This window comes from Plectropomus leopardus, chromosome 11, assembly GCF_026936395.1.
Source record: "Plectropomus leopardus strain MGB_pleo_1.0 chromosome 11, ASM2693639v1, whole genome shotgun sequence".
Classification (NCBI taxonomy): domain Eukaryota; kingdom Metazoa; phylum Chordata; class Actinopteri; order Perciformes; family Serranidae; genus Plectropomus; species Plectropomus leopardus.
This window is the reverse complement of record NC_142186.1, coordinates 9,119,170-9,263,348: the sequence shown is the minus strand read 5'-3', so window position 1 is coordinate 9,263,348 and position 144,179 is coordinate 9,119,170. Positions and strand designations below refer to the sequence as shown.

Sequence of the window (144,179 nt, the reverse complement as noted above, 5' to 3'; positions counted from 1 at the left end):
AAAAAAGCAAGGCTATAGTATGGCAAAAATCTCAAAAATGACATGCCCCAAAAACAGCTGAAAACACCTCAAAACAGCAGAAAATAGCGTGCTGAGAAATGCCATAGCATTAAAACGTGCAAAATATCCAAAACACCATAATATAGCATGTCGAAAAAATGACCAAAAAGCAAGGCTATAGTATGGCAAAAATCTCAAAAATGACATGTCCCAAAAACAGTTTTAAACACCTCAAAACAGCAGAAAATAGCGTGCTGAGAAATGCCATAGCATTAAAACGTGCAAAAATATCCAAAACACCATAATATAGCATGTCGAAAAAATGACCAAAAAGCAAGGCTATAGTATGGCAAAATGTCAAAAATGACATGTCCCAAAAACAGCTGAAAACACCTCAAAACAGCAGAACATAGCGTGCTGAGAAATGCCATAGCATTGAAACGTGCAAAAATATCTAAAAACACCATAATATAGCATCTCGAAAAAATGACCAAAAAAGCAAGGCTATAGTATGGCAAAATCTCAAAAATGACATGTCCCAAAAACAGCTGAAACACCTCAAAACAGCAGAAAATAGCGTGCTGAGAAATGCCATAGCATTAAAACGTGCAAAATGGCCAAAACTCTATGAAATAGAGTGTCGAAAAAATGACCAAAAAAGCAAGGCTATAGTATGGCAAAATCTCAAAAATGACATGTCCCAAAAACAGCTGAAAACACCTCAAAACAGCAGAAAATAGCGTGCTGAGAAATGCCATAGCATTGAAACGTGCAAAATATCCAAAACACCATAATATAGCATGTCGAAAAAATGACCAAAAAAGCAAGGCTATAGTATGGCAAAAATCTCAAAAATGACATGTCCCAAAAACAGCTGAAAACACCTCAAAACAGCAGAAAATAGCGTGCTGAGAAATGCCATAGCATTGAAACGTGCAAAAATATCTAAAAACACCATAATATAGCACGTCGAAAAAATGACCAAAAAAGCAAGGCTATAGTATGGCAAAAATCTCAAAAAATGACATGCCTCAAAAACAGTTTTAAACACCTCAAAACAGCAGAAAATAGCGTGCTGAGAAATGCCATAGCATTGAAACGTGGAAAAATGGCCAAAAACTCTATGAAATAGAGTGTAGAAAAATGACCAAAAAAGCAAGGCTATAGTATGGCAAAAATCTCAAAAATGACATGTCCCAAAAACAGCTGAAAACACCTCAAAACAGCAGAAAATAGCGTGCAGAAATGCCATAGCATTGAAACGTGCAAAAATATCCAAAAACACCAAAATATAGCATGTCGAAAAAATGACCAAAAAGCAAGGCTATAGTATGGCAAAATCTCAAAAATGACATGTCCCAAAAACAGTTTTAAACACCTCAAAACAGCAGAAAATAGCGTGCTGAGAAATGCCATAGCATTGAAACGTGCAAAATATCCAAAACACCATGAAATATAGCATGTCGAAAAATGACCAAAAAGCAAGGCTATAGTATGGCAAAAATCTCAAAAATGACATGTCCCAAAACAGCTGAAAACACCTCAAAACAGCAGAAAATAGCGTGCTGAGAAATGCCATAGCATTAAAACGTGCAAAATATCCAAAAACACCATAATATAGCATGTCGAAAAAATGACCAAGAAAGCAAGGCTATAGTATGGCAAAAATGTCAAAAAATGACATGTCCCAAAAACAGCTGAAAACACCTCAAAACAGCAGAAAATAGCGTGCTGAGAAATGCCATAGCATTGAAACGTGCAAAAATATCTAAAAACACCATAATATAGCATCTCGAAAAAATGACCAAAAAAGCAAGGCTATAGTATGGCAAAAATCTCAAAAAATGACATGTCCCAAAAACAGTTTTAAACACCTCAAAACAGCAGAAAATAGCGTGCTGAGAAATGCCATAGCATTGAAACGTGCAAAAATATCCAAAAACACCATAATATAGCATGTCGAAAAAATGACCAAAAAAGCAAGGCTATAGTATGGCAAAAATCTCAAAAAATGACATGTCCCAAAAAACAGCTGAAAACACCTCAAAACAGCAGAAAATAGCGTGCTGAGAAATGCCATAGCATTAAAACGTGCAAAATATCCAAAAACACCATAATATAGCATGTCGAAAAATGACCAAAAAGCAAGGCTATAGTATGGCAAAAATCTCAAAAAATGACATGCCCCAAAAACAGCTGAAAACACCTCAAAACAGCAGAAAATAGCGTGCTGAGAAATGCCATAGCATTAAATCGTGCAAAAATATCCAAAAACACCATAATATAGCACGTCGAAAAAATGACCAAAAAAGCAAGGCTATAGTATGGCAAAAATCTCAAAAAATGACATGTCCCAAAAACAGTTTTAAACACCTCAGAACAGCAGAAAATAGCGTGCTGAGAAATGCCATAGCATTAAAACGTGCAAAAATGGCCAAAAACTCTATGAAATAGTGTCGAAAAAATGACCAAAAAAGCAAGGCTATAGTATGGCAAAAATCTCAAAAAATGACATGTCCCAAAAACAGCTGAAAACACCTCAAAACAGCAGAAAATAGCGTGCTGAGAAATGCCATAGCATTAAAACGTCAAAAATATCCAAAACACCATAATATAGCATGTCGAAAAATGACCAAAAAGCAAGGCTATAGTATGGCAAAAATCTCAAAAAATGACATGTCCCAAAAACAGCTGAAAACACCTCAAAACAGCAGAAAATAGCGTGCTGAGAAATGCCATAGCATTAAAACGTGCAAAATATCCAAAAACACCATAATATAGCACGTCGAAAAAATGACCAAGAAAGCAAGGCTATAGTATGGCAAAAATGTCAAAAAATGACATGTCCCAAAAACAGCTGAAAACACCTCAAAACAGCAGAAAATAGCGTGCTGAGAAATGCCATAGCATTGAAATGTGCAAAAATATCCAAAAACACCATAATATAGCATGTCGAAAAAATGACCAAAAAAGCAAGGCTATAGTATGGCAAAAATCTCAAAAAATGACATGTCCCAAAAACAGTTTTAAACACCTCAAAACAGCAGAAAATAGCGTGCTGAGAAATGCCATAGCATTAAAACGTGCAAAAATATCCAAAAACACCATAATATAGCACGTCGAAAAAATGACCAAGAAAGCAAGGCTATAGTATGGCAAAAATGTCAAAAAATGACATCTCCCAAAAACAGCTGAAAACACCTCAAAACAGCAGAAAATAGTGTGCTGAGAAATGCCATAGCATTCAAACGTACAAAAATATCCAAAAACACCAAAATATAGCATTTCAAAAAATGACCAAAAAGCAAGGCTATAGTATGGCAAAATCTCAAAAATGACATGCCCCAAAAACAGCTGAAAACACCTCAAAACAGCAGAAAATAGCGTGCTGAGAAATGCCATAGCATTGAAACGTGCAAAAATGGCCAAAAACTCTATGAAATAGAGTGTTGAAAAAATGACCAAAAAAGCAAGGCTATAGTATGGCAAAAATCTCAAAAAAATGACATGTCCCAAAAACAACTGAAAACACCTCAAAACAAAAGAAAATAGCGTGCTGAGAAATGCCATAGCATTGAAACGTGCAAAAATATCCAAAAACACCAAAATATAGCATGTCGAAAAAATGACCAAAAAAGCAAGGCTATAGTATGGCAAAAATCTCAAAAAATGACATGTCCCAAAAACAGCTGAAAACACCTCAAAACAGCAGAAAATAGCGTGCTGAGAAATGCCATAGCATTAAAACGTGCAAAAATATCCAAAAACACCATAATATAGCACGTCGAAAAAATGACCAAGAAAGCAAGGCTATAGTATGGCAAAAATGTCAAAAAATGACATGTCCCAAAAACAGCTGAAAACACCTCAAAACAGCAGAAAATAGCGTGCTGAGAAATGCCATAGCATTAAAACGTGCAAAATAATCCAAAAACAGCATAATATAGAATGTCCATAAAATGACCGAAAAAGCAAGGATATAGTATGGCAAAAATCTCAAAAAATGACATGTCCCAAAAACAGTTTTAAACACCTCAGAACAGCAGAAAATAGCGTGCTGAGAAATGCCATAGCATTAAAACGTGCAAAAATATCCAAAAACACCATAATATAGCACGTCGAAAAAATGACCAAGAAAGCAAGGCTATAGTATGGCAAAAATGTCAAAAAATGACATCTCCCAAAAACAGCTGAAAACACCTCAAAACAGCAGAAAATAGCGTGCTGAGAAATGCCATAGCATTAAAACGCAAAATATCCAAAACACCATAATATAGCATGTCGAAAAAATGACCAAAAAGCAAGGCTATAGTATGGCAAAAATCTCAAAAATGACATGTCCCAAAAACAGTTTTAAACACCTCAAAACAGCAGAAAATAGCGTGCTGAGAAATGCCATAGCATTAAAACGTGCAAAAATATCCAAAAACACCATAATATAGCACGTCGAAAAAATGACCAAAAAAGCAAGGCTATAGTATGGCAAAATGTCAAAAATGACATGTCCCAAAAACAGCTTGAAAACACCTCAAAACAGCAGAAAATAGCGTGCTGAGAAATGCCATAGCATTCAAACGTGCAAAAATATCCAAAAACACCAAAATATAGCATGTTAAAAATGACCAAAAAGCAAGGCTATAGTATGGCAAAATGTCAAAAAATGACATCTCCCAAAAACAGTTTTAAACACCTCAAAACAGCAGAAAATAGCGTGCTGAGAAATGCCATAGCATTGAAACGTGCAAAAATGGCCAAAAACTCTATGAAATAGAGTGTCGAAAAAATGACCAAAAAAGCAAGGCTATAGTATGGCAAAAATCTCAAAAAATGACATGTCCCAAAAACAGCTGAAAACACCTCAAAACAGCAGAAAATAGCGTGCTGAGAAATGCCATAGCATTGAAACGTGCAAAAATATCCAAAAACACCAAAATATAGCATGTCGAAAAAATGACAAAAAAAGCAAGGATATAGTATGGCAAAAATCTCAAAAATGACATGCCCAAAAACAGCTGAAAACACCTCAAAACAGCAGAAAATAGCGTGCTGAGAAATGCCATAGCATTGAAACGTGCAAAAATATCCAAAAACACCATAATATAGCATGTCGAAAAAATGACCAAAAAAGCAAGGCTATAGTATGGCAAAAATGTCAAAAAATGACATGTCCCAAAAACAGCTGAAAACACCTCAAAACAGCAGAAAATAGCGTGCTGAGAAATGCCATAGCATTGAAATGTGCAAAAATATCCAAAAACACCATAATATAGCATGTCGAAAAAATGACCAAAAAAGCAAGGCTATAGTATGGCAAAAATCTCAAAAAATGACATGTCCCAAAAACAGCTGAAAACACCTCAAAACAGCAGAAAATAGCGTGCTGAGAAATGCCATAGCATTGAAACGTGCAAAAATATCCAAAAACACCATAATATAGCATGTCGAAAAAATGACCAAAAAAGCAAGGCTATAGTATGGCAAAAATGTCAAAAAATGACATGCCCCAAAAACAGCTGAAAACACCTCAAAACAGCAGAAAATAGCGTGCTGAGAAATGCCATAGCATTCAAACGTGCAAAAATATCCAAAAACACCAAAATATAGCATGTCGAAAAATGACCAAAAAAGCAAGGCTATAGTATGGCAAAATGTCAAAAAATGACATCTCCCAAAAACAGCTGAAAACACCTCAAAACAGCAGAAAATAGCGTGCTGAGAAATGCCATAGCATTAAATCGTGCAAAAATGGCCAAAAACTCTATGAAATAGAGTGTTGAAAAAATGACCAAAAAAGCAAGGCTATAGTATGGCAAAAATCTCAAAAAATGACATGTCCCAAAAACAGTTTTAAACACCTCAAAACAGCAGAAAATAGCATGCTGAGAAATGCCATAGCATTCAAACGTGCAAAAATATCCAAAAACACCATAATATAGCATGTCGAAAAAATGACCAAAAAAGCAAGGCTATAGTATGGCAAAAATGTCAAAAAATGACATGTCCCAAAAACAGTTTTAAACACCTCAAAACAGCAGAAAATAAGCGTGCTGAGAAATGCCATAGCATTAAAACGTGCAAAATATCCAAAAACACCATAATATAGCATGTCGAAAAAATGACCAAAAAGCAAGGCTATAGTATGGCAAAATGTCAAAAATGACATGTCCCAAAAACAACTGAAAACACCTCAAAACAGCAGAAAATAGCGTGCTGAGAAATGCCATAGCATTGAAACGTGCAAAAATATCCAAAAACACCAAAATATAGCATGTCGAAAAAATGACCAAAAAAGCAAGGCTATAGTATGGCAAAAATCTCAAAAAATGACATGTCCCAAAAACAGCTGAAAAGACCTCAAAACAGCAGAAAATAGCGTGCTGAGAAATGCCATAGCATTAAAACGTGCAAAAATGGCCAAAAACTCTATGAAATAGAGTGTAGAAAAAATGACCAAAAAAGCAAGGCTATAGTATGGCAAAAATCTCAAAAAATGACATGTCCCAAAAACAGCTGAAAACACCTCAAAACAGCAGAAAATAGCGTGCTGAGAAATGCCATAGCATTGAAACGTGCAAAAATATCCAAAAACACCAAAATATAGCATGTCGAAAAAATGACCAAAAAAGCAAGGCTATAGTATGGCAAAATCTCAAAAATGACATGTCCCAAAAACAGCTGAAAACACCTCAAAACAGCAGAAAATAGCGTGCTGAGAAATGCCATAGCATTAAATCGTGCAAAAATATCCAAAAACACCATAATATAGCACGTCGAAAAAATGACCAAAAAAGCAAGGCTATAGTATGGCAAAAATGTCAAAAAATGACATGTCCCAAAAACAGCTGAAAACACCTCAAAACAGCAGAAAATAGCGTGCTGAGAAATGCCATAGCATTGAAACGTGCAAAAATATCCAAAAACACCAAAATATAGCATGTCGAAAAAATGACCAAGAAAGCAAGGCTATAGTATGGCAAAAATGTCAAAAAATGACATCTCCCAAAAACAGTTTTAAACACCTCAAAACAGCAGAAAATAGCGTGCTGAGAAATGCCATAGCATTGAAACGTGCAAAAATGGCCAAAAACTCTATGAAATAGAGTGTCGAAAAAATGACCAAAAAAGCAAGGCTATAGTATGGCAAAAATCTCAAAAAATGACATGTCCCAAAAACAGTTTTAAACACCTCAAAACAGCAGAAAATAGCGTGCTGAGAAATGCCATAGCATTGAAACCTGCAAAAGCGGCCAAAAACTCTATGAAATAGAGTGTCGAAAAAATGACCAAAAAAGCAAGGCTATAGTATGGCAAAAATCTCAAAAAATGACATGTCCCAAAAACAGTTTTAAACACCTCAGAACAGCAGAAAATAGCGTGCTGAGAAATGCCATAGCATTAAAACGTGCAAAAATGGCCAAAAACTCTATGAAATAGTGTCGAAAAAATGACCAAAAAAGCAAGGCTATAGTATGGCAAAAATCTTAAAAACCGACATGCCCCAAAAACAGCTGACAACACCTCAAAACAGCAGAAAATAGCGTGCTGAGAAATGCCATAGCATTGAAACGTGCAAAAATATCCAAAAACACCAAAATATAGCATGTCGAAAAAATGACCAAAAAAGCAAGGCTATAGTATGGCAAAAATCTCAAAAAATGACATGTCCCAAAAACAGTTTTAAACACCTCAAAACAGCAGAAAATAGCGTGCTGAGAAATGCCATAGCATTGAAACGTGCAAAAATGGCACAAAACACCATAATATAGCATCTCGAAAAAATGTCCAAAAAAGCAAGGCTATAGTATGGCAAAAATGTCAAAAAATGACATGTCCCAAAAACAGTTTTAAACACCTCAAAACAGCAGAAAATAGCGTGCTGAGAAATGCCATAGCATTGAAACGTGCAAAATATCCAAAACACCATAATATAGCATGTCGAAAAAATGACCAAAAAAGCAAGGCTATAGTATGGCAAAAATGTCAAAAAATGACATGTCCTAAAAACAGTTTTAAACACCTCAAAACAGCAGAAAATAGCGTGCTGAGAAATGCCATAGCATTGAAACGTGAAAAAATGGCCAAAAACTCTATGAAATAGAGTGTAGAAAAAATGACCAAAAAAGCAAGGCTATAGTATGGCAAAAATCTCAAAAAATGACATGTCCCAAAAACAATTTTAAAACACCTCAAAACAGCAGAAAATAGCGTGCTGAGAAATGCCATAGCATTAAAACGTGCAAAAATATCCAAAAACACCATAATATAGCATCTCGAAAAAATGACCAAAAAAGCAAGGCTATAGTATGGCAAAAATCTCAAAAAATGACATGTCCCAAAAACAGTTTTAAACACCTCAAAACAGCAGAAAATAGCGTGCTGAGAAATGCCATAGCATTGAAACGTGCAAAAATATCCAAAAACACCAAAATATAGCATGTCGAAAAAATGACCAAAAAAGCAAGGCTATAGTATGGCAAAAATCTCAAAAAATGACATGCCTCAAAAACAGCTGAAAACACCTCAAAACAGCAGAAAATAGCGTGCTGAGAAATGCCATAGCATTAAAACGTGCAAAAATGGCCAAAAACTCTATGAAATAGAGTGTAGAAAAAATGACCAAAAAAGCAAGGCTATAGTATGGCAAAAATCTCAAAAAATGACATGCCCCAAAAACAGCTGAAAACACCTCAAAACAGCAGAAAATAGCGTGCTGAGAAATGCCATAGCATTGAAACGTGCAAAAATGGCACAAAACACCATAATATAGCATCTCGAAAAAATGTCCAAAAAAGCAAGGCTATAGTATGGCAAAAATGTCAAAAAATGACATGTCCCAAAAACAGTTTTAAACACCTCAAAACAGCAGAAAATAGCGTGCTGAGAAATGCCATAGCATTGAAACGTGCAAAAATATCCAAAAACACCATAATATAGCATGTCGAAAAAATGACCAAAAAAGCAAGGCTATAGTATGGCAAAAATGTCAAAAAATGACATGTCCCAAAAACAGTTTTAAACACCTCAAAACAGCAGAAAATAGCGTGCTGAGAAATGTCATAGCACTGAAACGTGCAAAAATATCCAAAAACACCAAAATATAGCATGTCGAAAAAATGACCAAAAAAGCAAGGCTATAGTATGGCGAAAATCTCAAAAAATGACATGCCTCAAAAACAGCTGAAAACACCTCAAAACAGCAGAAAATAGCGTGCTGAGAAATGCCATAGCATTAAAACGTGCAAAAATTGCCAAAAACTCTTTGAAATAGAGTGTAGAAAAAATGACCAAAAAAGCAAGGCTATAGTATGGCAAAAATCTCAAAAAATGACATGCCCCAAACACAGCTGAAAACACCTCAAAACAGCAGAAAATAGCATGCTGAGAAATGCCATAGCATTGAAACGTGCAAAAATGGCCAAAAACTCTATGAAATAGAGTGTCGAAAAAATGACCAAAAAAGCAAGGCTATAGTATGGCAAAAATCTCAAAAAATGACATGTCCCAAAAACAATTTTAAACACCTCAAAACAGCAGAAAATAGCGTGCTGAGAAATGCCATAGCATTAAAACGTGCAAAAATATCTAAAAACACCATAATATAGCATCTCGAAAAAATGACCAAAAAAGCAAGGCTATAGTATGGCAAAAATGTCAAAAAATGACATGTCCCAAAAACAGTTTTAAACACTTCAAAACAGCAGAAAATAGCGTGCTGAGAAATGCCATAGCATTGAAACGTGCAAAAATATCCAAAAACACCAAAATATAGCATGTCGAAAAAATGACCAAAAAAGCAAGGCTATAGTATGGCAAAAATCTCAAAAATGACATGTCCCAAAAACAGCTGAAAACACATCAAAACAGCAGAAAATAGCGTGCTGAGAAATGCCATAGCATTAAAACGTGCAAAAATGGCCAAAAACTCTATGAAATAGAGTGTCGAAAAAATGACCAAAAAAGCAAGGCTATAGTATGGCAAAAATCTCAAAAAATGACATGCCCCAAAAACAGCTGAAAACACATCAAAACAGCAGAAAATAGCGTGCTGAGAAATGCCATAGCATTGAAACGTGCAAAAATGGCCAAAAACTCTATAATATAGCATCTCGAAAAAATGTCCAAAAAGCAAGGCTATAGTATGGCAAAAATCTCAAAAAATGACATGTCCCAAAAACAGTTTTAAACACCTCAAAACAGCAGAAAATAGCGTGCTGAGAAATGCCATAGCATTAAAACGTGCAAAAATATCTAAAAACACCATAATATAGCATCTCGAAAAAATGACCAAAAAAGCAAGGCTATAGTATGGCAAAAATCTCAAAAAATGACATGTCCCAAAAACAGTTTTAAACACTTCAAAACAGCAGAAAATAGTGTGCTGAGAAATGCCATAGCATTGAAACGTGCAAAAATATCCAAAAACACCAAAATATAGCATGTCGAAAAAATGACCAAAAAAGCAAGGCTATAGTATGGCAAAAATCTCAAAAATGACATGTCCCAAAAACAGCTTTAAACACCTCAAAACAGCAGAAAATAGCGTGCTGAGAAATGCCATAGCATTGAAACGTGCAAAATATCTAAAACTCTATGAAATATAGTCTCGAAAAAATGACCAAAAAAGCAAGGCTATAGTGTGGCAAAAATCTCAAAAAATGACATGCCCCAAAAACAGCTGAAAACACCTCAAAACAGCAGAACATAGCGTGCTGAGAAATGCCATAGCATTGAAACGTGCAAAAATGGCACAAAACACCATAATATAGCATCTCGAAAAAATGTCCAAAAAAGCAAGGCTATAGTATGGCAAAAATCTCAAAAAATGACATGCCTCAAAAACAGCTGAAAAGACCTCAAAACAGCAGAAAATAGCGTGCTGAGAAATGCCATAGCATTAAAACGTGCAAAAATGGCCAAAAACTCTATGAAATAGTGTCGAAAAAATGACCAAAAAAGCAAGGCTATAGTATGGCAAAAATCTCAAAAAATGACATGCCTCAAAAACAGTTTTAAACACCTCAAAACAGCAGAAAATAGCGTGCTGAGAAATGCCATAGCATTCAAACGTGCAAAAATGGCCAAAAACTCTTTGAAATAGCATGTAGAAAAATGACCAAAAAAGCAAGGCTATAGTATGGCAAAATCTCAAAAAATGACATGCCCCAAAAAACAGCTGAAAACACCTCAAAACAGCAGAACATAGCGTGCTGAGAAATGCCATAGCATTGAAACGTGCAAAAATGGCACAAAACACCATAATATAGCATCTCGAAAAAATGTCCAAAAAAGCAAGGCTATAGTATGGCAAAAATGTCAAAAAATGACATGTCCCAAAAACAGTTTTAAACACCTCAAAACAGCAGAAAATAGCGTGCTGAGAAATGCCATAGCATTGAAACCTGCAAAAATATCCAAAAACACCATAATATAGCATGTCGAAAAAATGACCAAAAAAGCAAGGCTATAGTATGGCAAAAATGTCAAAAAATGACATGTCCCGAAAACAGTTTTAAACACCTCAAAACAGCAGAAAATAGCATGCTGAGAAATGCCATAGCATTGAAACCTGCAAAAATGGCCAAAAACTCTATGAAATAGAGTGTCGAAAAAATGACCAAAAAAGCAAGGCTATAGTATGGCAAAAATGTCAAAAAATGACATGTATCAAAAACAATTTTAAACACCTCAAAACAGCAGAAAATAGCGTGCTGAGAAATGCCATAGCATTAAATTGTTGAAAAATATCTAAAAACACCATAATATAGCATCTCGAAAAATGACCAAAAAGCAAGGCTATAGTATGGCAAAAATGTCAAAAAATGACATGTCCCAAAACAGTTTTAAACACTTCAAAACAGCAGAAAATAGCGTGCTGAGAAATGCCATAGCATTGAAACCTGCAAAATATCCAAAAACTCTATGAAATAGCATGTCGAAAAAATGACCAAAAAAGCAAGGCTATAGTATGGCAAAAATCTCAAAAATGACATGTCCCAAAAACAGTTTTAAACACATCAAAACAGCAGAAAATAGCATGCTGAGAAATGCCATAGCATTAAATTGTTGAAAAATATCTAAAAACACCATAATATAGCATCTCGAAAAAATGACCAAAAAAGCAAGGCTATAGTATGGCAAAAATGTCAAAAAATGACATGTCCCAAAAACAGTTTTAAACACCTCAAAACAGCAGAAAATAGCGTGCTGAGAAATGCCATAGCATTAAAACGTGCAAAAATATCCAAAAACACCATAATATAGCATCTCGAAAAAATGACCAAAAAAGCAAGGCTATAGTATGGCAAAAATCTCAAAAAATGACATGTCCCAAAAACAGTTTTAAACACCTCAAAACAGCAGAAAATAGCGTGCTGAGAAATGCCATAGCATTGAAACCTGCAAAATATCCAAAAACTCTATGGGATAGCATGTCGAAAAATGACCAAAAAAGCAAGGCTATAGTATGGCAAAATCTCAAAAATTGACATGTCCCAAAAACAGTTTTAAACACCTCAAAACAGCAGAAAATAGCGTGCTGAGAAATGCCATAGCATTAAATCGTGCAAAAATATCCAAAAACACCATAATATAGCATGTTGAAAAAATGACCAAGAAAGCAAGGCTATAGTATGGCAAAAATGTCAAAAAATGACATGTCCCAAAAACAGTTTTAAACACCTCAAAACAGCAGAAAATAGCGTGCTGAGAAATGCCATAGCATTCAAACGTGCAAAAATATCCAAAAACACCATAATATAGCATGTCGAAAAAATGACCAAAAAAGCAAGGCTATAGTATGGCAAAAATCTCAAAAAATGACATGTCCCAAAAACAGTTTTAAACACTTCAAAACAGCAGAAAATAGCGTGCTGAGAAATGCCATAGCATTGAAACGTGCAAAAATATCCAAAAACACCAAAATATAGCATGTCGAAAAAATGACCAAAAAAGCAAGGCTATAGTATGGCAAAAATCTCAAAAAATGACATGCCTCAAAAACAGCTGAAAACACATCAAAACAGCAGAAAATAGCGTGCTGAGAAATGCCATAGCATTAAAACGTGCAAAAATATCTAAAAACACCATAATATAGCATCTCGAAAAAATGACCAAAAAAGCAAGGCTATAGTATGGCAAAAATGTCAAAAAATGACATGTCCCAAAAACAGTTTTAAACACTTCAAAACAGCAGAAAATAGCGTGCTGAGAAATGCCATAGCATTGAAACGTGCAAAAATGGCCAAAAACTCTATGAAATAGAGTGTAGAAAAAATGACCAAAAAAGCAAGGCTATAGTATGGCAAAAATCTCAAAAAATGACATGTCCCAAAAACAGTTTTAAACACCTCAAAACAGCAGAAAATAGCGTGCTGAGAAATGCCATAGCATTGAAACCTGCAAAAATGGCCAAAAACTCTATGGGATAGAGTGTCGAAAAAATGACCAAGAAAGCAAGGCTATAGTATGGCAAAAATCTCAAAAAATGACATGCCCCAAAAACAGCTGAAAACACCTCAAAACAGCAGAAAATAGCGTGCTGAGAAATGCCATAGCATTAAATCGTGCAAAAATATCCAAAAACACCATAATATAGCATGTTGAAAAAATGACCAAGAAAGCAAGGCTATAGTATGGCAAAAATCTCAAAAAATGACATGTCCCGAAAACAGTTTTAAACACCTCAAAACAGCAGAAAATAGCGTGCTGAGAAATGCCATAGCATTCAAACGTGCAAAAATATCCAAAAACACCATAATATAGCATGTCGAAAAAATGACCAAAAAAGCAAGGCTATAGTATGGCAAAAATCTCAAAAAATGACATGTCCCAAAAACAGTTTTAAACACCTCAAAACAGCAGAAAATAGCATCCTGAGAAATGCCATAGCATTGAAACCTGCAAAAATGGCCCAAAACTCTATGAAATAGAGTGTAGAAAAAATGACCAAAAAAGCAAGGCTATAGTATGGCAAAAATCTCAAAAAATGACATGCCCCAAAAACAGTTTTAAACACCTCAAAACAGCAGAAAATAGCATGCTGAGGAACACCATAGCATTGAAACCTGAAAAATGGCACAAAACACCATAATATAGCATCTCGAAAAAATGTCCAAAAAAGCAAGGCTATAGTATGGCAAAAATGTCAAAAAATGACATGTCCCGAAAACAGTTTTAAACACCTCAAAACAGCAGAAAATAGCATGCTGAGAAATGCCATAGCATTAAATCGTTGAAAAATGGCCAAAACACTCTATGAATATAGCATCTCGAAAAAATGACCAAGAAAGCAAGGCTATAGTATGGCAAAAATGTCAAAAAATGACATGTCCCAAAAACAGTTTTAAACACCTCAAAACAGCAGAAAATAGCATGCTGAGGAACGCCATAGCATTGAAACCTGCAAAATGGCACAAAACACCATAATATAGCATCTCGAAAAAATGTCCAAAAAAGCAAGGCTATAGTATGGCAAAAATGTCAAAAAATGACATGTCCCAAAAACAGTTTTAAACACCTCAAAACAGCAGAAAATAGCGTGCTGAGAAATGCCATAGCATTAAAACGTGCAAAAATATCCAAAAACACCATAATATAGCATCTCGAAAAAATGACCAAAAAAGCAAGGCTATAGTATGGCAAAAATGTCAAAAAATGACATGTCCCAAAAACAGTTTTAAACACCTCAAAACAGCAGAAAATAGCGTGCTGAGAAATGCCATAGCATTAAAACGTGCAAAAATATCCAAAAACACCATAATATAGCATCTCGAAAAAATGACCAAAAAAGCAAGGCTATAGTATGGCAAAAATGTCAAAAAATGACATGTCCCAAAAACAGTTTTAAACACCTCATAACAGCAGAAAATATCGTGCTGAGAAATGCCATAGCATTGAAACCTGCAAAAATGGCCAAAAACACCATAATATAGCATGTCGAAAAAATGACCAAAAAAGCAAGGCTATAGTATGGCAAAAATGTCAAAAAATGACATGTCCCAAAAACAGTTTTAAACACCTCATAACAGCAGAAAATATCGTGCTGAGAAATGCCATAGCATTGAAACCTGCAAAAATGGCCAAAAACACCATAATATAGCATGTCGAAAAAATGACCAAAAAAGCAAGGCTATAGTATGGCAAAAATCTCAAAAAATGACATGTCCCAAAAACAGCTGAAACCACCTCATAACAGCAGAAAATATCGTGCTGAGAAATGCCATAGCATTGAAACGTGCAAAAATGGCCAAAAACTCTATGAAATAGAGTGTCGAAAAAATGACCAAAAAAGCAAGGCTATAGTATGACAAAAATGTCAAAAAATGACATGCCCCAAAAACAGTTGAAAACACCTCAAAACAGCATGAAGTAGCCTGCTGGGACGTGCCATAGCATTAAAACGTGAAAATATAGCCCAACACATGATAAGATAGCATAACAAAAAAATGACCAAAAAAGCAAGGCTCTAGTATGACAAAAATTTCATAAAATGACTTTCCCAAAAACAATTTTAAACACCTTAAAACAGCTTAAAATAACCCGCTGGGACACACCATAGCATTAAAACGTGCAGAAATATCAAAAAACACCATAATATAGCATGTCGAAAAAATGACCAAAAAAGCAAGGCAAAAATCTCCAAAAAAAACATGCCCCCAAAACAGCATATCATCAAAAATTTATTTAAAACGTTATATCATACCATATCGTAAAAAATCTGGTCAAAACACCATAGTATCGCATGTTGTCAAAAATTTGACCAAAATGACATTGTAAAGTATGTTTCCATAAATGTGTTTAAAATGTCACTGTACAGTATGTAGTAAAAAAAAAATGTGATCAAAATGCCATAGTTTAGTATGTCGACAAACATTTGATCAAAACATCATTGTATGGTATGTCGTCAAAAAATGTTAAAAATCATAGTGTAGAATGTTGTAAAATGTTGGTCAAATCAGTTCTGTTATGGGACTACCTCTGTGTAAAATTCAGCTCCTGCTAAAAAAAACTTTAATAAAAAGAAAGTAGAAAAAGGGAGCTAAAGGAAGGCACTCTTTTTCTAACAAAAAGCTTTATTATAAAGGTAAGTTAATGAAGGAACAGAATTAAATAAAGGCAACATGTTTCCACCAACAAAGGGCCTTCATCAGGGCTCGCACAAGAAAGAAGCACCACATCTCTATCTAACCTAAGCTGTAATTAGACAGATGAATACCAGCTGGTGGAGGAGCATGCTCAGGCAAAAGGAGACCAATTAGCAGGTGCTGGGCTACTCGCCCATCTGCGACATGCCAAACAGCATGGGAGAAAAAATAATTTATAATGCTTTCTTCAGTGTTTTTACTGGTTTCAGACACTGGGTCCTATAAACCTATGAATCATTTTATAAAGCTGCTTTAAATTCTCACAGATTCTACTGCATTTTGTCACTTTAGAGGAATACTTACTTCAACATACACTCACCGGCCACTTTATTAGGTACACCTTGCTAGTACTGGGTTGGACCCCCTTTTGCCCTCAGAACTGCCTTAATTCTTCGTGGCATAGATTCAACAAGGTACTGGAAACAGTCCTCAGAGAGTTTGGTCCATATTGACATGATAGCATCACGCAGTTGCTGCAGATTTGTCGGCTGCACACCACATCCCAAAGGTGCTCTATTGGATTGAAATCTGGTGACTGTGGAGGCCATTTGAGTACAGTGAACTCATTGTCATGTTCAAGAAACCAGTCTGAGATGATTCGAGCTTTATGACATGGCGTGTTATCCTGCGGGAAGTAGCCATCAGAAGATGGGTACACTGTGGTCATAAAGGGATGGACATGGTCAGCAACAATACTCAGGTAGGCTGTGGTGTTGCAACGATACTCAATTGGTACTAAGGGGCCCAAAGTGTGCCAAGAAAATAACCCCCACACCATTACACCACCACCACCAGCCTGAACCGTTGATACAAGGCAGGATAGATCCATGCTTTCATGTTGTTGACGCCAAATTCTGACCCTACCATCTGAATGTCGCAGCAGAAATCGAGACTCATCAGACCGGGCAACGTTTTTCCAATCTTGTATTGTCCAATTTTGGTGAGCCTGTGCGAATTGTAGCCTCAGTTTCCTGTTCTTAGCTGACAGGAGTGGCACCCGGTGTGGTCTTCTGCTGCTGTAGCCCATCTGCCTCAAGGTTCGACGTGTTGTGCGTTCAGAGATGCTCTTCTGCATACCTCGGTTGTAACGAGTGGTTATTTGAGTTACTGTTGCCTTTCTATCAGCTCGAACCAGTCTGGCCATTCTCCTCTGAACTCTCTGAAATAACATTAGGTATTGATTGCTTATTTTCATTGGTACAAATGCAGTTGCTGTTATTTTTAAAATACATTTTTTGGATTTGCAGTTTGACAGCAAAACCTCAAAATGTATGAAAACAAACTCTTTAAAAGTGTGTTTGTTGTGTTTTTCCATCTTGTATCTGAATGTACCTATGAAATAATTCTCTCAAAAAAGAAAGTATGTTGTTTTTCTTTTAATTTGTTACCCATTCGTATGCCTATTATATTCACCATGATGTGCATAACATACAATAAAAAGTATATGTGTTACTGGCCGTAGTATGCTGCCGCCCAATCAGAAAGTCAGCGAGAATAAAATACTACAATGTGTGAGAACACCAAAGGCTGGTCAGTTCATATAATATCAGCTGATTGGATAACCGATTTTCTCTGCTACTCTCAAAATTTTTATTCCACTTCATCGTAAGTGTGTGTGTTTTTGAGCAAGAGACACTGACGTCCAGTCACAGGACAGAATTATTTTGATAACACCTCAGGACTGCGCTGGGCACTCCTGCAGCCTGGAGTCATGGTGAATATTTGTGTAGAAGTATAATAATCTGCTTTCTTTCTCAAAACTGCTGGGCTCTGTGTTAAAACAAATATGTCTGTGTTTTTGGTACTGCTTGTACAGTGCAAGTGAGTCTGAAAGATTCACTTGTTAGATATCAACAGGAGGGCAGCTTGAGCTGGGGATCCACAGATTGAATTTATGCCACTGAGAATTTGCCATTAAATAAAAAAAACAAACACAAGACTAAGCTCACCTGACCTTTGTCCTTACTCTGTTATGATGGCTGCATTGTTTTAACTTAATAATATAATGTGACAGATTCATGTTTGTAGTATGCTACATAGTATTTGATTGTAACAGGATGTGTATAAAGGTAGGTGAAGAAAAATGTTGTGACAAAAAAAATGTGTGTCTATATATATATAGATATATATATATATACACACAGTATATATTCCCCCCTTTACCTTTGGATGGTTTCTTCCTTCAAACTCAGTCCTCTACCAGAGGCCTGGGAGCTCGGGGGTCCTGCGCAGTATTTTAGTTGTTCCTAGGACTGCACACTTCTGGACTGAGATTGAGATTTCAGATGTTGTTCCTGGATTCTGCTGCAGCGACTGTCCCAGTTTGGGGGTTAAAGCCCCTAGTGTTCCGATCGCCACTGCTGTCTACACCTTTCACACCTCCTCTAACTCCTCTTTTAGCCCTTGGTATTCCTCGAGCTTCTCATGTTCCTTCTTCCTCATAATATCTGGGATTACTCTATCTGTCGCTACTGCCTTCTTCTGCTCTTTATGAACCACTACGATGTCTGGTTGGTCCAGATTTTCAGTCTGGATCTTGAAGTCCCAAAGGATCTTAGTCCTGCCATTCTCCACCACTCTCTCTTTAGTTATTTCCATCCACGCTACCTGCCTCCTTTCATCTGCTGTCTATGTATTCTTCTTGTCATCCTCCTCATCCTCCCATCATTCTATTTATCATAATGTTCTCTTATGTCCATATTATTTTCCTTCTTCCCTTCATTGTGTCTTTACAAGGCTGCAGTCTGACTGAGCTCTGTAGTACAAGGGAATGACCTGCACCTCCTCTGCAGCACTTGTGTCCCCAGCATCCCTCTGAGAAGATGGGTGGAGGAACACGGGTCGCAAAGGGGAAGGTGTTTTCCATTTGGAGCTTGGGAGTTGTAACCAATACTCAGCACAGATCTTCCTGTACACGATGCCAGCCACTTGGTCATAGCGCTCCATGTACTCTGTGCCTACCTGCATCTTACACCCTGCTGTTATGTGCTGGACTGTCTCAGGGGCATCTTTGCACAGCCTGCACCTGTTTTGCCTGCAGTTTGCCTGGCAAATCCTGCCACGATCAGTGCCTCTGTTCTGTCCTTTAGACCAGTCTTTTCCAGCCATTGGTAGGATTTCTCCAGGTCATCCACTTTTTCTATCTGTCTCCTCCTCCTCTTCCTCACCATTATCATCACTGGGCTTCTGCTGCCTGAGACACTCACTTAGCAAGTGATGGCTTGGGGCAGTCTTTCTGATGTACTCCTGGATTTTAGCTGTTTCATCCTGGAAAGTGGCTCTGATGCCCACTAGCCCTTGGCCGTCCTGCTTTCACTTAGTAAACAGTCTCAGGGTGTTGAACTTGGGGTGAAACCCACCATGTATTGTGAGGAGTTTTCATGTGGCCTCTCTCTCTTTCTTTAGTCAGGTTATTATACCAGCTGATGACTGGCAGTGCGCATGTGTCGATGGCTTTGACCTTGTTTCTCCCATTCAGCTGACTTTTCAGGACTTGCCTTAATCTGTGAAGGTATCTGGTTGTGGCTGACTTCCTTGCAGCCTCATAATGGTTCCCATTTGCCTGCGGGATTCCAAGGTATTTGTAATTGTCCGGTGCATCTGCTATGTTGCCTTCTGGTAGTTCAACCCCTTCAGTTGTGACCATCCTGCCTCGGTACCATGTGCCTGCACTTATCTAGCGTGAATGAATAGTATAGCATGTCGAAAAATGAATTGCTATAGATCCTGGTGATGTGGATCAGCGAGTCAACGTCATGCTTATTCTTAGCGTACAGCTTGATGTCATCCATGTAGAAGAGGTGGCAGATGGTTGCTCCACTTGGGAACCAGTAGCCTTGGCCACTTTAATTGATGATCTGGCTGAGGGGGTTCAGACCTATGCAGAACAGCAGCAGGGACAGAGTATCTCCTTGGTATATGCTGCACCAAATGGTAACTTGTCTGCAGGAAGCCTATTAGTCAGATCATTTGACCTTCGTCTTTGATTCTGGCAAAACAGCACATGAATTCAGCACCACATAATAATTTTGTAACGACTATGACAAATATATAAAGTTTTTTTACAAAAAGATTTATTCTTTATACAAGTGGACGTAGAATTATTAGTGACATTCCTCTACAGTTTCCCTAAATTAGACATTAGAGTGAGTGCTGGGTATAGAAACATTTACAGTACAGAAAGATTAGGGTGCATAGTAATAGAAGTGAAATCTGGCTATTGACTTTTTACAGTACAGTAAAATTTCAACCTCCACCAACATCAACATATTGAGGCTGAGAGGAAAAGGTACGTGTAAAAACATTTCTGACTTTTAAAAAATCTTTTTGATAACTGCATAGACCAAATGCAATTAGGTACATAAGCTACTGTCTTCAACCACAGGTAGATCAAGTACAAACGTTCACATACAAATACAGTGACCTTGAACTGTTGATAACACATTGTAGAGTATTAAAGGGTAACTTCAGTATTTTTCAGTCAGGACCCTATTTTCAAACATTTTTGTGTCAAAGTGACTTATTGGAACAATCATTTTAAAAATTGGTCTAGTATCGAAAGAAAGCCCAATAAAACTACTAGGGGCATTTTCTGTCATCATTTTACAACCACTTAATTGGGTTTTGCCACTGAGAGGCTTATTTTCAGTGTCTGACAATGTTATGCAGAGGACCCTGCACAGCTTTTTGTTAAAGAGTAAGAACCTTATTGTTTAACTGGAAACAGCCTGAAAATTGTTGTTTGGCGATGGCGATTTCACGGTTGTTTCTGCTTAAAAAAAAGGATCTCACTCTTTAACAAGGTATATCTCTGTACGGATCCTCTCATAATGTTGTCAAACACATGAGATAACAAATTGAGCCTGTCATTGGCAAAAACAAACTCTTCATTGAGCGTAAATTGACGATGCACACATGCCCCAAGTAGTTACATTGAAGCCTGTTTCTTGACTTCCAGCTGCAGTGCGCTGTCACTGAAGGTAGTTCTCATCATGCTGATGTTTGTTAAGTGTTTGTTTTTACGATAAGTTTGGTTTTAATGAGTTATGAAATTAAACAAAAGGGGGCTTTTCTACCATAATATGTAAGCCAATTCATGCACTTACATTCAGTGTAGCTGCTCACAATTGGTGGGACAGGTGTTTCAGCGGGAACTCCCCCACTGCATATTTTGCCTTAGAAGCAATGACATCACCCTTGCAAGATGGCAATGCCCATATCTCTGATATTTTAACCTCACGTCAGCATAATGGGAGCAAGGGGGGGCGTGTCGTCCATCTTTATATACAGTCCATGTTCCCACGAGTCACTTATATACAAAATCATGGTAAAAAAGGGTCCAGGTTGAAAAATACTAAAGTAACCCATTACCTATAATAGAGGCAGAGTGAAAGCCAGGCACAGTGCAATACTGAACAGCCTCTGCAGTACTGATGGTGGATCTACAGTTCTCTCTTAGGAAAATGTATTTCAACTTTTTTTATTTTTGCAGAAAAGATGCATATTGGTATCTGAAAGATCATCAGTAAACCTTGGAGGAAGCAGATGTAGTGTTTTACATGTTTCTTTAACTCCTCTAAAAATAGAGTAATACAATAAAATAAAAAAAGACATTTGCGAGAATTTCAAAATGTACTAGAGATCAGAGGAAAAAACATCAAGACAAAAATACAGAAAATCAAAATTGTACTGCTTTTGGTAAAAGAGGCTAGAAAGGGGAAAACAAGCAAATCAATGAAAGGACTACATTGTTCAACCACATATTACCTCCAGTGCATTTGCATGAAATATTAATTCTCTTACTCATAGCAACTGCCAAATTTCCCACTTAGCAAAACAACCTATCTACAGTAGTTGGTGACAAAAAAGTGCATTTTTTTATGACAACAATGTGCTAAACAAAACTTTCACAGGAAGTACACTGTTAAAAAGAAAACAACACATCTACATTTTCACAGTAATGTTCCATTAAAATACATACATCCAAAGGCAAAACCAATCCTGAGAAAATAATCTCTACAAATCAACAATGACCTGTCAGTGCATTGTTCATCACACAATCTCCACTGTTTAAAACATCCTTACATTAAAGAACAATAAAAATGCCACCATTTGAAAACATGCTGACAAAAAAAAAGCTAAAAGACAAAAACTGTGTGGCCCTGCCAACAATGTCATCTTCATGTAATGAAATAAAATAATATCACAAAATTGAAGGACAGCATACTGTACCCTTCACATACTTATGGTTTTGGTTTATATTTCTTTTTTGGATGCTAGTTGGGGCAGTCAGACAGTACAACACCTTTACACACCATGTACAGATGTGTCCTTGCTGTATGTCACTTTTAAAACACATTACCACCCATGATAGAGAATTAAATTACTGTCTGACTTTGCTCATCTTTAAAACCAAAAAAGAAAACAAGCTGGAAACAAAACTAAGTCTGATTTAAGCAAGGCTCTGGCTATCATGCAAAAAGCATCCATGCAGAACTTTTCAATTTCTACGCTCTACGCAATCAGATACTTCTGTATGAAATGTAACAATGGACAAACAAATCTTTGTCTTGCATCTGGACTGGCCTCCTCCTTGTCCACACAGAGCACATGATCTCTACACAGCTTTCTCAAACTCAAAGACCCATCACCTCTGGTAACCTTCTCTGCAATCCTCTTTTAATGTCTGCTTTTCAGATGTGACTGATGCATTGTTTTGTTTTGTTTTTTTTTTTTTTGGACCCGCTATCACGGTACTTCTTCTTATCGCGTTGTTTCGAGGGCCCCAAGGCTGTGTTTGGGTTCAGCACTGCAGCATACGCATGGTTCTCAGAGGCTGAGGTAATCATGTGGGTAACCTTTCAGCTTCGTCTAAACAGTGCACAAGAATGAAAACAGAAAGGACGGGGGTAAACTCACCAGCTCAAGTTCTTTTCATGTCTGTGTATCCAGTGAGACTTGTACTTCTGCAGGGTGCATGACAAAATCCTTATTAAGTGATTAACTGACCTGATGGTGAGGGAGAATTGTCCTCTCCTGTTGTGGCAAACTGCAGATCAGAGCCCAAAGCAGCGATGGAGCTCCTGGGACGAATGCAGCGGTCACCTGAGAAACTTCTGCGGAGTAATGCCTAAAGCAAGACATGATTGACTAATTAGACTAAGATGTCTTGATGTTAAAATGTCTTAAAATGCTTATATAAAGTTCCTTCATGTAGTATTTCATATTCCTCGAAATCACAATAAAAGAACTCAGTTTAAAAGAGATTCCTACTGTCCATATGCTTTCGGATAGGATATGATTCTGCATTTTTAGTAATTAAGCTAACAAGAAATTAAAACTTTGCAGGCAGAAGAGTGGAACCAGAAAAGGTGTCTTAACTGTAAATTAGAAGCTGTATACTTATTTCAAAATATTGTTAACTAAAAAGGAAACACAAATGTAAATGCAGCACATATGGCAGTAAAGGCTGCAAATCTTATGTGAAGTATACATGAAAAGTATACGTAAGTAACAAAGTCTCAAAACAATTGTGGTCATGATATATTGCTATTAAAATACCACATGTAGCACTGAGATAAATAACAGGATATAGCTTGTGTCTTGCCTTGCGTGTCATGGGGCTGGTGGGGGCGGAGGCACTGCTGTAGAGGCTGAGGCTTGAGTTGGACCTGCTGACGGTCAAACCCTTAGAAGTGCTTCCTGCAGGAGACAAGTACTTCTCCTTGATCTTCAGGTTGGTCCTGCCTTTCACTGGTGGGGACACAGCAGGGGAATTTAAAAGACTACTGTAAAAAAATGTTTTAATTTATAGCAGCCACTCCTCCTATAATAAGAAGCAGACACTTCATACATACACAACTGAAATAAAACTGTCAATATAAATCAAAATAAATAATATATGTATATAAATGGAAGAAAATACTCAGAAAAATGAAAAAAAAAAATCAAAACTTGACCAGAAACAGATATTCAGTGGAATACACAGTGAGATGTTTGGGTAGTTTTTAAAGATGAAGATATGCTTAATCATTTAAAAATGCCTAATGTACACAAACAATATCCGACAATGGCTATTGTCAGATATTGTACTATACTGTAGAATAGCATATACTATACTGTAGAATAGCATGGCACTAAAGTAATAATAGAACCTGAAAAAAACTAACATCAGAATAACATCAGATACTAATAATTTGTTTAGGTTATCATCTGTTGTATGCATGGATCCAAGCAGTGTGCATCATTTTAAGTCATACCAGGTGCTAAAAACTTGATTTTACATAAATAAATACATTCATTAAATAGATGTTAAAATATAATAGCTTGTCTTAATAAGAAAATGCAGTTAAGAACAGTGTGCTGACCTCTGCATGGGTCATTCTTCACCAGGAACTCATCTAGAGCTGTCCAGCCTCCTCCCACCCTGACCATCAACGTGCTGCGCAAGATCCGAACCATCCGCAGCTGTTGGGAATCTCCAAACTGCACACACAAAACATATTGTAAGTTATAGTCTCTGATGCACTTGTTGCTGTAGCATTGTCACACTGCATTTCAGAAATCACAGATGTTTCTGTAAGTCCTGGTCTTTACAGTAACCCAGACAATGTAACCAATATCACCTCCTACGAAGGCTATTGGAAATCAGAGGTCCAAATGTATTAGCTGCTTGAATATGTTTTAATCATTTTATTTACAAATGACTCACCCTGTATCTGTTGGCACTTATTTGCTCCACTTGGAACCTCTTGGGACAGTTACACTGTGAAACCTGCCGACTCACCTACACAAAATGTCTCAGTAAGTATAACAATACGTGCCACAATAGATAAACCACTCTAATAAATCTAATGAAGCTTTTTTGCTTTTTTTGTGGACTGTTCATACCTCTTCATTGATTTGGTCTGCATCAAGTGTTCTCCTGTAGGGATCTCTGCTGGGGTGAAGCGCACTTACAAACTCGTAGTAGTCAATGTAGCCGTCACTGTTCAAGTCGAAGATGTTTGCCACTGCATTCATTTCTAAAGAGTTGGTGGGAAATTCTACAGCAGAGAGGTGTGAAACCATGGAAATACAAATTGGTGTTGGCATAATCACATGGATATGGCACAGCATTCTTTGTTTAAAAAAGTAGATTTAGTAAACAGTGGATATATTGTCATAAACATCAACGGTACAGAAATTTGCCAATTGAAAAATTGTTAGTTCAGACATTGTATTTCTTTCTTTTGTATTTTATAACTTGAAATGAGCGATACATTATTTGAAACACTTAACAAGGGGGTCTTACTGGAGGCGAGGACATAATCGACAAACTCCTTCTGGCTGATGCGTCCATCCTGGTCCCGGTCGATACTGCGGAACACGTCTAAGATCCGTGACTTCAAATGACTAATCCACTGAATGTAGCGCTTTCGCCAAATATTGAAGTCAAAGTTTGCAAATTCTTCCATCTGTCCAGGAATACAAAAAATTTAAACATGTTGGTTGTTCTTTTTGGAGAAACTGAACTCAAAGAAATTTTTCCAATGTATTGACCATGTCTAATTGGACCACAACCTGTTAAAATGTGTACATTCTTAAAAGTACAATAACCTCTTTGAGTGTTTGCTGTTGTTGTTCCAAACGGGTTTGTCTCGCCACAGCCAGGAGCCAAAGTTTCTGCCACTCTTTGACCAGCTGACTGAGTTCTGGGGTCTGGGGGTCAAGGTGCTCCAGGGGAATTGGTACAACAGGCTGCAGCTTCAGAGTGCTCCTCCTCTCTAGATGGGAAACAGCAACATTGGAGTCTAAAATCAGCTCAGCTTTAACTCATTTCTGCTGTACAGATCAGCAGTCGTAATAATCACTAAGCTTTCAATGTTTATATAATGACTTGTTTCAGAAATGTTTTTTTATGGTGTCTTACTTGAGAGTGTTCGTTTGCTGGGGGAAACTTGCTGTTTAGAAATGCTCTTGTGCTTGCAGGATTTTGTGGCATGTTCAACCTCTGGGAACTTTTTATTCAATTCCTCCATGAATACCTGCAGAGAGGAATGATCAGTGATAACATGATACAGGAAAGATGCTTCTTACCCACAGGAGAGAAAAATTCAAAATTATATCTCTTCTTTGTTTAGCCTGTTTTTCCTCAACATAACTGAACTTAATATAACATTAATAAGATTTTGACCATTTCCTCATGCCTCTTTAATTCAGCCCCTAAGAAATAGCCTTAAATCTTAAAATGCTCTTTTCCCCCTCCTACAGCAGTAATCTTTATTTTAGGTAACAGTAAGATCCAATAGAAAACTTGACTGGCTTAAAAATGAGCCCGCACAATTTCAGAAATTTGTCTGAACATAAAGTCTGAACTTTGTGTATTTTATTGAGTTGAGAAACATCCGAGAAGCCTATGAGCACAGCAAAAGAACTCCTGCTGATTTATTCTTTTGCTCCTTATTATAAAGGGGGGTGACTGGGTAATGTTCTGTAAGTGGTCAATTCTGGTTAAACTGTAACCAGGGTAACCTAGATTTTAATGAAATTACAGTATTTCATAGAAATCAAACCTGTTTGATATGAGTGTGGATATTGTCCTCCAAAAATGTAAACAAATGAATGATTGTGATGGTAAGTCATCATGAGCATCATGAAAAACATAATCATTGCTCCAAAGCATTCCAAGTTGCTGTTTAATTTCCTCAGGGCACATATTTTTATTGTAACTGGGAGTAATTTCAGGGGCCATTTACTTCTTGCATGAAACATTTAGGTTCTGACAAAACCGGGTACCAGAATCTAATCTTTTGAATATGCAACCCCTTCTGTCACCTTGTAAAATGGCAATGTGCAAACCCTGTGAGAAGGGTGACGTCATGGCCGCACTTGGCACATGCATGTGGTGTTCTTCTGTGGTGTGTTATTACAAGGTTACACCACCAACTACTGGCCTGGCATGCATATAACAGTGTTTTCAATTGTTTTTGTGGATCTGTGGTATATGAGGATTGTTCTCACAATGTTATCATATGAACGTGGATTTCTTTAAGAAAGCAAAGGAGAGCCTTTTAAAAGGGCCGAGCTAAACATGGCCTCAGTAAGATGGTAAAGTAGGTAGCTCACAGAAAAGATAAACTTCGTACTGTGTGCTGCTCAATCAGTTCCTGGTTCTCCTCTGTGGTCTCAGGCAGCGGCTCTTGGTCTCTGAGGTTGAGGGCTTCCTCTGCTGAAGAGATCCAGTCTAGTAGCCTCTGGACTTCCTCTCTCTCTGCTTCCAGCGCTGCCAAGCTGGCCTGGATCTTCTGGCTCTGCTGCTGAGCCCAGGTCTGAACCTGATTCAAGGAGGATGGAGAAACTTACACTTGTTCCATTTAGATGCTCTCAAATGTCACTGCTTTACAATTCACCAAAAATCACCAAAGGTTTTGAAACAATGTCTGTCTTCAAAGAATTTTCAGTTACCTAACTAATAGCAACTAATAGTTCACTGAATAACTAGTTATTATCTTTAAGGGAAAATCTGCTATTGCTTTTCATGGAGGCATAAAGGCACTCACCTCTTCATATCGGGTCTTAGTGACACTGATCCAAGACTTTAGTGTAATTATGGAGTCTGGGTGACAGGAAGCCAGGATCTCCTCACCCAGACACTGGATGTTCTGTAACTCCACAGCCTGAGCTTGCAAGGCACCCATTGATTCCTTTAGAGGGAGAGAAAAATCATTATTCAGTGTTTTATTCAATGAAAAATAAATTCTCATCTAGTGTGAGACATTAGCTTAGCATTTAAATAGAATTTTACTCATTTCAAACACACTGATTCCTTTTTTAGGGAGTATTAAACATTTTGTGGCAGCAAGTAATGAACCAATGGTAAGGGTATCCATCTGTCCTTGAGCAGGTTGAATGAGTTCAAGCATCAGAGTGTGTAAATATCCGCCCCGCTAAACTAACCATGATAATAGCGGATCCTTATCAGTTGTTTTGCAGCTGACCCTGACCCTTGACCTCCCCTGAAGCATAATGTATTTCCCTATAGGGAGTGTTAAAGTATCACGTTATACTGACCTGGTGTTGTTTGCGGAAAGCAAGCAAGCCCTCCTCGTCCTCCGGTATCACCCCATATTTCAGTATCCTTTCTGCCTCAGTGAGGCGTTCCATGAAGGAGTGGACAAGTCCGTCAAATTTTTCAGCCTGACCAGGAAAAAGAGCAAATTAAGATACTTGTAGGGGTTGGTTCTACATATCAACTTTTATTAAGTTCAGATCTATTTCCAGAACACAAACACGCTTGAGTCAGAATAAAAGCCCATTTACCGATCAGCTTTATTATTTGTGAGAAGTACCTGCTGAAGTGCAGCCTCCAGTCTGTCTTGCTTGCTGACAGACAGTTTGCACACTGCCTCCCAGCGGCCCTCCAGCTCATCCATCTGCTCCTGCAGCCAGTGAGCATCAGCTGTGCTGCTCCTGGTCAGATCCCTCACCGAGCGCTTCAGGGTCCTGATGCATCCGGCTCGCTTCCCTAACTCTTTTTGGAAGGCCTAAGAGAAAAAAAAAAAAACATTTGTTAAGAAAATGCAATTTCATTAAAAGTCAAAATTGTGGAAATAGTGGTGCAAAATATTTCATGCAAAGACAGACACATGGCACCTTAAATCAAGAAAAAATTACCAAGTTCAGCTACTGGTAAAATCACTGAAAACCAGATTAGCATGAATCCTATGTTTAAGTTGTGGATATGAAATAACTGCAGTAGCTGTGAACTGTATTGTATTTATGCCAAAGGTGTTGTACCTTATGTTTGTCAATCAGGTTGTTGACCATGTCTTTGTCTCCACCAACAGGAACGTCCTCAGCTAGTTGCGGCTCCGCTCTGTACAGCCAGTCATTCAGTGCCTGGAGAGCATCTGTGAATCTACCTGAGAACAGCAGTGCTTCCTCCAGCTTGTGTTGTCTGAGCAAAGCAGACCACAATATTGAGTAAATGTTCAAGATGTATTTATTTTATTTTATATTTATTAGATTCTTAATTATTTCAATACTTAAAGGGACAGTTCACCTCAAAAGTAAAAATAAATATTTTTTCTCTTACCTCTTAGTAATATTCATAAATCTCAATTCTTTTGTTGCAGGTTGCAGAGTGTTGGTGATATTTACAATAGAGATGCATGCCTTCTCTCTAATATAATGAAGCTAAATGGCACTCAGCTTGTGATGCTCAAAGCACACACAAAATAAGCTTACTTAATTTTGTAATACAGTTGGCAGGTATAGTTTGGTAAATAAAAACAGTTCCTATATGAAACTGCTCTCAGCAAGGTGTGTGCATTATAAAGTTAAACAGGGTCATCATTTCTGAAGCGATACATTGCTGTTAATTTTTTTCAGTGTATTTTATTTGGCGCTTTGAGCACCACAAACAGACATTTAGTTTAGTTGCATTTTATTAGAGAGAAGACAGACAACCCTACGGCTTTTATGTTATGACTCAGCAACTAACACCAAACAATCTAGATTGATAAATAGCACTATTGGTAAAAGTAAGAGTAGGTATTTTTGATTTTGGGGTGAACAGTCCCTTTAAATATAGTCAATACTCTATTAATTAATGTGTCCCCATCAACCTTAATACAGTCCCATACCTCTCCATAGACTTGCCACTGATGGTGTCCCATGTGTCTTTGAGTTCAGCCAGTAGATTTTCCAGATGCTGTCTATCATGGCCGGTTTGAGCTCTTTCGTGAAGGCTGCGTCCACGCTTCAGTGTAGCTTCATACATGGGCCTCTTTGACCTCAGCAGTTTCTGGAACTCCTAATTACAAAATAAGAGATCAGTGAGGGCATTTTTTAACATGTAGCATATAACCAAGTTGTGCTAATAGCAATGTCTACTGCACCTTCTGTTCAGTCAATTGTTGTTTAATCTCCTCATGGGACACAGCGATCTCTTTATGAGTGTCTAACGTCTGTTCTACCTCTGTCATCCAGTCCACCAGGAGGCGCCACGATTCATTGAACTGAAATATCAGAAATAAAGTCGATATAATGCAAACTTTCCCTAAATGGTCACAGATTAAGTACATGTATTGTTTGGAAAAGATGGAGACAGTCCATTTATATTGAACTTGATATGGTGCTATACCTGTTTGGCGTTCTTTTTCACCTCCTCCAGCGTCCTGCCTCTCTCTGAGGCGCGCTGCTGTAGCTTTTTGTGGCGATCCTGGACGGTCATGATTAGGTTATGAATGATGTCACAGTCGTCCTTCCTGCTCAGTTCTATCAATCTCCGGGCCATGTTCTCCATTGTGGTCTTCTTCTCACCATAACCATTCACCTCATTCACCAATGTCTGTTTAAATAAAAAGCATTACATGAAGCAAAATGGAATACTTCCAAAAGAATATGTAACTCTGGGTGTAAAGCAGACATGGAAAGACTACAGGTTGTGTAAAAAAACCTACTCTGTGATCCTGCAGTTGAGTACAAACTTTGTCCAGAACAAAGCTGGGAGCAGGAAGAAGCCCGATGGATTCTTCACACTTGCTCATCTTGGTGAGAAGTTCCTGGACGTTACTGTGGAACTCCTTGGCTAGGCTCAGTCCTTCTGTAAGTCTAGCCTGTGGGAACAGCATGGCAATCAGATATAATCTTCTACAAAATTAATAATAAATGAACAAAACAACACATGAAGAGTTAAACAACCTTTCGCTCCTGGACTTTGCTGTAAACAGACACCCATTTTTGTTCCAAAATAGATAAGCTGTGCTCGGTGCTCGATCCCCGCACAACATTGCTGCTCTCCAGCATCCTGTGGATGGCGTTCTTCACATCTGTGTAGGCGTGGAGCTTTGACTCCATCTCAGTGCACAACTCCTTTGAAGGATGAGAAGAAGACAGATGATCAGATTTTAGAGAAGGAGATTTTTTTTTATTATACTGTGTAATATTTTTTCTTGTATATCAATTTATTTGCACAGTTAAAGGTCTGTTTCATGTTTTACCAAGTGTGCATTGAGCCTCTCACTGGCAGAGTCCGGCATGCCCCACATGGTTTTAGAAGACAGTCTAAGGTCAGTGTTCTCCAGCCACTGCAGGAGATCCTGAATCTCCATTGTAACATCTTGTACCTGCAGAGAACAACAACAGAATGAATGCATCTTCTCCAAAGGTGAATTGGTTGTCAGTTCAGCACAACCTTAGTAATGGCAAAAATTTCATCATTTAACATCAGCCTTTGCCTTTGTATTATAGTTCATTAAAGCATAGGTGGAACAATGGCTGCCAACTGACAAAATATTACTGTTAGAAAAATCCATTTTGATTTGTATATATGGTTTATATCATTTCCTCTTAAACTTTGCCTTCCTTTGTGACAATAAAATCCACCAGTTTAGATTTGGACTTTCTTCTTCACATTTTTATGTTAGCATATACAATCACCACAGGAGGGCGCCATTTTAAACTCATAATGAAAACGTATAGTATAGTACAGTGTATAGGAAATTCTGCATCCTTATTTATAGGGAAACAATGCACTACATATACTATAAACTATTTTCTGTAGTACTGTGTGACTGTTACAAAATAACAGATTCATTTTTCTCTCTTCACCTGACTCAGTCTGTTCTCTAACTCCAGCTGCCTGCGTTCAGTCTCACAGCGGACAAACTCCCAGCTGTCATTGAGTTGCTCCAGCCGAGACTGCAGACCATGCGGGCTGTCCCCAGACCCGACCTCCAGCAGCCCCCTGCCTGCCTTGTTCAGGGATTCCATCGTGCGAACATGGGACATGACATCATTACGCAAGACCTTAAAGAAGGAAAATGCATAACAGGAAAAGTGTGATTTAAATGCATTATTTGGAGGCATCAGGTCTGAGGTGTTTTTTGCAGTTCAGACAAGTATGACTTTCTGATAATATATAAATTAATAGAAGTAATATGTTAGGTTCAGACACTGCTAGTCACCGTAGTAAACACTCTCAGGAGACAGAAGTCTGTTATCATTCAAGGCTGAGTGTTATCTGGTAGAAAAAGCCACAGCTCTATGATAAGGTTAAAGGATATACTGTTTTCCGAGACCTTTAAAGTTGGGAGCAGCTCTCTTTTGCTTAGTATATAATATTGCATTTAGGACAACACCAACCTTGTGTTTGGCCAGCTCTATCTCACAGGCCTGCAGGTCGATGCTGATTGGCTGGCTGCCCTGCAGTTGTTCAGCGGTCCTGGAAAGCCATGTGTGCAGCTCATCCAGTGTGTTCTGGAACTGACCCAGACCCAGCAGAGCACACTCCAGCTGATGCTGGTGGCAGGACGGGTAAAAGTTAAAAGTGAGCTGTCTGTTGTTGAATTAACATCACATTTTATTGGATAACATGCTGACTTTGTTCATATGGTGGGTTATTCTGCTATGTATATTACACAATGATATCTCATATTCTCACCTGTCTGTTGACAGTCTCTGACTCCAAGCTGTCCCAACGCTGCCTGAAGTCACACAGCGGCGAGACAGAGCCTGGACGCTCTGAGCCTGGAGACAGGCGGCACACAAAGCGATGGTTGAGACTTTCTATCTCTATTTTCTTCTGGTAAAGTTCTCGCTTAAATTCCTGAGAGAAAGAATAAAGACAGAATATTATATTATTGATTGTCCTAATTGATATGTTTTCTGTTATAATTAAATAAAATACACATTACCAAAAACACTGTCTCCGTCTAATATGAGTAAAATTTTGATCATTGCTGGTTATGGGTTCATGTCAGCCTCACCTTGAGATCACACAGCTGCTCTTTGACAGAGTCCAGGTCAGTTCCAACCATAAACTCCTCAGTAGACCTCAGCTCAGCAGACTTCAACCACTCAAAAAGACCCTTTTTGCAGAAAATTAACAGAATGTTAATTAAAGAACAATAAATAATGTGTTGCATATTCACTAAGCCCTCAGTTATTACCACATTGTGTGATTCTAACAATGAATAAATTATGTTCCCAACATCCAAGCATGTATCCCTGTTGGCATATACAGTTGGATACATTCCAAATAGTTTTATTTTCATGCCATTAAACACATTTGTCTTTGGCAAAAGACCACACAGTCTGTCTGTCACTCAAAACTAAAGCTACAGAGACTAAGTGTCTGAACTCTGCAACAGAACAAAAGATTAGCTTTGTCTTTGGCAGGGTGCCATAACACCATAACACTGCTTGAGTCAGAGAAGGATGGCCAAAGTGTCCTATTTGATATGGTTGTGATACTGACTACAAAATACTTGTTAGTGCATGGGAATGCATACATACATACACACAGACACACACCTGCATAGTGTCTTGATATTGTAGCGCCATCTGCAAGGACTCCTCCAGCTTTTTGTGACATTCGTTCCACAGTTTGCTCAAGTGGTTCCATGTGCAATAGAGCTTTAAGACAGCAAAAAGACACGGTTTTAATTTTGTCAACACAGCATCGTGAGTTGAAATTGATTTTATTTAAATGTATTTCTTACTTCATCCAGGCTCTTTGTGACATCTGGTTTGTCTGTATCCCCGCATGCTGACATCAGATCCATTCCCAAAACACCAAGGGTGTCCAGATCTCCCTGTAAACTGTCAATATCCTCCCTGAGGGTCTATAAATTGCAAAGATGAAACATTTTATGTTGTATTTTTTGACAACAAACAACGTGGGTTTCTTATATGTGATTCCTTTAAGAGCCTCCAGACAAACCTGCATGGTTTCAAGGCTCTGGCGGATTGTTTCGGAATCTGTTCGACTAGCGTTGAGATCCAAAACTGCCTGTTGAGCATCACTGAGAGCAACCGTGACATCGCTGACATCGCTCCAGAACTTCAGGGCAAGATCCAAGAGCTTGAGCAGCCAGCTTTCCCTCTCCTGGGCCTGAGTGTGTGTCTCATCCCACAGCTGGGACAGGCTCGACACTCGCTCCTGGATTGCTAAGATCACAAGGATATAATAGGGATAATACTTAGAATCTGCCCTTTTCCCACAGCAGCACTGCTACTTGTAGCCCCATGTGTACCAGGACCACATCATATCTGTATACAAACAACAAAATTTCTAAGAAGATCATTACCTGTGCCAACAGATCCATCACCAGCTGCCTGCGTGTTAGCCAGCAGTTCATCTGCCTGTGTTTTGACACTGCCAAGGCCCAGCTCCAGCTTGGAGAGCTCAGCCAGCGTGTGTTTGTTGTCCTGCAGCTGCTCCTGGATCCTTGGGGTGAGGCCTTGAAGCGAGTTGGGAGTCTGTATGCGACTGCGCAGGCGGTCAAGACTCTCTCTGATAAGGGTCATCCTCTCATTCAGCTAGAGATACAAGAAAAGATACAATATGAAATTGAGTGTTCTGGTGCATTTGTGATATACTGTAAAGTGTAGGCCATTTTCTGCTCTATCCTATCATTCTTACCTGTGTGAATCGAGGCAACGATTCCTCTAGAAGATTAGCAGTCTCTCTGACTCTGTCTCTGATGGCTTTGTGCTGCTCCTCGGCCTCTGTTGCCTTTCGGCAGAACTCATCCCCCTGGATGGGGTTTAGTTCTGACAAGCGTTTTGCCAGCGAGCATAAGCGTGCAATTAAGGGTCTGTGTTCTGCTATAGACTCCCTCAGACCCTTAGCAGAGGAAAGATAAAAAGAAGGGTTTAATAACAAGAACAGGCTTTTTTTGTTCAGAGAGAACCTGATTTGAGTTTAATCCCTAAAATGGATAGAGGAAGGTAAATTAAAACCTATCAGGAAGCAGATAATATTTAAGAACCGTACCTACACAGAACAGCTCATTCACCCAGAAGTATAAAAGGTTCTTTGTTAAACTGCACAAAAAGGTATGATAAAAAAGAGAAAAAAGCTGGCACAGTAATTTTGAGGGGCAGGTTTCTTGTACCTGTAAGAGGTCCTGTTGTTCCCGAAATGCCTCATAGCTAATTGAGCTCAGGGAGAGCTGGCCAATTAGGGTTTGGGTTTCTCCAAGCCAAGGTGAAACCTCAGCAAGGCCCTCCGAGAACTGGAGGAGAAGTGACTGAGCGTGCTCAAGCTGCAGGACCACGTGGGAATTGGTGGCTGAGGTGGTGTTGCATTGTTCCTGTAAGGCCTCTAGTGGGGTCTGCATGGAGACATGACAAGTAAAATAAAAACATTCAAAATACAAACACTTTAAAAGTGCATTTGTGTACATTATCAGTAAACTGGCTGCATGAAATGAAGGGTAGACAATACCTGCAAATTGCCTGTTTCTCCCTCATCACTGTATGTCAGCAAGATTTCAGCAATCTTCACCATCTTCTCAATGTTGAACCTGTGCTGGAGGATCTCCACTGCCAAAATCTGAGATCATATATATCGAATTTAAATCACTTACTGAACATCATTTAAATTAATTTCTTTTTTTTTTTATTTGAATCTTTATACTGTAGAAACTACAGATAACACACAAATAAGTAATGATTTTAATTCAGTGGGAAACAATTTTTTCATCAGTTACTAAGGTATATTTGTGAAATGTCCCAACCTTCTGCTCATAGAGTTGTTCTGCTATGAGCTCTGGATCCAGATGAATGGTTTTCAGCTTTTCAAGATTCAGAGCTGTGTCTTTAAACCAAGCCATCTCCTTCACCACAGCCTGTTCCAGCTGGTAAGAAAATACTGTTAGCATTGCACTGATTACTTCATATCATGATAACATAAAATTATACTAATATATATACATACATATAGACAACATCATAAAAGAGACATGATACTATTATTTCTGAAATCTAACACCACTTGGCAGCACATACTGGTAATGATATCATTCTGGGCTATACATAATTAGAATCAATAATAGCAGCAAATAATAAATAAGCAAATAATGTTATGGGTATACAAATGGGGGTTTCATGTTCATGTTCATGTTTTCATGTTCAAAGACAGTTCTTAAACATTATTACATGAATGGACTTATAGAACTTTAGTCTGAACTTAAGTATAAGTTTGCATAAAAGCAGCAGTAACACACACAATAGCAAATTCATGAAAAAAAATATGAATAGAATACAAAAATTAAAGACCATCTGAAAATAATTGAAGAATTACATTTAAAAAGTTTAGTTAGGAAAAATATTTAAGATTAAAAGAATATATAAATATATCAGAGTCAGGGTAGATAGAAATATGAAACAAAAAAACACTAAACTAAAAGCAAAACAAAGCTTAAAAAATACTAAAAATAATATAAATGTAATATGTAATATGTAATATAAGTTAAAAGTTGTTCTAGTACACATAAACCTGATGCAAAATAATGTATTTGCATTAGCCGGCCTAACATTAGGCCGATAAAACATTCAAAGCTGGAAAAGCATCCCTGTACTGACATCATTAATTACACCTGTGTTGGTAATCCTGGCTGATATCATGGCGATCTATTAAGTTGAATGAGAGATGGATGACCATAATATGCCCACATAGCTAAATGGATATGAAATAAATCTACTGGCCGGAGCTTGAGGTCACACTACATATGAGTATTTATTAAGACATGTAACTCTAATGTTAATTCCAGGGAGAAAAAAGTCATGTTAATGTTAACTTGCTAGCTTCACGAGCTAGCAAAAATCAATTGAACAACACACTACGTACCTGGCTATTGTAGCATTTAGCATGACTTTCATCTTGACTTTTCTACCAAAGCAAGTAGCTTTGGCTTGGCTAAATTGATGTGAACTGTTAAATGTATACTTGTAAACTGTTTAATGAACTGTGCAAAATAGTTTTGCACTTTTAACCATGTGGCTCAAGTAGTCCCTTTATGCTCTGTGCTTCTTTTCTTGTGTTGTATATTGCCCATACGAAGCACTTTGTAACCTGTGTCAGTTAAAGCATTTTATAAATTTTAATTACTTATATTACTTATTAAACATATCCTGAGGTGCTTTGCTAAGTTTAACTGCCTGGCTAAGTTCCATAGCTAGTTACCAAAGCTTTAATCTAGCAAACTAACATAAAAGTTAAAGCTAACGTTACTTTTCAAAATGTACAGCTACTAAAAGGTAGTTCAAGCTGCCATAAATGTGTGTGCTACTCAGAAATGTTACTCGAACAGAAAACAGCTACTTAAAGTCCGTGTAAAGTGATGATTTAAATGTGTTCTGAGTTTGTCACATCACAGAAAGATGTGTTATTAAACACCTGACCAAATTTGAATGACCAAATAATCACCAAGTATGTAAAGAAGGTCTCAAAATGAAAAAATGCACAGTATTCTCTGATCTGAAACGCTGAGGGCAAGTCCGCTGGAGGCCACGCCCAATCGCGGGACTACGCTAATGATGCTTCTCGTTTTTTATACTGCTGTATTTTCAGGGGCGGGGTTATGCTGAGAATAGCTCCAGTGTGTCATTGAGCTGTGGTTTTAGGCCCACCCAAAAAATCTTAAAACAGGAAAATGGGGACTCTTTGTTGTTAATAATTAGCAAAACTGCTAATGCATCTGAATGGTTCATGTCAGGCTTGTGTGGTAACATTACCCTCTGTCTCTCAGCTGCACACAGCACTGCATCTCCAGCATGTGTCTGCGCTCCTGCTGCCCCCAAGAGCTCCCTCTCGATGCGGCCCAGCCACAGGTGGAGGTCCTCCTGGCTGGAGGTGCAGCGACTGGAGGCCTCCAGGGCCTGCTCCAGCCTCTGCAGCACATCCAGACTGCTCAGACTCAGCACAGAGCAGCGGATACGCAGAGCATCCATCCTCTCCTGCACCTGCTGAGCTTCCTCCTCTGAAACAAAGGATGAAACAAAACATGAGAAATCTAGCTGATACAAAAGTGTACATTAAAAGCAAAAACACAAAACAGCTACTGCATACATCAACAAGTCGTCCAACAGGCGGGACAACATCACTCAAAGAAAGCACATGCATTCACTGTGCTCTATGTGAGTCAGAAGAGATTTAAATGACGAAGATGAATCAGCCCATCTAATTTTAAGAGCTTCTGAAGGTTGTTCTACTATTGTGGGGCATAATAATTAAAACCCAATTCCCTGATGTCAGTGCTAACAAAATGACTTTCGAAGACCAAATAGTCTAAAAGATATCTGTTTGAAACCAATTATCTGGATTTTGTTATGTTTTGTCATTTTGATAAGATTCCACATTTAACCAAAAGCAGAACTTTGTATATTTTTTTACTACAAATAAATAACATAATGCAGTAAAATGGTCTTCTGATGCCTAAAACAGTTTTAGAACAAAATATTAGTATTGATATTTAAAACTAATATTTAGCATACTCAATGACCATACAACACCCATTATTTTTTACTTCATGTAGCAAAATAAGTTGCAAATATTACCTGAAATTGCTTCCATCAGGTCATGTCCTGACTTTTGTATCTTCCCTAGCTCAGCAGTTTTCACTTGAATCTCTTCAACTACAGCCTAAAATGAAAAATTAAAACATGTTCAAGTTATTATTCTGTACTCTGTACTCAACAGCACAATGCCCATTGACTACATGTAAATGCAGTTGAACTTTACATGGCAGATTTCCAACCTTGGCCCTTTCTGTGGCCTCTGAGAGATGCAGCATCACTCTCTCTGCATTCCGTAGTTCAGCGAGTGTCTGTTCCACAGATATGAGCCATTGCTGCAAGCTGTCTACTCCTTCCTGGAAGAGCTGGGCCCTGGGAAGAATGAGCTCCAGACACGCTCTCCTGCCAACAACAAAAATGTCCAGTTTGTTACCACAGGTGATTAAGATTTATATCATGCAGCCTTGCCGAATGAATGTGTGGCATTGCCAGTTAAGGGAGCTGACCTTTGCTCCGCCTGCAGCTGTAAGGCCTCCCACTTCTGTTTCAGAGTGGAGAGTTTGACTTTTTCCTGCTCCCCCTCTTCTCCAGGGTGGGCTTCCACAAGCCGAGGGCCCTCCAGCATCATGGAGTCCATACTGCGCCTTCGGTCTGTTAGGAGGCGCTGCAGGAGCTGTGAAAGAACAGAATGAGCTCAGGTAAAGCCATACTTCATGAAATCAAAAGAGGTTTACTATAGATGCAGGAGTCTATAATATTTACCCATATTTGTAGAACGACTGTAAATAACACACAGCTCAAAGCCCTTGCAAAGACTCTTCTGTATCAAATCAAAACATTTCTTACCATTACTACCGAAATTATTTACCTTATGTTTGAGATTTAAAGGGACAGTTCATCCAAAAATCAAAAATACAGAGTTGCACTCTTACTCGTAATGCTATTTATCAATCCAGGTTGTTTTCAGTGCCAGATGCAAAGAGTTGGAGATATCAGTTGTAGAGATGTCTTCCTTCTCTCAAATGTAATGAATTAGATGGCACTTGGCTTGTGATGCCTTAGTGCCAAAAAAATACTTTAGAAAAACTCAGCAGCAGCGTCCCTTTCCAGAAATCATGACCCAGATGAGATAATACAGAGACCTTTTTTGTGATCAGTTTCATGTAGGAGCTATTCTTTATCTACTGAACAAGACCTGCCAACTGTAAAGTACAAGTGCATCTGCTCGTGGATAAGAGCCTCTCACTTATATAACCCTTCAAAAACATAAAAATGGTGTGCTTCTTGGTTGAGCTGTAACATTAGCATGGTGTGGTTGGTGTGTGGAGTTTGGTACATGATCTGGGTCATGTTTTCTGATATTTTTTCCAATTTCTTTATTTATTTTTTGGCGCTTTGACCACCACAAGCCGAGTGCCATCTGTATCAATTAAAGTTAAGGGAAGGTATCTCTACGGCCCATATCTATATCATATCATATCATATAACACTTTGCAACTCACACCCAAACAATTTAGATTGATAAATAGCACTACAGGTAAGAGGAAAAATATGTGCTTTTGATTTTGGAGTGAAATGTCCTTTTAATGTCAGTGCAATAACATTGCTTGCAGTAAGAATTAACATTTATCAAAGCCCTATTCTTGTTTTTTTCTGCCTTTAGGTCAGTGAGGAGAAAAGCCCCTTCTCGTGTGTCAAGCTCACATTGTCAAGAGCCAGGCAGGTTTCACCTCATCCAAGAGTTCACAATGGATGTGATTACAGCTGAAAGGTGAGAGTTTCCTGCTTTTTTTCATACCCCCCAGGAAATGCTAACAAAGACTTATTGAAGCTCATTGTGGCTATGACCGCCACCCATTCACCACTAAATAGAATAGAATTTATATTGTAAAAGGAGCAGCTGAGCACATCTTTCTATAGGTAAACCTTTCAGGTGTATTCCCACTACCATAGCACTTAATTTTATTTTTTTTTTCAAAGAAATGAGGTGATGTGATGTTGGTGATAACAGACCTTTTGTTCTTGGAGCTGTGCTTTCACCACTTTGACCTCTGAGGATGGGGGTTTTTGATTGGCTGTGAGCTCCTCTATCTCACAGACCCATGTGAGCAAAGCGTCAAGATTTTGGAGAATTGTCTCAGAATCTGTTGATGCATCCCTCAGTGCCAAGGCAGATCTTGTCCCCTTGAGAAAGACCATAACACAATATTAGGTGCAGTATTAATGAATGAAAACACAGTTACAGGATGATTCACAATGAAGCATGATTAGTTTTTCTGTTATATCCCTTTCCCACCAAAATCAGTGAGTTTTTCAAACATGGGTAAACCTGCTAAAAATAGACTATAGACTGCATTCCCATTGCCAATCAAGCAGTGTTGTGTCCACAGCGCTGCAGCAGACAAGTATGCCTTTCTGTGTGCGTGAGGGTTGTTTTGGTGTGTCTGTTAGACACAACTGTCAGGCCACAGAACAGGTAAACTTTACAGTGCTTACTTCTTTATATATCTTTTACTTATTCAGTCTCTCTTTCAAGCTCGGTACAGACTAATTTGGATTGATGTTTTAGCGGTGCTTTGGTGAAAACAGATGATAATTTGTGCTGGTGTGTCACTGCATCTTGCCAGTGAAGGAGCTGAATTTAGCACGTTCACCTGAGTGTTTTGTTTCCATTATTGCTGATCAGAGCTGAAGGCAATAAATACACATGGCTACTGTATACTTACTCGACTGGGATGTGAATGCCTATTGTACATGTTCTAATTGCATAAAAAATCCAGATGTTAGCGAGTGTTAACAGTTTTTTGTGCAGTGAGTATGAGGCTTTAAAGAGGGTAAAAACCTACCCTCCATCTATCCAGGCTGGAATCCTGGTCTGAGCTTGAGTGCCCATCACTTTGGAGCTGTAAAGTAAAGACAGTCCACAAGTTTCAATTGATTAAGTCACTGTTTTCCTGCCACGACATTCTAGAAATCAAACATTGCTTTTAGAGAAAGAGTCTAGGTGAGAAAAGGTGAGAATATAAAGTTCAGATGAGAAAGGAAAGGATGAAACGGAAGACAGATGAGATTTTTAGTGTTCGAAAGTTGGTGCTTTTATCAACCTCAGCGAGTTCCTCTGCAACACCATTCAGGACTTTAACAGTTCTGGTGACTATAGGGTCCCCTCCCTTATCTCCAGACGGATACTCTGTCACTTCCACGATTTCAGTAACGATCGTCTCCGTCACTTCTGTCACCTCTGTAACCTCTCGTGAAGCCAGAGTCTTCCAGGACCAGGGGCTTCCTTCTCTGGAGTCCCTCCTCTGGAAGCTGGCCCTCCTCTCTGCTGCGCCCTTGTCCGTGTAAGCCAAGGGGGATCTGGCAAACTCTGGAGGCACTGTTCTCCTGGTTAGCGTCCCATTTCGGGATGTTTTTATTGGAGAGGGGCTACCATGCCAGGCATTATCCAGAGTACTGGTGCTCCTGATTGTGGAGGCGGGAGAACTGCGGAGGGGTTTGTCCGAAACGGGAGTATGAGCCCGCTCCTCCCTCATGTAATCCATTTCCTGTGCCTCTTTTTCTTTCTCCACCTCAGCTTCCTTGTTGGCATCTTCACTTGCTTTGTCTTTAACAGCCAATTCTGGTTTGACCTCTGCATGTTGCTCTGGGGGCTGCCACTCTCTTCTTCGTTGGTAGCACTCCTTCAGGAAGTCCTCATCTGACCTCACATGCTTGGACTTCTGGCCCAGGCAGCTGGGCCGGCTGATGAGGTTACCCATAATCCTTCAGCCCAGAGGCTAGTGAGGTAATAGGTGAGGTAAGGCCCCTCGGCCATGCATGCGGAAGATCCTTCAGCTACCTAAAATAAAACAAGGGGGCTCTGGGTCATCATGCAGTGAACAAGTGTGTAAATCAACAAAATAAACCACTGATCTTCTTTCTTAAAAGCACAGCCTCCCTGCTTTAAAGTCACTAAGTACTGCTTGCCACGACTTACAGAAAACTGCTTTGAGACTAAATGAACCCAGTCTTTCACACCCTTTATTTGCTAAATTTCTGTGCCAGCGTTGCCCTTTTCTTGGCACTGAAAAACCAGATGGAGCCACAGCAGAGATACTTGGCCTGGATATTCCCCCGTCCCTTTGTCTGCCTTCAGACCACATACACACATGCTCCCCATCCATCTCACATCACCAACCGAAATATTCTGGGCTTAGAAATCAATGTGACAGGCTTGTCGAGGATCCCACTGTTGAGCCTGGCACGCAGAACCTGTGGCAAACAGCCAGCTCTTTCTCTCACTCAGCCTGGACCAGTCCTGGGAAAACCCATTAAGGATCTGATCAAATATGACAGCCATAAAAACGCAGACATCGCCTCATTTCTCAGGGGTGAAAACAAGAGGATGTTGGGGCGGAACACAGAGTGGCAGGAGGGCAGGGGGGGTAGTTAGGTATACCTTAGTGTGCAGTGTAAAATTATGGTGTTTTTATGAGGAAAAAAGCACAACTAAATGCTTTTCCACAATATTCACAGAGTGGGGCTTGTTAGATTTGTGGCTTTTCTCTTGAAAGTGCATCACTGAGTGACAATTTTGAAACCAACTGTATGTTGTTGACATCTTTTTTGGCCAAATGAGAGTATTATTGAAATGACTCTGATTGGCAGTGACAATTTCAAACTGTGTCAGCCTGTCTGCTTCCCCTTCAGCCTAGTCCTCAACATACATTGTTTTTACAGAAAAGGTTAAAGGTGAATGCAATTATCTAAGTCTAGAGGAGCTGAGGTGAGCCCATCAGGAGATCACAGGGAGGGTTCTTGTTGAGGCCGGGTCCTCCTTCTGAGACGAGGTTGGACTGGTCCATTCACAATTATATAGGTCACCTCAGGTCATGCTTGGTGACTAAAGATCTGTGGGGAGCCAATATGGGTCAACAAAGGGGAAATTGGGATGTTGGTTCCTTAAACTGTGGAGAGAGATTTATTTTCTGGTTTGAGAAAGCATAAAATCTACAGTGCTGTATGGACACAGTAACATGCTACAGTCAAAATTATGCTGACTTCGTAGCTGTCTTATCTTTGCCAGAGGTTAGACACAAAGACTGCAGCCAAGGGGAACATTGCTTTGTGCTATTGTCAATATCTGAACCATGAAACTAGTTAAAATGAAGATACATGATGGCTATTAACTAAATAAGAATCTAAAATGACCTAGTTTGATATGATGGCTCCATGTGCATTAGGCCAGTAATTACTAACATCATGTGTGTCTCTGCAGAGCAGATGATGCAGTCAGTGGATCCACAGGGGAGTACACGGTCAGATCAGAGAGTGGTGCCCGCACAAAGCCCCAGCCTCAAGATCAATGATTACCCAGTTAGCTCAGATCACTGCCCAGCGGTCTCCTGAGGAGGGTAGAGAGAGTGTCTGTGGCCGTGTATGTATGGGTTAACAATTCAAGAGAGAGGGCGTGCCGAGTCTGGTTACTGCAGCTCATGTGTGGTCGTTTGCTAAATTACACAGTAGCCTGTACAGTGATCTCATAGCAAATGTATGTGAGGATATGCTGATTAGTTTTATTACAGCGCACATGGCACACTACCAGCAATATGTTTTTAAAAATAAATCTGCCAAAATATTTTTTTATCACAGCTACTGGATTGGGCCACTTGCATGCTGATATTCAACATATTTTGTAGAAATTGAATTTTTTTGTAGCCCTAATATAAAATGATACAAGAATACCGTGACCTACATTATTCTACAATCAAAGCAAACCAGGAAAACCCTCTCAAAATGCCTCAAGCATGTATCTGATATGCGCTTCTCACTTTTTAGCATAATGATACTAGAAGGGGCACCAGAGAACCACTCCACCATTTGACTCATATTGCGGATGACCTGCCCATCCCATTACTTAACCTGTTTTAAAATGGCCCTTAATTCAAACCAGCCCTTTCTGTGCTCTCAACAGTGATTTATGATACATGACTGCACTCCATTTCCTGATGAATTTGATTACAACCATAGTGTGGGGGCTTCTACATGCAAACGAAATATGAAAAAAAAATCCTAATATTTCTGTTTACAAATACTTGTGTAATATTTCATGTCTAATTCTTATCTAAACTTTAATAAGGCAGACACGTGTACCTGTATGTATTCAAAAGTATTTAGCAACACCTCAGATATTAATATACTATACAAAATATCTAATAATCGTATTGTGTATTGCATCAATTGAACCATTTATGTCATATGATAAGCGTTGTATGGGTGGGTTTGTAATTAGTAGCAGAACAATAATCATCAATCAAAACAGTAGAGCACCATAATGTTGTGTCCCTCCTGTGTGTCTCCCTCTGCTAAGGGAGGTCCTGAAGTAGTAATCATGGTAGTGGTCCCTAATCAAGGATGGCAGCTGTGCATTCACCCATGAGACTCATAACATTTTAGGGTGGATATTGTACAAGGTCAGGCGTTCATCTCAAAGACAGCCCTCTAAAACTGTAGCACAGCACTACTGTATCAAATCTAATGTCAGCACGGCTTTGGTAAAATGGATAAATACTGAAAATGGCCATGCCTACCGAGGTGTGTTAAAATGTTGATCAGAATTTTGAACCAGGCATCCAATCTCGAGTCTTTTTATAAAGAACAAACTGTTGAGTTAAATAAAAAATACTTACATCAGAATGATCCATTCACATTGATGTTGTCTAATGGAATATTTAATTGATTAGAATAAGTCAAGAAAATCTCCCAGTTACAACTCCTTCACTGTCACATGGCTCCCTCAATTACAAAGTCTAAAACCAAACTCTCTCTGAGCCAATCTTGCGTTACTGGCAGTTTTGGCGGTTTACAGCTTACGTGAACCACACTTACCCTGAAGCACGGTTGAGCCAAACAGCATGAGTAAAGGAATTCAGCCAGTCCTCAATCACCATTCAGGAGAGAAAGGGGAAAAAAATCCAGCTTTGTCTGAGCATCCTTTGAACGGCCTCCCAGCTCCAACATCCCAAACATGAACGCTCCTCACACACACATACACACTCCCTCCAACGCACACTCAATCAAGTCCACTCATTCACACATGGCCACATACAAACACACTTTCTAAACACACTCACACATGCCCTGATAACTCATGCTTTTCCGTTGCCCACAGTCACAGGCAAACAATGTCCTCCTCTCCCCTCGCAGTGCACCCCTCCCCTCCCCTCCCCTCACTTCACTTCTCCTCCCACCAGCTCTGCTCCTCTCCCTTTCTTCTTTGTTGTGGGAGCTGTGATAGAGGAATTCCTTCCTTGTTAATGCCGCCGATGGGATAGTGCGCCCAGATGGAGACAATGTATTCCAACGGCTCAGTTGAACTCCCACAGTTCCCAGCCAAGAGTAGTTTTCACATGGAGGTCAAATTGAGCCAGTTCCATGTAACGGCAAGGCGGTGGCATTCACACCAGAGCTGCTGCTGCTGTGCAGGTTACTCCTGTACCAGGCAGCTAGGCGGCAAAGTGCCCCCTTTACCTTCCCCAAGCTTTTTTTCTCTCACTCTCTCCCCCTTCTCATCCAACAAAGCCCCTCCTCTGGATCTGACTGTGGCTCAGAAACTCCATGCTGCTTCTGCTTGAAAAATGGGATGGGTGGGGGGCAAAAAAGGAGAGTTTTCTAAAGACTCCCGGGCCGCCCTCGGAACATTCACATGTTAAGTGACAGCTGCCTCAGTCCCTTCCCTCTCTCTCTCGATGGCCACGGAGAGAAGTGCAGGCTACAAAAGAGGGGACCCACACCCACCCTTGCTACCCACCCACTCACACATTCACCCCCAACCCCCTTGCAGTCCCCCCTTCCCCATTCACAGTCAGTGCAGCAGTCTCCACAGCAGCCACAAAGACGACTAATTACTGTAAAACATCTCAGATTACTTTTCAACTCGGCTCCAGCCATTGCAAACCCCGGCCCATAAACAAAGAGGCTGGAAGCAAACACACACACACAAAAATAGAGAGCAATGGGAAGATAATACAAAGTCCTTTCTCTGCTTTTGGCATGGGAAACCAAAGGAAGGACCCCTATGGTGAAATTCTATCATGCCCTATTTCAATAAGTCACAATATTTGCCCTAGAAATGCAGAACACCATGCATACTGTATGCAAACACCATGACAGCAACAGTTACTCACATTTTCTGGTGTTTGAACCAAACCATGTGACCTTTTTTCTGTTAAATATACACTGTGTCAGGTGTTTATTTAGATATGCTAAAAGACTAGTTTCAATTCACCAGAAATTAGTCCCAGGAAATGATGTTGTGTGCAGGTGCACTACAATTGAACAGAAGCGTGCCTACAGGTAACTGTCTCACAAAGAGCGTTTACGCTCCAAATCCTGCCCTCTTTGATCCTTTCCCTCTGTCCTTCTCCAGCCAACCAAATAATCAACCAGTCGACTGATCCACCAAATGCGTGCATGCATGTACAGTACACACACCCACACTCTCTCTCTCACACAGTCTCGCCAATAAACATACACACGCACGCATGCGGATATGCGCCACTCAGCCTCCTCCCTAATCCACAAAGACACATATTGAGTGTTAGGATCACTTAAAGGAGAATGCATCGTAAGGAAGACACATCTTTGATAAACAATCACATCCAGCTCACACTTAAATGCTATATCTTTTTACATAAAATATACAATTTGCCTGTATTTAGTCACTCAGTCTGATATCTTCTGTGTGTGGAAGGAATGTTCATGAGTACATACATACATCACTTCATAAAATATTATAAAATCAATACCACTCGCTTCAGTTTAAAGTGCCTTCTGTGTTACATGTGAGTGGAAAATGTCTATAATCCCGTCAATGCAAACTTGGTTTATTCGGCATATGTTTGCAGAGAAGTGATTTATTCAGTTTGGGCCACAGGTTCACGATGGAACTCCATTAACAAATTCCAGTATATTCTGCAGGACCTTTATGCTGGGATTTTGCCTATTACAATACTGTGGTTCAACCAAAACATGTTTTGTCATTTTACTGTCAAAGTAGCTAAAAGACCAAATGGAATTCTTAAGGCTGTGTCACCAAACAATATTAAGAGTCTACTGCCATGCTAGAGGCCATGTCAGGCTGTTTTTATGCACAGTGGCAATTTGAGCTAAATGCTGATTTGAGCAAACATGCAGATCTTTAATTGTTGGTATTTAATTTTTTTAAATTTTCTTATACCGCTTTCCCACCAAAATTATCGTGAACGTCGGTACCTACTAAATACTGTATTCCCACTGCCAGTGAGCACCGCACAAGTCTGCCTTTCTGTCAGCTGTTGTGTATGTGTATGTGTGGGTTGTTTGTTAGTGTGTCCCTGCAATGTCACAGTCAGGCAGGAGAGCAGGTAAACGGCAGACAGCAGCAGGAACAGAGGTCTTTGAAAACTTTTCAGTGGTTTCTTCTCTTCATATATCTCTTACTTATTCAGTCTGTCTTTCAAAGTTGCTGCAGATGTATATGGATCAGTGTTTTAATGCTGCTTAGTAGAAGACGGAGTGCAATTAGTGACGGCACATCAGTGTGAATGCTGATCGTATGCATTCTCATTGCATTAAAATGCCAGATGTTAACGGGTGTTAGCAGGCTTTTTGTGCAGTGGGAATGAGGCCTTAGTTTAGCTCTTTGTGAATATGCTAACATTTATTCAAACACTAACACAAAGTACAGCTGTTGGGAATGTCATTAGTTTTGCATGTAGGGTTATAATCAAGGTATTGAGAAAGTAAGGCCAAAAAAGGCCAAAGATCATGTGGATATTTTTTTGAGGGACCTGAAATATCAGTAGCAAAGTGGGATTCATTCTCCGAGGGCAATAAAAGTATGTACAAAGTTTCATGTCAATCCATCCAATAGCTATTCAGACATTTCAGTCTGAAAAAAAGTGGGGATCCAACATTGCCAACCCGAGGACTATGCTGCAACGTAGCTAAAAAATGACATAATGCGACTGTAGGAAATTGTCCTTTTTTTAGTCTGTTGAGGGTGGATGTGACAAGGTTCAGCTTTGAGTACTGCAGGCTGTTCTCATGTATTTTTATTACTTTTTTTCTATGAAAAAGAATGCACCGAAATTCCTAGATACCCTACGTAATGATGAGGCTGTAGTTCGTGCATAACCCACGTATTTTGGAAGCCGTCTTTGGCAGCAGGCTTTAGCCATCCACTTAGGAGGTTGGTTGAGGTGGTTGATGGATCACAAAACACACGTTCGGACATTCCCCTGGGACTTTTCCCAGGAGACCGCTGTCTGAAACCATGTTATTTTTGTACTCATTTTAAGGTACCACATCACAATGTTTCTTTTCCTAAACCTAATCACAGTAACTTTATTTGCCTAAACCTAACCTCTGTATCTTAACATTTGTTACGTAACTTTACGTTAAGAACATAACGTCATTCTTGGGGCACTATGTCATAGGATATCACTCAAACTGTTGTGTGTTCATTTGCATAGGATATCATATAAACCTGTAAAGGATATGTTGATTAGTGAAGGTTAAGTTTATAACAATTACATGTGAGTGTTTTCTGCCAGTTTAATATATGATATAAATGTGAAATCCCAAGATTGTAAGAGAGATTGTAAAACACTCTATCATGTTATTGTCCACATAGCTATTCATTCAATACCATTCGGAGCCGCGATGAATGAGCATGAGAAATGCTGCTAGTGGTGAAAATAGGCTGTTAAGTCTGCTTTGGCAGCTGCTTCAGGTTTTCAGAGCAATCCTCAGCCCTTTACATTACTGTCCCATTTCTGACCCCCCACTCTTCTCCTGACTTAATTTATGCAAAAAGTGGAAAAAAAAAAACAATGGCAAAGAAAAGACAATAGAAAAAGCCTGTCACTGTGGCCGGTGAGAGAGAGGGATTGAATTGAATAGAATGACCCCCAAAAGGTCAAGTTATTTAACCCCTGAGTACTTGAGTGCTGATGCAAGAGTTCCCAAACTCTCCTTACCTAAGCGATCTTGTGTCTTGCAATCTTAATGAGAGAGAGATGTACAGTAGTACAAAAACCATACAGTATGAGAGCAAGATGATGATGACAAGACACACCTCAGATTAACTGTAAAAGAAAAAAAAAGCAAAGTGCATAAACTCACACATTGGTGTGTCTTTGGGTCACTTGGAGAGCTAATGTCTTTTAATAAACAAGTAAGGCTCACATTCCCTGCCCCCCCCTTTCTTTATCTGAAAGGAGCTGGCAGTGATGGGGCACCACTTTTCCAGGAAGACATTGTTGTCAAACCATGACACCTGATCCCAGCTTTCAGCATCCTCCAGCCCCCTCTGTACTAATTAAATGATTTTGCCAAAAATCTCTCCTCTCCATTTCACGGTGGGTGCATATAGAGCCTGCACACAGTTCTTAAAAAGACAAGAGCTGATGTGGTTAAAGAGCAGCTGGCACGCTGAGCTATGCAGTGATGCAATAAGCTGCCACTGGTGGCAAGAAAGGAAGCTTATCTTTCCGTCGGCAGCCCCCATTATCCTTCCAGAATCCATGTGATAATGGAGTGGACACGGGTTGGGAGATGAGTTTCCAAATTAATATGATTCCAAATTAGTGTCCAATGGGAGCCTAATTTTGATCCCATGTGCCAGAGGACCTGAAAAAAAGATTAATTTTACGGGTTTGTTTCACCCCCTCCTCTGCAATCTCAACCTCTCTGCTGCCTTCAAATTAAATAAGACCTCAATGGCTCCTCTACAGAACATGGTAATTAGCCCTCTTCACGAGAAATGAAAAAAAGAGGGGGTCCCTTTTAAGGGTCAGACCAGAAGCACCATTCAGCACGCACACTGTCATTTATCACCAAAAGAGGTTGCTTCCAAGAAAAGTGGATGAAAGGCTGATGGGCTTCCCTACTGGGTTGCCCGGGCACTGCTGGGCGGCGCGGATGCGGGAAAACACAGTCATGTGTGAGACGAGGATTTAGCCAAGGCGCTCGACTCATCACCAGCTCTGTGTTTGATTCAACTGCTCCCAGGAAGAGAGAATTTACAGCCATAAGTCCACATTTTCCGTTGAGCACAGGAAGGCACGGGCCATAAAGCAAGAGGCCCCACATTGCCATTAAACCTGATAAAGTGTGTGAATCAAAAATCTCTTATGGGAGAGATTACCTAAAGTGCTATAAGATGAAAATCAATTTGACACGCCAAGCAAGAGAAAAACAGCCTACTGGATGTAACATTTCATCTCAATTTGAGTCTAAAGAACAAACACGTTTACTGCCATCCAATGCATCCTCCGTTGATTCACCGCAATGAAAACAAGCCCCCTTTTCTCTAAAAGGTTATGACAGCGCCAGAGAGCAGGGACGCTGTTTGCTGGCTGTCAGCAACAGAGAGGAGAGGATAATAGGCTGTGATCTCTCACCCCTCTTCCTGGGCCTGTTTGTAAGTTGTGTGTACACTGCGTATTTGGGATGCAGCATCTGCCACAGGCCCAGGGAAACCAGAGACCTTTAAAACACAGAGGGCCTTTATCCAGAAGAGCCTCGGCAGCAGGGGGGCAGGGAAGCAGAAAGAAGAACTTTTGACCTCAACCTGACCGTCAAAGTAAAAAGATGTCATTTCAACTTGCCAGTGTCAAATGTGTCATATGTGTAAGGATTCCACGCTCATCACTACTGCCTCTCAAAAACAGAGAAAAGACACAGTATTACTGATATTATCCTGGACCTGTTTTATCTGATGTACCCCTACAGCCCTATTAAACAGGTATACCTTCATCGACACCACCCTTGATGTTCCAGATGCGTTGGTTTCAAATAATTTCGTAAGTGGATGCTATTTAACTAAATTCATTTTTATAAATGCCTCATCAAATGTATGCCTTGTAACACATTTAATACATCAGTAAAAGTAATAATTGCCACAAGTGATCCTGGAAATGTTTTGTGAAAATGGAGATATGTGAAAGAAGCCAGTTAAATTGAGAATGTACTGAAAATTCTAGACATGTTATGATCTCCCTCTAATAATTTAACCAGCACTCAGACCAAATACAATTGTGTCAGCCATTTGGGTACTTAAAGCTATTTTATCAATAGTGTTGAGATTAACAGGAAAACTGTTACACATTTTCATTACATTGTAGCTGCTTTGGGGTTTCGGGTTGTATCAAACCATTATCCTTAAGTAAGTCATTCTTTGAATACATCTTTATGGGCCGGTTTACCCCCAAATCAAAAATACATATATTTTCTCTTATCTGTTGTGCTGTTTATTAATCGAGATTGTTTTGGTGTGATTTACTGCGTTGGATATAAAGAGGTGTCTGCCTGCACTTGAATATAACTGAACTAGATGGCACTCAGCACATGGTGCTCAAGGCACCAAAAAAGTGCATTTGAAAAATTTGGTGGGTGTGGTTCGGTAGAAAGAAAATAACCGGGTCATGATTTCTGAAAAGAGATGTTGCCGTTGAGTGGAATCCAGTTCTGTTATATTGGAGAGAAGGCAGACATTTGCACAGCCAGTGTCTCCAATATATGGCAGCTTGTACCAAAACAATCTAGATTGATAAATAGCACTACAGGTAAGAGGAAAAATATGTATTTTTGATTGGGGGTGAACTGTCCATTTTAAAGGGCTCAGATGACTGGAAATATGGAATGCCATGACATCTGATCAACTCCATCTGCTGAAGAAGATTGTGATACAATCGATCCCCCTCATCTTCCCTAAGAGTTTTGGAGCAGATGATGCAGGGACTGAGCCAAAATGCCCATTTAGTGAACTGATAATTCTTTCTTTTAGTTCTTGGTCTATTAATAGTCATTTTCATTTGTAGGCTTTCCTTGTCCATAAGACATTCATTTACAAACTGAATGGCATGAAATGCTTATTATGTTCATACTTGACAATGTCCAATTTGAGGCTCATATGTGCCCCAGTGTTCATGAGAAAAACAGTTTAAGATGTGCTGGTGCATGCCTTGTGTTGAGGAGCAGGTGTGTGTCTCTCATGTGTATTTCTAGAAGGGTCTGTAAATGGGGGGCTGCTGAGGGATGTCCTCATTCATGCAGCCAACTAACGAGTCCCTCAGGCCCAGACTGCAACCAGCAGTGCAGCAGACTAACAGCATTACCATGACAAAGGTCTGTGGTCGGATGCAGTATGATAAAGGCATGGCAGAGATAGAAAGACACCCTCTTATTTCACACATTCTCACTGGGGGTCAGACTAAAGCTTTCCAAAGCGTTTGAGCTTTCATGATGTGATAAGACATGCCTGTGCATCTCACACGTCAGTCCCCGGGGAAACTGGGGACTTGATGTGTCAAAGGAAGACAAAATGTAACATGGAAAAGAATTTTAAGAAGAACGTCCGCTGTTGAAGAATGTTTTCTCCTCATGAGATGGTAATCGGTTAGTTTCTCCAAAGGTCATACGGGTTCAAACACAGGTCGTATTATGTCCCTCGGCCCTTTTTAACTATACAATCAATTAATGGCTCAAACATTCAGTCAGGACAATGGAACACATCTACTTCAATAGACCATATAACTAAATCAACCTAAACCAGTTTTTACTATAACAATAAAAACATCAAACACTGTTGATCCTTTTGTGCCGATGATTCACTGCTCATTGAAGAAGGTGCAGTCACCCATCACTAAGGATATTTAAATAAATTATGACCTCACCATCTCGCTGCACTATGGAGCTGCAACGTGTCAATGTTTTATACTAGAATGACTTTTAGTCTATGCTGTACAATAGATTAATAGATACAACAGAGTGATTAATAAATTAAACTCAATGAAACTATTTATTATCTAAAGGTTGAATTTATTTCTTCTGCGCCAGTGAACAATGCCCAGCAAGATAAGGCCCATTATTACTTTTTCATTTTTCCATTTTATGGATTAGCAATATTTAATCAGCAAAGTAATTTTTGTAATGCAGTCATATCTCACAGGCAGAGCTGCTTTGGAGATAGATGTAATCTAATTGGTTGAGTCAAAGCTGGTGGGAGGAACCTAAGCAAAACAGGATAAATGGCCAATTAGACTGATAGGAAAATGAGAAGCAAGGGGTGAAAGAATAACTCAGATCTTTTACTTAAGTAAAAGTACCAAAGTGCAAAGTGTAGAAATACTCTGTTGCAAGTAAAAGTCCTGGAAGTAAAATATAAAATTGCAGACATATTCGCATCAGTATATACTTACCAAAGTAAACATTATGCAGAATGGTCAATTTCAGAAAATCTGTTTTATTGGATTATAATTTCTAATCTAATTTTATGTTTAAATGATATACATTTAACTCATTTTATTACTTTATATACTGCTGAGTCAATTAATGCATAATAATTAATATATACAATAATTTATCTGTAGTTTAAAAGCTACTGTATGTAACTTAAAAAAATATACATATTTTATGTCACTATATTCTGACAGTAGTACATGAGAGCAAATCTTTAAAAAAAATTTTTTTTCCTGCTCCTCCTAGTTCTCCTCATTGCACTTGTAAGAGTCCACTGCACCTGAACAAAAACAACCAAACAGAGCCAGGAGAATCGCAACTATCAATCGGATAGAGTGAAATTTTCAGCAAATATGGCAAAAAGTTATTTCTATAAAGGTTATCTACTGAACCTTTAATGATATGAACCTAGAAAGTACCTAGTGACTAACTAGTGAGTAAAAAGTACAATATACACCTCATGTAGTGAAGAAGAAGTATAAGAATTAAAATGTAAATACTCAAGTACAAGTACCTCAAAAAAGTAGCCTGCCTAAATAATTATTTTTATTACAGCACCTTATATGTTTTACTATTTTCAGTTCCTTACGTTGAAGTTCAAGTTTCAGTCATTCAACAAGTAGCCTCACTTTGCCCTTCCTACAATTATCCAGAGATTTTTAACTCAGCTTTTCAACCCATTTTCATTATACCAACAATTCTGTAGTTTTGGCCAACAAATCTTTGTACAAATAGTTGTATGACAAAATCTACAGTTGGTGGTCAATAAATGCCCCGATAGTCAAATCTGAGTGCTCTTACCATAAAGATCTTGCTTTCTTTTATTCTGCCCCCTTGCCCCTTCCTCCCTTCTGAGTCTAATGTCTTTTCAGCATGTGTGCTCATGTGTGCAAAGGGCCTCCAGTGCCAAGCACTTCTCTAGCCTGGCTGTCCAGGCCAGGCACAATGGAGCCTGATTCCCCAGCCCCTCTGTCCCCCTGTGGCCTAAAGAAGTCTCCCTGCAGGAGTGGACCACCACCTCAGTATCCGTCCGAGTATGTCTGGCTTTGAAAGACCCACACAATCCCTTTAGTCTTTTCTTAATGCTCAATTAACTTGAGTGTTAGTATTCTGGCTAGCATGACTCAATGGTTTGTGTTCCTCTTTGCTCTTTTATCAACATTTTCTCAGTTATTCTGTAAAGGTACCAGTTTTACTACTGTTAAAATAGATCAAATCAATCTGCAGTTATTGTCACAGGGAAAATGGTTTGTAGCAGTTGGTTGTGCCATATGCAGGATGGATCATGGGGGGATTTGAAAATGTTAAATGAAAAAAAAAACATCAGAAAACAGCTATTGTGGTTAATAGACTATTCATAGATTTAGTAATTCTATTACAGGTTGCTGCGATAAATCATATCTATGTTAAAACATGAGACAGCATCTTGTATTTCTAGTATGTTGGTTTACTGCCCACCTCAGGGAGGGGCTTTGTACTCCCTCTGGTTGCCTCTTGGAATAGGCCATCTCATCAACTATTGGATGACTCACCTTTCAATGTGGTACAGATTTTTATGTCCCCAGGGGATGAAGCCAGCTGATTTTGGTAATGCCTGACTTTTCAAATAGTACCAGCATGAGGTTTACATTAACGCCTCTGAGTGCAATGTCTCAGCTATACTGCCATAAAATTTTGTGGAGACATTTATGTTCTGCAGAACATAAACTTTTCTAGCATCATCTTCAAGCCCACATACTTTTCCCCAAGACTGATTTATCATGAAGTAACTTTAAAACATTCCCATCAACCTCGGCTGTATTTGTGTTTAATGCTTACCAGCAAAAATTAGCATACTAGCACATTAAACTAAGATGGTGAACACAGTAAACTAGCACCTACTTAGCATCAACATGTTAGCATGGTCTTTGTGAAATTGTTAGCATGCCGACACTAGCATTCAGCTTATAAAGCACTTCAACAACTTCAATGTGAGATATAATGAAAACGGATATGGTGAAAGAGAAAAAAGAGTGAAAAGTAGAGAGACAACAGATGGCAGACAGACAGTAAATCCAACTAACCCTGGGGTCCAGAGGAAGCAGCCTCATCTCCATGTTCTTCAGCCACTGTCTCAGTGCTACGATTTGACCCCGAAACTCACACTGCCATTGACTCAAGTCCTCAACGTCCCTCCTAAAACAGAGAGGAGTAATAAAAAGTGCAATTAATTATAATGGTCATATTCTACAATCAGATATCTTAAACATATAGACATGCAAAAATAATAATTTTGATTGAGCAAAAAAAAAGTAAAGAGAGAAAATAATCAACTTGGTATTTATTTGTTTTTGTAGAGATAGATTGACAATGATTTTTCAGTTATCTATCTATTTATTGAGCGCATGTGTTGTCAGGAAGCAGGAAATTGGGAAAACAGGCACAAAAGCATAGTCATGGCCTGTGTTACAACAGGAAGAGGTAAAACAAAGCCTTTGAAAAATATTATTCCTATCAAAGGATAAAATAACCAGGGCTTGGAAAACTATCTCATTAGGGAGGCATCTGCTCTGTCTCTCTGTCTGCTGGGCTGGAACCTTAGTTTTCCTGTTTCAGTTTGTTTCAATTAGATGTTTTACACTGTGTGCTTTCCTCACAATTCACTGCTCTGTTTTTGTGTTGCAGGCAGTTGCAGACGCACCGGTCTACAAAGCTGATACAATCGAGCAACTGTCGTCACAGGCTGTGTGTTTTCTTTTATTCTGACTGTTGGTGGCCACTTTAGAACAAGTAGGTCTCTCGCTTGGATTACAGTGTTTGCTTCAAATATAAAAATAAGTTGAATTCAAAGGGATCAGCACATGTGATAATGATCCATTAGTGCTTATCGGATACAAACTGAAAATCCTCATTTCTTCAGCCAAAGACATTATGTTTTCAGTTCTATTTGTTCATTTATTAGGAAAAAAATATATAATATTCATAAAATATAAAAAAGGACAGAAAAAAGTTGGCTTGATATTTATGAAACTTGGTGGAAGGGTCTAACATGGGCCAAGGAAGAACCCATAGCATTTTGTAGCGGGTCCAAATTATTATTCACTTTTGTTTTGAGTTTCACACTGGACACAATCAGCAGGCTCCAGGGTGAAAGTCCAGAGTTTGTTTAATACATCTACCTCCATTCCCGCCTACCCACTGTGGAATTTATCTTTGTACTACAGTAGTTGCCCAAATGCCACTCAGGTCATGTCATACCTCAGCTTAAGGTTACCTTGTACATCGGTGTGTGATGCCAATGGGGCATTGACCAGACATTGGTAGTCTGTTTCTCAAGTCAAGAGTGAGACCAGGATGACCAGTAATCCTCTGGGTTAGCCTTTATATGTAGTTGTTACAAGCAGTAATGACAATGACATTTGTGCTTGTGGACTTTAACCACGTGTCACTCTAATCTTCTATCACCTAAATCTAATAGTCTTGGAAATATATCCAGACATATATTGTGTGTGAGCTTGCAGATTTGCATATCATAGAAGACCGGACCATTGACCTTGGTGGAGGTCTGTGCTATCTGAGTGCCCCTCTACTTTGCAAGTTTGGGCGTTTAACTTGTACAGATGTTATAATTTGACAGCTAATCAAGGATGCAAGTGATGTATTATTGTAGCAAGAATAAATGACAATGTTAAATATTAGCATACCCGAACCTCTGATCCTGTGATGTAGGTGTTGATGGTCCAAACACAGAACTTCCTTTATCCTGCATTGAAAAGACAATATACAGGATGATCCTTGCTCTTTTGTTTTGCTCACTTTTATAGCATTTCCAGCTCCTTGAGTTGACACTGTTCATTCAGCAGTTCATTAATGTATACAGGATATATTGATGTGTTTACTCTTTCTTCTCTGTGTTCTTACCTCTTTGTCTCCAGCTTCTGATGCAGGGAGAACTGGGAGGGAAAGGGTCAGATCAGAGTAGTCAAGGGAGCTGAGTGAAGAATTCTGGGAGGTGAGTGCCCCATTTCTTCTGTTGGCAGGTTCCTCCATCAAATCCAGTGGCTAATGTTGGCATATAGAGGAAAATATGTATGCATGTGGTATGAAGGACTAGGGTGAAAATCCACATGCATACCACTGGACAAATGGACACATGATTTCTAATGATGTAAATGGTGATTTGTGTTCATTACACCCTGAACAGAATACAGTTGTTGAGGGAAGTGCAGTTTTGTGGGGTAGATTAAACAGGTATTATGTAGTAACAATTGCATAATCATCAGTCTTCAAAAACTGTGTCAGACCATCATTCATTTGACACCTATGAATACCTAATCATTACAGAAAACATAGCCCTCAAGTGGGTTCATAGCATGATCACGTGTAAAGCAAGTGTTTGACTATCTGTGTTTTACCCCATTCCTTGCTTCTCTTGAGATGAGCATAGGTCAGTGTGACACTGCCCTCATGTGGTCAATTACTGCTTTTTCCAGAGGGAAAATTGAAAACACTTGAATGTTGATCGGTTGACTTATAAAGCGTTGATAACTACTTAATCGATAGAGACCTCACGCAGAATGTAAGTGCAGCTCTACTATAATAAATGTTCTTTCTGTGCAGAATTAAAGAAGGTAAACATAGGAAAAACTGTGGTATTAACGTTCTTTCTGCCTATTGTTATACCATATTGACCTAGCTGCCTCTGTACAGCTGTACTCTAACACTGTTGTGCTTACCATAGAGTGATGGAAAATTGGTATCATGTGAAGTACCATATTTTTTTAATTAATAATGTGTCATTCGTTTTCCTACATAAGTCAAGACAGCAGCAACTAAAACCATATTCAACTCTAAAAACAGAGGGCCTCTTCAGAGCATATTTATTTACAACATAGTTCATGTTCATACAACAGAATCCACTCACCACAACATTCAAAGCCAAATCTGCCCCATATGCAAAACAAACTAGTTAGTTTGTGAATTGATCTATTGCTAAAATTAAAATCAGCACAGCTACTTGTGCAGTTGTCTTTATTTTACATTAACATGTTCCCCCATATCATCCTTTGTAAGGTTATTAAAACATGCAAGGCAATTCATGATATATCAAAAACTTGATGAAAACAAAAACAGAAAGATTTACAGACGCAAAACACTTAAGAGATACATAACAGAAATGCTGGCTGCATAAAAATAACTAAGCAAAATAAAGCCAAAACTTTCTGTTTGCAAAAAGTCAACTGAAGTTAGTTAATCTGATATAATACATACATTCATGCAATGTGGTTCTTTATCAATTCTCAAAATGTATTTTTTTGGTGCTTTGGTTGGACTGAATTTACAGAGACATGATACAGCAGCTAAATGAAGATGTGCTACTTAAGTTAATTCCAATTTAAATGAAGGAATAAACATACGGATGTGTGTATGTTTTGGGAGTGTTGTCTTAAAAAGTCAGGATATGATGACATAAATATCACTATTAGCATTCAAGTAATAAATATATGAAAAAAAGGTCATGAATGAAGAAATGTTCCTGGAAAGGCATCCCGAGATGATGTCAAGTTTGATGCAGCCTCAGTTTTCTTCAAATGTGATGACAAATGGAAGAAACAAAAAACTCAATGGCAAATCTAGAAATAAAAGAAAATAACTATGAATTAAAATCAAAATAAACTAAACCACATGGCAAGAAAAATATTACTTAAATAAAAAATGCTAAACAAATCTTGCAAATGAAATGATTATGACATGATGTTTTTAAAAACTGTCATAAACTGTACCTGTGCAACTGGATGACATGGACTCACAAATCCATCCAAGTTTAGGGGATTGTATGCTCTAGCCAACTGAGTATCTGTGCTGATATGTTGGATTACGGGGGGCTGAGACCGCTGTGAAAAACAAGGAGATAAAAAAAATAACTATCAATCAGTAGTAATCAGAATTATGAACAGAAACAGTTTACTAGTAATATCACCATGGTATTGAGTGGGGTTGGGAAAATAGCATAAAATTAATGGCATGACAGACTCTTAGATGTGATCAAAGGCAACTGAAGAAATCAGACAATAAAACAAAAATAAGGAAAACAAAACAAAAAAACAAACTAATTTCAACTTACAAGAACTAAAATAACAGGACGCAGGTCTGTATGGGAGTGCAGGATCAAGTCTGACATCATCTTGGGATTGACCAGGAGCACTTGACTGATGGCGAACATAAAGAATCTAAAACTTGGAGTGTGTAAAGCAATGATGTAATGAACCCAAAGGATGCAAGACCACAAAATACAAGTATAAAATAATGACAGATGTGAAACTGGTTTCAGAATGGTCTGCATAATTTTAATTCTGGTATGTCTTTTCAGTGTCTCTGGTAGTGTCTCATTTTGTAGTGTCTCACAAGTCTTACTGGGTATATTATTTAGTTACCCAGGCAAAATTTAACATAAAATCATAACACAAAATCTGTCCACACTCTATACAAATATTCAGAAATGTGAAGGCATCTATGTATTTTAGAATCTGTTAAAAACACTCAAACTAAGTTGACATACAGTATCTTATTAAGTAGGACTGTTGAAAAAGATAAAAATAGACAAATATCCTTGAATTTCAAAGGAATACTGGAAAAATATCTCTGTTTGACATACATACAGTATATATTAGTTTCAGAAAGCACAAGTATACAACTTTTTAACAAGTGTAAAACAAAACCTATAAAGTCATCTAAAAACTGCAGAAATGTTATGCTTTGCTTTGAAAAATATAAACTGACTGGTAATTATTACTAAAGAAAAATAATATTTTATATATCTGGCAAGGCTTGGTTATGTCTCTATATATGAGGCACATGGTTAGACTTCTGTTATATATATGAAAAGAACTGATAGCCTATGCAACTCTTAATGTGACCACATGCAGGGCAGAATAAATAAATTACATTTTCTCTGTTACTGTAACTATTTTTTCCTGTGAAAAATGCAACTGTAAAGTGCATTAGTATTGTTGGTTCTTAGACACTTGGGCCAGTGACTAGCTAACAGAACTAGCTAATCAGAATCTGCGGCTGTAGCCAGTTGAAGAGGATGTGTAGGAGGAGGATGAGAAGCTCATGCTGAAGCCAGAGCCAGCATCAATGCTGCCTCTCCTGGAGCCTGAACGGGATCCGGTCCTTGAGCCAGTCCGGGAGCCATAGGCAGATCCAGGGCCACTGGCATTGTAGGGACTGTAGAGGCCTTTGCTGGATTGTGAGGAGGCTTCGAGAAGCCTCAGGCCAGATCCTTCCTCAACCATGCTTTTGTCCATGGCATCTTTGAAGGAGATTTTCAATTTGGTTTTTGGACATGTTAGATACTTGGAATAAGCACCAGCATCTCTCAGTTTTTGGGCAGTGCGGGCATCGATTGTACCCTTCCTGATGGATTCGTCTAGTGACACTCTGCCCTCAACATCAGGCTCAATAAGTCCACCAGTCAAATATTGGACCTCTAGGAAACGCTGCCCAGCCTCATAATATAACCAGCCTTTCTTGAGTGCCTGTGAGGCAGACATCTTTTCTTTTGTTCTGGGGTCTTCAAATCCTTTGAATGCTTTTTGAGCCAGGTTGAGGCGATCAACCATGACTTTGTCCACAAGGCCTTTTTCTGTAGCTTCACTGACTGGGAATCTCTCTCCAGTTGAGGGGTCAATTATTCCTCCTGTGCAGGCTTGGGCCTCCAACAGTCTTTGACCAGTGATGTTGTCTACCAGGTTTCTGTGTATGGCCTCGGTGACAGACACCTTCTCCAGTGTATCTATGTCCAATATTCCAGCTATGGGGCAAGTCTCCTCTGTTGGGTCATTCCATATGACTGCAGGTGGTTTAATGGTGGGTATGGGGCTCATGGGAGAAGAGTAGGTGGAACCAGTAGTGGAACCGAATGAGGATGAGCGTGAGCGAAAGCCTCCCATACTTCCAGAAAGCATATCGGCAAATTCTGTGATAGCTAAGTTTCCAGATCGGTATGTATCAAGGGCTTTCTGGTCAATGAGGCCACGTGCAAGAGCATCATCAACATCATACTGTCTCCCTGACCTCCTGTCAATGATAATGGATTTGACAGTACCATCAGAGGAAGTCATTGTGATCTCCTCCCATTCACACTCTTGCTCAGCAAGCTCCAGGTAGGTTTGGTGATCAATAAGCCCCTTTCTGTAGGCCTCATACACAGTCATCTCTTTGCCAGTCTCGGGATCTACAATGACAACTCTGCGTTTACGAACTGAGGACTTGGAGGAGGTCTTTCTTTCCCGCTTCTTTTCTTTCAGTAACAGGAGCACCAGGCCAGTTTCGGGATCAGTGATGCACCTCTCCATGAGCTGAAGGTAGGTTAGGTTTTCCTCAGTGTTGGGATCAAAGAAGCCTTTGGTGTCATCTGATGGATCTGTCAAGATCTCATTCATTTCCTCATCAAAGAAGCCACGTTTATAGGCCACCTCAACTGGCAGACGGTGACTTTCCTCTGGGTCAATGATTCCACCTGTAGCAATCTGGGCTTCCAGGAGACGGATACCATGATCTTTCAAGATGAGCCCCTTTTGCATGGCCTGGAACAGGGAGATTGTCTTGCCTGAATAGGGATCTCTATACCCTGTTACTGCACGCTCAGCAGAGAGGAGCTTGTCTTTGAATTCAGGTCCTACAATTCCCATTTTCACTGCTTCACTAACAGTCAGTTTAAGGTTTTTGATTGGGTCAATAACATATCCTGTGGATGCTTGTGCCTCAAGGAGTTCAAATGCTGTGCCTGGCCTAATCATGTTCTTCTTCATGGCCTGGTAAATGGATAGACGCTCCTTTGTGGACTCTAAAAATACACCTGCAATACAGCTTGTGCCCTCAAGGTACCTAGATAGTTGATGGGCAACCTCCTCCACTGAAATAAGACCTTCATTTAGTGCAGTGACAGTATTCTGGTCAATAATTTGTGAGCAGAGTAGCTCCTCCATTGTGATTTGTTTCCTCAGACCCTTGAACATCAGCCTCTTGTCTCCCAGGGAGAGTAGGCGCAACCCACCATCTAACTTGCATCTCTTGAGGAGCTGTGCATATGACAGGTCCTCTTTAGTGACAGGATCAACAAATCCTTTAACACTGTCAGTCAGCTTCTCGTTGGTTTCCTTGTTGATGTAACCTCTTTGCGTGGCAATGTCCTCTGGCAGGTGGAACTGGAATTCAGGATCAATAATACCACCAGTGGCAGTTTGTGCCTCTAACATTTTCAAAGCATAATCCTCTGGAACAAGATCCTTTTTCATGGCCTGGAAAAGAGATATAATTTTACCACTGTATGGATCTTTGTATCCTGTGACTGCTCTCTCAGCTGACAGAAGTTTATCATGGATCTCAGGGCCAACAACACCCTTACGCACAGCTTCATCAACTGTGAGTGTTTCATTTTTAATTGGATCAACAATGAATCCTGTAGCAGCTTGTGCTTCTAGGAGGCTGAGGGCTACATCTGGTTGAAGGAAGCCTCTCTTCATGGCTTGGTATATGCTTAACTTTGAGCTTGAGTCTGTTGTGACCCCAGCAACACAGCCTGTGCCATAGAGGTACTGTTTCACACTGGTCATCTCCATTACGTCACGGATGTCCCTCTTGCCCTGTTTGAGGAGGTTGTATGTCTCCAAGTCAATGATGCGGGCATTGTAGAGCTCCTCAATAGTTATCCTTCTCCTTATAGTCTTATATGACAGCGGACTATCGTTTCTGATGATCTCTCTCTGTTCCATGATCTCAATAATAATAATGATCATACGCTCTTTAGTGATTTTACCAGAGCGATATTCATCCATGAGCTTTTGCCTCTCTTGCTCTGGAAGCAAATTTGAGTTCATGATTTCCCAGAGGTTTACTGGTTTATCAGCAAGGCCCTCAATTGGAATGTCAATCTGGGTGCTGGCCAAGTCACTCTGTGTTTGTTCCTCTGTGTAGAGGTATGTCTTCTCCACAACAGTTGGAGACTGTGGCTTGGAGAGCGGAAGGATGTACAGGCCTGTCTCTGGATCTTTATGGCACTTGTCTTTAAGCTGTCTGTAGGTAGCTTTATCATCTGTTTCTGGGTCTGAGAAAGCCTTGTTATCATCAGATGGTTCAGATAGAGTCTTAGCAGTTTCTTTGCTGAAAATTTTCTTCTGATATGCAACCTCGGTTGGGACGCGGTGGCTGTTTACAGGGTCAATGATTCCTCCACTAACCATCTGTGCCTCTATCAGTGGCATGGCGTGCTCTTTGGGGATGAGATCTTTTTGCACTGCTTCAAAGAGGGAGATTTTGTTGCCCGTGAATGGATCTTTATAGCCAGTGACAGCTTTTTCTGCAGAGAGAAGTTTTTCATGTAGCTCTGGACCAACAAGCCTGGACTTCACTGCCTCATCAACGGTCAGGCACTGGTTCTTCACTGGATCTACAAGGAACCCAGTGGCAGCCTGAGCCTCAAGAAGTGAAAGACCTGTGTCATGCCTGAGGAGCTTTTTCTTCATAGCCTGATAAATGCTAATTTTCTCTTTCGTTGGCTCCAGATAGATGCCAGCGATGCTATCAGAACCCTGGAGGTATTTATTGACATTGGGGTTCTCACTGACCTGTTTAGGTGTTGTTTTGCCTTGTTGAAGCAGGTCAAAGGTTGGTTTGTCAATGATATTTGAATCATACAGAGAACTTGCTGGAACAGGAGCTCTAAGTCCCTTGAAGCTGGACTGTTCTTGTTTCTTGGCCTCTTTCTCATCTACAATTGTGATGACAATCTTGATTATCTTTTCAATTGTAACCTTTCCTGACCTAAATTGTCTGAGCAGGTCGAGCCTTTGTTCCTCACTGAGATATTCAGAATTGATGATGTCCCAGATGGTCATCTTTCTGCCCTTAAATGGTCCAGAGTCAAGCTCCACAGTTGCCTGAGTCATAGCCTCTTTTGTCTGGGCATCAGTATATGTTGGCTCCTCCTTTGCATTGATTGCTTCATCAGAAAGAGGCAGGAGTGGGAGACCAGTCTTCTTGTCAGTGACACATCTCTTGAAGAGCTCTGAGTATGTGACATTTTCTTTTGTGTTGGGGTCATAGAAGCACTTAGTTTCATCAGTAGGACTGTTGAGAATCTGTTTCATTTCATCATCAAAATAATTTCTCTTGCAGGCCACATCATGAGGAATGTGATGGCTCTTTACTGGATCAATGATGCCACCAGTGGTCATTTGGGCATCAAGGAGTCGTATTCCTTGTTCTTTAGGTATGAGATCCTTTTTCATTGCCTGGAACAAAGACACAGTCTTTCCAGTGTAAGGATCTTTGTAACCTGTAACAGCTCGCTCTGCAGACAGGAGTTTTTCATGCAGCTCAGGACCAACAACACCTGCTTTGACAGCTTCATCAACAGTGTACTTCTGATTATGAACAGGGTCAACTACATAGCCTGTTCCTGCTTGGGCTTCAAGCATATGCAGTGCGGGATCTGCTCTCATCATGTCTTTCTTCATGGCTTGATAGAAGGACATTGTCTCCTTGGATGAATCGATAACTACACCTGCAATACAGTTTGTACCCTTCAATGCTTTGTGGACAGGCTCCATTTCAGACACCTCTTTGACTGTCTTATTGCCCTTGTGCAATTTGTTGTAGAGGTCTTTATCAATGATTTTGGATTCCATGAGTTCTTTGGCAGGGACTGGTGCTCTCAGACCATCAAAGGTAATTTCATTCTTCTTCTCTTTGTCCTCAGCAACAGTAATCACAATCTTAATGATTTTTTCGATTGTGATTTTTCCTGTCTTGTACTGACGGAGAAGGTCCTTCTTTTGGTCCTCAGTGAAGTACTCAGAATTGATAATTTCCCAAATGGTGACAGTCTTTCCCTTGAACCGTCCAAATGGCACAGACACAGTTGTTTTGCTGAACACATCTTTAGTCTCTTCCTCTGTGTATATACTTGAGCACTGAGCAGCTTTGTCTGTGATTGGCAGGAGTAGCATACTGGTGTCAGGGTCACTGGTGCATCTCTCCATCAGTTCAGCATAGGTCAAAGGCTCCTGTGTGCTGGGGTCAAAGTATCCCTTTGTGTCATCTGATGGTTTTTCCATGACCTTGTTCATCTCAGCATCGTACTGTCCCTGTTTGTAGGCTGTTTCATTGGGTACCCGGTGACTATTGATAGGGTCAACAATACCACCACTTGCAAGCTGAGCCTCAAGGATCCTTATAGCATGATCATGTTCTATCAGACCCTTCTTCATAGCTTCAAACACAGAGATCTTCCCACCAGTGTATGGATCTTTGTAGCCGATGACTGCTCTCTCTGCTAAAAGCATTTTGTTGTGCAGTTCAGGGCCTATCACACCTTCCTTGACAGCCTCATTAACAGAAAGTTTCTGGTTCTTGACAGGGTCTAACATGTAACCAGTGGCTGCCTGTGCTTCAAGGAGGATCATAGCTGTGCCTGGAGTAATCTTTTTCTCTTTTGATGCTTGGTATATTGACATTTTTTGATTAGATGGTGTCAAAACACCAGCAATGCAGTTCTTTCCTTTAAGAGTTCTTTTAAGTGCTTCAGTCTCACAAAGCTCTTGAACAGTGGTTTTGCCTTTTTTCAGTTTGTCAAAGTCCTTCTTGGACAGAAGGCCAACATCATGAAGTCTGCTTGCAGGTACTTTTTCACGTATGCCATCAAAAGACAAGGGGTCAGGTTTCTTATCCACACTGTCTCCTACCTCACTGGCATTTTGACCATTGTAAACTGTTTCAGTTGTCACAGCCGTTGTTACATGGATGGTCTCTTTGTCAGGAACTTTCTTCTGTGCTTCTTCAAGCTGCTGCAGCTTGTCACGCAATTTCTGGTTCTCTTCTGCAAGAATCCTTTCCTGTTCTAGTCTCTTCCTCTCTAGTTCCTGCATTTCCTTTTGCTTATTTAGCATCTCTTGCTCAGCCTCTTTTTGTTTACTGAGGGCTTCATCCATAGTAGCGTGGAGTTTCCTCTTTTCCTCCTCCATCTGCTGTCTCTGGCGTTCCTGTTCATCTTTGAGAGCTTTGGCCTTCTTAACTTCCTCTTCAAACTGGCTCTCAAGCTTCTTTTTCTCATCTTCAATCAGCTTCTCCTTCTTCAGAAGCATCTCCTTTTCTGTCAGGAATGTCTGCTGAAGGACTGTCTTCTCATGCTCGATTTGTTTCTGCTGTGCATCAGCCATCTAATAGAAAAAATAAGTAGAAAACATTAGTTAAAATAGGTATATAGGTGAGGCACATACATTCTGCACATATTTTCTTTATCTAAACTGTTACTTACGTCTATTTAATTTGTAATGGATACAATTTGCACAATGCACTCTGCTTATGCATATGGAGACTTTTGGACGATGATAGTTCCAAATGTAATGCGCAATATTTTTTTAAATATATGTCCTCTTCTCTAGCACCCTTGCTTCAAGATTACAGAAGATAAATTGTTGTGTTGGTTTAATGTTTTTTAAGTATTACCACATACATTAAAAAGTCTAGATCAACTGTGGTAATGCTGTTCCTCAACTTACTAAATAACAAAAATTGTCTGACTGAAAATGCAATTGATTTGAATAGACTCTCAGGAGTCCCTTCTTTAAAATACATTTTAATTAGGTCTGTCAGCATTAACACATTAATCACAATGTGATTAAGGTCCATAATTAACACATTCATTTTTTTTTAATCGTGAATATTGCATTAATCGCCAGCTGACCCTTCTGTCTTTAAGAGGCTGTACAGACTAGTTTGGAAGTTATATGAAACAAGAAGACCTGTGGAATCCAGAGATACCAACCATGTCATGCTACCTTCTCAGGAAGGGGCTAAATAATGGGCTTATGTTGATAATGGAAAGATGACATGGCAATTTCATAGGGGTCCCTTGACCTCTGACCTCAAAATATCTGAATGAAAATGAGTTCTATGGGTACCAACGAATATCCTTCACAGACATGCCACCTTTATGATAGTTCTATACAGATTTGATTGATTCCTTTAATTCCTAATCAAGAAGAGCTTTACCTTGTCAATATGGACCTCAAAACTGTTTTAAAATGCAAATCAATGTCTTTAAAACGTGATTAAAAGATGTGATTAATCGCAATTAACTTTAAAAATTCTGTGATTAATAACGATTCAAAAAATCAATCGCTTGACAGCCCTTATTTTAATGTGAATATTGGTTTGCCTCAAAGAATATGAAAAACATGCTGCATGGACACGGTCTTTAAGTTGCTAATCACCTTCACCTCATTGTGTATGTAATATGTAAAGATACACACATTACATCATCTTTATTTTTTGTTATTTTAACTTTACCTCACTGTATTCTAATAGAAAGAATTATGAGCATACAAACAATGCTCTTAATATAGTGCATGGTATATACTAGAGCACTTAACTCCTCTTCCACTAGTGGTGATGATAAACCAAGGCAAGTACGGGTTGTGGATGAAGCCACATGCCCTTTGTGTCAATTAATGAACACTAACGCATATCATGGTTATGTCAGATTATGTCAGATAGACAATTCAGCAAGTATGACACCTAAAATGTTTTAGCATGTCAGTGTTGGTGACAGAGTTTTGCTTGAATGTCAAAAGCAAGCACATATATCTAGTGGACTTTTGTTGTCAGCATATTGGATGTTGGTACAAGTATTAGAGGTAACAAGGCACTGTAATGTAATGACAGTAACACGCTACTTTGTATCACAGTTATGTGCTAACCCGTTTCTGCGTTTCTGCTTACTGCTAGGAGAAACTAGTTATCTGATTATTTTAGAGACTCTCCCTCATAAGGTACCGCTGCTTCGTTGATAAACAGACCAAATAAGGTGGACAAGTCTATTGTAAAGCCATGGTTTGGTGAGTGAGCGACTCGAGTCAGTGTTTAGCCCCTTAAATGTAGTTCAAATGCCATTTAAAAAGGTTTTTTTCCTTTCCACATCAAGTTAGAGAGGCTAGTTTCTTATGTTATTTTATATTATTATTATTATTATTATATTATTTTGTACTAGGCAGTGTTAGGATGGTGAACCTCTGTTATACTGTTTTATATATTGATATGGTTTTATTTCATCATTGCCTATTGAAGTCTTTCTGTTTCTCCTCTGCGTTGTTTTTTGCGTTAAGTGAGTTAAGTAATGCATTATTTTCTTTTTTTTAAGAAACAAATAATTTATAATACCTGACTTTTTTTCTGAGTAACACAGCAGCACTAATTGTTGCAATTGGGAGAGTATATGAAGGTGACATCTCTCATTCTTGGCCATTCATGGGTGTGTATGTTTAAGTATAAATGCGGTGGAATGACTTTAAAACTCCTTAAACACTGGTATAAATCTTCCTTTTGGTTAAGAGTTTTAGTAAATGTGAGTGTATGTATTGCACTGCAAGGCTATCTTTTTAATCACACTTAAGTTGTTTCGTTTCTGTGAAATTGCTGCTAGAATAAAATAATTGTAATGTTTTTTTTGTAGCTAATTTTTGAAACTCAAGGAAATATGACGCATGTCATAAAGAAAATTAAGAAACATTCCAGGATATGGGGGGACATTCAGGATGCAATTTGCATGAGCACAGTGCACTGTGGAAAAAAAATAAATCACATTTAAAATCAAAGATATGGTTTCATGATTAGTATTATCAGAGAAAGGAATAGAGGAAATTTATAGAAAGAAGTGTTAGTTTTCAGATAGTTAACAATGACATAAGCTGCTCTGTTATGCCATTTTTGACACAATACCTCTTTAGACTTATTTTGAAGTTCTTCTGCTTCTTTTTTCAGTCTAGCCTTCTCCTTCTCTAGGTCTGCGATTGCTTGGCGTAAATCACCAGCCTCTTTGCTGGTATTTAGTCTCTCGACTTCCAGTTTTTCCACTGCCGTCATTTTTTCTTTGGTGGCTATTTCAGTCTCATGAAGACGGGCAGCAATCTGATCGGCTTGTTTCTTGAATTTTTTAGCTTCCTCTTGAGCTTTGGCCTGGGCGTCACTTAGCTGAGAAACCTGAAGTTTGAGTTTTTCAGCTTCAGCTACGATCTCCAATTGCCTTTTCCTCTCTGCTTCAAGTGACTTCTGGTATTCCTCTGTTTCCTCTTCCAGTCGCTGTTGCATGAGTTGTTTATCCTCCAGCAGTTTTTGCGCCTGCTCCTGAGCCAAGTCCTTCTGTCTTTGGAGCATCTCTGCCTCAGCTCTAAGTCTAGATGCCTCTTGAATGGCCTGCATTTTCTCTTTGAGCATTTTATCTGCAAGAGCTCGTTGTTGATTGAGGTTGTCTTCTGCAATCTGTCTCAAGCGGGCAGCCTCTTGGGATTCAACACTAAGTCTAGCAGCATCCTCTGCGAGCCTTTTCATATTTTCAGCCTCCTCTGCAAGGAATTTCTGTGTGTTGTCTTTGTCCTTCTTTATGAGGCGCTGATTTTCCTCCTCAATTTTGTTTTTCAGTTTGAGTAGTTCCTCCATCTGAACCTTGACTTTGAACAGCTCCTCCTCCACCTGGCCCCTCTGTTTGACAGCATCATCGACCTCATCCTTCAAGCGCTGCAGCTCTTCATCCAGGAGAGATTTCTGTTTGTCAGTGTCATCAAGCTTAAGTTTAACCTTTGTGAGCTCTTGCTCCACTTGGAACTTCTGTTTCAGTGTTTGTTCTGCCAGTTTTTTGTGCTTTGCCATTTCAGCATCGGCTTGTTGTTTCTGCTTGAGTGCTGAAGCTTCTGCTTGAGCTAGTTTAGCAGCTTCAAACTCAGCCTCCTTCCTCAACCTCTCGGCATCCTCCTGAGCTTTCGCTTGGTTTGCAGCTTCTTGCTCAGCAGCTGCCTTCTGTCGTTCTGCTTCCTCTGCTTGTTGACGAAGGAGAGCTGCCTCCCTCTCTGCCTTCTCCTTAGCAGCCTCTGCCTCTTTGGCAAGCTTCTTGGCTTTCTCGAACTCTTCTTTTAGCTTTTTCTGCATGATGCTATCTTCCTTTTGTTGAGCAAGGACGCTTTGGACTTGCTGTTCAGCTGCACTGCATTTCAGGGCTGCTTGTTGGGCTGCAACAATCTGTTTTTCTGCTTCAACGTCGGCTTCATCTTTCTGTCTTCTGGCTTCTTCTGCTTTCTTTTTCAGACGATCAAGCTCTTCTTGGGCTGCCATGCGTTGTCTGGCTGCCTCTTCCTCAGCAGCGGCAATCTTCTTAACCTTCTCCTCTGCTTCCCTCCTCCTCCTCTCCTCCTCAAGGGCAAGCTGCCTTAGTTTCTCTGCCTCCTCCTCTGCTCTGAGTTTGCTTTGTTGAGTTTCCTCTGCAATGTTTTTCAGTTTGTTCAGTTCTAGCTCCAGATCAAGTTTTCCAGATGAAGCCTTTTCAAAGTTGAGTTTAAGAATTCGTATTTCTTCTTCAACAACTCGCCTTTGTTTAAGTGTGTCTTCAACTATTGCCTTTTGTCTATCCATTTCAGCCTCAGATGATTTTTTCAGTAGGATAATCTTTTCCTCAATCTCTTGCTTGTGCTGGTTAGCCTGGTCTTCAAGAGCTTTCCTCTGGTAAGTCTCATCCTCAGCTTGCCGCCGGAGTCTTTCGTTTTCTGCCTCCTTCTCTTTGAGGGCAATTTCAGCCTCTGTTTTTAAACGAGTGGCCTCGCTGATTGCAGCCAGCTTCTCTTTGAGAATCCTCTCAGCCTCTGCTCTCTGACGAGCTGCCTCTTCCTCAGCAACTTGCCTCTGATGCTTGGCCTCTTCTGCGATGGCTCTGAGCTTGCTTGCTTCCTCAGCCACATCCCTCATCTTGGCGGCCTCGGCCTCAAGAAGTTGTTTGCTCTTCTCTGTGTTTGACATGGTCTCCTTCTCTGCCTTGGTCTTAAGCTGAATAAGTACATCCATTTCACTCCTGACTTTGGCCAGTTCATCCTCAAGCTGTTTCCTTTGTTGCTGGGCTGCAACAACTTCATTTTTTAAGCGGTAAAGTTCATCTTCAAGGAGTGATCTCTGCTGTTCTGCGTTGTCAAAGTCCGCCCTAAGTCGAATCAGTTCCTGTTCTGCAGTGAGTTTCTGCTGGGCTGTGCTCTCGGCTACCTTCCTCTGCCTCTCAAGTTCTTTCTCGGCCATTTCTTTCTGCTTGAGGGCTGAATCTTCGGCTTTGGCTCTCTTTTTAGCCTCACGTTCAGCCTCCTCCTTTTGTTTCTCAGCATCTTCTTGAGCAAGGCTCTTTTTGTGAGCTTCTTCCTCAGCCTGGAGTCGTAGACGGAGGGCCTCATTGGCTTTTTGCCTCCATTTCTCAAGCTCTTTTTCTGCCTCTTCTCTAGCATTTATAGCATCCTCCTGTTGTTTCTTGAGACGGGCTGCTTCTTCTTGTAGCTGAAGGACAGCGCCGTGCTCTTGTTTGAGTGTTTCTTCCAATTTGGAGGTCTTTTCCACAAAGGAAAGGTGTTTGCTTTGAAGCTGAGCTGCGGCACTTTTCTGTGCTGCCTCGTGAGCAACCATGATTTGCCTCTCTTTTTCAATCTCAGCTTGCTTCACTTGCCTTTCAGCTTCCTCTGCCTGCCTCTTGAGGTTTTCAAGGTCTTCAAGAGCTTTTTGCTTTTGCTTAGCAGCTTCTTTCTCTGCCTCAGATTTGCGTTTGAGTTCCTCCTCTGCCAGGCGCTTTTTCTGGGTCTCTTCATTGACTTGTTTGCGGAGCTTCTCAGCTTCTTCTTGAGCGGCCTTTCTGAGTTTCTCAGCTTCAGCTGCTCTGTCACGAAGTTGCTCGAGCTCATTTTCTGCTGTAGCCTTTTGGTTTACTGTTGTGTCAAGTTGGATCCTGATGAGGCGGATTTCCTCCTCAATCTTGATCCTGCTTTGAAGAGCTTCATCCACCTGTTGTGTTTTGTCTTTGATCTGCTGCTCTGAGAGGTTTTTGAGCTCATGCAGTTCCAGCTGGATGTTGTGCTTTTGCTTTTCTGCATCTACAGCAGCAACCTCTCTCTTGCTTACTTCTTCCTGCATTCTGAGCTTCAGCTCTTGAGCTTCTTTCTCAGCTTTGGCAATGGCCTTTGCATGAACTTCGGCTAACTGCTTCTGTTTGTCTAACTCAGCCTGCATCTTGGCCATTTTTTTCTGCTCTTCAGCTTTGAGTTTCTCTGCAGCTTTCTGCATTAGTGGAAGCAAATGGTAAAGAAAGGATTATAATCAAGCATGACATGTTAAAGATAGCACTATACATTAACCAGCTCAGAACAGTGTGAATTAAGATTGCAATTACTATCGTAATCCCAATCTAATCACACTGAAACTAAAGCAACTTAATGTACTGTGTTACCCAGGCAATGTTAATGTTAAAGTTAGCTCAAAGGTCAAGTCAAAGATCAATCACTACACGCAAATTAGATGCACATTCATCAAAGTGATGTTAAATTCAAGATGCAATTAAAATAATTAATGACATGACAATTCAGGGAAAAATGCATGATGGGGAAGAATTGATTAATGTATGGAAACAAAATATCACTTCACAACACAGCAAGAAAATCATATGGCATGCACCTGTAGCTGTAGCGCTAACTTTCAAAAAATGCCTAGAATTACGAGTTTCATTATATTATGTTGTATGTCTACAATTTAGCTTTAATTAATATCATATTGTTGAAAATAATTTGTTAAATTGTTTACTGCATAAATGGCAGATGTATTCTTATTTCAGATATCTGATTAAGTATCTCCTACACATTAATTTATTATCACTATTTAAATATTGACTTTTTTTTACATAAATGTTTTGAACTACTTCATATAAAAAAAAAACATGTGCCTCCTTTATTTTTATGTAAAGTGTCTGTAACCAAAGTGTGGGAACTTTTCTTTTAGAAAAGGACTAAATGCCTTGTGTTAGAATATTATTCACACCATTCACTTAGACTAGTTTTGATCTCATCCCATGCACTGGGGGTTCTTTAAATCACTTCTTGGCACAGAATGAAATGGAAAAGAAAGGCAAAGTCAAGGATAGCGGGTTCAGATAATGTCACTGTGAGTTAGGGAACCAGTTTTTGACTCTAGGAAGTGTTAGCAGCACTATAATGTGTGTTAAAAAAGAATATTGAGAACATTATGAAAGTAATGAAATTATCCTTAGTGAAGATAGTTACTGTTATTCAATAAATGACTGCAGTGAAAGCAAGAACGTGTATGCCATGAAAAGCCAAAAGCAGTTTGAGAGAGATACAGGTGTTAGAATGACAGAGGGAATGAAGCTTATGCTGTACAGTAGGTACTTGAAACACTGAATGATTTACCTCTTAAATGCTCAAACAAGTTAAGCATTCATCATGGCAAAGCACTGGCAAGCAGTTAAGAGAAGCAAAGAAACAAACAAAACATTAGGGTTAGAAAATAATGTGAAACTTTAAACTTGTGTTAATTTAAGAAGGGAGAACTAAGGACCATGATAACCAGGCTGAAACTCCACTTTGATTTTAACCTCAGGAAATGAAGTGGCCATACAGATAAGAAAGGAAAAGTTATACACAGTGAAAGAAAGAACCCCTCACTCTAAATCCACGTCACAATACACACAATGGATGAAGATGGAGTAGATACAAAAAACACACAATGTGCTGTATTTATTTCGTCTAGTTTTAGACTGACATTGAGAATTTTGGTCTCAATGTAGATGATGAATAATCTTTTTAAATACTGTTTTCATTTGCATGTAAACACACTCACACAACATGCATCATATTTGTTTGCAAATATGTTTTTTTACTGTCACTATTGTCTTGATATACGATCACTACTAAAAACATTTAAAATGCTCCAAAAATTATGTGCTTCTCTAGCTAAAAGATCAGCTACAGCATGCCAATGTTTCCAGCGTAATCTGTGCAAAGGAACCATTTGCCATCCGTACATTAATGTAACGGGTGCGTGAATGTGTGTGTGCCACACAGTGCGTGCGGGCATGCATTTCAGTGATCAGTGGGTAATCTCGTTTGTTGGTTGGTTGATTATTTGGTTGCTTGGTTAGGTTAATGTTAGAATTTAGTTTGTTTGGGATCCTCAGCCAGTTGTCACGCACCTCCTCGTCCTCCAGGCGGCGCTGCGTGTCGGTGATGAACTTGATGTACTGACTAGTCAGAGTCATCAGCTCACTGTACTTGGTCCTTAGTGTTACATACTGATACAGGGAGAGACAAACAAACACTTTATAATGTGTATAATGTGTCATTTAATAGCTTCATGCACATCTTAAACAGTGAAATCAGTTCATGGTTAAGTTGTCCTTTATCAAATTGTTTTCTAGACACTGTATCCAACATGGGTTCTAGGAAACAAACCTCCTGAATAATGTTGTCAGAAGCAGAATCCACTTTGGTTTTCTTCAAAGGAGAAGAAGCAAGAGGATCCACGTGAGCTTTGTAGGCGACCAGCTGGAGTTCGTAGTCCTGTTTGATAAAAAAAGACATTCTTCATACATCAGTTATGCCAAAAATACTTTCTCTAAATGCTCCAAATTACTATATTTAGAATCGTTAATGCAAATTAGTGTTGTTTGATGCTCACCTTGATAGTATCAATGTATGCCTTAGCATATTGTTGACACTCATCAACTCTGTCTTTGTTATTTTCAATCTCCTCTAGCAGTTTCTGTTTGAAAAAAAGGGTGTTTAAATTAAGACCTGAGCTCACTAGTTTCACATGAAAATGATCAGAAAATAATAATGCTAAGAAAATAGGAATGCTATACTCTATATACCTTCTCCTGCGCCAGTTGTTCTTTCAGAGTTTTGCTGTCAGTGATGGGCACAGCCTGGATCTTCTCCTGCCTTTGCTTGGCGTCGTTAATCCATCGAATCAGCCAATCATAGCTCTCGCGATAGTAGCCTAGCTGGCGGCCGAGCTGATCCAGCTCTCTCTGGCGGATGTCTATCTGAGTAAAAACGGCCTTCCAGCGGTCCTGAAGATTAGACAGCTGCTGGCGGTAGTGGTCCAGCTCAATGTCACGCTCGTTGTGCACACGTGACATCTTGTCACTCACTACAGTGGCCTTCTTCAGCTCTTCCTCCAGAGAATCAAACACTGGCTGCTCACCCTCAGCCTCAGCTCGCATTTTCTGCAGATTTCATATCAGAATCAGAATCAGAATCAGAATACTTTATTCATCCCAAGGGAAATTCTGTTCGTAACAGTGCTCCGCTCAACAACAACAAACAGGTAAGAAAAACAAGACAATGCACATAGTGCACATAATGACAGAATAAAACTATATACGAATATATATATATATGAATAGAGAGGCCAGTAAGCAATGAGCAAAGAAGGTCGAAATCATCAGTTTTGCTGGACGGCTCAAAGGGAATAGATGCCAAATCTTACTCATATGCTTTTTACCTTAAGTGTAGTTCTGTAAGCTTCTACTTCTTTGACATCGCTGGGCACGGTCTGAACATCTCGCAGACAGTCCTCATATTGTTTGAGAACTCCCTCAGCACCCGCTGTGTTACGGATGACCATTTCCACAGTCTTCAGCCTGGGGAAAGAAATAATAAGTAAATAAAGGAGCAAGGCTTTAGGAAACAAAATCTTCTCCTAAAGGACCAGTGTGTAGGATTTCTTGTTTCTAGAGGTGAGGTTGCAAACTGCAACCACCTGAATACCCCCATCCCTCACCCCTCCCTTTCCAAGTCTATATGGGAACCTTTGGTGGCCTCCAGGTTAGGTAAAAATGCAAATGGCTCCATCTAGAGCCAGAGTTTGACCTGTCCATTCTGTCCGTCTGCACTGTAGAAATATGGTATTGAAACATGGTAGGCCCTGTGGAAGACCAGATCCCTATGGAGATATGAAGGGCTCATTCTAAACTCGTGAAAAGTGAACAATTCTTAATCTCAGGGGATGATAAACTTAAGAAAATTATGTTAATTGTATTCCATTTCTGCAGATAGATGCCCAAAATCCCACACACTGGACCTGTAACTCAAAAGGAATTGGCTGGTGACTCACTTGTCCAGATAAACCGAGGACAGCATGTAGGCATGATCCATCTTCTCCACAGTGAGGTCAAGCTCTGAGCGCAGGACAGGAGCTGAGGCACACTGCTGAGGGGAGGACAGGACCTGTTGTGTCTTCACAGACACTTTATCCAGGTCCTTTTTGAGGCCCTCAAGATTCACCTGGCATTTCTATACAGCAGACAATGACAACAAGAGTTCAAGAGTCAAACCCTGACAGAGGTTACTCCTTTGAAACCTGAGAGAATCATCTTGCTTGATTTCTCCCAAAAACATTGGGAATAGGCAAAAAAATTCAATCAAAATTTCTGTTGCTCATTTTCCCCATATTTCCAAAGAAGAAATCAAACCAATTCGCTCAAGATTCAAAGGTTTAAATTCTTATGAAAGGTGTCTGAATGCAGCACAAAAAAAGTGATGTCTGTCCAGGCTTCAAAGGACTAAACATGGAATAAAAAACTGACAAAGAAGCCACCCAGCCTGTTATGAGGAGCAGATTCCACCAGTGTGCTATAAGGCACATTTAAAATTCAAATTAACCTGTGCTGGGTTTCTGCCAAACATTTAAATTGTCTCAGATCAGCAGGGAGCTGTAGTAGGAGAGCGGCCAGCAGGCCTCACTGCACTGTCTGCAACACTTACTCTGAACTGCTGCAAATTCCAGACCCTGAAGCAATTACAATTCTCGGCTGTATTTTCACACTCTTAGCTACGCTGATTTAAGCTCTTACTCCAATCTACAGTGTTCCCGGCAGTTTAGAAGAGAAAATATGAAAAAGTGTTCCTCCTTTTTTTCTTTCTACCAGTGCTTCCTATCATTGCCCCCTACAGAATGATCAAATTCTCATTTTACCTTCCTATCATTTTATCTTTCCCTCATTCCTCTTTGTGGATGAAACCATTTTGCCTTTCCAGTAGGCTGCTAATAATCATATTATGAAATTTTTACTTCCAAAGATGTTAGATCATCAAGCTGCTATGAAAACTGGTCTCGCTCATGATACTCCCAAAATGTCATCAGGGTCAGGAAAATGTGCAAAATTGGTGCCTACAAATGTCAAACGTTTTGCTTTGATACACGTATGCTTTTGCAGAGAGGATATTAGCATGTATTTCTACTTCATCTCCTCAAGTAAGAATACAAAAAAAAGCTTATGTAAATTAGCTTTTCAGATAATCCTCATGACTGCAGGCGTCCTAGCTGATTCAAGCCTAGTAGCAAACAAATTAGAGTGAAATATAGAGGCTGGGAAATGGCAGTCTCCAATGCTATGCTGATTTCTAATTAATATGGTAATGTGGTGTAATTAATAAACTACACTACTATGTATAGTACCTTCTGGTCTGTTGTCTTCTGAACACATTCTTTCAGAGGTTCCTTGTCCATAGGTTTGCGTATGCGAGCCACAGTCTTGGCCTCACAGTCCTCGATACGCAGACGCAGGTCCTTGATCTCTGAGATGTAGTTCTTACACAGACTCTCATCCTGCTGACCTGTGTAACAGCATGTGTCGTAGTTTAGGACAGCAGAATAAATGATGTGTTTAGCGTGAAGGTGAGGGAAAAATAGACTTTTGTTGTCTTGAGGACCAAGAATGTAGAAATACTAAATAGACTGAGAAATACACAGCTTAGAGTTTTGGTGTATATTGCACTATACGATATTTTAAGTTTACATTTTGTTACTTTAGGACATGTTTACATATTTCCAAACATTTTCACATTCTCAAATCACATCATTTATCTGTGGCATCTACCACGTATTTGCCCTGCACATAAGCACGATCATACATGCAGCTCTTCATGTGCTGTGACACAAACACACACAGCTCCATATAATCTAAAGTCACAGCATACAGTACATAGCAAATGTTTTCCTACAGTGAGTTATCACACCATTAGGTGTTTGCATGATAAAAAAAGCATAACCTGTAGCCTGTCTCACTAAATATGTTTGGTTTTTTTTTGTAGAGCTGCAAAAAAAGAAAAGCGGCATGGGAACCGAAACAACATGCAGTCACTTAGAACGCTAACACTAATTGTTATCCTTAAACATCTCATCCAAAGCTTTAAAGCTTGTACACACATTAGCTTGGTGAGTTGTAGCTTTGACTGGCTTCACATCACTCACCTTTGGGCCTAACAACCATTAGTCCTGAAAGGTGAACCACAATTATATTCTGTAAAGCTTCTATCCACATATTCCATTTATATTTTAATTAATAATCAAACGCTGATTCGTTATTTAAGGGGGTGGGGGGTTGTTACCTTTCTCCATGGTGCGGAGCAGGTTGTCGAAATGCTGGGTTGACTGGCTGTAGTCCTCCTCAACTTGCATACGGTCATCGGGGCCAAAGAGCTGCGAGTCCTGGCTGTCGCGCATGTAGTCCTGGTAGTGGAGCTCCAGGTTCCTCATCAACAGTCTGTACTCCTCTGGTTTCATGGTCTTTAGCTGCACAGGATGGAGAAGAAAGTGGGAGGATAAGGAGGCTGTATTTAATAATGTATTTTGGGTACAGAGACTAATGAACTAATGACTACAGAGACAAATGAATGAGACTAATGAACTAAAATATACAGAATCCTCAAAGCAAAAACAAAAAAGTTTCATTGTTAATTGTATCGAGACTCGTGCTCTCTTCCCAGTGCCAACAACAAACTATCTTATGGTAATTGAATTTGGTTCCAAACACTTAACAAATAAAACACTTCCCTGAATATCCTGCTTTTAAAATAACTGGCTTTATGGACTTTGTCTAACGTCCTAAAACCTTGATTTATTTCTTACGCTTCTCTTAGCTATTTGGAACAACTATTGGAAGCTGTTAGTTTTGGTCTTATTCATTTTCATTTGGCCTTACATTAATGTATTAATTTGAAATAAAGTTTACAAATGAAATGCGATGTTTCTGGTAATTTTCTTTGATCTTGCACATACAGGTCAGCTTGTGAATTATCATTATTATTATTATGTTTTGACGTAAAAGTGTTAATGCTCACCATGTTGATGTTCCAGGTGCGAATCTGTGTGAAGTCTCTCATCAGATACTGCCATGACAGCAAGCTCTTCATGTCAATATGAAGCGTCTGCCACATATTCACCATCTGCTGTTGACCTGCATCCAGACTGGAGGAGAAGAGGAACACAGGTAGAGCAAGAATTAAGAAACAGAAAATACTCCAGAGATCACATCTTGCTGTATACCGAGTATAAAGCCCATTACATATGGTGTAATGTGTCAGAGATTGGACTGGTTGACAGAAAACAGAATTGCCTTCTTATATCGGTTAACAATTTTAAGTTAACCATAGCGTTACATATTTCCCCTCAAAAGCACCACATTTACCATAATCGGGAACAAATCAGGACAAAAGAAAAAATTTGGATACCTCTAACATTGTAAGTAACATCCATAAATTATTTGTCAAATGTGTCAAAGTCACTATTGGGATCATTACTCCTTGCTACTATATTAGAAAAGCTATTACTGGGGCGCCTGATGGCTTAGTGGACAGAGTGGCGCCCCATGTACAGAGGCTGTGTCCTCGCTGCAGCGGCCTCAGGTTTGAATCCAGCCTCGGCCCTTTGCTGAATGTCTCCCTCTCTCTCTTTCCCCCTTTCACACTCACACTGTCCTGTCAATTAAAGGCAACAAAAGCCCAAAAAAATCGTAAAAAAAAGAAAAAGAAAAGCTAATACCGACAGTAGCGATCAAGACCCAGAGTGTGGCTGAGTAGTTACATTGTTTATATATTACTTAGTTGGCTATACATAAATGGTTGTCACATGTGACGCATTCTGTTTTTCACAGTGTTCTCACCTGGCGACACTGTCCACAGCCTCCTTGTTGACTGGAGGTACCATAAAGCAGACAGAAGGCACCACCGCCTCGTGTCCGGAGTGGTTCAGGACCTTCCACTTGAAAGGCTGTGAGTTGTTGAGGAGTGCACACTCATCTCCTTTATGGACGGTGATCTGAAACACAATTAACAATTGATGAATTACACACATTAAAGTGAGCACTACTGAGGTTCTGTGTTACATATGACCACCCTGGGCTTTTAATGAGTCACAAATCACTTACCTCCTGTTGCTTGAAGTCACACACAGCCTGAATGGGCATCTTTCCTTTGATGGAGGTGGTGGGGTTGCGTGGTTTCAGCTGGATGATGGACTTGGCTCTCTTATTCAGGCCATTCACAAGGGTCTTGTATTCATTCAGCTGTTCTTTCTCCTCCTGGTGAAGGATAAATCAATGGGAACAAAATTAAACTGACAATATTTCCAATTTTCTACTTCTATTTGTTACATACTTCTCAAGAAGCTAATCTGGCCCGATCCTGTGTAGGTATTACATTTTATTTTATTTTATACTATTTTATATTTTTACTTATTTTTATATTTATATTTTATTTTATGACTTGGGATATCACACTTGGACCATGATACATTTGATAGGGTTTGGGGTGGGTAAGGGGTAATCTAGGGTGTGCTGGGAGGGTATACAGGTTTGAGTTTAGGGTAATGTTCATGTGTTTGTATGTATTGTATGTATCTTTATGTGCGGACCCCAGGAAGTAATAATTACCCTGGCAGCAACTAATGGGGATCTAATTTTACAAATAAATAAACAAATAAATCTAGATCTATCCATGAAAGTGGACATCACTCACCGCAGCATCCTGCAGCAGATCCTCCAGGCGTGTGGCTGTAGTGGAGCGATCACAGCTGTATTTCTTTTTCATGTTCTCCTGCATTTTCTTCATCTTGTTCTGAGCCTCTTTGACATCGGCAAAGAACTGCAAGGGACGGACATTACAGAGGACATAGTTAAGTTTTTAGTTAAGTTTTATAGCTGAATATTTAATATAGGGTTATTGGAATAAAAAAAAAACTGTTTCATACCTGGTAGTAGGCTGTGTTTTCTTTGAGGTGAGCTTCAATACAGCAGCACAACTGGAGGATCCAGCTCCACTGAGTCTGCAAGGCGGCTGTAAAGGCCTTCAAGGGACAAAGAAGACATGATGACAATGCATTGACCTCACTCAATAGATTTACAGGATGTGCATTTTTACACCTCAGCTTGAATAATTACCTCAACTGTCTTCTTGCCAGGATGTCCATCCCTCACAAGTTTGTCTCCCGTGGCCTGGATATCATTGACTTTCTTCTCCCTCAGCTCCAGCTCTCTCATGAGACCCTGAACAATCAAAAGAAAATAGTTAATGGCACTCTTAATTTATCCAAACATATTTTACAAAACTGAACAAATACTCCTAAAACAAACCGAGTAGTTGTCTTTCTTGGCAGTCATGTTGGTGTTCCTGTCACTCCAGTCAAAGTTGACCTCTTCCTCTTCTTTGTCATTCAGCCACATCAGTTCCTTAGTGGCAGCGCTGATGAAGGCGTGGAGTGAATCCAAGTTCCTCAGGCGGGACTTGGAAGAGTTCTGAAAGAAAAAAAAACATCATATTACCAACTGTTGATCAAAAAAAAATAGCACTCAGATACCCACAACTATAACTTAAAGCTTTTACATTCTCTGCATATTGAAATATAAACATATTTACCAGTAGTTTGCCATACTGAAGGTCCAGTTTACCCAGGTATTCCCTGTATGCGCCCTTGCTGGCAGGAGATAGCTGGCTCTAAAGAATATGGAAGATGCAAAAGGGATTACTTTTAAAATCAACTGCACAGTGACAGACAGTATGTTATCCCTTCCAGTGGTTCCGATACGGGCACTACCTCGTCAGTCTTGGCCCGCTCAATCTTGGATCGGAAGTCCTCCACAGTTTGGTGCAGGCCTCGGTGGCTGCCCAGCTGAGATTCCACAGAGGGCAGATCAGAGCCCCACTCTGCCTCATCAATGCGAAGCTGGTTCTCCTCCACCCATGCCAGAAGGTCTTTGACATAGCGAAGGGTCACATCATCCATCTCGGGCCGCACTTTAATAGTGGTGTGCTGGATGGGAGCCTTGGTGGTTGTCACACTGGTCTTCAGGCGAAGATTGTAATCGCTGCGCAGGTTCACCAGGCGCTCATGGATGCGGTAAACCCTATGGAGATGAGAAACACAGTCCTTTATACTGCTGCTTTTTTGTATTCAGAACAGTTTTCTAACAAGGTGTATTGTGTGAAAAGCTCACTTGAATGCAATACATGAAGCACCCACCTGCGGTACATCTGTTCAGACTGAGGGTGGCGCCCATCCTTGAGTACCTGCACATCGTTGAAGAGCAGGCGAATCACATTGTCTGCCTTGTCCAGCTCTCTCTCCACCTCTGCTGTGTGCTTAGGTGGTTGCCCTGCATTCATCAGACGAATATCCTGAGGGGATGAAAGCCAATGAAAACACACATTTTCATCTTCTTTTTAAATGCCACCAACATTTCAGTAAAATAAAGGCTTGTGACAGTGATTGACACAAGTAAGCATCAGCCCTTTCTATGCCTAAAGGAGGGTAAAGATTCCTGTGATTTTCTTTTCTTCACTTTTCCGTAGCTTTGCACGGCCAGACTGGCAGATAACCTTTGTAGAATTTACGTACAGCATGTTCTTAAATACCTGACTGGACAAATGTTTGTAGTGAGTTTCCGTTAAATGAAACGGTGTAAAGGAGGCTCAGAAGTCAAATTTGGACTGCATTAGACTGATGTGCAGCTGAATTCTTTATAAAGATGATTTTATTACTTAGGAAGTTTTGGGAAAAACTTAAAACTCACATCATTTTGGATACAATGAGTTCACAAAGCTAGTGGACTAAATATTCATGTTGTAGATTCTTTGGACTCTTTCACGTAATGAACACACACACATATGAAGTATTAATGAGACCTGAATAGCACTCACCGTCTGCAGTAGAGTCTCCAGATGGTTGAGTTGGTCATCGCACGCCCCCGACTCCATCTGGACTTTGGTGACAATTCTCTGGAGCCTGTCAAGTCTGGATAAGTTAAGATTTAAAAAAAAAAAACAATTAAACAAATTGTAATAAAATTTGTCTCACTCACAACTCCCTCCCTGACATTTCTAGGACTAATAACTTTTGTTGAACAACCACTTTACATTTAGACTACCAGAAGCTGAAGATCACAACTTACGGCCTCTTGCGTTCCAGCAAATACTCCAGTTTATGAGGATCACTCACAAATGCCATTCCTTAATTCTACTATCAAATTTACAGTTCCAGCTACAAAATAAAGCCAGTTCTCCTATCACACTCCTATTGCGTTTTACGAAATCAATCTGCCACGTAGCAGCGCCGAGCGAGACGAAAATGTCGCCGTTTTCTGACAAAGACATTCAGTCTGCTCATTCACTCAGTCCACATCTTGCAAGCATAAACAAGGCAGATGACTGAACAATCTTGTGACACAAAGCCATCCCATTTTCCATGCATGACACAACGCTACTCAAATAGAAAATTTATAATGTCTCATCCTATTTTATCAGACCTAATTATGACTCCAATCATGAGGAACACAACTTTTTTGTTTTGATACAAATCAAACAGACTTTCACCAGAGTGTTAAGCTACCTTCTATCAATGCAAGAAAATGGTGCAATAAGTGTGTAACTGAAACACATCTGCCATAGTGAAATACCAGTAACAGTTGCTTGATAAAGAAGAAGCTTTAGCTTAAGGTAAATAAAAGTGTATTTGGCAATGATGTATTTTAGTCAAAACATCATGGGCATAGCTTTGGTGATGTTGGAAGGCTAGTTAATTCATTAACCTTGTGGCTAAAACTAGGCTCCAAGCTGGCTGGCATTTTTCAATTATTAAGAGTGCTTGATAATATTTGTTGCCTCTCGTGCTGTTTTTTTTTTTTTTTTCAAACCTTATGCAGCCTATCAAGCTCTTTCAAAAAGCCAGAAAGCTAACTAGCAGGAAACAAAAAAAAAACAGAACAAGCAAATAAATGCAAAAATAGCAACAACAGCACCTACAAAAAACAACCCCAAAACAAACAACAAACGAATAGATATATATAATACATAATATTTAAATTAAGAAAATAAAAAAAATAAATAAAAAGTGGGGTTAGTCTTACAGATGGTAAACCTGCTATCTACCTGTAGCAAGTTAATTTATTTGCATGAGTTTGACTGCTTGCTTTATCAATGAGAACTCTTTTAATGTGGCAGCTATTTCATCTGTTGTCTTTAGGACACACTCTGGATTCAGTTTACCATGTATCTTTTTCCTGATTCAAACTGAAATACTATACGGGCATGCAATTTTGGCAACTGTTGTAACAACCTGGGTAAGCATTGGCTTGTCCTAAATTGCTAGTGATTTTTTACGTTTAAAATTAATTATTATTACAAGTTATTATCTTACAGAGGGTGTGATCTTAACTACGTATAGATACATTATGTATTCTGTCATTTCTACTTTTTACACCCTGTACACTTGTGATCTGCATTAATTAGTATTGTTATGTTAACATGCAAGATTGCTGCTTATTTATCCATTTCTGTGCTTTGCTGTCATGTTAGCACCACACCCCTTGGCTGTAAAAACTAGTACAATAAAAATCTCATCCATAAGGACTGTATACAGCATATTATTGCTTATCCGCCACTATCCTAACCTTTCAAACTCTATCCTGAGCAGCCGCTCTCTCTCCAGGATGGCCACATGAAGGCGACCCCATTCTTTCTCCACATCAATGGGATGGTAACCTGGAGGGACCTTCACCTGGCCAGCGTGCACGGCACTCTGTGGACAGGTTGGAGCAGAATGCATGAGTCATGACTCAATAGAAGAGAGTCCAAAAAGTACAAAGAATAGAAAATGAGGGTTAGCTTACCTCAAAGGACTGGTAGATGTGTTTAGACCGGTTCTTGTCGGTCTCTTTCACTGGCAGCTCGGTCTCTTTGAATTTCAAGAACTGGCGCCAAAGAAGCTAAAGAAAAAAATACACATGTTCATATTGGAGAGTTGTATTTTTTTATTTTCATTAATTTAATTTATGTGTACCAAATTGCATTTTTTTCTCTTAAATGCATTTTTGTTCCAAGACAGAATATAGCCGCAGCCTTTACTGAAGTAATGACGAAACCTTGACTATACTTATGTAACTCAATGTTCTACACGTGGATCAGTTAAACGAATCTGAAATTCTGTTTTCCTATATAGGATAAGTGCATTAAGGTAACACAGTTCAAATATTCTGTGTACAGTGCTGTGGTAGTGCTGTCCTTTATAGCATCATTTGTTAATTTCCATGACTGGTGTAAATTGAGCTGAACTTATGAGTCAAATAACTCCGCTGCCTGTATCACTAAAGAAATGTTACTCACTCTCTAACCAGACTTTACTGCTTTGAAGAAGCACACCCAATCTGCTACTTTGGATGATGCTATGTTTCTGATAATTTGACTTTAAAGGGAATTAAAAATAATACCAAAGTCACGCTATGTTTTTGTTCTGCAGCACTGACTGGGAGTGGCACAGTGGGCATTCTCCTCAGGATTAGGTTTTACATTATCTGCCTTTTGGCTGTGTTTTCTCAGACGCCGCCCCACCTATGGTACAACAATGTCTGTGAATACAGTTTCCGCTATCTGCCCACAGCTAGACGTTATGTAAGCATGCTCTTTGATCCAACAATAGAAACCTCTTTTTCACTATACTTATGTTATGAACTGTGTTTCAGTAGTTTTTATATATGACATAAATAGAACTTCTCATTGAGAGAATTAAGGGTAAGAAATGTTTTTATATACATAGCTGTGCTCTTAAGTGCTGCTCAACTGCAAAGACACCAAGATAAATCTCTGATCGAGAGGTATAATAGCATATCTTCTCACCTCTATCTCCTCGTAGCTGGCTGGGAACTTTCTCTCCTCGAAGATCATGACATGGTGGCGGATCCACTGGAGCAGAAGAGTCACCAGCTCGTAGTACTCCTGCCAACGCAGCTCCAGCTCCTGCAGCCGATGCAGCAGAAAAAGACAAGTTTAAAAAACAGCACACAGGAGGGTACTTCTTCTCCTGCGAGGCCGTGCTTCGAGCGCTCACACACCATCGCTAAATTCAATTAGGTGCCAAACAATCCAGGTCTTGTGTGAGTGGACAAGGAAGCTGAGAGTGGACACGGGGTAAATGAAGGGGGCAGAGGTGGAGGGGACGGTGGGAGAAGGAAGACAATGGTAGGAGACAGACAGCGAGACAGAAGCAGTCTGGTTCAGAAATGGGACATAGCCTTGGCCTAATGAGTGAGTTTGTATTAACTACTGTGCAGTTCTGTATGTATATTGTATAGTAACTGATGATGTGTGAAAGTAAATATGAGCATATCGCTTACGCACCACAGGCTGCTAATTTCCTGCGATACTTAGTTTCATAAGACTTCTGTTTCTCTGTGAATGTTTGAACGCATTGAAAAACAGCTCACAGAGTCACAAGCCTGGTGTTAAGTTCAATCTCATTAAGCTTTCAGTCAGATCAAATTAGAGCATTTTTTTAAAATTACACAGATGTACAATTATTTATAGCTTGAGTTTATGCATCAGCTAAGATTCAGGGTATGGAACAAGTTCTGCTTACGCTAGTTCTGACGCCGTCATGTACATCAACCCGAGGCATGACATCATACAGGGAGGAAACGTAAGTGATGATGGACTTCTCATCAGGGTGTGGGACATCAACATCTGGAAGGACAAGGTCAAATATGCCATCTCATTATTTCACGTTGCTAATTAATTAATTAATATTAACAGTCAGTAACTTGTAGACATATTCAAGATATTACACCTAAATAAAGCTATTATCAAAAAAAAACCAAAACACTGGTATTTTCGATTAAATTGACTTTGGGCCAGTCTTACCCTCAGGATCCAGCAGGCGTGTCACTCCCAGGTCTCTCTCTGCCACATTGAAGGCCTGTTCCAGGTTCTCCAGGTTGCTCTGTCGGTACACTTTGCCCATGTCGATGAGTCGGGGACTAGGGAAACACAAACAATGTGATTAATCACCAACAAGGTCCAGGTGACAGGGGGAAGTCATTGGCCACAGCCACATAATGGTGTTTTAAAACAAAAACAATCTCCAAACACATAAAACACTTTAGCACTGTTTCAGAAATAATCTCTGTCCATATACTAACGCCTGAAAATGCACATCACACGACCATCCACGTACACTAGGTGCAAATTTGCGTTCCCTGGGATAGTGAAAGAATGGACCGCCTTACTCTCCATACTTCTTACCCTAACCTGAAACAGTCTTATTTCTCTTGCCTAAACCTAACCAATCCAGCCAATGTTGGCAACGAGCACTTGCCAATCTTAGGGATAGTAGGGAGCATCATTCCTTCACTATCCTAGGAAACGCAATATTACACACTGGGCAGTGGGCATGCCCTTGCTGGTGTAAACAGGAAGCAGATTGTCCACTCTGCAGTTAGTTGACTACAGCGAATACTACGGGAATAACGAAAAGTAAGACCAGAGATTTCTTTGCTAGGAACAAGTAAACAGTGGAACTGTTACAGAAAGTAACACATGAGTATGAGGTGGTCAAGGCGGCATAAAACAGATCAGGACTTGCTGCAAAGCAAATACGGCAACATATTAGAGCTGTAAGGGGGTGTTATCTAACGCCAGAGGAAGCCATGGCGATGGGTGAGGACTACCCACACTCTCCATTTCTGCCCAACCATACTAAAACACAGGGTCAACAGTGTTTTTAAAGGTCTCCATTTTAGGGATTCCAAATGTTGGGAATAGTTTGGGGCTAGACGTAACCATAGTAAAAATTGTGCCTTTCAAAACAAAAATGCATAAGTGTGGATGTACCCATAGTAATCATCAAGAACGGTCTGGTGAAACGTTTCATGAGAGTTTAAAAGTATGACTAACGACATCTGCGGCGTAATTCGACTTTCTATTACAACACTGCAATAATACATTTAATAGCAACGTATAAGTGTTAAAACCACAATTAAAATTTAGTGACACCACTGGATACTATCTGCATATGTTGTATTTATTTTCAGCCTTAGAAATTTAATTAAAACCTGGGAAATGGACTGGAATGGAGGATTAAATGCCATTAACATTAGCAGATAGACAAATTAATGCAGGTCTGCTCGTTTATGTGGTTTACACTGAACATATTAGCAGCATTTGTGCTTTTAAAGACCTTCTGTTATGCTATTAAAATGCCCACCTGTTCCACTTTCTGACAGACTTGTACCAGCACCTGCCTTTTTTTGTCCTCTGGGTGTTTGACTTTCTCTGGCAGATGTCTGAGCATCTTCAGCAGAAGTGTGATTTATAGAGCAGCTAATGTAATCAATGCTGACATATTTTAAGGTTAAGTGTATGTCTTAAGAGTGCAGAGCAGCATGATTTCGTACAACACATAACCTTATCTATCACGCATGCATACTTGACTATTTTATTGCAGAACTTTTGATCATAATGTCATAAACTATTGAAATGCATTACCAAATCTATTATAAAAGAAACAAAATAAATACAAAATGTGCACAAGACAACAGGAGCAGCAGATTCATACAGCTCTCTGATGCATACAGAACGGCCGGCACTCTGTTTATAAACAGGAGAAGCCTCCACATGATGGATTTCGCAAACAGAGTACTGCTTTATTGGCCGAGAGGAGCTGCTCACGCTCTTTCCTTCTGTCCCGTGAAAGCTACGAGACCTCCATCCGTGGCCCAGTTCATCACTGCTGGAGCGGGCCCCTGAGCTATGGGAACCCCGCCCTGAGTCCCAGGAGGATCCCTCTGATGGGATTTCCTCACACAACATGACCACCCGGTCATCCAAATCGCTGTTAGACGCTGACACGCCACCAAAGAAGCCCAGGCTTCCTTTCTTCTTCTTAGACTTCTTTCTCATGCTGAACATCTTAAAACCTGCCTTGTCCAGTGGCAAGTAAAACTGTTATGTCACTGTAGTGGTTGGCCTTACAGCTTTATGTGAAGAAATCTTTTGATGGTTGCATGTAAATCCATCCTAGCTTTATCTCAGGTGTCCATCGTCACGTGAAGATCCCCTTAATCCTTCAGCAGGGCTGCTGAGATGGAACAAGTCTCCTCTTGGTTCAGCAAAGTCCCTGCTCCTTCATCAAGCTTTCCTACAAAGCTTTCCCACTAAATTCGACCGTAGCTTTGGGAATTCAATTCATAAGCCTTCACACACCGACATAAAACCCTGGACAATCTCGAATTCTCTGGAAATCCTGCACCAGGATGCCCTGCACTATGCCTCGGCACGAAGTAACGCCACAGTTTTCATTGTAGCAACCACAGAGTGCTACAGTAACGCCCACACACCACACCCCTGACCATTGTGAAAGGCGGCACTAATCCAGCCCCAGGTGTCTCCAAAAAGAGACAGAGAGAGAAAAAAAGTTTCAGGTACACGCTCAAGTTCAAGGAAACTTGTCCCTGCAGGCATCTCTTTCTCTCAATGCATAAAGGCTTTAAAGATCTACATCACAACCGTCTCATCGAACACCACTCTGCTCTCTGGATTCTGCATGAATCCCTTTGTGAAAGACACCAACCAGCAGATAAACTGCATTGACAAATACTCCTGAGAAATAAAAGCGCATTCATTTCCCAGGATGCTTCCACACAAAACAACCCTTATCCAATAATTCCACCCTAAAGACACACAACAACTTGGGTTGAATTAGCATGTTTGCTGTTCAACAGCAAGGAGTTCAGATCTCACTTTTTAATAAAGCTAATCATGTTTAATAGAGGAATTATCATTTTAAGGAGGTACAGGATTACTCATGGCCAACACCTGCCCATTATATTCCAAGCCTGAAGGCCTGACGTGTTCATGGAGAGGTATTAATACAGATTTTATTACATCAGGGAACTGTCAGTGAAATAAGTAAAGAAAAAAAAGAAGGTCAAAAGAGGACAATTTTGTTGAAAAGCAAACATGTCAGTTAAAAAAACAAAAAACAAAACCCCAAAACAACTTATTTAGCAGTGAATAAATTAAGCTAAGCACTGTGCAACTTTATGGATTTTCTGGACTATTAAATCTATAGCACACAGCTAGCAACTGTCTTTCAATTAATAAATCTGATATGAAACCACGAAAAGCCTAACAATGGTTATCATGTTTTAAATTATTTAGACTAGAATAGAAACATTTGGTCAATACTGAGAGTGAAATTTAATTACAGAGCAGGTTTAAACTGGCATTATGAGGAGTAATTTGACATCTGAAAGCATGCCATGGTCTCACGCCTGCTCCGGTGTACTCCTTGTTCAGTAATATTCGTGGATGGTGACGAGTTATGACAAGACCGAGCATATTTGGTTTTATTAAATATAATGCCCTGGAGTTTTTTTTAATTGTTCAGAGGGTTCCCACACATTTTCATGGATAAAATTTCAAAACTTTTTCCATGGCTTTTTAAGGACTCTATCTTTTTTTCATGTTATGTTCTTTGAACATAATTTCAGCTAGATGCCGTAGATTAAGTGTGACACGGAACATGGGGGGGATGAAAAAACGTACGGCATGGTAATCAATACTACACGCATTGACACATATCAGAGGTATATTGTGTCATCAGCACCAGAAATTAAATTTGTTACATAACGTAAAAGGTTTTCCATTAAAGATTATTGTAACAATTTCATTACAAACAACAAATTTCACAGCTTCCAAACACTTGAGATAATTTTTACTAATTCCATTACTTTTCAAGGTCTGAAAAATGTGATTGTGAAATTCCATGACTTTTCAAGGTTATCCATGTCCATTAGATACTGTGTTGTGCCGTAAATATTGAGCTGATATAATAATCCATACTCTCCAAAATGCAGCGACCTGCATACTGATGGTACTAATTGTATTGCAGCCATCATTCTACACCCACAAAATTCATCAGTAGTAAATTCCCCACTCACTAGTGTTTGTGTATGACAGCGTTGAAGAGCTTGCCGTCCCTCCAGCTGGTGGAGAAGTTATCACAGCGGATGTTTTGGTAGCCGTCCGTCATCCTCTGGGACCAGAGTAACAGCTTCTCCTTGGCCGTCATGTCCTCTGATTGGCCATTAATCTGAATATCTGAGATCTGACACAACACACATAAATACAGTTTAAGGAAGGTGGAAGATGCAGAATATGTTAATAATCCATATTGAGGAAATGTGGAGGAAATTAGTCATGAGTGGAAACCAAAAGATGCAATTTGGACAGATTTACCAGACACCCATGGTTATATTCAAAATTAAATGTTAATTACATTATCACGCTAAGACCAGTTAATCCCCTTATCATTCGTTGACTTAAAGGACCAGTGTGTAGGATTTAGTGTCATCTACTGGCGAGGCTGCACATTGCAACCATCTGGATATCCTCCTGCTCAACCCTTCCTTTCAAGCAGGTAGAACATTCTAAGGCGGCATTCAGGTACATTTGCCACACCAAACTCAAGCTGCAACTTCCAATCAAAAATGCAAAACACCCTCTCTAGAGCCATTAATTGGTTTGTCTATTCTGGGCTACTGAAGAATAACATGGCAGACTCCGTGAAAGGGGACTGCTCCATATGTTGATATGACAGGTTTATTTTAAGTCAACAAAAATGGAAGAATTCTCAGTTTCAGGTGATTATAGACTAATAAAAACATAATTATGAATATTAGCTTCCATTTCCGCCAACAGATACACCTAATCACACACACTGGGCCTTTCATATCTTTTCCTGTTGTCTATTAGTAGAAATCTATCAGTTCAGTAGATACAAGTTTTGTTGCTTTTGACTTGGCTCACAGGATGCAGCAGGATTTCTGTCTGGGCTGGGCTGGGGAAAACACTGCTGCTGTGGCATCCAGATAACTTTACATTTGGGGAATTTGGGAGTATGAGTCATATTTGCTACGGATGTGTGTTTAAAGTAGCGTACACTGTGTCTACACTGCAAATCAGCAACATTTTTAAATGAGGAGTAAACTTTAAAAGAAATGAAGTTAAGTTGAATCTTGCTATTTTTTCCATTGCTTTATTAAAAATATGTACACTATCTATGCGATTGACCACTTATGTGGATGTTTTGATTATGTAGGTCTCACAGTAAGTATCTAATCTCAAATCTTCCACACACATTTTTACTTCAGAGCATACAAAATCACCCTTTCTCCGTAAATTAAACTAATTCAAGATAATCACACTGTGAGATTTAACACCACATTAAAGGATAGGAGGGGAATTTTCCTCTCCCTCTTCATATCTGTGACTCACCAGCAACCACAACCCAGCTATTTTTCCCCTCTATTCTATAAAACATAAAGACTCTGGGAACATTGTGTGCAAATACATGGAACAATGGCACCTTTACCAGATCACCACTCTCCACACCTACAGTATGTCTCTATAATATCCTATGCTAAGATTCAGGTTTTTGCAACCCGAACTTGAATCGTTTTATATTTGAAGGTGCGTCTCTGCCTATTAGGCCTGGCAGATCTTGGCATACACAGGAAAAGGCCTGGTTACATGGGATGTGGCTGGGAGTGTAGCACGTCAACAAGTTGTACACTCGATCTAACACACCCTCCCTTTGGGAATCAGTGAGAGAGTGACTCATACTGACACACCCTGATGGTGTTTTATGTCTTTGTAATGTTCATAAATTCAAAAAAAACACAACTGCAGTGTCAGTATGCTATAAAAGCTGTGAATGATTTTAGAATAATGGTACGAAGTATCCTGATTTGATGAGAAAATGTCTTTTTTGAGAGGGATTTGAAGAGCAGAATCCTTTCAGATTGGTCCCTGGGAGGAAACAGCAGCTGACAGGTGCAGATCCCAGAGACAGAGGTAAAGAGCGATAATAAGAAATGGAACATAACACTGACAGAGGAGGAGACCTGGAAGTGGAGGATGATGGTCCATATTAACCCCAGGGTCAGTTTGGGGTTCCCATCCGCTATGTCATCATTTCTAATGTTAACCAGCTTGACCTGAGAAAACAAGATACAGAAATGTTATTTTAATGTTTAAGATTCACTTAGGGGTCTTGTGACAAAGCTTTGCAATTGTTTGCAAAAGTCTCCAGGGTTTTCGGGGTTATCATTTTATGTGTCATACCTGCCGGTGTCTGAGGAAGTCCAGTGCTATTTGTACATTCTGCAGTTTGTGGAATCGCATACGGCCTTTCTCTCTGGGCTGAGGAGGACAGAAAAGAGATAAAGACATGTTTAGTTACATGACAGATGCTAAACTGTCCAAGACGATCCTTTTTGGTATAATCATGGTGAAGGAGAAAAGAAAATATTCAATTAAAATGAAAAAATATGGGAGGGAAAACTGAAAATCACATGGAAAAACAAATGAACAGTAAATGCAGCAATAACTGGTGAATCTTTGATATTTTTAGAAATTCTGTAGTATTTTGATTTATAGCATGCCCATTGAAATATTGTGTTAATTTATATTTTTTTTTTTTCTAAAATGTTACTGCTTTCTTTGACTCAGTTCTGTTGGTCACCACTATTGTACACAGAGAAAAAAAGAGGCTATGTTGGAAAGATATAGCCTTTGAATTACTAATTACAGCAGGAAATTAGTATCGGCTGAGCCAAAGTTTGCATTATTCAAGTCATCTGACAGCAAGTTGAGATTAGCTCATGTTGCGTAATGCTTGACTGCTCTGAATTTCAAGTGTATATCAAAATATATATATATATATATACACACAATGTAAAGTAAATTGATGCTAAACAAAAGAGAAAAAAAATCCCTGAACGAATGCAAGCACATCAAAAAGTATTAATCGTGCAAGTCCTCCGACTCCTCAAACCCATACGACCACAAGGGCATTTGTTACTTTCCTCTGATTTTTCCCACAGATGCATTTTCTGAATTAGTGCCCCTACTAGTGCAGGAAAAAAACACGTCTTCATACCTAAACAACAGAATAGGCCTTCCAAAATAATATAAATGGCCGTTAACGGTTGTGGTTTTAAAAACATAGTTGATGTAGTTAGGTTTAGGCAGCAAAGTTAAGAAAAAGACCATTGTTTAGATTATAATCAGTAAGTTTGCTGCATAACATGACTTATGCTAAGTTAAAATAAATAAATAATATTTGACTTTTCGTTTCACATTGGACACAAACAGCATTCTGTCAGGTCAAAGTCCTGTGTTTGACTGACCTATTTATCCACCTTAACCTCCTCACTACACAGACTTTGTTATTCTTTGAACTATGCCTCGGGTCATAATTACTACAGCCAGGCTGTGGCCTAATGATAAACATAAATGAGTCGTAATAAGTTACTTGTACAAACAACGCATGGTGATGTTTTTAAAAGGAGGAACATGATTGTTTATATCCAGCAGCTACATGCTTAAAGCTGTCAATGAGAGAAAGCAAAAAGGCAATAAAACCCTTGAACCGCCATGGAGGTCTGGAAACCATGCACAGCCAAATCACTGGAAAAAGCAGATGAAAATAAAATAATAATTTTAAAAAATTGAATGTCTACTGTTGCTTATCGACCCACTCACCAACCGAGAGCTCCTGACCACATCTCTCTCCCTCGGCTAACCCCAGCATGAGCAGTGCAAAGAGAGGAGGCGAAGGCCAGACGGCAAGGATAGGCACACAAAGAGGAAGGTTATAGAAAGGTGAACGGGAGGCGAGAGAGAGGAGGAGTAGAAAAGGAGAACATCAGATAGAAATAAAGTTCACACACACACGTACAGGCCAAAGTGGAGTTAATGTGTCAAGGCTATGGAGGCGTTCAGAAGATGAGCAGAGCTGCAGCTGGTGGAGGGAGCAATGGACTACAGCGACAGAGAAGCGTCTGTACAGATCTGAACCTCAGTGTAAAATAAACGTCACTGGCATTGAAATGAACCTGGTGTGTAAGCCTTAAGATTTTAGCAAAAAAATGTTTTAAAAAAAGGTATATGAGAAGTCATTTGAAAAAAAAATCTAAAAAAAAATAAAAGTTAGTTGCGATAAAGGAATTGCAGACACGAAAGCCAGAGTCAGTAAATAAGTCTTTGTTTAGCAAAGTTCAGCTCAGGTTACGCCTTTTGACTGACATCTTGGCTGCAGTTGGTTGGAACTTATTGCCACAGGGATGATATTCCAGGTTGATTTAAGGTAAGCACTCCATGTTATTAGCTTGGATTAGGTTTTCGTCTGGAGGATGGTTGGGGTAAAAGATGCAGGACTTGGGCATATTTGTTGCTTATAGCCGAGGTCAAAATAATCAGACATCGCAGCAATACTCACCAGTGTTTCCCCAGAGAGGACCTCCAACAGTGAGATCAGGTTATGTCCATCTCGAAGGTCTTCATACAGGTCTGTCACGTGACGCTGCGCCTGCCGGGACAAAAAGAAAGCACATGTCAAAAGAGAAAAATATGCCACAAAGATTCCAGGTAAAAGCACTGTGATTTCCGCTAAATCCCATACTGTATAATACAGTATACAGAGCAGTTATACAGGACTAACAGCTGGCACATTTGTTTTGGTTCTGACTACAGCAGAACACAAAATCAGTACCTCAGTATTTAATTCAATTTAGATTGTTTTCCATCTTATCACCATACTAGTTATTTTCCAAAAGCTGTTGGCCACAATGTGACAAAGGCCTCAGAGGTATTTAATTAAAATTAATTCCAACAACGTGGTTTTTGAAAACAAACAAACAAAAAAAACCTAAATAAGATCTTTTTGCCATAATAAAAGTGTTTTATGCTCATTTTGAGTTATATACGTTTCCTATGGGGCTCAGGACATTCTTTTCACTTGTACGATTCTACACAGGTCAGGAATGCATAGCCGTAAGCAGTCAAGCCTGACTCCAAATGCCAAATGCCAGCTGTCATCCCTGTAAAGTGATAGATGGGACCAAATAAAAGCCAGAGCAGTGAGGTAAAAAAAGGTGCACTTGTGACCATAAAATCTGCTAAAACATAAAAAGGCAAATAAAATCCATGTTTTATATCACTGATGTGTGGTGGACTTGTAACCAGACAGAGAGGAAAGAAATTGTGATGATGCCAGAAAACAAAAAGAGAAAAAAAACAAACAAATGAGGAAGGTCTCCATGCAAAGTACCCATAACCAGACATTTAGTGCAGTCCTGCTCGGACGTGCCACTACCTACCTCTGCCCTCCGATGCTGGGTGAAGATGGGTGAAAGATGAGTACAGATGGATGAGTAAGAGAGAAATGGAAAGAATGAAAACAACAAAGACAGTAGGGGAGAAGAGCAGAAATGAATGACAATGACAAGAAGAGCAGTGATTCGGATCAGATGATTAACATGATGGTTGATGAGACAGAAAGATGAAACACAGAATAATTAAACTGCTTTTGTACTGTGACAAAATCCAGTTCGTGCATCTGTCTTCTGAGTGTGTTTGGTCATGTGGGTGAAGGAGGCCTCAGCCCTCAAATGGAATGAGAGTACAACTTTTCTTGCAAGTTACAACAGTGGCTCATTGATGTTGGCAAGAATTTCAACACAGTTATTCAAACCTTAGATATGCTCCTCCCTATCGGAAAAGGGAAGGTCGACATACATTGTGGATATGAGAGTGATGAAGGTAACCAATATTGCGACCACTAGGGTTCACTGTCTACTCATCTAAAACATTCCCAAGATGGTGTTTTGTGTGGTCTGATCAACTTAGAGCGTACTGTAACTACCTACTACACTTCTTTTATTAAATATATCTGTATTCTAATGTTGCATGTTTTTATAAAAAACTTTAAAAATCTTAAACAAACATTTTTGTCAATTTTTTTTGTAGCAATGTTTTGTGATTGTCTTGTCGTGTTTCTCCTTAGCGTGTGCTCAAGAGCCATCTATCACCACTCCTCAATTACTTGAGGCTCTGCTACATGTCATCTGCCACGCTGTTGCAGCTGAAAGGTAGGTGTCATGCTACAAATTGTCCTCTCAGTGTCAAAATGATCTGTTCTGTGAACATTTCAAGGAGAAAATCATTACCACACATGGCTGACAGGCCCTCAAACAGCCCCCTTAAACAAAACACTCAACATGCTTCAGGTTCAACGTAATGTTTCTGTCATCCTGTGCGATTCCTCTAAACTGTCAAGGCGATCCTAACACTACACACAATGTAAGCTTTAAATCTAATCAAATGTAGCTCGTAACATTCTGCTAGAAAACTGACTTTTGTTTGGCAGCTGGTGAGACGTTTCACAGTGTAAAAAGATTTACTGAGCAGGGGAAACCACTCAGTGGCCCTTTACAGCTTTTCATGGCTGCACCCAACCTATTGTCTGCCCTTGTCAAGCCAACCATTAAGCCATTAAATCAGTTTACCATTAGTTTAACCTTAGAGCAGCCACAGAGTTAACACTTTCTCAACCAAACGTGCCTTTTTCTTCTGACATTTTCACTAGCTGACTGTAGGTGGAGATGCTGTTCATTTTCTTGTTATTTGACTCTCTTCTCAGTTCATGCTTACATTTTTAAAAAGAATATTGATGTGCAAACTTCTAGGGAAAACACTCTTACGCTTATGTTTTATGGCTTTTTCTTAAACAATGTAATGACAACAGCCACATGCATGTGGACACTTATGCAACCTTCCACGCATCAATGCATGCCTGTCAATTTAAGCCGGGCATGAACACAGACCCAGGAGTCTGTGCAACACATGTGCTACCGTTGGCCACAACCACCATGGGCTCTGGGCCAAGACCAGAATTTGCCTTTTCAGAAGGAGCTAAGTGAGTCCAGATGTCTGTGACTCACCCACCAAAATTCACAGTGAACACTTAAGGGAACTTACAGTATGTTCTCATGCTGTGGTAGCAGAATACGTTCACTGAATGGAAAGGAAAACACTCTTTGTGCTTATTTTTTCCCTCTTGTTCCATTTAAAAAAAGAATGAATGGCCCTGTGTCTGTGGAGTGAATATACAAACAATGTGAGAGCACTTAATGTCATGAGGCTGTAAAGGCATTGCTGCCAATGGGAGTTTCCTGAAGGAAAAGTGGCACAAGCAGGGATATTTTTACTGCTCAGTGGGAGGGGTATTGTGTTATGGGGGCTAATTTTTCACTGCTAATGAGAAACTTCAGAGTGAGAAGTACGGCATGTCTGACCTTACCCCCACCCTGACCTGTTTACCTCCCTGACTGTGTGATCTATTGGAGTGCTTTCAGGTCGTAGTTTGAGAATAGAAATTGAGGTAAGTGAGAGTGGACGAGCGCTGATGGATGGTTTACACAGTTTCTATGCTGGTGACAGACAAAACTTCTGGTAAACCTCCCCAGCAATGTTGAGGACCAAGTGTGACACAATGACTGACTAGCTAATGCGTGTTTATATAGGGGGGGTAATACTGTAATTTCCACAGGATCACTTCCAATGAACAGGTGAGGGATGGACATTGTTTTACATGATGGCCTGTCCTTAAAATAATCCACATCGTAACATTGCATTCTGGGAATCTGATGAGACATCTGACTCTACGGTCATAACATTCTGTTGCATACATAAAACCAATGTTGCTCTGTCAAAAATTTGTAGGTGGGGCCAATGTGGGTCGTATATGGGGCTGAAAAATGGGCCATACATTGGATTATCCATGGGTTCCATACTGGCCTCATGCCAACTGCCCACATGAGTGGGTTTACCCAAGCGGGCCCCACATAGATTATGCTGGGCTACCTGGCTACCCAGTGGGTATGGGCCCAAAATGAGCATCTTATCTGGGGCCCACTTTAGGAAACCCATCCATATGGGCACTTGGCATGGGGCCATTATGCAACCCATGGACAACACTTCCTAATCCCATACACAGTAGGTCCCATTTTTCAGCCAATGTACGACCCACATTGTCCTCATATACAGTTGTTGGCTGGGAGGTCCTTAAATGTTTAAACTGATCTTATCTAATAAAACCTCCCACAAATCAAAACGATATTATCTTCCTTCTATAGCCATTATCGCCCAAGGATTACAGTTTTGATCATCCATCATTATGCAGAGCATAAAATATTGACACTACATCAAAACTCTTGCCAACACAAATAAACCAAGTCTAAACATTTTACACCTGTGATTCTAAGACATAGATTGCACTCTAAAGGCAGAACCTGTGTAAAAAGATTGCAACATTTATCAAACACTCAACATCCTGTGGCTGAAGGAAATCAGTGCAATGATTCACCAAGAGAACATCTGCTGTTTACCACTATTATTTAGACCTGGACCACAAACAGGGAGTTAAAGCCTTTCATATCCACTGTGGCTGTTGTGTAAGAAAGCAGTCGACCATATGTTCATGAGGTTCAGAGAAAGGGACATTTGTGGACACTTTTGGTGCAGTGATATTTGTTTTGCACAAGCATAACTGTGTTTCGTTTGTGTGAAAGTGAATATGGGACATGACAATGTGGGCATGTGTGGGCAGGAATGTGGGCATTAAGAGTTAGTGACCTCACCTTTATCAAGTGCTTGTTCACCCATTTTGTGAAGGTCTTTTTCTGTACTCGATCTCGTTCATCTGCAAAATAAAGAAAGAAAAGTTAAAGATCAGACATGTGAAAAGGAAAACTTAGACATAACTGTCTACAATGGATGTATAGCAGTTGGAAGCGTCATGTATTTGATACAAAAACAGTGGAGGTAAGATGAAAACCCCAAGATACCAGACGTTTGATTTCTGTAGGACAAACGGATTCATCACTGGGTGAAAAAAAAATGCCTGACTGTGCATGTCTGCATCTGAGTCAGACCACATCAGAGTACATTCATTGTCGGCAGATGCGCCACTATTGTCTTGGAAACTTCTGAAAGGTCACGTCTGTCTCTATGACACCACTGACCAACTGTGCTCATGAACAGAAACATTCTTAAAAGGCTTCCATCGTAAAGGCCAAAATGTGGGGCGTGAAGATACTTTACATGATTACCACAAGACATGGCAAAGCCATTGGAGGGTGCAATTTCCAGACAAGAAATAACAAGATCTTGGAAAGGAACACGCCTACTAAGACAACAAACCTGCAAACACCTACGTTCCTTTTGGAGTCCATGCAAAAGCAACAAGGTGTGGCACTGCAACTTTTATCATGAACAATGAAGTGGATGGATTAGTCTGTTTTCGGCTATGTCTAAAGCTGACCTGATTTAAAGATTGTGGTGTGCTGAACAGTTTTCACCGGTCAAGTCACACTTTGGTAACTGCACCAATCAGGTAGATCAAGCAAGGTCATGTCTTTTTACTAAGGATCCAGCCTTTACTGACTCACACACAGCAAATAATTGCATCCACATCACGCCAGAATGAACTATGGACACAAACACAAAGTCTTCTTTCTTATCAGTTTTAAGGGAGTGATCTAACTCTCTACCATATAATGACACACCCAGCAATGAAAAGCAAGGGGCTGTGATTCAACATTAAAATGGGTGCCCAGAGGCTACATTTGCTTTCTCAACCACTTCGGAAAAAATGTTATGGAACTGTGTTTCCATGGAAACCTTATATACACACACCACAGACCTTTAACCCTCTCATTTATCATTAAACCAATGGGGGACTGAGCTTTACTATGTGACCTCCATGGTTCTACTTCCTGTCTAGGAGGAAAAATGCCCCCCAGAGTGGAAACGTGATGATTAGTGACACACACATACATGACTCAAGCAAGTTCCCAAAAGAGCTGCACCTTGACCTGTTGGGTCTCTGCATTCTGTTCACACTGGGTTACCTAATCCTGGTTCAACTACTGCAAGTCTTTGTGGACTCATTGCTTTTATGAGTAAAGGGTATGTGGGTGGATAGGGGCTGAGTGAACTTTAAGTATCAAATGTCAGCAGACACAAACAGGTTTTAAGTGAGACGTGGAGTTTACAGCCCAAAACAATGTACTGTAACCGAGTACATGTACACAGCTCTGCACTCAAGTACAATTTTAATGTTCTTGTACTTGACTTGAGCATTTCCAATTTATACTTCACTACATTTCAGAGACACATATTTAAATTTTTTACTCAACTACATTTATCTGACAGCAATATTTACTAGTTTCTCTGCACATTAAGATTTTACAAAATATATGATTAACTTATAAAATATGAGCCAATTCTATCAATGAAATGACCCAACAGTAATTTGATTTAGCTCAAGCTTAACCAAATACTTACACATTAATACAATACTAATAACATTCTTATTAATAACAATTTAATACTCTTTTTAAAACTAAAACTATTTTTTTCCTGCATGATGACTTTTACTTTCGATACTTTAGGCACATTTATGGGGATAGTCTTTAGGACTTTTTAACTAAACCTATGTGGATATTTTAATGCAAAACTTGTAATAACTTGTAGTAGCAGATTTCTTCATTGATTAATTGCTACTTTCATTTAAGAAAAGGACTTGAACACTTTGTGCACTACTAACAAGCAAACACACAATCACAATGGCAGATTCAAAGTCTTTTGATTGAGTCAACTTCAGTATAGCACTGCATGGTAAAACAGGGCATTTCTTGAATAATCGGTTTGTTTGATATACATATTTTAACCTGTTTAAAAGCAATAGAATTGAAGAGTTTTAGGAGAAAAAAGAGGAACAAACTGATTTTAAAAAAGGAAGAATAAACCATTCATCCTTGCTACAGCACAACTGAAGGCAACCAGACTGTAGTTACAGTGACTCATTCACCCCAAAACACAGGCATGCTACACAACAATATTGTGAATGGGCTTTGCTGACCAATACGACGGAAGGGAGGTGCTGATGCATTAGGAAAGGGGAGTATCCTCCGTTAGGTCACAGAGTGGAGATACACTGGACAATTCAGTACAATCAGAATAACTGCAAGTCTGCCATTTGAAATGTAATCTGAGATAGCTGCACCTTTTTGACAGCATTCAAACTTTCCCGTGACAACACCAAAGACGCCACCACCTTTGGAATCTGACACATGAGCTTACTGATGTGCAAAATCATGCATAATACAACACGCTAACTAGAGAAGCCTCACCATATACACTTTTTTAAGCACTTACAGACAGAAAGGTCAATAGCCTGAACATCATCTGATGCTGAAATTACATTATAAACTCTTCTCACCTCTTCCTGGAAAAACACTTAATTCGTGCCCAGCGGCATCTCACACATATGGGAACAAGTAGATCAAGATCAAGGCTTCCAATTACATTTTTTTTCCATTAATGACACCATACTGGTACCTTTTCTCCCATCCATAGCCTTCAGCATCCCCTGGTAATAGCCATCGTCTGAGGGCACCCTCTCTCTGCCCATGCCGTCAGAGGAGAAATTCCTGTACCTCTGTGACTTAGAGTTCATTGTCACGGTTTGTCAGCACCCAAAATAATAATCCTAATGATAAAATATCCTTGGCGGGTTTCCCCCTTGATTGCAACTTCTGCTTTTCTTGCCTCTATCTGTCCCTCTGGCTCTTGGTTGGTCCCAGCAGTCCTGTGGCCACAATCCACTCAGCACTTCACAAACCTATGATTTCTCTCCCCTTCTCGCCTCTTAGCCTCCTCACTCCCTCACTGGTTTTTGACTCTGCCCTTCTTTTTCCTCCTTAAGTTTTTTTTTTTCCTTCTCTCCCTTTTTCTTTTTCTCCCGCTCACTCTATTCCTTTCATAGCAAATGGTGCCTGTGGGCTATGAAGTCTGGGCCTGTCCTCTTGTGTGTGATGAGTGAGTGTGTATTTAGTGGCGCTAGTGTGTGGAGGACATGGTGGGCAGGGCCCTGAACACACCCCTTCCTCTTGTCATGCTTTGGGGAAGAACGAGGTGTGGTTACCTGCATGTACTATCGCTTAATCGTTTGCGCAAGATAAGGCACACACAGGCTGAGTCACTAGGGACTGTAAAAAATACTAAAAGTCTGTGCTGATTACTTTTATACTTTATGTTGCACTAAAGGAACTTTAATCGATAATATACGAAGTACACTCACAAGTAACACAGATATCCAACAAGAGCCTTAAAAGGTAAAAGGTTTTCTTAGACAAACATGAATTCACACATACAAACACATCCTTGGTTAATCATTACTTATTCACAGCATCCCTTAACATTTTCACATTAGGGGTTACTCACTCTGACAAAAAAAAGAGAAGAGGTGGGGGATGAGATGAGTTTTGGAAGGGCTTGCTTGGATTCCAGACAGTGATGAATAGCCACACCCTGAACATCACTGAGTCACTAAGAAATATAGCAGCTTCTAATTTGGTGTTTGGGCATGCCTGTGTATCTGCTTAAAGACTGACAGTTCTAAGGAATCAACACATGCATCACAGCATCATAACTAGACATTTTTGATTTCTGCCTACATCTAATTTTAGGTCACTGTTGCAGTGCATTTTTTACTTTTCGGTTGAATCATATGCAGGGTGTCCCACGCATTCATTCATTTCTGGTGGCCTGCCACAATTAAAACATTAACAACATCAATAGATTTTTTCACACTCTTGAAGCGCAGGGTGAACTCTGGGCACAGATGGAGCAGCGAACATCAGGAGCACTGAAAGTGAAACTTAACCGTTCATTCTGCTGGATCTAAAAGTTTACATTCATCCACAGCAGCTGCTCCTTTCATCCATTGATCTAATCAGATCTACAGATCAATTTATCTCCCCTGTGAATCACAATCTGCTGCTAAGGAAAAAGAAAACTGATGTTCTGATGCGTTCATGAACCCGCAATATACTCCAAATTTATAGAGCAAATGCAGAATGAAACAACGGGACACACGTGAATATAAAAGAAAAAAAAAACAACTTTGCTGTAACACTAACACATTCTTTGGGAAACACTGAGTCCAGTGCTGTCAGATCTTTAACTTTAGTTACTGTAGTCAGAGCTTCTTGTTTTGGCTGTTCAGTAGCAGTCACCATTGTTTCCCAGCCTAATTTCACATTTCCTGCTCTGCGGTTGCTAATCCTAACAAATAAGAGAACAACAAATGTATCACTTCCTGTTATCCAGAGGACTTTTTACAGGGAGGTAGAGACAGAACAGCCAATGCAATAAAACGGGCATTACTTGAACACTGTTCAAGATTATTACACTGGGCTTCCCCAATAGAAAATTCTAAGCATATTTCTAGGTTTACACCTTGGATATAAATTTATTTTTAATGAGAGATTAATCTGCAGGAAGAAAAGAAAAAACACAAAAAACTTTGGATCAATCAGTTGTTAAATCCAAATGACAGTAGGAATTTTTGGCACTTTCATCAGCCAAATTTCTGTTTAAGTAACCCTTTGTGCCTTCACTAAACAGCAGCACCTGTGTCAACAAGTTCCAATAACTGGGTAATGATAAATGCTCACATGCAATGCAAAAACAGTCATACAGTCAGCAGAGTGACTCAGTGATGTCAAATCAAACACAGAAACATATATGCATTAAGTTTGCTGATGTTAGCTCAAATTAGAAACCATTAACTACTGGGCCTATCAGCGGAATAGAGGCTGTAGCATTTGTGCATTTTATTGCTCATGACTAACTTTTGCAACTCTTACTTTTGTAAAATGAAGACTGTTTAGGCCTTATTTTAAAAGGTTTTCTTTCTTCAAAGTTTCTTTCCAGGTCCCAGTTATCAAGACAGTTTTGGGTCTTATTTACACAAAGTTCCTCCACAGTGGTCCCCTATGTATGTGCTGGCAGCTTATCTGGAGGGCAGGGTGTGTCCTACTTCTGCTCAATCCTGCCCCTCTATCCCTAGGGTGGTGTGTATATCTCATTCCCTCACCTTGACTGACATCATTTTATCAGGCATCTGAGACCACTTTTTCTTCCAGAATGGTATTAAACATGGACCTGTATGAACATGAAGGTACTTAATGTGTCAGTGTAAGTGTGTCCGTGTGGGTGTGTGAGAGTGTTGACTCATTTTGCGCCACGTTAGCAAATTTGGGAGGCACACCTTTGTAGCTCCATACAATGTCTAGGCAAGCTAAGGAATTAGGGAGTGGTATGTGGGTAGGCAATTAACTCAGAAAAAGGGAAGGAATCATCTCAAGTACTGAAGTTACTAGAAAGAACTGAAAGGCTCTGATTTATCAATACAGCCTGAAACTATAAGTGCAATGATTTCATTTAATTAGTTTACACAAGTAAGGCTTTAATGAATAAAAATAGCAAAAGGTCTACAGAGATGTTCTAAAAAATGGTTTCATGAATGAAATATTGAGTGTAGAATAGAACAAAAATGACTATAATAGAATTTAATTGAATGAAACGGGACTCTAATTGTTTTGCAGGTTATCTGAGATGCAGGAGCAAAAGTAGACTGTAACTGAGAACTCAGTGACGTTCTGGCAGTGAAACATGTACTAACACCTACTAGAGCTGGATTTCTAAACCTCATGGGAAACACTAGCAGGGGACCCAAGTGGGAATGGGCGAGAATGGAGAAAGTGTGGAACATCTTAGTCATGAGATCTTTCCATCAAACAAAAAAAAAGAGAGACATATCATTAAGGTCTCAACATGCTTATTACTCTGCTCCCTCATCTGGCCTCATCAAAACCAGATGGAACACTTTGGGCTTACGAGCGGAGAGCTCGGCGAAAATAAGTGGAGAAAGGATTTTCTTTCTGAATGAAAAGTTTGAGGTTCAGTCATTTTTTAGGCTGAAGTGACAGGGAAGTATTCTTACCACACTAATGCTGCATTACACAGCAGACATGTTGACTCTGAAACAATGGGCTGCAGCTGATGCAGCATGCTATGTATTTACATGCTGAATGCTTGCTGCATATAGGAGGAAGGTTTGGTTGATTCCACATTTTCCTCTCTACAGATAGCTTTATTTGTTTAGATGTACTTTTGTATATAAATTAATTTTGGGGTGGATTTTTCTCTCAGCAATGCTAGCTACAAGAGATGGCAATGTCAGTTAGTTGCTGCAAAGTCGGCCCACCACTTTGTTGATCTTCAGAATTTTTCAGCTGGCACCATAATCGGGTAAAAGTATGCCTATTTGTCTTATAGTTTAGTTTAATACGTACAAAACTAAATAAAGTCCCTTCAAACCTCAGATCTACTCTGTGTTTAATGGTAACTAGTAAATTTCAAAATGCTAAACTATGATGCGCTGGACAGATATGGTAAACATAAGCATTTTGGGCCTTAATCACCAACCGTTTTAAAGAAGAAATTACTTCTTTTAACTCGCTTACACAGATGAAAAATATTTTGAATTCACCAATGTTTTCTTATTTGGGATTTGTTCTTAGGTCTGTTTTCTCCAGTTCTACAGTTGCTTGATATTATAGGATTTATCTTACAACATTTTTTATAACTAATAGTATTTTTTCAAGAAAGTATTTGATTTTTTTAACAGAAGCATTATGGTCTTTAAAATAAACACTACGCTTACACTTCATATAACATCAGTTATGTTAATGGAAAACATGCTATCTAATTAGTAATTAATCACGCTAGAAAATATCACTGGCAGTTCGAATGGATGGGACAAAAAGTGACAAAGCAGCATTCCGAGTTAGTAACAACTTACAGAAACACTGCATGAAATAGTCCACCTTCACCTTCTCTCCCCCTGTTTGTCTCTAGCTAAAAATCACACACACACTGATTGGAGAGCACTACAGCGCTTGTCTCGGTCCTCATTTGTGCAACTACAATGCATAAATTTCTGTTTTCAGTGGTCAGGTGATTGATTAATGCACATTTTTGGCATCCTTTGCCGCTTTTTGGGTTATTTTGTATCTCTTACATTGTATATATGTTATATTTACCTGTGCTAATAAGGATCAACTGTCATATGCTTTAACTTACAAGAACAATGGGATTCATCATTATGAGAACACAGGTGTGTATATTTCTGTGGTTTAAGAACACGTCATGAATCTGATGTAGACTCTTCCTAGGACTTCTCTTTAAGACAGATTAAACAAAAAAGCTTGCTAGCATTAAGCTGAAAGCAACACTGTGCAATAATACAGTCTCACAGAGCTGCAAGTGTGGCTGAAGCCTCTTAAACTTGTTACCAAACAAGATAACCCACTGTGTCATTGTGAAAATGGTTTGGTATAATTATATGGTTTGGTTCCATCCCACACCAGAGCTTGTGGCTCAGAAAGCCACATTACCCATAAACATTTTCTGCTGCCATTTTTGTTGTTTGTGCCAAAAAAGAAATCAATGTTTTTAAAGATCATACAAATGTATAAAAGTAATCTCAAATGTATCTGTGACGATCGATTACTGCTATTACTGCAGTGAAGGTACAAGAGAAAAAATCCCTTTGAATACTTTTATATTAGCAGTAATAAAAGCTAAAATCAATAAAAGCATTAATCTATCTAAATCAAACTACAGCTGCATAAAGCACACTATGTTCCACATAACCCTCTAATACTGACAAACACAGTTCAGCTTGCAGCAATTTAAAACAACCTGTATTTAAAGCACTGGGGACTCCAGTCACCAAAAAAAGCAAACACATTAGAGGACAAAAGAATTCTAAGAATATGTCATTATGGTTTTTGAAAGTGCTGAACCACAGAGCAAATTCAAGGGTTTAGACTGAAGCAGGACGGACAACACCTCTCATTGTAGAGGATGAGAAAAGCTGTAGAGAGGATTTGCTCACCTTCTCTACTCTATCTCCCGTTTAAGTCATCCCTCCCTTTAACCCCTCGTTTCACAATTCAGGTGAAAGTGTGAGCATTTATAGCCATATCTAGAACACCACACCCCACAGGGAAAGGAATGTTGATAAAAGTAGGAGCAGCCAAAACACACCCTGGAATATCACCTCAGTTCCTCAGTAAAGAGGAGGAGGGGGAGGAGGAGGAGGGGGAGGAGGAAGGGCAAGATGGCTGCCGCCTGAATCATAGCACACACTGGATCAGATTTCTGCTGGGCTTAGCATACAAAGGCATCTGAGCAAAAACAACACAACCCCACGCCACGCAGAGAAAGATCTCTGACAGCACGACTGTCCGTGTGAAAATAAGGATCACAGGTAGCAACAGCAGCTGTGATGCTTAGAACATGACGGAAACACTCTGGCAAGTGGCGCATTCATTTTTTTAAGCCTTCTTTTATGGTGACATTAATGCATTAATAACATAATTACATAATTTATCTTAGAACTAAAACACAAAATTCAAAAACAATATTCCTTGAACATAGTCAAGCAAAGCTAATGGGAGCACTGAGGCCAAGTAATTACATATAAATGTGTCAAATGAGCCATTAATAAATCAGGTAAGATGCGCTGTATTTCTAATCATGCTCTGTGAAGGAAAAATGAAAAGACTACTTCAATCTATTCACGGGAGTTGTGTCATAACTGTGCCATGATGGACGGTCCAGTTGTAATCCACCAGGATCTTAAACCTGTCAGCAGACTTTAGATAATGTTGTCAGAATTAGATCCAGTGATGAAGCTGCAAACCCAGTTTAACTCAGACTCAACAGGCAATGTGGATTAGCCTTGGCAGCTGAGTTTTAAAATAGCTCAGTGCTGAGCTATAGAAGCCTCTGTGGAAAGCTAAACATCTGGGATTGTTGATAATGTTTAATTTGGCAAATTTAAATTCAACAGTGCGATGGGGAAATAGCTGAGGTAGCTGCAGTGTGAATGAAACAGAGGAGAACGTTTAAGGCCGCGCATGTCTCCCTCTGCAGGTGAGAAAAACATATTGTGTTAACAGGGAACTACACCCATTTTCAAAATTCAAATATGTTATTCCTATGGTCTAACATAGTCCAAAAATATTAGTGTGTGAGTGCTAAAGGTTAAACTTGTGATGTCAGCAAATATAATGTTTGGAGCTGCACAATAGACAATGAATTGAGAAAGACATTATAGATGACACTGAAAACACAGAATGTTCTCAGTACATTTTCTGTTCCACTACTGAGAACACTACTATATAATAATAATTAAAAAACAAACAAACAAACAAACAAAAAAACATTGTGTGTGTCCATAACATCAGGCTGCCATTATAAATGGGAGCCGATACAGGCTTTATACTTGAGTTTGAGACTTCTCTGGTTTTTGGCTTTGAGAGAGAGTAGCTCTTGTTCACAAATATTGACTGAACTTTCTTAAACCAAAGAAATAACACACTGGAATTCTTGATTTAGGTGGTGTTCCCCTTTATGTTATGATTCTGTCACTACTTGAAATGTAGTGTAGACATCAAATAACTCAGTTTAAGGTTAATTTCCCCAAACCTATGTACATACATTTTAAAATAGTAACTAGAATAATGATTTCCCCTTGAATCAGAGCAAAAGTTGTGACACTATTTTTTTATTCATAGAAGCTTTTAGTGAAATCCCTAAATTAAGTGAAACTATGTAAATATTTAGAGCTCAATTAGTAATGTTTTGTGACTAGATCACTAGGTTTTTAAATGTTGTACTCAAAATGGAAATAGCTTTGAATTTAGGTACACATTCTGGGTTATGATCATGATAATTAACTTTTCCTTGCCTTGTTAACTTCACTCCATAGAGAGATAGAGATATTTTCATGTGACTTCTGCTGTGTTGTTCACATACTGTCGTTCAGAGATGGGCTATCACCGCTCCTCTCCTCAAACTGGAAACCCAAAACCTGAAGTTATTCACATGATTTTCATATAAATCAAAGCACATCTTGGCAGAAGCTGTAAGGTAGTGTTTGGCATTTTTCCTTAAAAAAATCCTGATTTAAGAAGTTGCGAAATTACATTTTTGTATATGGACTGATCAGTTACTCAGCTAGTTTCAGCTCTAAATCGAAAAGAGTATGTCAATGAATCAATGATAAAGTGCAGCAAAGTGGAATTCTTTTTCTGAGTAGACATTATTCCTTAAAATAAAATGTAAACTTTTATTTTTATTTTATTCTATAGAAAGTTTGATTAAAACTACACAAAAGGCTACTCAGTGTCATTCACAAGAGTGAGTTATGTGTTGCTTCCAATCTTCATAACTGAAAAACTGCACAGTGACAACGAAATTTTCCCAAATTGTTTTAAAAACCTATATGTAGTATCAGCCCTTATTGCTAAAGCGACAGTCAATACTCTAGGTTCCCCTTTCCCCTCGTGTTCTGTTAATCCATTTTTATGACAAGTGGTTTTTCCATATGTTATCTTACCCCTGCAAATGTGGAAAAAAGGGAACTTGAGCGATGTTTCCATGACAACAGCTATAAACATACAGAAGCATGTGCTGTGGTGACTCTGAATGACTCTTAGTCACAGCTGTATTTTTAGATGCTGAGACAGAGGAGTCTCCAGTAACTGAACGATTTGACGTGGAAAGGAAAACACCGTCCTCCACCCAAAAAGCTCCTCACTGCCAAAACGCAATACACTGGATTCATCACTAGATGGAGCCAGAGCATAACCACACCTAAACTTCCTCCCTGTAGATTCAGCAACTATGACGCCATGAATTACGAGAAGAGCTTCAGATAAAAATTTGAGAACTTAAAAAAAAGAAAATAGAAAAAAAGGGGAAATAACTATCCTATGGTAATCTGACACTAAAATACAATATCTACAGGGTTTTGATAGGAATACTACAATATCTGAAAATACAAATATGCCCAAAAATATATATATATATACAAACGTGGGGAATAACATTAAATACTAAATATCACGATTACTTAAACAGCACCCTGATTGATGGAAAACCTTTAATGCAGAAAAAAACATAAATGAAAAACTATCAAATATTCAGTGATATAAATACTACTGCTACTTAGGACATCATTTTACACAGCAGTAAAACAACAATTTGCTTGAAAAAATAAACAAAATAATTACTGACACAATGATGTCTCTATAGTAACATTATATAATCATGAAATATAAAAATTATCAGGTAAGGTTACCATGATCAATCATACTGGATAAGACTGTTGGTCATGCAGGAAGTGAAAGCATTGTTGTGTAGAGATACATATTCCCAGCCTATATACATTTCTTAGATAACACCTGACACTATCAGGGAGGACCTGCAGCTATTCAACTAGTTCATAAAGATAATGCTGCCCAGAGCAGACCATAACGACCACTTCACACATATTAAAGTTACTCATTTACAATGAGACAATACTGCGAGGATTCACCTCAAACAATATAGTCATGTATACATTGAACAGACCTTTACTGTAACCTCTTACCAATCTAAAGAACTGAAATTCTTTGACATTGCACCTACTGTTTTATTTTCTTCGAACGTGTGTAAACACACCTCAAAGTGTAGAAAGACAAAGGTATGTTTCCTCCTACCGTCAGAACACAGGCGTGCCAAAGTGCTTGTGGATTGATGTATGCATCGCATGAGATCTTCAGTCATTTTTTATTTTATTTTGGGATTTATATGGCAGCAGCAGCCCGAGGCAGACTCATATCTTTCTGAAGCAAATTGTTCAAAGGAGAGAAGTTCTTTGGCTTTTCATTTTAGTCACAACTTTTTTAGAAAAGACTCACTCATCTCTTTTTGCTTTGAAAGATTTTCATACAGCTGTGCAAACTCAGAAAACTGAATTGTGCAAAGAGAAGCCACCAGCCTCTGCATTTTTGCCCTGTGCTGTGTATTGTAGTGGTAGTGCGCCCCCATCAGGACAGAAATAAAGTGGCTCCTCTGGTAGTTACAACCATGTGGTTTCACCATGCTGAGAACACCACAGATCAACAAACTAACTCCTCCCTACTAAGTCCATAGGTCTCTCCACTCACCTGCACAGCACATCTTACTGTACAAATATCTGATTCTTTCTCCATATGAGCCCATCTCATGCAGATAATTCCCTCGCTCATGGTCCCATAATGCAGCCATTCAAAGCCCAACGCATGATCCCCACAGTCTGTGTCCCAGACACACCGTGCCAGCTGGTGTGAGGGGACTTAAAAAAGAAACAGGAACCACTTTCGAACAGATGAAAGCCGGACAGTTTGTCCCCGCCCCATTTTAATGGCCAAAACAGTAGATAACAGACAGGTAATTCAACATTGTTTTCACTTTGTTCTTTGTCCTTCGGTACATTTACAGTAATTATATCATGCCAAACACTAGACCATCCAAACATAGTGTGTTACTCATAAATTATTAATTATTTTCAGAAATTAATTTGCTTTCAGCCAAGCTTTAGACTAAACAACAATGTTCCAGTAATTCAGTGATGCATACCTGTTTACTATTCACTATTTTTTAGGTACCACAAAAAAAAAAGGTTAATTTAATCTATTTCTTAGTCCACTGTTAATGCATGTACAGTGTACAAGCAGCATAAAGGGGAGGTGTTTAAGAACATCCGGGTGTGTTGATTTATGTGACTGTGATCGTGTTTCTTGGCAGTTTTATTGCAGCCCTGAAGCAAGAGAGACAAGTATGCTATGATATTATAATTATCAGTTGTTTAAGTTCCTTTGGGCTTTCTCAAACCAACCTAAAACTCTACAAGCAAAGCATACTAAGAAATTATATGTTTGAATATAATAAAACCACAAACAACAAACTTTGGTTGTGTTAACATCACCATGTAATGACTTTATGTCTGGTCAAAGGAGCAGTCTCCAGCTGACCCACGCACCTACTGTCGCCAGTCAACTTCAACATTTGACAATTTACAACAGGGCACAGCTGAGCTGTTCCTGGGTCACATTTAAAAGGGAAAGTGACCTAAATATGCTGTGATCTCTTCTTACAGGATACTGACCTTTGACCCCAGGACCATACAGGATGCTCTCTGATCTCTTCTCAAGGTGCATTAACTACAATCACTCACAGAGCAGCATTTTCTGATGGCCTTAGTCTTTCACGGCAAACATCACCCTTTTTGACCCAAACTCAACATATATCCATTGTTGATACCAACCTCTTAATGCAATATGATATATAATTCAATTCAAGAATGGCAATTTTAAGACTTTGCAACACAGTGTTAATAATGTCTGAGATCTAACTGAATTGGATTGGCATCATATTATTGCAACCTCAGACAGACAGAGGGCAGAGCTAGTTTGGATATTCAAAATCAGAATTTGAATATGACCTCAATAGCCTGCATTGCAAACAAAAGAGAACAACCGGCTGACTTTATCCTTGATAAAAAATTTTAAAAAAACCCATAAAAGTCAAGTAAAGTCATACATGACAGATACATTTTATATTGTCCATAGTAGCTTTATACAACCAACCAAGGGGAAGCTACAAAAGTCATGGCCATAGCACTAAAAAAAAAGCAAATAAAGCAAGGAGAATCAGCAAGTGGACAAAGCTAGTTTTAAAATGAGAGTAATTCCAGGGTTGGTTTATTGATCTTGTATAGGCTTTTCTGTTATAACAAATGGAAAGCTCCTACAACGTGAGCTTGAAGTGTACATAGAGCAATGTAGGCAGAAGGGGCCATGTTTAAATGTAGTTTTTAAAAACAGTAACTGCCAATTCCTGCATAGTACACCTTTAAAACAGAAGGAAGTATTAAAGGAATAGTTTAAGGAATTGCACTTATTGGCTTTCTTGCTAAGAGCTAGATCTTGATGCCACTCCCCTATACCGTCGGTTTAATATTAAGCCACAGCCAGAACCCACTTAGCTTAGCTTAGCATAAAGACAGAGGGAAAAACAACAAGCCAGGCTCTGTCTAAAGATCTTACAGTCTGCCTTCCAGCATCTCTAAAGCTCATTATTTATCATGTTATATCTAGATAGTTTATTTCATACAAAAACTTAAGTCTAAACTTGAAAATTTGTGGTTTTAGTGAGGGACATGTGCAGGTGGACATGAGTAAGCGCAGTGACTCCCTCTGCTCAGTCACTGCTGGTTGCAAACTCATGATGATGATGCTGAAAAAACCACTGTGGCAGGCCAATATTTTGTTTCCATTTGACAACTGGACTAACTGTTTCACCCTGTTTCCAGTCTTTATGCTATGCTAAGCTACCTTGCTGTAGTTTCATATAAAAGTAGAGATAGGCTTATGAGAATGTTCAATCACTTCTTCTATAACTCTCGAAGAAAGTGAATGAGCCAGTTTCCCAAAATGTCAAACTTTGCTTTAAATTCAGAAATGTGCATTAGAGTGTTTTTACCTAAACTGTACTGCAGTCAGAATTAAGGTTTTGTAAAAGCACAAAGTGAACAGAACTGACATTGGTCCATTAGAAAAAGGAAAACTAAATTGAGTCTGAAAAAAAAAAAAAAAGACTCAAGAAACATTTAACATGTAACTGCAATCACACTTTATTTATTTGACTTAGAACTGATGTTTTCTGTAGCACATTCACACAAAGACCACAGTCATAAAGTGACACTTATACACTTACTATATTCATCAGCATCTTTATGTAAACTGCTGATGTCACTGTATACTACACAGCCCGTGGAGTGCTGAGAAATCCCCACTGGAGGTCACAAGGGGTATAAATAAACTCCCAGCACATACAGGACCGGATGCGTTTTCACGGTCCCACTGCCACTCATAAATAAAATCAGCTCTAAATGAACATCCTGATGTGCTCCATGTGTCTTTCTGTCTCATTGGAGTTTGTTTACTGCTCCCAAAGGACATTCAAACTGTATCCTCAGCCCCTTTGGGTTCTTATGAGCGTCTGACGCAGAGGTTCAGTGTTTATGTAATGACTCATGCCCACTGGTTCACCAGCAGCAGTCACAGCGGTGCAAGCCATCGAGGCTGTTTTATGTACACTCATGAGTCCTGGAAAAAACGCACACACACTGGTACAGTAAAGTAGCTGGATGGCTTCAGAGGAGTTGTGGCTGCTTCCAGGAAGAATGCTGGCTTTTCCACAAAGCATGCCAAAGCCAGAGCTCAATCACTACGGCCCACACAGCTCTGTGTGTATCTTACATTCATCTCTGACGGGGCATTTGTTTGGCAATGTGTGTGATTAAATGGCACTTGTGGCCTTAGCATGTCTAACGGGATGTTGCACTTAACCAGCATTGTAAAAAATGACTCCTTAAATTCTAAACTCTCAGCTCCTGTATAAAAGGGGTGCAGTGTGAGCTTACTTTAAATAAAGGAGCCACCTGTTCAAACTGTTATGCCTGCAAATTCCGGCTGTGAATATTCTTCATTGACATATAATGCAAATCAGTTTAACGTCCCAGTAACGGCTTGGGAAAATCCCCAAAACATTGAAGGTGTAAAGTCAGATAGATGTCACTGTATTACCTGATTTGACGTATGTGAGTTTAAGTGAGAAAATCTGCTCTGGTATATCCCCCTGGGACAGTCTGGGGATGGGTAAACAAACAAAAATGTAATGTCAAAGTTCAGCAAGAGAATGCCAAGTGATGAACCTTGTGTTTGACACGAAGTATTTACGGTCTGACGCAGCCACACCCCCTTCCTCAAGACCTTTTCACTGACCTCATTCCAACATGGTCGGATGAGTATGTTAAGATCCGTGTTCCCACCTCTGCACGCACGGAACAGCATGGTGCATCTGACCAGTGGCTGAAGCACCACTGAGGCAGAAGAAATCCCCGTGGTGCAGTATATCTGCTCTCATTGCTGCAATAAGTGATAGCTCAAGCTGTGGAGCAAACTAGAGGACAGTGTTGTCAACATGCAGGATGGATGCCAGTGAAAAAGAGGACAGCTAAGACCAGAAAGCCCCATGACAGGCCTGGACTGAAGAGCACACAGATCAGCAGGGACAGCAGCTGCATTTAACTCCTCAGTATCTCAGACAATAAAACATTAGCGAATAGGACATGATAATGTCAGGTCAGGGTCAGTTTAACAACAGTGCAGAAGCTTATGTGAAGCCTATATAAGTAATCACAGATAAGAGTGATGTGCGTTTAGTATATCATTGCAATTCAGTTTTGACAGTTTGGGAAAAATGGGCAAAATATCAAATGGCAAAATGTATACTTGTATACTAAATGTATACAAAATGTATATACAATGTATACTAATGATTTCAGTAAGGGTCAAAATGCATCTATAGTCACGTGATATTATAATATTGTTCATATTTTCAGTCAGCACTGATTGTGTTACCTTTACCATTGACTCATAGACCAAATGTCAATTGAAAATAGTTTTGGTTTTCTTACCCTCACATCCCATTATAAGATGGAAGCTGAGTTACACGTAAACTACATCTACGTCCTGTTTTCTCATGTGTAGTCACTCACGACATCGCCCTCTCTCCATCACAGCTATCTTAGATTTTAAAAAATTATAACGACACTATCTAGGTGACTACCCTGCTTTTTTGGTATGTGTTTGTGCATAAATGCTTATAATGACAATGCTAATACTCAGATTTTTAGCAGCCATAATATTGAAAACAGTCAGTGGGTTAGCTCAATGTGTTGGCATACTAACATTTGCCAATTAGACTCTGCGTCTAACCTGTGGAATGGCAGCACCAGAAAGTTTACTTGTCCCATGGGGAGTAATCAAGTTTGTAAGCTGAGTAGGCAGTTTTTCAAAGTGCCCAAGAACACATTAATGTCACTCAGATATGCAGTCCTAACCAGCAGAATTTGGCCTGAACAATCAGACCTGAAGACGCATTGAGGACTCACTGGGTCCTGTATTTAGAGTTGTACACTTGTGATTTGATCACTCAAGATGCACATTATTACCAGGTGTAAACAGGGCCTCAGTCAAAACTAAGGCAGTGGACTGAATATACTTAAGCCATGGCATTTGCATAGCTAAAAACTCAAGATGAGTCACTGAGTATCTTGTGAGTGATACACCAAACTCTGTTGCAATCAAAGACTAATGTGAAGTCATGGGATCAAACAGTTTATCTGCAGTCTGCTAGGAATTCTTGGCATATGTTTCTGCAGGGTCGATCCAAGATAAAGTCATCAAAGTGTCCATTGAACAGACACATGAATTCATGTCTGTTGGTTCAAAGGCTGGCAACCAGTTTAGGGATTGGCAGTGCCTGCAAACCTGGCAGATTGACTAAACCATTGCTAAAAGGGAGCGATTCACCTTACTGAATTGACAAGAACTCCCTCCAGCAAGAACACACAGAGACACACACACACACACACACACACACACACACACACACACACACACACACACACACACACACACACACACACACACACACAGATCTTTGATCCCTTACCAAACTTGACTAGACAGGTTTGGGAGGGACCTAGTAAGGCATTGTTACAACAGCAGGCATCTGCCATTCTGCAGTACCACAAAAGAGAGTGAGCTAAGTTGGACTCAGTGGAGCCTGGACTGGCTTGTGTCAGACTGTCAGTCTTGGGGCAACTGCAACGTGAGCCAAATAAAAGGCCTCCCATGCTGTCTGGGCATAATGAGGGCTAATCTCTTTGCAGCTGCAAGTGAAAACAGACACATTGTGAAAGTGGCACGAAATGGCCCGGTGGCACCTTTGATCGGTCACAGTGGACAACGGCTGACAGGTTTCAAGGTTACACATGAGCGTGACTAATACACTGGGTAAACATACCACACATGAAACCGTGTCTGACCTCATAGAGTTAGTAATTTAATCTGTAGAGATGATAGATATTCAAAAATACCCTCTATACCTAAAACTGCTAACTTGGTATTGTCACCAAAATCAGCATTTAGTGGGTTAAATTCCAGGTAGACAGAGAGGAAGAGATAAACACAGAGGATAAACACTCCTCTGGCATCCAGCTACTTGGAGACTTTGATGTTGCTCTTATTGCTTTTTTAACCTTTATAAGCCACTCTGTTTCAATATCCTGCAAAATGCAGATCTCTTACCTTGCCTCTTGTGTTTTCTTAAGCGCCAAAAAACAATTAGAGTTACTAGGTGCCCCAAAACCACCAGGGCGGGGAGAGTGGGTCCTGGAGGGTTTGGAGGCATTTGTTGTAACAGATAGAGATAGAGATAAGGTAGAGGGGATGAGGGGACAAGCCTGGGCTGTGGTAACAGGTGGGTCTTCACTGGAAGGGGGTTGAGGGGAGTGGGGCAGTGTGGGTGTGGCAGGGACATTTTTTAAAAAAGGACGACCCAAGCAGGAATTCCTGCTGTTTTCCCCTCCCTGAAGCTATTTCTCAAATTCCTCCTCTGCCCTGTTTCTTCATCTCTCTTTCCAAGCATGTTCCTGATTAATGTATTCGATACAATCAGAACAACTTGTCACATTACAAAGCATGTAGTTTCTTCTTCAAAGGGAAGCATTGAAAAAGAAAAAAAAATCTTGTATGTATATTATTAGACAAAGTTTTGCTGTATATAAATCTCAATCTGTTAGGTGGGCACCTGTCTGTATGAACTTGTTTATTATATGATGCACCTCTATGACTCAATCCATAACTACGTTCCTGTTATCACATGGGACAAGCTTATTATCTGCATTCTTGGCTGATAACCAATTTCTGGAGAATACGGCTGAAGCAATAATTATTCTGAGGTGACTCCAACTTGCTTTTCTTTTTTTGTTGCACTCACTCTAAAAGGACTCTGTGTTTATTGCGACACCCGTTAAAGTAATGCTGTTGACTATCTTTAAGCAGCAAATGATGACTGTTAAGAGATATTTATACTACTTAAAAACATAAATGGATTGCTGACATAGCAATAAACAAGTAATAAAAACTTGAAAAGCCCTTTCTTTATTTTTGACACAATAACAAACACACTCAATTATGTTGGGATTTATACGATGGCAGCTGATGGTGGTTTTTACGGCAATTTCTAACAGCCCAGGCAGACACACACAGCTGTCTCTCACACACACACAAAGTTTTTTCTTTTCTTTTTTTAAAATATATTAGACTCTCTATTGTCTCCCCTGCTTGTTGACATCCATCAGATATCAGATTGACAGGACAGACCGAAAGAAGTGAGGGGTGTGGCGAGGGGTGGGGGGGTTACATTTCCCTCCTCGACCTCTGCCCTCACCCTCTTCTATCTCAGACCCATCAAATAAAGGAAAATACAGAAGGCAGCCAGCCTCACTCATGATTCAAGTCAATCACATTGCAGACAGGTTTAAATATGGAACACAATCTGTGCCGCGGTAGCTGAAGGTTACTCTTCTTTAAATGTCGTTGTTTGAGTGTGTGAACCGACCATGAACACAATAACTTCACACGCCGTTTGCCAAAAACTCAGCAGGCAGACAGACAAATGCAGTTAGACACAGACAGACACACCACGGCAATCCCCACTCTGCGGACCTACCAGGTATGATCTTCATCTAAGACACGGTACAGGGGAGGAAGAGGAGGACGAGGGCGAAGAAAAAGAGAGCTGGACTGAGGGGGAATGAGGAGGACAGGAGACGCTCCTGTTTGTTTGCTCTGAACTGCCTTGTTTCTCCCTTGTGTTGGATTGTGACAGGCTGCGCCTGCTGCTCGGATCCGTCACCCTGCTCTCCCGTGGCCAGGGGAGGAGGGACGACACGCCAGGGCAGGGGAAGGGGGCAGGGGCGAGGGGCGATGAGGGCTGAGGGGGCGGGTGGGCAGGGGGAGTGGGCTGTAGCTGACTGAGGGTTATAAATATCTACCAGAGCCAGATGATCACACAGTGTCACAGTTAGAAACTGATGGAAGAGCTCTGGCGGGACATTTGGCGACGCTCGCTCCCTAGAGACACCCCTTCCACAAACACAAGCAGACCCCCTCCCTCACGCTCTTCCTACTGCTCTCTTTGATGATGATGGTGGCAGGTTTATTCTGTGATATTAAGTCACAGCTCTCAGCCAGAAAACATATCTCATGCAACAGTCCCGGGAAACAGTGCGATTAACATATGCTAGAGACATCATGGGGACATAATATTGTCAGCACATACAAAAGTACACTCATCACTATTTAATGACAAGAAGCACAGATGCCATACAGTACATGGTTTACTTGAGGATTTAAACGAAATATCACATGTGATGTTATGTGATATAATCGGAGAACTCATCTAATTTTCTAACTTTGGTGCTAATTTTCTTCTAACTTTTGGTGATCTAGGAATTTGAGCTTATTCTGCTGTTCCTCTCATGATGCATCACTGATATCAAGATTGTTCATTCAATGTCTGCCATTTAGACTGTAAATGAGATGGGTCAAACTGGATATGTCCGATGTCATTTTGGGAAAAAGCACCGGCGGTTACACCAAGTGGACAGAAATAGTAACAAAGCCAGTAAATATGAAAACTGAGAGCTAAGACTGATGGATTTAGTGAATTATACATTCACACACAGTGTCTGCTATTGATGGACAGATTGTAAGAGAGTTCAGCATGGCCTTAGCTCATCCCCTCTTGCTTTTGGGATCACAGCAATGCACAACAATCTCTAAATATAGTAGCTTCTAATATATACATATGGCTTCATCAATTGTTGCGTTGACAACTGGTTCCATTTCTCAGTAAAAGCAATTCCACCCAGTGTCTGGAGAGTAGAGCTGCCTTCTCTCATGGACACTATAGATGGATGACCTGTGTGGAACCACGGCAGCTATACTGAGAAACCATGTAGGGGCTTCACAGAGGATTGCAGGCAATTCCTCTGTGAGCATCATCATGTGCCTTCACAAACTCCTGAACTTAGAGAGGCAATATACCCATTTTCAAAAATTCATGCATGTTACTCCTATGGTCTCAGACAGTCCAAAAATTTTTGTAGACTCTCTGCCAATCAAAAAAATAGAGAGCTAAAAGTCAAACTTGTGATGTCATAAGGTATCAAGTCTGGGGTTGCTCCATAGACAATGAATTGGGAAAGATGTTCTCAGTGACACTAAGAGCACCCAGGGGAATGTTCTCAGTATATGGGTACAATTTCTGAACCAGAACACTATAATAGAATAAAACTCATTGGCTATTTCAACTCAGTGGGTTTTTCAAACTTTCAAAAAGTAGGCTTATGGACCGTTTTCCAAATGCCAGTTGAGCAGAGCTGTGTACACAGATCTGCTGCAGATGAATATGTCTCTCTGTCTGTATGTGTATTTTTTTGTGTGGTTACTTCTCTTTATATATCTCACTTATTCAGTCTCTCTTTCAAACTTTAAGCACTGCTCAGGTGGAGATGGACAGTAATTAGTGGCAACGCGTCATTGCATATCACTATATGAGTGCATTTACCAGTGTTGTTTCCATCAATACAGATCAGAGACAGAATAATAAATACCCTTGACTGCAGAGTCATTTGACGCGGGTGTAAATGCCAATTGCACCTTTTCCCATTGCATTAAAAATTTCAAATGTTAGCGGGAATTTGCAGAGTTTTGGTGCAGTGGGAATGAGGCTTCAGACTATTGAATGCTGGACTGTAAGACTAGATTACCTTTATGTGATTCATGTCTTTTTTTTTTTTTTAACTTGAACAGGTACTTAAGATTGATGGGTGTCGACAGTAAAATTAACCAAAAATGACATCCCCAGATTGAAAATTTCCTTGACCATAAAAAAACAACAAAAAACGTATTGGAATTCTTAATTTAGATGTTGTTCCCCTTGAACTAAGCCTCACGCACATATCAGTCATATTAAGACGCAAAGCCGAAAGGTATTCAAAGCTTGTAGGTCCAGAGGGGAATACCTCATCTCTCAATATACATACTGCTGGATCTCTGTCATGTAAACACACTCTCCCCTACTTAATCAATCTTGACAAAGCAGGTGGTAAAGTCTCTCTTGAGAAAACAATGAATAAAATAAACATAAGGGTCAGCATTAAAGTAAGGTTAAAAACACCCTTCAGAACACTGAAACATATGTAGACTTTACAGAAAACTCCCAAGCTGCAACTCTGCTTTCAACTTTCTCACATAACTGAAGTGAGTCTGCCGCTGTAATGAGGCCCAACATGTAGCATGGGAAATGACTAACATCACAACTATCCCAGCCAAACCCTCAATATATTCCACATGTTATCGATCTGTCTGTTTCCTGGGTTTGGCCCTCACTTAGCTAACTGTTATATTGCTATAACAGAGTTCTGATTCTGCATCACAGTCCAGCCTCTGCTCATTATGTTGCAATAGACCGCTATTAAACTCGATACCAAACACTTTGTGCTCGCCAACGCGGCACATCAAACTGGCAACTAAAACTGCTGGAAGATCACACACAACCAGCCCATGGGAGAGGATCATGTTTGCACACTTTAGCAACACTATTTCATTATTCGCTTCTTTAGAAAATCTGTTTTAAACTGATATCACAAGGGTACTAATTGATTCTTGTTTTACATTTAAATCAGGATTTGATAGAAATATTGCAGCAGCTTTGGAGGATTACAGCTCTCTAGTTTCATTTTGTATTTTCAGCACTGGCACAAACTGTGTAAACAGTATCTATTCATTGTCAAAATGTTTGTGTCTCAATTTATGAAAGGTAAGCATAACTCCTGACACTCATGAGCGCAGTAAAATATTAGAAGTGATGTCAAAGGCGGAGTCAGCAGAAAAAGATAGGGCACGGCAGCTAAGGTCATTGACTTTGCTTTGAGCAAAACATTGCTGGTGGTCAACAGCAGAAATGGCAGCATGAGATTAAGCTGCCAACTCACAATGCAGGCTCTTGATAGATTGGACATTCTTCATGTCGCCCATTCGTTTTCTTTTCTACTCATAAAGGTCAGGCTCATAACTAAAGCTTGCAGATTTGGTCTGTGTGACTCATGGGATCAAAATGATGTGCCACCATAATGAGAGGCACAAAGCTGCAGCCGTACTGTAGCTCTTCATTTAGCCAATCACACAAGTATGCGTCGGGCATGATTTCAGAGATGAAAAACATGGAGGACCTCAGCGCTCTGTCTGGGATGTGATTTAGTCAAATTGGCACTAGTGTGGGCAGAGTTTAACCCTTGGATACCAATTTTGTTCAGAAACATTGTAAAAAAGGCCACTTGGGAAGAAAAGCTCTGCAAATATGCAGATTTAGAAAATTATTTTTAAAGGGGAGTAATGTCTGATGAAAAAAGAAAAAATATATATTTATAATGATCAAAATCACATATTTATATTAGATTTAAAAATTATTTCACGAAATTCTTATTATTTTAAGCACTTTTCCCATGTCATTTCCTTTTTTTTTTACTTTCTTATTTGCTTCTTTTTTTAAAAACTAATTTGCAGGTTATTTTCCCTATTTACTAATTTCTTGCAAATGTTTGGGGTAATTTCTTTCTTTCAGGGGTTAAACATCCTCTGGATTATGTCCACTTCACACAAAGCACATACAGCAACTTCCTTTCAAGAAAAAGTGCCACACCATAATGTCAAAGTGTTCCTGTGAAATCTAAACCAGTGCAAGTAGTTCTTGTTCTGAAAGCAACATATTTGTGGTTTTCAACCGACTTTCAAATATTTTCCTTGTTTCTACATCGCTGATGCAATAAAACAGAGACAGAAAACTGTAGCAAGACAAATGCAGACACACAGTACCTTACTAACTGCAGCCCAGGGTCTAACTGACTCTGCTGACAGCTGCTTGATTAGCTAACATACCTTGAATACCACGCTCAGAGGGATCACAGCCCTAAAAGTGTACCTGTGTAAACCATGGTCCTGTCTTACACTTCTCACCATATCTCAGGTCAGATAAGAAGGGAACTATTTTGGCAACAATGCAAGAATCTGGCTAATGCAGAGCTTGAAAACCACAAGGAAAACAAGGTTTGTTTCCTACATGTTGTGAAACATGCATTACTTGGAGTTTTATCTAAACTGATCGTAGCATGTGGTCTGTGTGTCAGATGACATTGGTTGGTAATGGACAGCAGATGTCAGCAGTGGGTCACTGAACACTGTGGTCATCTGACAGAGTGGCACTGCTGTGTCCATATCTGATAGCGTCACAGAATCCAAAGCAAAACTAAAACAATTGTGAATGTTCCCAGTTTGAATCATCAGTACCAGAGTTGAGTTTTTTTAAGATGTTGAGGTTCACAGCAATGAGTTCAAATAACGTTGTGTTTATGATGAGTTGCATTATGCTATTCACTGTACATGTGAGTCATAAATAAAGTTTTATCAACGTGCAAATAGGGACTTATTTTTCTGATGAGTTCCACAGATTGAATAAAGGAACCAGACTGCTAATTGAATCCAGATCTACTGTCACGTGTGGAACCAAACAAACACACCCTGTGAGCTGTGAGCAAGCTATTCCAACTTCCTGACTCTTTGTCCGTTGCTCACACCCACAAAAGACAACGCCCATGAGTGTCCTCGCTGTACACCCTCTTAGGGCTGCAAAAATTCACATGATAGTCAAAACATCACATTATTTCAGTTGTGAAATATTAGACATCATCCAAGATCAGGAGTCACATGAACATGCATCATGATTCAAGATGAGTACTGCAAGTTTCACTTCAGCAGAACAAACCACAGCATCAAATGGCACCTTTTTCAAGGCATTCAGCAAAGGAGGCCTGCATTTACTACTACTATCACATTGTCTACATAACTCCCATGTCCTCCGCATACCATCTCATACTGGTATGCAAGGGGAATTCTTATCTTCTACACAAGACAGGCTGAAAAGAGAAGCGAGAAAACAACCACAGAATTTAAAACGGTGCCAAGAACACAGTCGTAACTGGAGCAAAGAGGATAAACTTGCCCAAAAGCACCACACCTCCCTTTTCTAGGAAGCCTGGCTTGAACTCACACACAACTGTTTCTACAGGGAACAGGCGAGGCTGAATCTCAGCAAACAGCCCCACCTTGTTGGAATGACTGCAGGTCTGCATAATCTCATTTGGCAAACACTCAGAGATGGCTCCAGAGATTACTGTTTTCACTGACACATGTGCAGCACAGATCACCTCTTTACCAAAATATGCAATACTCCACCCAAAAAATTGTCCTTTTTGGGTTTGTTAAATTGAATGATAAGTGCCACTGACACGTGCTCTGCATGTCAACAACATGCTAGGTAAGACTTACTTCATGTAAAGTATAGTTTGATATAACTTTCACCTGTGATAATGTGTGTCATAATGTGTGTGTGTGAAATCTGACAGGGCCTTGACTACACTACAGGGCATGCTATGACAGTGCTACTGATCCTTCATCTATTTTAACACACAGATAATTAAATCACAGCCACATCTGAACAGAGTCTTCTCACCAGCTTACTGAAACTATTCCTAAAGAGAGACAGCCTCTTGTCCACATCACAAACCAGAGCTCTCCAACATATGACTTTAGGCAATAAACTGTAATCAAATCACCCAAAATAACACTTTGGAAGATAACTCAGTGTCAATTACAGTATGGGAATGTTCTTCAGAGTATAAAATACTTTAAGTGCATGACAATATGGAGGAGCTGTCATCAAACACCCACCAAATACCTCCCACACTTCAAAGAGATGTGGGAATCGAGTTGCAAGGGCAATTACATCACATGCACAATGAGAGTAAGTAGGTTAATTGGCATGAATTCAAACAAACCTTCAACGAAGTTAGGCCATGTCTTCTCCTCTGGCGCCTCCAGTGAGTGGTCCCAGTCCTCCTCAGGTGAGACTCCTTCCACCCTGACCGGTGGCACTGCTGCCAAAAGTGCCCTCTCTATGGCGATTTCTTCCAGAACATCCAGGTCCAGTTCTTCCTCCTCCTCAGGTAGTACAGGTGGAGGAGGTGGCTGCCCCCCTGCTTCGGGACTAATAACCTGCTTCACCTCAACTATCTCCTCAACTACTACAATTTTTTTCCTCATGGCGTCCGCGTCTGGGCTTTCGGACTCACAGGTGTCCCCCAGGTGAAGCTGAGCAGTTGCGGGTGTGGCAGTGGCAGAGGGTGTGTCCTCTTCCAAGTCCTTCTTCTTCTCTTGCTCCTGCTTTGCGGCCTCGGAAACAGCGAGCCTTTTCTCTGTGCTGCGCTCTGCTGTCTGACTGGCTGAATGTTGTGCAACTCTGGGAGGCTCCTCTTGCTTGTCGAGGGGGCTGGCCTGAGCCGGAGCTACAGCTGCCTGTGCTGTTAGCGCTGGTGCTGCTGACGCTGATTCTCCGGCTGCGGGTGCTTCCCTCGCAGTGGAGGATGTTTTTGGTTTCGGAACCTCCCGCTTGATTTTTTCTGCAGAGAGCAGTGCTGGCTCCACCTCCCCTTTGTCTGTCGGGGCCTCACAGAGCACAGCTGCTGCCTGCCTGGTTTCCTCGCTGCACATTCTTTCAGGAGTCGTCTTTGGTGAAACATTTAGTTCAGTCATTTCAGAGGTCGTGACACCGCTGTCTTTAACTGTGGCCTTGGGCAATGATGTAATGTTAGGGAATGGTTCAGCTTCAGGCAAAAATACAGGCTTTGTGTTTATGGTATCTGATGCTGGGGCCTGCTTCTTGCCTTTACCTTTCTTCTTCCCTTTTGAGGATTCCTCTGCAGCTTTCCCCGTGTTTATTATGGATTTAGCCTCAACTGTCGGTTTCTGAGATTCTGACGCTGGTGCAGGGCTTTTCCCTTCAGATGTAGGACTTGCCTGTATTAACTCCACATGAGTTATTTTCTGCACCGTCACTGTTTCCACTTTAGTAATTTTCTCAGATTTCACTGTCTCCATGTGGGGCACTTCAGCATTTAACTTGTCCTCAGAGCATAATGGTCCATGTGTTATTTTGCTGACACTGCTGCCCTCAAACTTCTCTTTTGCTTGTGTGTCTTTTGAAAGCTTCACAGGGGGCGCTGTTGGGATCTGATCTAATGGCAGTGATGCTACTTCAGAAATATTCTGGTCCTTAGTTTGTTTAGGGACTTCCTTTATTGGCTCATTTTCAGTGTGTTCAGGGAGAGGTTTTTCAGCCACCCTGTCATGTGTTTCGTCGATACAGGGTTTATCCTTCTCCGATTTCAAATCAGGTACTTCCTCAACACTCTTGGAAACCTCACCTGGAGATTTCTTTTTCTTTCTCTTTGATTTAGAGCTTCCCTCAACCACTTGTTTGGTTTCTGTAACCACCTCTGTAGTGACCACATTTTCATTGAGCTGAGGTGAGTCTTTTTGTGCTAATGTGGGCCCCTGTACTGAGACTTTAAGGGCCTCTTCTGCCACTATTTTATCATCTTTCTTGACATGAGAAATTACCTTTACATCTGTTTTCTCCTGTTTCATAACAATCTCTGTTACTGTAGTTTCCCCTTTAGGTTTTGCATCTTTAGAATGGGCCACAGGTGCTGGAAGAGTTGCCGTACTAATGGTAGTTTTAACTTGAAGTACTGAGGACTCAGGCATCATAATAGGTTCCTCGGGCTTTGCTGAGAGATTCACTGAGGTCACTTTAGCATCAGTGGGCTCCTGAGTAACTACAGAGATCTCTTTTGTTGCATCAGTGGATGATGCTGGCTCGCTGGTGGTACTTTCAGGTTGGGGTTTGGTGGTCTCCTGAGTGACAATTACTTTAGCAGTTTTCTTGGCTCTTTCTGTTTTAGATTCAACTGGGGTCATCACCTCTGCAGGTTTAATTGATTCTTCGTTAACCTTTGCACCCTTACACTTCTCTTCCTTGACATTTTTTGTGATGACGGAGGTGGAAGTGACAGTAATGAGTTTGGAGGTTGCCATTTCAGCTGTAGCCTCTGCAGATTTAACTGGATCCACAATAACCTCTATTGTCATCTCTTCCTTGACATCTTTGCTAACAGGTTTTGTGACAACATGGGTGGAAGTGGCAGTAAGAGGACTGGGAGTTTCCTGAGCAGCAGCCTTGACGTCCGCAGATCTAACTGGATCCACAATCACCTTTTTTGTTTTCTCTTCATTGACATCTTTATTAGCAGGGATGGAGGTGGCAGTGGCAGGGTCAGCAAGGGGTTTGGAGGTTTCCTGAGCAGCATCCTTTGTGATAATTGGCTGGGCTTTCATTGTATCAGTGGCTGTTTCAGTTGCAGCCTTGACCTCTGCAGATTTAACTGGATCCAAAATCACCTTTTTCATCTTCTCCTTCTTGACATCCTTAGTGACAGGTTTTGTGATGACAGGGGTGGAAGTGTCAGCAATGAGTTTGGAGGTTTCCCAAGCAACATCCTTTGAGATAACTGGCTCGGCTGTCATGTTATGAGTTGCTGTTTGAGCTGTAGCCTTGACCTCTGTGGATTTAACTGAATCCACAATCACCTTTTTCTTATCCTCTTTGATATCTTTATTGGGAGGTTTGATAAGAGGGTTGGCGGTGGCTGTGTCATTAAGAAGACTGGAGGTTTCATTAGCTGCAGTTATAACTTCCTGGGGCTTCACTTTAACATCAGCTGTAGCCTTGCTTTCTGCAGCCTGAATTGCATCCACAATCATGATTTTTGTTTTCTCTTCCTTGACATTTTTAATGGCAGGTTTTGTGATGACAGGGGTGGCGGTGTCAGCAAGCAGTTTAGACATTTCCTGAGCAGCATCCTTTGTGATAACTGGCTGGGATTTTACATGCGTAGTTTCAGCTGTAGCCATGATCTGTGCAGATTTAATTGGATCCACATTCACCTTTATTGTCTTATCCTCTCTGACCGCTGTTTCAGGAAGCATTGTGAAAGCTGTATTGCTTGTTACCACTTGCTTAGGCTTCATGGAAGTTTTTTCATCAGCGATCTGGAGCTTATCTTTATTTGTTTTGGCAGTCGAAGGTTCAGCTGGAATCTTTGATGTTGCAGCACCTGTAGCCTCAGCGACAGCAGCCACAGTTAATGGTAGGGCTGCATTGGAGGACACTGATGTCAGAGTGGTCTGCGACACATCCTGTTTCAATGCTGCTCTTGGAATCTGAGCAGACATTGGCGCCTTCTCCTTTTGGACTTCAGACACTTTTCTCTCCTGTGATGCTGTTACTGGCTTCTCACTGCTCACACCAGGAGGAGAGATTCTTTTTACCCTGCTCTCCTCCATCATTGCTGCCTCACTTCTTCCCCTCCTAAAAAGAGGCTGACGCTGCTCCTCCATTTCCCATGATGCTTTTGACCTGACTGGTTCTGCCGCCAGTGGACGACCCCTAAACCTGGGGGTCCTATCAGAGTAGCTTTCTTTTTCTCCAGGACCCATCATCTTATGGCGGTAGCCTTGACGCTCAGCTAGAGACTCTTGGCTTTCTGCTTCACTCCTGCGTCCTGGCTTAGGAACATAAGATGTAGGACCTTCTACAGATTGGACCCGTGAAGCCCGATGGGCAACAGCAAGGGTGGCAGCTGGCTTCCTGATCCTCTGCAGGGAGGCAGGAACAATCTCAGGGGGCAGGCGGAGGTAGTCACGCAGGTAAACAATGCCCTCATTGGTCAAGTACCAGTAGAAATGTCTCCAGGCGAATGTCTCTTTCACATAGCCCCGAGACTTAAGAGACCCCATGGCACGGATTACTTGAAGGTTGCTGACACCTTCTATCTCAGGGTGCTTGGCCTGAGGCCTCTTGTCCTTCTTGGCCACCATGACACCATCTCTAAACAGGAGCTCATAGATGGCCCTCAGCTCCCGCAGAGGCATCAGCATTCCAGCAACCATTGTGCTTTCTGTCAGTAATCTCTCTCAAAAGAAAAACTGAAAGTCACACCATGAAAGATAGATAAATAAGACAATCTCACGTCTTGTTGTGTGAAAGAATCCAGTGGCAAAACCGGCTGTCACGTGCTTCTCAATTCAATTAGAAAAAAAAATGAAAGAAGAAATCCTCGTAAGGTTTTTTCCTTACTTTCTCTTCTTCGTGTTCTTCCTGATCCTTTGGATATCGTGAAGAAAAAGTTTATTCCTCTTGGAAATCTGACTGAAACAAAGTCAAAAGTGTGCTGTCCCCCCCAACATTCAGCGTGGCTGGGTATGAACAGTCTCCGTTCTGCCGAGATGGCAATGACAGAATGGAAGAGAGGCAGCGTGTGTGTGAGAGTGTGAGAGAGAGAGAGTGAGGCACACTTCTCAGTCGGGCTCCTCCTACCTTCTCTGTCTATTTCTTAGGGAAAAACTGGCATGGAAAAAAATTCTCACTAAAGTAAATAATACAGCAGGAAGTAGGAGGCGAAGAAAAAAAAGCAATGAAGTGATTGCAATAAAGTAAGTAAAATAAATGGAGCAAAACGTCTATGAGGTGTGTTAGAGCACATGTTCTGTAGCTCTGTGACTTTTACAGAGACGTCTACCCACACACGAAAGTACACACCTCCTATCATGTACACACACCTCTAAACACACATTACGACTGGCAGACACACACCCTTCGGCGTGTCTCACACACACACCAGCTCAGCAAATGAGCTGTTCTATACAGGGATTAGTCTAGAGAAGAAAGAGAGTCAACCAGTTGGCATATCCTGCCCCGGGCATCAACTCTATGTAGGTTATCAAGTACATGGTGTCTAGTTTTACACATTTGCCGATCAGGTATCATTGAGGAGCTTTTACTCTACAAACAAGGTGTGGCTTTCAGATCTCATTTCACAGTCTTTTGCATGTGTAGAGTAAAGGTGACAGTTGAAGAGAAAATACATAAATCACCATGAATGTATTTTGGTCTCCAGGATCATAAAGGATATGGACAGACAAAATAGTTAACCAACAGTTGTAGTTTGATGCGCCCCATGCTGATTTAGTCAAATAGAGATAGAGAAAAAGAGACATCAAGTTCAAATCTAATATTGTCTGTGTTTGTTGGAGGGTCACCAAGTCACCAAATTATATTGCCTACTCGGTGTTTCCCCTTGCAGCTCATTAAAGTGATGCAACAGGCTGCAAAGCACCCTAAAGTTGTGCTGCTGCTTCAGACACCTAACATTCGGGCTCCATGCCTCGATTTAGCTGGGAACCAAGAATCTGTCTTGCGCAACTATATAAAGAACCGCGCATTATAGCTAACCTTTTCTGTGCTCCCAGGAACATGATATCAGATTTCTATCCCTAGATCACTTCTCCCTTCTGTACATCTGTCTCCCGTTCGTCTCTGTGTGTCAGTGAGAGTGTCCTCTCATAGCCAGTGTCAGAGCCAAACTGGCAGGAAAACTGACCATTGTTGGACAGACTAAAAGAGTACACGTTCACTCATCCCATTGAAAAAGAAAAGGATTTAGTCAAGAGTGGACTAAGCTGTGCTGGAACATGGTGATCTAGTTGCGAAATTGTAGTGGCAATGAAATGATGCATTCCCCCTGCTGTTTGAAACCACACACACTATTACACATCCAAACACTGGTGGAAAACTGTTTTCATTTTATTCACCATAGCAACAGGCAAATGAAGGGAGCCAGTTATGAGTAAGCCACATATCCGCTTTCGGGACTGCAGTGGAGAAGCAGGCCATAAATCTGTTGTCCTGGACAGCTGGACTACACTGTCATTTGTCAAGCCACTATTTGGAAAGACAGTGTGATCTGACACAAGCTATTAGCACATTGTCAAGCTTTTGGTAGCCGTCAGGAATATCGAAAAATGATCTGAGCACAAAATTATAGTCTTATGTGCTTAAAACCACTGACACGTGGGACATTTTGCCGATTTTTTTGTGAACAGAAGGTCGGTTCCATACTGTTTCCTGTACTGTAAAAATGAAGGCTGAAAATACTGAATTCGAATGGTAAAACTAGGGAGTGCTGATTAAATATAAACCAAGATTCTGTTACAGTGTTAGCTATTTCTCACCTAAAATATCTTCAGAAGCATATTTTTGTGCAACAGGAAGGGGGCACTGTTACTGTTACCGCTTCCTGTATTGTAAAAAACAGAGGCTGAAAGGACAGGGTTTAAACCGTAAAACTAAAAATGGCTGATCAAATATGAACCAAGATTGTAACTGTCTTACCTATTTCAGAAACATAGTTTAATGTACTTTTTAGCTGTAAAAATAGCACGTCACCATATTGTTTCCAAGCTCGCATTGTGCTACCCACCAGCAGGGGTGTCTATTGAGCCATACTGGTGCAGTGCATTCTGAATGGTTGTAGGATTTCTGTCTCGTAAGCAAAGTGAATGTCAAAGACTTTTCTCTGTTTTCTCTGGTCATGTAGCAACAATTTCTAAATCATTTGTGTCTTTCTGCTGCATAGACAGCCCAGTTTTATGCATCCCTCCAGCAGTTACCTACCTCCGTAAATATGAACACATCAGAAATAGTTTTTGGCATTTATGTCTTCACTAAAGTTGTCATGAAAACAATTCTTGTCGCACAACAAAGTTTATCTATTCATGCCCACGGCCATGTACTCCACGTATAGCAGATATGCCTGAAAAAAAATCCTTATGATATATTTAGAGGTGCTGGCAGAGTTAATGATTCAGACTGAAGGCTGGGAGGAGTTTCCAGTGGAAGAACAAAGGAATCCTCAGGTCCATTGTACAAGATATGCATTCTTCTGTATTACGAAATGTTTATCATTGACATGCTGCAGTTTGCCCTACATCAAAGCAGAGGTGGTAAATGAGGCAGCTGGGTCAAGCTGGCTATGTATATGCATGTGTAAGTATATATAGTGTTTTTAAGTTACGTGAAGACGGCTCTGAATCTTACTCAAACCCATGTGGTATTTCGCCACCTTAGAATTAAAAGATTCTACCTGTTTTCCAAACAGTTTTGACATACTGAGCTTTGAATTAGCAAAAAATATATGAAACATTTTGTTCTCTAAAAAAAAAGTTAAAAAGTTCACATAACTTAAAAAAACCCCACATAATGTTGATAAGTTGTCACAGAATAAAAATATATGAATAACTCAATTTTGACAAAAATGTCAGATGGAGCCTTGTAATTCTAAGATGGCCATTTTGCCACACGTTACTGATTGTCCAGTTGGCAGTTAAACCTCTAAACATTAAGCAATTGGTTTGATTTCTTTCAGAAATATGGGAGAAAAGACAATGAGTAACTTGGTTTGAAATGTTCCATAATTTGCAAGAAATTAGTAGATTTATAAATTATTATAGTTTTTTTCTCCACTTTTTCCAAGTCTTTTTGCTTGTTTTTTTTCCCCTTTTTTTCTTTTAACTCTACTTTTCTTTTTTTCTTTCCTTTTTTTAAACAAATTTTCAGGCAATTTTCTTGCGCTTTTCAATAATTTCTTGTACATTTTTAGGTCATTTCTTCTTTTGTTGATCATTGCCTTCTTCCTGTGTTTTTAAAAGAAACCAAGCCCATCTGCTCAGATTTCAATGAGTTCATGCAAAACAACATATTAGGCACTCATTCAAACATAAAGGAAAAAAAAAATGTTGTTAATCAGCCCCAATGATTCGCTAGTCAACTATAAGTGTTCAAATTTAAGCCTGGAGCTCTCTTCTCAGTTGGGGAAATCTGCATCACCATGCATGGTGTTTTGCTCTCCTGCCCGCATATCAGTGTGATTTCATGCACTGTTTATGCACAAAGTGCTCAGTGAACTTCAAACTTCCCACAGTGACCCTTATTCTGGCTTGAGGCCCAGTCCCCTCCTCCATCCAAATATTAAATATGCCCACTTCAAGAGAAATACTGTATCGCCCTGACTATGAACATGGTGCTTTTCACAGTGGTTACAATAGTTGTGTGAAGGCTCAAGGCGGCATTAGCAACATAATAAATGATCAGAAATAGACTCTAAGACGGGGACGAGGCTTACGCTTACTATAGAACTAATGGCGTCTAATTTCATTCAGTCTATAAAGAGATACTGCAGCAGCAGACAGCTGCAAATAGAACAAAGATTTGACTGATAGAAGCAGAGAAAGGAGTAATAAGACTTTGGGGAAGAGGGAATAGTTTCCTGGTTAGGAGTCCACTTCTGCTTCAGTGTTTCAGAACCCCTTAAGTCCCAGAATAGACTTGTCACCACCGACCAATGGTGGCTGGCGACTGGCCCACTGTAAAGGCCTGCCGCTCCGTGGGTCTACTGGTCACGTGCCCTCCATTCTGATATCAGATCCAAGCCACTCCAGCCACTTCCAAGGAAAGCAAAGGTCAGCAGAGCCTTTACCCGCTAATGCATGTTGCATGCTTACGTTACAGTAAGTTAGTGTAAAGTCAAACCTATGTTGAAACCAAAGAACATGTTAGAATGATGGATTCTCTTTAAGAATGACACATGTATTTCTAATGTAGTTTCATACATCACATAAGGCTATTAGGGTTTCCAGTGGGGTTTAATTTAGTTTTTAAAGCAGGAACAAATGCATTAAGGCCCAACCATCTGTCAGCCACTGATGAGAGTACACTGAAGCTTTCTGTCTGAGCACTAGTAACTGGAACTATTTCTCACACAGTACTTTAAAGCACTATGCTGAAAATACATTTTGGAAAGTAACGCACCTACTGTGAAAGCATATGAGGCGGATAAAACAGAAACAGAAAAGGATTTTAAAATTAGGGGTGTGTGGCCCTCTACCCCAAATCATGACTTGCACTTTTGTAGATATGACGGATCATTCAGCCACGGATGAGAGCTCCCTTTCTAATACGACTATAGGCCTATTTTCATCCGAGGAGCTTGTCCCTTAGCGGGGTATAGTTAAGTGAGTGACCCTTCAGGGACAGCTGTGTCCCCTCACAGAGCTGACACATGTCAGAGCACACACACCTCTGACCCACGGACCTGCTAAAGTTAGAGATTGTTGTAAACAGCTTTATATGGAGGTAGGCGTTGTCAGTACAATAATTATAGCCTTTCCCAGTAGTCCATTCTAATTGATTAACATATTGGTGCTTTCAATAATTATAAAGTCATGAAATAAATTTAACAAGTGCAATGAAATCACACAGTAAATCAGCCAAAAAGAGACAAAAGATAAGAAAAGACTGCTGTGTTCTCTTTTTTGGACAAACTGTAATATTTCGGTCCATGGTGCGTTCAGTTTATATTATTTAATCCAATTCCAAAAGCCATTCTAAACTAACCCTTTATTTCCATTGTGAAGTTTGAAGAAAAGCTTTTCTAAAACAACGCACCTGTTAATGTTAGCTTGTTATAGGCAGGATTGTGCACTTGCCACTGAAGCAGGAATGTGTTCCTATTGAAATCTGAATTGATTTTGATTCTGAGCTTCCAGTTTCTTATCTTCTTCTCATCTATTCAAAAATATGATTTGAAATATGACAACCTTGTGCAAAAGACCATCTGACTTTACCCAACCCACTTTCTGTGACAGGACATTCCAAACTTTTGAACTACAGTCTATATTAACGAATATAATAATACATACCCCCCCCTTTTCTTTTAGCAATGCTTGTGTTCTGCTGGGCTGACGATCTGTAATCATTTTGGACAGTTGGTTGGTCAACCACTTTTGGTCCAAACTGAGATATTTCAACAAAAATCGGATGGCTTTTGTAGGAACATTCATGGTCCCCAAAGAATAAAGCCCACTGATTTTGGTGATCTCTTGACTTTATCTCTAGTGCCACTATAATGTTGACAGGGGGATTTAGGGACATTTTCTATCAGCCTCTGTTTTCAGTGCTACAAACAAATGTTAGCGTGCCAACACACTAAACTGAGATAATGAACGTGGTAAAAATAATTCCTGCTAAACATCAGCAGCTTGTCACTGTGAGCATATTACTGAAGCATGCTAACATTAGCATTTAGGTCAAAGCACCACTGTACGTGAGTACAGCCTCAAGAATTTGCCCGCATAGCTGTAGACTCTTAAACAAGCGTGCATTTTACATTGGCCAAATTAGTATTGACGTGTCTGTGTCAACACCGACATGTGTCATGATAGTGAAATTTCGAACTTTGATACGATATCTTGAATACCATTAGTATTGGATACAATTTTCAATACTTTGGTGAAAAATTGACATTGATGGCAAACAATTAAAACATTTTTACTAAAAGATAAATATAACATTACAATGACGACTTTTATTTTCTTGGTTAGTAGCAGAGAACACCAGAATGACTGTCACAAATATCAACAATAAGGGGGAGCGACATACGCAGCTGGTGCCGGTGTATCATTTTAGTAACTGCAGAAAATGAGTATGTTAAAACATTCTAGATATTCCAAATTTAAATATTTTTAATTTCATTAATTTCATTAATGTATCTGGAAATTAACATTTTTGACAACACTGGACCAAACCCACAACCCTTGTCATATTTCTCTAATGTGTTTAGATAATAATTTTAAATTTATAGTTGTCCAGTGTCTAAATATTTAGGGTGTTATATATTGTACAGATTGTAAAGCCCACTGGGATGAGTTGTTATTTTGGGCTATATATACATTTGACTTGTTGACTTAACAATTGTAACATGCTTATTGCTAACATGTGAGGTCTTCACCCCAACAGACAACCTTGGCAGATATTTGCACATGACAGCATGAATTGCCGTGTCAATAAGTGCTTGTGCAGGCAGAGAAAGTAGCCTTTGAAATGCAAGAAGGATGAAGCTGCAAGGATTAACCCCTGGCACTGACTGGTCCCTGGCAACTCCGGGCGTAACTGGGGTGATCAAGTGGGGTTTAACATCGATGACTTGAAGGGAACTGTGAGCAGCATGCGTAGCCAAAAGGACCAGAGGTAATTTGAGTGGCAGCCAGTGCAAAAAAAACATCTATATACTGTCCAACCAAACACAAACTCACAGAAGTGTGTTAAACCACAGAACGGCTTCAGACAAAGAGGCACTGTGTGTTGGAAGGAGACTGAGAGGTGTCTTTGGCATTCCTCACACTGCTGCAAAGAGAAATAATCAACTGTTCTTGGATGAAACAAGGAGCAAATTGCGGTAGGAGGAAGAAAATTCTTTGTTGTGTTCAAAGTTGAGGGGCAAGAACAACAGACAAAATCTGAGATCAATCAAGACACTATAGGAACTCTTCTTGTTCCTTTGCCAACACAAACTTTTTTTTTCCCCATAAATATCGCTGGAGTTATATAAGGCTTGTTAAAATCTTTGTTCTTTAAAAGTCTGCTTAACTGTGTAAAAGTGAAAGAAAATGTCAGCAGAGAGTGCTTTTTTGAGGAAAGCTTAAGTTAAGCAATATAAAACTCTACTGACGTCACAAGAAGAATAGACTACTGTGTTAGCAGAGGGAAAAAAGCCAACTCTTGGCTTTTGTCTCACCAGTTTACACATAAATTCACATGGAAAATCTATAAACTGATGTGTGCTTTAGGTAAAAATGACAGGCGCCTGCTTGTGTTCTCAACTTCACGGATCACACTGACTTCTCCTTTTCCAGAGTGGAAAGAGATGAAGTCACAGATTATACCTCCATTCACCCTCTTTACTGACCAAAAATAAGCAGGAGCACCCAAAAAGACTGCCAAGTCCCTTTCATTCTCACTCCCTCTCTCTCCAACAAGCTGTCTGTCATGTGTTAACAGTGGGGTCTCTGCACTATGTGTCCAGCCTTACAACGCCCCCTACAGCCTCTCAGACTTGGACAGGAGCCCACCCATGAGGGGGTAAACCAGGGCAGACTGTCAGCTAGAGTAATGTGACAGATTTGCCAACACTAGGAACAGCATCGGTTGTGGATAATAATGCATAATATCCCTTTGATTGATGAAGAGTTTGCCAAAGTATTCCTCTTTCCAACATTTCACATCTATTATCCAGCACTTTGGGAAAAGGGGATACATGTTCCTCCAGCAGTCAGTATGTTTCTTGCCATTCGGACTGGAGTGATAGAAATCAGATTTTGGTGGTAATTCTGTAGCCAGTGACGACAAAAAATGCTTTGTGTTGTAAACAAGTTCCAGAAGTCAGTTCTGGACAGATAATTCAAACCAGCCCTCAACTCTCTTGTTCCTTTCTGCTGCGCGCCAGCTCAGCTAAACGGCGCCCAGGGATCAGAATCAGCATGCAAGAGATGTATTGCACCATTTAGAAGCTAGAGGTGGATTACTGCATAAGACAAATCCATGATATGTGCAACCCCCTTTTCCCAGATTCCAAAATTTCGAAAAGTGAGTCTGTGTGTGGCCACACCTCTTATGACAGAAACGTTCATCTGACCAATGCTGACAGTTATCACTCATTGCATTCTTCCTCTTTTTTTCCTGTTAATACATTATGATCGCTCCATGTTTGCAACCTACCTTTCTTCGGGCTGAGCCAGAACCGATCTCCAAGCGGATCTCCGATCTCCATGCTACTTTGATCTGACATACCAAAACAAAGGCCTCAATGGCTCTACCAAAACACCGTCTTTTTGCTTTCACCACCCAGTCAAAACAACACTGCTACTCCTTTTCACCCTTGCAAGACCCACTGCCCATCCAGCGGAACAACAGGGCATGCAAGATGGGTCTAAAAGAGAGACGGAATGGGAGTGGAGGGGTACATTCAGGGTAGGGAGGGTGTTTGTGAGCAAAGAACAAGGGAATCTTTTCATCTCTGGCCCATAAATGCAGAGGAACATCTACACCATAAATCTGAGGGCCCTGCCAGGCTGGACATATCATCTCCGCTGCCCCGGATACCCTGCCCCATGTTCCCATACATCTGAAGGCGCCCACGCTTTATTCCGACAACAGCTAACTGGGAGATACACACTGGGCGCCTTGTTCGAGAGACCTTGCAAATTACAGCCCAAGAGATTAAGATGAAGGGTGGACACTGGAAAAAAAAAAGGAGGACAAGAAAACTGGAAAGAGAAAGACAGAAGACAAAGAGCTGGTCCGCAGAAGGCACTAGGCATCCAAAAAGAAAGGCAACTAGAACTCTGGCTTTGTCTTTCGCATAATTATTTCTTGGTTTATGGGGAGCAATTAAGGTTTTTGTAAGTCGTTACAGAATAGTGAGTTAGTCTTAGAACTGGAGATAAGTTTTAGTGAACTAAAAAGGATTGTCACACCATAAAGAGCTCCAATGCAAATTTCCTTCCAATGTGCAACTGGTGTATTTCGAGAGCTGTGAGGTCACAGGTAACAGCTTATCCTGTTACTACTGAGTCTTTATCAGTTCTGGCTTGTTTCCAATGAGTGCAGTTGCCCCTCAAGACTATGATACAGAGATAAAGCTGAGACTGAACAGGCAAACACTGCAGCACTTTGTTCAGACTAATTTTTGGGGCACGGAACACGCCCAAACATGATCCTCCTTTCAGTACAATTCAATGGTCATGTCAAAAAGACAATGTGGCCCCCTTCCTTGATCCTTGGCTGACAAGATAATCAACTAAGGATTTTCAACATAGAAGCATTAATTCACACTCTGCAATGTCTTAAAGGATAAGTTCACATTTTTCAAGCCGTTCTTGTGTGACCTATGTACAGCGCATCGGTGGCTGTTTTCATTTAATTTGCCATGTCAGTGCAAAAATGCATGCAGCACATTCAGCTGTACCTCTGAAGAATCATCCAAAAGTTACAGTTTTTTACTCTTAATTCATTTTCAAATTCTAATTCTTAATCCCATCGTACTTACCCTCCACAGAGGCTCAGGAAGACAACACAGTGCAGGAAACAGAGAGAGAAATGTTTTAAGACTGTGGCCTTGGATACCAGCTTCATTTGGTAAATTTAGACTAATATGAGCTTCATTAAAATTAAAAATTGCATCTTTGCACAGAATGTGGACTGTGGATTCTATCTTCCAACCACTGCATGCTGGAATTGCACCTGGATCTGTAAAATGTCTTAAAAGACACTGAATTCTTATAAAAATATGATTCTAATTGGCATTAAAATGTCTTGAATCAATCTTTCAAAAATTGTGAATGAATGTTATGACATTGGAGGTAGGACTTTTTTTCTGTAGTTGCACTGAAAAATCTAAAAACAATTGGAAACATCTATTTAAAAAAATGCATTAAATCCCTCTACCATTAAAATCACACAGATCAGATCAGATCAACACTTACATTTTGTTTCCAGCTGGGATGCTCAGAGGAGAGAATCTACTGTCAGCTAACTAGCTGTCGCTGTCCCCTGGATGACAGGGGAGAGTGCAAATATTGTGAAAATGGTCTATTTCACCAAGATTTCTCTGCATGATCAAGAAGCTTGGTGAATTTTATGCAAAAAGTTTTTCAGACTCGGCATGATGGGTATCAAGGCAGTGGAATCCTACATGCAGACCAAGAAACACAAACTGGCCAACAAACACCAGTTTATTTCCCAGTTCTGTCCTGACTTTGTCTTCTCCTAAAAAAATCAAAGAAATAAAAATATGTTTTATGTTAAAATAAACATTTTGGCAACCCTCTGTAATTGGGGATAATTTGGTTTCATTTTGGCTATTGTAAAATTGGTCCTAATTTCATTCTTAGTGGTATTTAAAAAACACCTAGAAAGTCTTAAATTCAATTTGCCTTGAGTTGTGAGAACCTTGTATAAAAACAAACAAATGTGAAAAAAATGTGACCGTATTCCTTTAAAATCATGCGTACATGGAAGTTGACACTCACAAAATGGAGCTCCTGTCCAGTTGGTGAGGACGGCATAAAATGGCTGTATAGGGAGCGACAGGTTTGGCAGTGCCAGCAGGAACCAGCCTTTTTGTGCCACACACAGACACACACTAATGCAGTGAGTGGGCGAGCTCATTCATTCCTGATTTAAACTGTGTCTGTATGAAGAAGCAGCAATAGAGGAAGTGAAAATGAAATTATGTCCCAAACAACGAAACAAAGTCACAGGAATATAGGAATAAAAGAAAAAAAAATTGAATATTTGCACAATGAGTCAGCGTCTGCACACCACATATGGGTGTGGCCATGCTGGACTTTGGTTGCTGTAGCAACACAGCCCACAGGTTAGGCAAATACCATGTGCACATCCACGGTTGAGGTCTCAAGGAACGTGGGCTAACTGCTGCGGCTGGTGCTGCTGCTACGGGCAACCAGCTATCAAACAACAAAACTTGACACAGGATCCGCACTCTGCTGGCTTTCCTGACTGGCTGCCACAATGTGCGGATTTGCATTGTAACCTGAAGAGGCCACGCTTTATTTTTAGATAGGCATCCTGACGATCAGCTTCTGATAGCATGCACACAAACACAATACAGGTGACTTCTCGCACACATTTGCTACCAGAAATGCACACACACACACACACGCAGGTGATTTATTATCCTCACAACCATAAAAGCCCTCCATCTGGAGAGAATGAATCAGTTGCATTCTTTCTTTCCTCAGAGAGAAGAGAAAAAACTGACTGCATGAGCTGTTCCTTTCACAAAAGAAAGACTTGCAGTAAACTTGTTTAGTATGTTTGTGGCTGAGGGAAGAAAAGGCCTTTTCTCCCTCAGCTTTAGAGTCTAGTTACAGACAGCGCTGACTCACCATCAATCTAATCTCTGTAACTTTCATAAACTGGCTTTTCACTGAGCTCAACCACCCTCAAGAGGGCTCTTGTAACTCCATCACGTCGGAAAAAATCACAACAGTCGTGGCATTTTAAATCATGCTGCTGCTCTTTTTACTGTGAAAGAGATTTTATTTGCAAGAATGTATCTGCCTCAGAGTGCCTGTGCTGGGTTTTTTTTTATCAGATGCACAAAAAGCAAGACTCCACTTCCTGAAATCCTGTCGTTCCAGGCGAGGACAGGGCGCCGCCCCAGCAGCTAAACAGACAGGTACGCATAGGTTCAGCCAGCCTGCATAGAGAAATGAATGTAAGCCATGAACACATTCCCTGTACAAGTTTTTTCTTTACAATTTAGACAGGGTACAGTTGTGTACCCTGGAATGCATTGGCTGTCTGAATCACAGCCCCTCTGCACAAGAGTATAATTAAAGTGGAATAAAAAGCCCTGCAAAATGTGCCCAACGTGTCGTTTCATGCAACAATGTGACGGAAATATGCACAGCACCTATGTTAAATAAACCTATATTGCATAATACACTTTGCTTGAGACTTAACCACAATGACAACAAAAGATAATTTATTGTGTTGGTACAGAACTTCACCCAGTGGGTGGAGTGAGAATTGATTACTTTGGATTATATTAAATCGTAATTATGCCCACTGGGTTATTGTTTTTTCACACATAATTGCCTGTAAGGCTGGATGGAGTCTAACGCACCGATGCCAAGAAATAAAACACCACACCCACGTCCAATGGATTAATAAAATAGCAGGTTCAGTGTGAAGACGCACACAAAAAGTACAGTAATAAACATCTAAAGACACATGATTGAGTTTCCTTTGACCTAGCCTTTCATAAATTTATACTGTTCAGCTAATCTCATTTATTTCAGGCTTTTCATGTGCCAGGTCACAACCACACCCATTATTCAAGTGTCCTCACATCTGCAGGAGATGGCATTTATCCTTCCCCTCCGCTTGTTCTTATCAGCGTGGCTGAATTGGCTCCACATCCTGTTTTTCCCATTGTAGCACCTACAACTTAAACCCCTGCCTTAAAGAGAGTATAACAGTCCAAACAATGGGCAGCTTCCCTTTCCAAACTGTAATAAAAAACAGTGAGCGGGAGCTGCTCCAACATTGGACAATACAGTGGAGTCATTTACCACTACTGGCATAAAAAAACTGACCCCAAAAGAACTCCTGTACTGTATAAAAGCCAACACACGTACCAGTCATGGAGAGAGTGTATTAACAGTTTGTCCTTGAGGATGTGTGGCCCCTGTGGGGACAAAACAGCAGAGTATCTACAGCCAGCAACTTATCAGGTTACTCCCCTGACGACTCGCAGAATGGTTTTATGTTTTTCCAACCTCGAGTCACGGTACACTCTTAGAAACAAAACCACACAATGCTTCGAGATACTTCACTGTAATGAATCATGAACTAATGTAGTCATAAAAGGTTTGGGGCCAGTTGTGTTGTGGGATGCATATACAATTGCAAAGCAGAATTTCTATGAACAGTACACTCTTGTGGCCAGTGGTGGAAAAAGTATTCAGATCCTTAAATTACAGTAAGTAAAAGTACTCATACCACACAGTGGAAATACTCCACTACAAGTAGAAGCACTGCACTCAAAGACTTACTACAGTTAAAGTATCAGAGTATCATCAGCAAAAAATTACTTATAATATCAAAACTAATATTATTTTTTGTGTACTGATGTTTATTTGTTTTAAACTACAAATCTCCAAGACGCGCAGCATCATCCAAATATGATTTCCCATGGTGTTTCCTTATTTGCTTTTTAAACATTGATGTAGGTATAGAAATTTGTAATCTGAAAGTGGGTAGCTGAGTAAACAGTCCAATATTTGCCTGTGAGATGCAGTGGAGTATAAGTTTAAAGTTGCATGAAAAGAAAATACTCAAGTAATGGTAACATCTCAAATTTGTACTTGCAGTGCAATTTTTGAGTAAATGTACTTTATATTCAACCACTGTTTGTGACAAAACGAAGATTTCCGGTCAATGCTTCTTCCCTGGAACACATTTGCTTCACGAGAATTAGAAGTATTAGAGTATAAAATCAACTAAATAGTGGCATTTCCTTTGAAAGAAAAAGAAAACCAGTTGGATCACCTTTAACAACGATCTACCTCGGGGCGCCCCGAGCAAGCGTGCGCTCTGTGTAGGCTGAGTCCTTGGCAGCAGCCTGGGTAAGTTTCTGACCTGCAGCCTTTTGTTGCGTGTCAACCCCCCTCTCTTTACCCCCTTTCCTATCTTCTGCTGCTTTTTAATAAAGGCAAAAATCCCCCAAAATCTTAAAAAACAAAACAATTAAGCA

General features: G+C 39.9%; 2 protein-coding genes and 2 pseudogenes across 8 annotated transcripts; all 4 read right to left on the bottom strand.

Moving 5' to 3' along the window:
* Positions 1–18,338: 18,338 nt before the first annotated feature.
* On the bottom strand, positions 18,339–19,312 carry LOC148188200 (uncharacterized; annotated as a pseudogene).
* A 36-nt stretch (positions 19,313–19,348) lies between these two features.
* LOC148188199 (uncharacterized) lies at positions 19,349–21,135 on the bottom strand (annotated as a pseudogene).
* On the bottom strand, positions 20,194–45,587 carry macf1b (microtubule actin crosslinking factor 1b). The gene is made up of 40 exons (XM_088083988.1): positions 45,300–45,587; positions 41,534–42,270; positions 41,276–41,332; positions 40,443–40,613; positions 38,936–39,102; positions 38,672–38,831; positions 38,472–38,556; positions 37,650–37,894; positions 35,651–35,770; positions 35,359–35,466; positions 35,027–35,245; positions 34,552–34,755; positions 34,217–34,448; positions 33,850–34,076; positions 33,629–33,751; positions 33,441–33,542; positions 32,894–32,995; positions 32,569–32,733; positions 32,271–32,426; positions 31,737–31,934; positions 31,127–31,252; positions 30,828–30,998; positions 30,587–30,742; positions 30,268–30,474; positions 30,023–30,142; positions 29,768–29,937; positions 28,920–29,079; positions 28,472–28,666; positions 28,194–28,319; positions 27,683–27,826; positions 27,269–27,457; positions 26,053–26,167; positions 25,740–25,906; positions 25,435–25,597; positions 25,032–25,186; positions 24,853–24,927; positions 24,509–24,626; positions 23,749–23,894; positions 23,151–23,271; positions 20,194–23,012 (listed from the first exon to the last, which is right to left on the bottom strand). The coding sequence occupies exons 2-40, from the start codon at positions 42,188–42,190 to the stop codon at positions 22,987–22,989; spliced, it is 6,348 nt and encodes a 2,115-aa protein (XP_087940114.1). The 5' UTR covers positions 42,191–42,270; positions 45,300–45,587; the 3' UTR covers positions 20,194–22,986.
* Positions 45,588–58,538: 12,951 nt separating this feature from the next.
* On the bottom strand, positions 58,539–130,454 carry LOC121946171 (plectin-like). 7 transcript variants are annotated; one of them, XM_088083982.1, is made up of 35 exons: positions 126,102–130,454; positions 100,135–100,196; positions 96,814–96,828; positions 95,934–96,023; positions 93,776–93,853; positions 93,544–93,648; positions 91,591–91,757; positions 87,512–87,627; positions 87,231–87,334; positions 86,492–86,611; positions 85,489–85,584; positions 85,270–85,397; positions 83,522–83,615; positions 82,845–82,999; positions 82,416–82,728; positions 82,241–82,318; positions 81,958–82,119; positions 81,766–81,870; positions 81,576–81,671; positions 81,344–81,469; positions 80,755–80,907; positions 80,491–80,645; positions 79,670–79,796; positions 78,938–79,121; positions 78,006–78,163; positions 76,662–76,840; positions 76,050–76,188; positions 75,415–75,771; positions 75,222–75,305; positions 74,996–75,103; positions 74,737–74,835; positions 69,459–72,812; positions 59,800–66,898; positions 59,459–59,569; positions 58,539–59,308 (listed from the first exon to the last, which is right to left on the bottom strand). In XM_088083982.1, the coding sequence occupies exons 1-33, from the start codon at positions 130,111–130,113 to the stop codon at positions 60,734–60,736; spliced, it is 17,484 nt and encodes a 5,827-aa protein (XP_087940108.1). In that variant the 5' UTR covers positions 130,114–130,454; the 3' UTR covers positions 58,539–59,308; positions 59,459–59,569; positions 59,800–60,733. The 7 variants fall into 7 exon arrangements, with proteins under 7 accessions (XP_087940108.1, XP_087940109.1, XP_087940110.1 ...); XM_088083983.1 differs by having other exon boundaries at positions 82,419–82,728; XM_088083984.1 differs by having other exon boundaries at positions 93,556–93,648.
* Between the last annotated feature and the right edge of the window lie 13,725 nt (positions 130,455–144,179).

What these genes read in the sequence shown, in the direction of transcription:
- macf1b (XM_088083988.1), bottom strand. Translation starts at nt 42,190, where the DNA reads ATGGGTAACCTCATCAGCCGGCCCAGCTGCCTGGGCCAGAAGTCCAAG. An exon ending in TCACAAAGAGCCTGGATGAA is followed by an intron (nt 33,543 to 33,628) that starts GTAAGAAATACA and finishes GCTGTCTTAAAG; the next exon opens with CTCTATTGCACATGGAACCA. An exon ending in TAGAGAACAGACTGAGTCAG is followed by an intron (nt 31,253 to 31,736) that starts GTGAAGAGAGAA and finishes TGTTCTCTGCAG; the next exon opens with GTACAAGATGTTACAATGGA.
- LOC121946171 (XM_088083982.1), bottom strand. Translation starts at nt 130,113, where the DNA reads ATGGTTGCTGGAATGCTGATGCCTCTGCGGGAGCTGAGGGCCATCTAT. An exon ending in TCTGAACAGATGTACCGCAG is followed by an intron (nt 82,729 to 82,844) that starts GTGGGTGCTTCA and finishes TCATCTCCATAG; the next exon opens with GGTTTACCGCATCCATGAGC. An exon ending in CATACATTGATACTATCAAG is followed by an intron (nt 75,104 to 75,221) that starts GTGAGCATCAAA and finishes TTTATCAAACAG; the next exon opens with GACTACGAACTCCAGCTGGT.